Source organism: Cetorhinus maximus, chromosome 3 (assembly GCF_964194155.1).
Source record: "Cetorhinus maximus chromosome 3, sCetMax3.hap1.1, whole genome shotgun sequence".
Taxonomy (NCBI): Eukaryota; Metazoa; Chordata; class Chondrichthyes; order Lamniformes; family Cetorhinidae; genus Cetorhinus; species Cetorhinus maximus.
The window spans coordinates 115,274,503-115,418,681 of NC_135881.1; the positions used below are offsets into that span (position 1 = coordinate 115,274,503).

Genomic DNA, 144,179 nt, shown 5'->3' on the forward strand with positions numbered 1-144,179 from the left:
TTAGATGAACACTTGAAGAAAAACATGCTGACATTTCTCTAACGCTATAAAAAGATATGGCTAAAATGAAAAGTTCCTTGGATAAACAAACGGCAAAGTGAACTAATGAATCGATTACAGAAAACATGTGGTAGTTGTTGATGGTAATTATTAATAGGGAAGAAGTAACTATTGAAATATGTTAGGAACACAAAAAGATAACATTCAGACTCTACAGAGGCAACAATTAACAAATGGTCAATCCTCATCTGGAAGCCCAGAGAGGGTGAGTAATAACTAAATATATATAATAAATATCATTACTAAAAGTCAGTAGCAGTTTCAAAGCAAATCCTGGCTCATAGAGATAGGCATCACAATGATTTTTCCAGTTGCATAGGTTACCTTAGTATAACAATTTGTCTTTCCATCGCCAATTTCCTTTATCAATTTTTCTTCCCCCTGACACCTTGCTGGGCTTCAGCTTCATGACTATCAGTCTGTCTCTGGTATCTTGGCCATAACAATAAAGGTGACCGGGTTTCCTGATCACATAACTGAGTGCCATCCTGTCCTCATTCATTTGGGTCACTGGATAACAAACTGGGAAGAACCGATTGATTTTCTTCTCATGCAAGGGCAATGAGGGTAATTGTAGCACTTTTACTTCCTCATTGGATATAATTCATTAGCTTAGTTAAAATTGATACCAAATCTAAAAAACACTGTGGTCCATGTCATTTAATGACTTATTTAATATATTTGCTAAACCATTGGACCCTGAGCTGAGTATAATGGTACTTCTTTTTTACAGACAAGAATCTGTTTCTGTAACTTCAGCTGCTCAGGTAAATTTAATTTGTCACTCAATACCCAAGAAAACAAATCAATTATTAATTACATTGCTAAATAATTCAGCACAGAAGCAAACAATGTCTCTGGCCAAAGTCAGCAAATGATCACAAGCATTTTGCTTGAAAATTTGATGTAACTATTTTTCAAAAAGCAATGCTATAAAAGGTTTTTAAATCAAAAGACTAAAATTAAGACTAAACATGGTGGGCCAAAAACACACATACATTTAATTGTGTACATTTTCTTCTTAACTTCTGTGATAAAAATTCACAATCCTCCAGCAAAGATTTACATTGAAACAAACAAATGTACTTTTCAAATAATTAGTTATTCTTTCAGTAGTATAATAACCAACTTGTTTGTGTAATCCAACAACATACTTTAGTTCCAAAGCACAGGGTAACACTATTCCGCAGTTTGTACAGTATAAAAGTCCAGTGCTAATTATGGATATGATGATTGAGTCATTAAGCATTGTTGTGGTTTCCCTCGATGATGCTGTGCACAAACAATGGAAAAACCTTAATCGGAATACCATACTTTAACAGAATTACCTGGAAAAACTCAGCGTTTTTGTTTTGGATTTCCAGCATCCGCAGTAGCTTTTAGCTTTTTGTTTTTACCATACTTTAATCCTTGTATGAATACATATTCAAACTACTTTTGAACGCACACAGATGTTGGGAGTAAATTTCTTGGAGGTGCTCTTGCTCCACTCACGTAACCAGTCATGTGGCAGAAAGCTCTTTTAAGCCCATAATCAGGCAGTTCAGCTCACATGAAGTTGCAGCAGTGGAGTATCAACATGAGCAGCTTTGAGGAAGATTCTGACCATTATCGTGGTTACAGCTCTGAGCAGGTGTCTACACACAAGATAAAAACCTGTATTTTTATTTTCAAAAATACTCACAAACTTGCTGAGCTTTTCATAGTTTTATTATTTTAATTTCAGATTTCCAGCATTTGCAGTTACTCTTCTTTTTATCTCTACCTTTTCCTTTGTACATTCTAATTTTGTTTATAAATAAAGTACAATCTCAGAAGACCTATTTCTTCTGTATTTTTCACACAACTTTTTCTATGGTTGTGACTAATACTAGGCCACAGTTTCATGGTTTCCAAATGTATCTATCCTTAGCTAAGTATCTGCTATTCCTGAATAAATCTCAATAATGCATATTACCAGGGTATTTGACAAGGAGAGGAGGAAACATTACAAACAAGCTAAATCCTGTCCCCAACCATTTAAACTGCATGAGAAGAGGATGCTAATTCATTGATGTGGACTCTGATTGGTGGAGGTGTTAGCATAGAGAATGCTCCAGGGAGCAGATAACTGCCAAGCTTTTGTTTAAATTTAAACCAGGCAAGTCAACTCTGTTTGGCCAAGGCATTGCCTTGGGGAATAAACCAGGGAATGGCTGTCCTTTAAGCTTTTGTTTAATTGAAAAAGGCACAATGTGTGGACATGTTCTTTTTGTTTGCAAGGGACAGGGCCGTGTGTGTGAATATCTATAGTTTCTAGCACATGTAAGTGAGCCACACTGCAAGCCCAACTGATAATATTAAGTTGGTTGTTAGTGTAATTCTTAGCACAGTTGGGATTGTTTAGTAAGTGTTGGCCAATCACAGAATCACCTCTCATGTTGGACACTATGTTCTGAGTTTTGAAAGCATAGGCCGGTTGTCTACAATCAGTACATTTCTTGTTGCGAACAGCCGAAGGGTGCGCTGTTTGATACGATCCACTAGTCATTGGGACGAATGGCTTACATATCCAGTATCACACCAAAATTCATTTACCACATTACTCATTCGTGTGGTAGGCAGGAGGTCATTTTGGCATGACAGCAGCATCCTGTTAGTGGAGAATACTAGTGTTGCTGCTACTGCATAGTATCAGCATAAAACAGCTAGCTTCACCTGTTGCTCAAATTTTTGAGACACCTTGCCCTTCCAGGGTAATCTGAGGTAGATTGGGCACTTTTTAGGATTGCGTGATATACAGTGAGCAATGATCTGATCAGGGTAGCCATTATCCAGCAGAATAGCTTTGATGCACTCTATTTCAGCATCAAGCTTGCATGGTGAGCAAATAGCTCAGGCCCTATTTACGCGGTTGCTGATAAGGTTAATCTTATAGCGTGTGGAACTATAGGAATATAGACCAGCTATTGAAAATCTCCTCCCTCGCCAGTGACCCTCTCCCTGTGACCTCCATTCTATTCACATTCGCCTCTCTCCAGGGATTCATCCCTCATGAAGGCCCCGCTGTAGTAAGTGGCCACTGCTTCCTGTGGCGCAGCTGGTACTGGACAGCTGCTGACCTCTGATTGGCCTTCTGCTCTTGGGAGTTGAACTTTTGCCGCACTGGGAGGCCCGATGCTGCCCAGGTAAGTGCCTGCCTGGAACATATTAGCATGGGCAACCCGGGGTTTCCACTGGTTCTCCCACTGGTGGGCAAGACACCTGTCACTCACATTAAATCCTGGTCACGGGGTCAATTCAAATCTTTAAGAGGGAGATAGCCATTTACTTGTGAACATTTGCTAATCAAAAAAGTTCATAATTTAAAATTTCCAAGTTGCCTACCTGTTTTCCTAAGATTGGGTCACAATGTTCTGGAAAAGTTTTCTCTACATTCACAGCTTGGAAATGAGATAACCCTCACATTGTCTCTTACCGGGCTCCCTCTGGCAAGTAAGGAAGGCAAATTATGGTTCGAACATGCTGATGAATCTCTTTTCAAGGCAGCTTAATCTAGGTTCCCTTCGTACTGTCAGGTTAAAAACGACCTCATTCAGTTATTGATTATCTATTAAAGTTAGAGGTATTATGAACTGTGAGGAGGATAGTGTAGAACTTCAAAAGGACAGAGACAGGTTAGTGGAATAAGTGAACAAGTGGTAGATGAATTCAATGCAGAGAAGTGTTAAATAATTCATTTTGGTAGGAAGAACACAGAGAGACAATATAAAATAAGGGGTATAATTCTAAAAAGGTGCAGGAGCAGAGGGACCTGGGTGTATATGTGCATAAGTCATTGAAGATGGAAAAACAGGTTGAGAGCATGGTTAATAAATGATACAGTAATAGGAACAAAGAGTACAAGAGCAAAGAGGTTATGTTAAACTTGTATAAAACATCGGTTCAGCCTCAACTGGAGTATTGTGTCCAATCCTTGGTGCTGCACTTTAGGAAAGATATGATAGCACTAGAGAAAATCCAGAAAAGATTTATGAGTTTGTTCCAGGGATGAGGAACTACAGTTACACAGATAGATTGGAGAAGTTAGAGCTGTTATCCTTGGAGAAGAGAAGGTTGAGAGAAGATTTGATAGAGGTATTCAAAATCAGGAGGGGTCAGGACAGAGTAGATAGAGAATAACTGTTGCCATTGGTAGAAGTATCAAGGATGAGAGGGCACCCCATCTATGTGGATGGTGTGGGGGATGCTCAACATTGACGAGGAAGTCCAACACTGAGTCAACTGTGCCAGTGCTGCCTTCATCAAGTTGCACCCTCGTGTCTTTGACAATAGGGATCTTTGCAAGTAAACAAAGGTTCTGGTTTATAAGGCCATTGTGCTGACCACCCTTCCCTACTGCAGCAAAACATGGACTGTCTCCTGTTGCCACATTAAGATCCTTGAGAGATTCCATCAGCGGTGCTTGCGTCAAATCCTAGGGATCGAATGGGAGGACCACTGGACTAACACGAGCGTCCTCCAAGAAGCTGCCAGCATTGAAGCCCTGCTCCTGCGGAACCAACTCCGATGGATGGGCCATTGCATCCGGGTGCCCGAAAACCACCTCCCTTGGTAGGTTCTCTTCTCACAGCTCCCCGTTGGCCAATGCTCAAAGGCCGGCCAAAGGAAAAGGTATAAGGATACGCTCATGGTCGCCCCAAAGCATGGAGGCATTAACACCACTGACTGGGAGGAGAATGCTGCTGATCGCTCTGCATCGCACCACCTGGTCCATCAAGGCACAAGTCACTTCGAGGCTCAGCGACTTGACTGTGAAGCGGAATGATGACGGCAGAGGAAGGAGAAGGAAGCCAACCTGGGGCTGTGATTTCCACTCACTGCGCAACAATGTGCCCCCACTGTGGAAGAACATGTGGATCCAGAATTGGGTTCCTCAGTCATCTGAAGTCTCACCAAGCCAGACGGACGTCATTCTGGATTCCGAGGGATCGCCACTGACGCCATGTCCATAGTCGTACCAACCGTACCCTATGTCAGTGAGACATGGGAGAGAACAGCAAAGGTGTCATGTTAAATTGGACATCTTTCATCAGCATTGCCTATGTAAGATCCTGGGCATCACATGGAGAGACAACATCACCAATGAAGAAGTGCTACAGAGGACTTGTCAGAAGTGCCTGGGACATCTTGACGGATAGATGTTTAAGGCTGACAGGTCATGTTTTTGCTTCCCGGAAGTATGTTCTGCCAGAGTGGCAGTTGAATGGACATCACCAGAGGGAAAAAAGATGGGGCTGGCCAAAGTAGACCTGGTGAAGTACATTTAAGGAGGATCTTCAAGAGTGGGACATCACCTGGGCTGGAGCGAAAGAGATTGCGATGGACTGGGGCCGGTGGTGGAGTCTTGCTGCCCATAGTTCCTCCAGTCCCATGTGGGACAAAGTCTAAGTCATGTCAGTAGTAAGGACCAATCATTTTTGACTGAAATACGTAATTTATTTTGATGTATATCAATCCTAAAACAATAGAACATCCTATACATTTCCGACATCTACTGTTTCTTTTGCTTAGTAGAAATGTAAGTGCTCCCATTTCCCCGACCCTGCTGATTGCCTCTTGAGACTTTAGCTGCCATGTCTGCCTATCAGCTCATTCGGAGCAGTTTGGGGATCAGGCGAAACCAAACGTCAGCTGACTGCAGGCGGCAGCGCCTGCGCATTGTTCGCGGGTTCTGACTAGTTTCTCTATCTCTCTCTTTGAGATCCTGCATTCTGACGGAGGGAGCTGCTGGTTTTGCGTCATTTTCGAGCCAATAGTTGTTTGCCTGTAAAACATTTGGGCAGCAAAGCGGGCGGTGATTGTCTTTCTCGGAACCGGAGCTCGCGGCTTCTCTGCACAGCTGCGCCCTGTAGCTTGATTGTGACGATGGTTTGCGGCGGCTTCACCTGTTCCAAGAACGCGCTGTGTGTCCTGAACCTGCTGTACATTGTGAGTACCTGCTAGCCTGTGTCTGTGTGGGAAAGAGACATATGGCAGTCATCCCGCAGGACTTGAAGATGACGGAAATGACTGAAAATATCATCCCCACTCCCCCCCCCCCCCCCCCCCGAAATATAATTCTTTGTCTGCTTCTTTTGATTTGCGATTGACAACATTTGAAGTGTTGATTTCCTCTCAGTCGCATTTATATTCAGTGCATTTGTTACATGGGAAGGTTGTTCGGCGATCCTGCTTCAGTGGTCTTCTGCGTTCACCGCCCTGGTTCTATCCTTCATTTATCCCTATCACACGCTTTAGATCGCCAAGGATGTTTTTCGTTGTTAAACGCTGTATATTCCCTGTAGTTTTCGAAAATGTGTTCGAAATCCACCGCATGATTTCCCCCTCTTCACCCCCCCCCCCCCCCCCATCTTCCCGGTGAAGGTACAGTACGTGTTATACTCCTACATGGTTCTGGCAATATATTTGCATAACCAGTAAAATATTCAGGAAGCTGTGTGGTTGGGTGTGTACTTGCAGTACTGTACTCGAGATTCGTCATTTATTTCTAATTTTTTTTTGCAATAAGGATGACAATTTTAGTAAGGCTGTAATTCATTGTACACGTTTTGGACAACTATCAAAATATTAAGGTTAAAGACGTAGCGTCATATCCCATATCATCAGTCTATTTTATGAATAATTAATGCAGATGAAAAATTGCAGCGTATTCTGGATTACAATGCTTAATCCATTATTAGTGATCAGAGTGACGTATATTTATTATAGAGAGTAAAATAACCCGAGTTCAGACAAACGTCACATGCGAATTGGGCACAGCTTGTATTTGTCTTGTATCAAACCAATGCTTCATTTACAGTCTTGAAATCACTCCTTGGAATCTGGTTTACTGTCTCAATCTTATACAAAAATAAATTAACTTTGTTTTGTGGCAGTGTCCACAGTGCACTCCTTAGTCTCAGTAAGTGATATTTATACCAGAATTAATTATTTTAATATAAAAGCAAAATACTGTGGATGCTGGAAATCTGAAATAAAAACAGAAAATGCTGGAAAAACGCAGCAGGTCTAACAGCATCTGTGGCGAGAGAAGCAGGGTTAACGTTTCGAGTCCATATGACTTCTTCAGAGCTAAAAAGGAATTATTAAAAAAATTATTTTAATTACTGCTCCAGACTTCGAGAGAATAGAATTCCCAGTTACTTAAGTCATTTTTTTTATTGTTTCTTAACTTAATTTGAACTTTAAGGAATTGTACAATTTTTAAAGATTTTAAAACAAATTTAATTTGCAATTAATGACTATATTTTCTCTTTCTCTCTATCACATCAGTAGCAGTAACTGTAACATGTTGAACCAGAATTTTTATCTCTAGCACACAGATTGAGAGAAAATTGGTCAGACTGTATGTTTAGCAGTTTGTGAATAAATATGTATCAAAATGCATTATTTAAAGAAAAAAAACAACTTCCGCATTGTTTTTCTTCAGGAAAGGGAAGTTTACCAGTTAAATTAAGCATTTCCTGCAAAGGTTTCAGCAACTGTAATTCTGAAGATAGATAGGAAATTGGGCTTTAGAAAGTGACATGTTCTGTTAACTTCCTTGTGTGTAGCTTGTTTGAAGGCCTCTGTTGTATTTCCTGCCTCTGTTCTTAAGTACGATGCCTACATCTGAAAGTAACCTCACTATTATAGTCTTTAAATTGCCATAGAAACAGTGCAGACAACTATTCAGTGGAAGGACAATGATTGTAAAATGGGAGCATGCCAATTATTGAAATTTTAAAGTGGCAAGTGACAGAAAACTAAATCATTGGACTGACTTGTAGCCCAATTAATACAAACATGGTACAACATTTTTAAGATGTAGATGGAAATTTTGGTAAAGGTACAAGAATGTTGGGTAATTTTAATTTTGTGGAATATAAAGTTTTAAAGTGCAGTCTTCATAAGTAAGATACAGAGACTGGCAGGGCAGACAGAAGGGAGAGATAGTTGAGAGTAAACACATTCAAAAGGGAGGAAGAGTTGAGGGTAAATATTTGTATTAAAATCAAAAGGGAGGGATAGCTGAGTGTAATAATTGGTAATAAATTCAATAAGTGAGTCATCTCAGCTAAGTGCTATGGCCAGGCTAGAATCAGACCATGAATGAACAATTAGGCATTGGAGCTGGCAACGAGTACAATCAAGACCAGTGTTGTCATGGCAGAAGGACAAGTGCTGAAGGAAGCAGAGTAGTTAGGGGCAGTGGATGAATTAACATTGATAAAATAAGCAAGTTTGGTATAAACCCCTGAATAGTTATCCTCCTGATTATATGCGAACATACGAATAAGGAGCAGGAGTAGACCACTCGGCCTCTCGAGCATGTTCTGCCATTCAATAAGATAATGGCTGATCTGATTATAAGCTCAACTCCATGTTCGCACCTACCGCCAAAAGACCTTTCACCCCTTGCTTTTCAAGAATCTGTCTAGAATCTATATTATCAACAGACTCCAAACACTATCCAACATTGAAAAGATAATTTCCCAGAAGGTGGTTAGAAAACCAGAGGGCAAAGACACAGCTTGGTTGTCACAGATTACTTATGCTTGATTGCTCTTCAGGAAAGTGAATAGGTAGGTATATTGTAGGGGCAATATATACAGAATGATGAGTTGTCGATCTGGAGCTAGAGCAGTACATACTGAGGAAAAGTTAGGAGCGCTGAAGAAGCAGAAAGGGCTAAATGACATGGGGAGAAAGAAAAGATTGACATTTAACCCCACAAATGAGGAATGGTTCACAACACATTGATGGAGGTTGCAAACCTTTTTCAGGCATAATTCCAGTATATAGGAATAAGAGAGTTCACTAGGAAAATGGAGTGAATGAGTGGCTTAGCATCATGGTGTGAGCAAAACTCCAAGTTAGGATGGTGAGTAACTTGGAGGGGAACTTCCAGCTGGTGGTGTTCCCATCTATCTGCTGCCTTTGTCCTTCTAGATGGTAGTGGTTGTGGGTTTGGAAGGTGTTGTCGAAGAAGCCTTGGTGAATTCCTGCAGTGCATCTTGTAGATGGCACACACTGCTGCTACTGTGCGTCGGTGGTGGAGGGAGTGAATGTTTGTGGATGTGGTGCCAATCAAATAGGCTGCATTGTCCTGGACGGTGTCAGGCTTCTTGAGTGTTGTGGGAACTGCACTCATCCAGGCAAATGGGGAGTATTCCATCACTTCTGGCTTGTGTCTTGTAGATGGTGGACAGGCTTTGGAGAGTCAGGAGATGAGTTATTCGTCACATGATTCCTAGCCTCTGACCTGCTCTTGTAGCCACAGTATTTATATGGCTAATTCAGTTCAGTTTCTGGTCAATGGTAACCCCGAGGATGTTGATAGTGGGAGATTCAGTGATGGTAATGCCATTGAATGTCAAGGGGCCATGGTTGGGTTCTCTCTTGTTGGAAATGGTCATTGCCTGACACTTTTGTGATGCAAATATTATTTGCCACTTATCAACCCAAGCCTGAATATTGTCCAGGTTATGCTGCATATGGGTGTGGGCTGCTTTACTATTGTTACTGAGGAGTCACGAATGGTGTTGAACATTGTGCAATCATCAGCAAATATCCCCACTTCTGACCTTATGATGGAGGGAGGTTCATTGATGAAGCAGCTGAAGATGTTTGGGCCTGGAATGCTACCTTGAGGAACTCCTCATTGATGTCCTGGGACTGAGATGATTGACCTCTGACAGCTGCAACAGTCACCCTTTGTGTTAGGTATGATAACCAGTGGAGAGTTTTCCCCTGATTCCCATTAACCCTTGTTTTGCTTGGGGTTGATGTCAAGGGCAGTCACTCTCACCTCACCTCTGGAGTTCAGTTCTTTTGTCCATCTTTGAACCAATGCTGTTAAGAGGTCAGGGGCTGAGTGGTTCTGGCGGAACCCAAACTGAGCTTCAGCGAGGAAGGTTATTGCAGAGTAAGTGCCACTTGACAGCACTGTTGACGACCCCTTCCATCACTTTGCTGATGATTGAGACTAGACTGATAGGGTGGTGATTGGCTGGGTTGGATTTGTCCTGCTTTTTGTGGACAGGACATAACTGGACAATTTTCCACATTGCTGAGTAGATGAAAGTGTTGTAACTGTACTGGAACAGCTTGACTAAGGTCACAGCTTGTTCTGGAGCACAAGTCTTCAGTACTATTGTCTGAATGTTGTCGGGGCCCATTGCCTTTGCAGTATCTGTGCCTACAGCCATTTCTTGATATCACATAGAGTGAATCAAATTGGCTGAAGACTAGCATTTGTGATGCAGGGGACCGCAGGAGGAGGCCGAGATGGATCATCCACTCTGTCTGAAGGTGGCTGCAAATGCTTCTGTCTGAAGGTGGCTGCAAATGCTTCTGTCTGAAGGTGGCTGCAAATGCTTCAGCCTTGTCTTTTGCAATGATGTGCTGGGCTCCCCCATCATTGAGGATGGAGATATTTGTGGAGCCTCCTCTTCCAAGTTAGTTATTAAATTGTCCACCACCATTCACGACTGAATGTGACAGGACTGCAGAGCTTAGATCTGATCTGTTGATTGTGGGATCGCTTAGCTCTATTTATCGCATGCTGCTTCCACTGTTTGGCATGCAAGTAGTCGTGTGTTGTAGCTTCACCGGGTTGACACTTCATTTTTAGGTATGTCTGGTGCTACTCTTTGCATGCCCTCCTGCACTCTTCATTGAACCAGGGTTGATCCCCTGGTTTGATGGTGTTGGCAGAGTGGGGGATATGCTGAGCCATGAGGTTACAGAATGTGGTTGTACACAATTCTGCTGCTGATGGCCCACAGCGGCTCATGGATTCCCAGTTTGAGTTGCTTGACCTATTCGAAATCTATCCCATTTAGCATGGTGGTAGTGCCACACAATGCATTGAAGTGTACCCTCAGTGTAAGGACAGGACTTTGTCTCTACAAGGACTGTGCGGTGGTCACTCCTACCATTATTGTCATGGACCGATCCATATGCGACAGGTGAGGATGAGGTCAAGTAGGTTTTTCCCTCTCGTTGATTCCCTCATCACCTGCCGAAGACATGGCCTAGTAGCTATGTCCTTTAGCATTCGGCCAGCTTGGTCAGTAGTGGTGCTACCAAACCATTCTTGGTGTTGGACATTGTATTCTGGGTGGGTGACTTCATTCTGTGCCCATTCCACCCTCAGTGCTTCCTCCAAGTGGTGTTCAACATGGAGGAGCACTGACTCAACTGCTGAGGGAGGGTGGTACGTGGTAATCAACAGGATTGCCCACGTTTAACCTGATGCCTTGAGACTTCATGGTGTCTAGAGTCAGTGTTGGGAACTTGCAGGACAACTCCCAATTGTATACCACTAATGGTGGTGTCTGGGACATTATCTGTAAGGTATGATTCTGTGAGCATGACTATGTCAGGCTTTTCCTTGATTAGTCTGTGGGACAGCTCTCCCAATTTTGGCTCAAGCCCTCAGATGTTAGTATGGAGGACTTTGCAGGGTCAACAGGGCTGGTTTTACTGTTGTTTCTGGTGCCTGGGTCGATGCTGGGTGATCTGTCAGGTTTCATTCCTTTTTTTTAGATTTCATAGCAGTTTGCTACAACTGAGTGGCTTGCTGGGCCATTTCAGAGAGCATTTAAGAGTCGACCACACTGTTGTGGGTCTGGAGTCACATGTAGGCCAGACCAGTTAAAGACTGGAGGTTTTCTTCCTTAAGGAAGGGCATTAGTGAACCAGATGGAATTTTATGATCACTATTAGCTTTTAAATTCCAGATTTATTAACTGAATTTAAATTCCACCAACAGTTGTGTTGGGATTTTAACCCATGTCCCCAGAGCATTAGCCTGGGTCTCTGGGTTATGAGCCTGGTGATATTACCATTATGCCACCGCCTCCCCACCTTGTGTACAAAAGAAGCAGTGCTCATTTTGATGTGGTGTTTCTAATACACACAGAAAGTGGAAGTCCTCAGACTGTCAGTGGATGGAGACTGCAGGATGGTAAAGTTTGTGATCTAGGTATTAGAAATAATACCAGGAACATAATTTTTAAGAGTTAAATTTGATAAAATGAGGAAATACTTAAAGTAAATTGGGAGAGGTTGCTCAGTAACACTCAAGTAAAGGACAAGTTGAGGAATTAAAGGTATAGTGCTGAGCCTGCAGGACATCCCAGTAAAATATGCTAAATGTCAAAACTAACAAGCTCAGATGAAACAAACTTGATTATCAGAAGTTACACTGTTAATGGGAAAAACAGCCTGTACATATCCAGCATGGAGATCGCACTTACTGAGGTGAATACAATAAAATGCAGAGACATATTAAAAGGTTGATTTACATGAGCAAAGAGATCTTCAAAAACAAAAGTAGTTGAAGCTAAGCAGTTTAAGATAAGTTTTTTAAAAAAAAGCTTCATAGTATTAAAAGGGTTGGCAGAAAACAGGTGATAACTATAAAATATGCAAACAGGCTTGAAACTGACGACATGCACAAAATATGCCAACAGGACTTTGGTGATCATTCTGGAACTTGCTGTATTTTGACTTCCTAAAGGAACATCAGCATATACAGAAGTATAGATTGATGGTAATTTAGGAGCTCTGCCTATAATGTGAATTTCTGTGAATATTTGTTTCACAGCAATACATTTGGTTGTGTACATCAATCTTCTCTGAGATATTGAGATGTAATTACTGCAGGATTGAAGGGTTAGTGAGCAGTTATTTACTAGAAAATAACATTATGGCCTGAATCTTCTGGTCGGCGTGCGGGGGGTGGACCCCGCTCGCTGACGTGTAAAGTGACGCATGGTGACGTCGGGTGTGTGTCCCGATGCCACCGCGCGTCGTTCCGATCTTCAGTTCGGCGGGCGCAGACCGGAGTCGGCTGCGCGCCCACCGAACTGGCAGAAGCCTATTAAAGCCATTAATCCCCTCATTAAAATTGTTAACAGGGCTGCCCTTCCAAACTTAAGGTTGGCGGGCAGGCGAAGAGCCCAGGCGGCCTTCGCATTTTTCGTGGCACCTCATCCAAGGGTGGGATGAGGCTTTGTGAAGGGTTTATAAGTTTAATAAAAATTTTTATTAAAATTCATTGACACATCCCAGCTCATGTGACACTGTCTCGAGGGGAATGTCTGAATTTTTTTTTTTTCTTTATTTCAATTTTTCATAATCAAAGTAATCTTCCTGAGGCAGCTCCATGCATCAGGGAGATTTTTGCTCTTTCGAGCGCATGCGCGAAATAGTGCAGGCCCTGACTCTCCCCCCTCCCCTGCCTGCACAGGTAGCACTGAGCGCTTCTGGAAGCACGTCACGCAGGGCGGGCCTTAATGGGCCCGCCTACGTAAAATGGCGGTGCGCAGCCGATCGGCTGTGCACCTGCCCATGCCCGCTCCCGTCCAGCCCGCAGGAGAAAATTTTCCCCTATTATGTAATACTATAATATAATAATATAATATAACTGTACATTATTATACATACACTCATTTAAAACTGAGATGTGAAGGAATTTCTTCTCTTAGAGGGTAGTGAATTTCTGGAATTCACTACCCCATAGAGTTGTGGAGGCTAGATCACTGAAAGTATTTAAAGAGGAGGTAGATAGATTTTTGAAATATCGGGGAGTTGAGGGCCATGAGGAGCTGGTACGAAAGAGTAGTTGAGGCCTGGGGCAGATCAGTCATGATCTTATTAAACGGCGGGGCAGGTTTGAGGGGCCAAATGGCCTATCCCTGCTCCTACTTCTAATGTTCTTATGGTGAACAAGTATGAACTTATAAATACTGACAAAAAGAAAAATGGGTTCAAGGTTAAAAATAGCTAAATGGGAACTGATTTACCAGGAATATATCTCTTCCTCAACAATGACTTCCAGCACGTGTCACTGAATTAGAGCTCGAGAGTAGGAATGCTTGCTGATGTTTTATTTCCCTGTTCAGTCAGGTGGTGCTTACATGATGCAAGTCATGTGCACATTGGGCCTGGTTTTTGTTTCTCAACACACCTAAAGAGTTATGCTGATTGCAAAGAAACACCTCCTCGCTCTCCAGAGTTGTTGTTGTATCCAATTGTATTTTACCCTAATATGCTAAACTTTGAGACCACGCAATTTAATATGATGGAGCTTGTTTAGATGAGAATTTCTGTAAGGCAGTTTTAGGAATGAAAATATAGTGCATTTGCAGTTGAAGGAGGACATTTTAAGGCAATAAAGAAATTGTATTATAAACGAAGAATAAACGGTATATTTTATAGCTCGTTGTTAACATTAGCACAGGAATATAGAGCATTTTAGGATTAGATTTTAAATTATGGTTGAATTTACTCTAGAATATATGTTACTGGCAACTATTTACATGCTATAATACTTTTATTATTTGGGAAAAAGTAAATAATTCAAATGAACTGAAGTGGAAATGACCATAGGGAGCAGGTGTGCATCATTTCAAAAATTCATTCGGACCCCATCAATGTTCCTGATTCTGAAACAGTTTAGTGTGCCTGCATGTTTACAGTGGGTGTACGTCTGAGAAATGATAATACAATTGTTTGTACAAATGATAATGTTTAATCTGTTAGTTAATTTATGTACCTATTAATTTAATAGTGAACAATAATTGCTGCAAAGTTTAGATGCCTGCAAAAAAATTACGCAGTGGGGTAGAGAATGCAATTTCTGCCAATTTCTGATGTTGTGTGGAGTAGATTTTCTAGCACAAGCAACCTATAAATAGCTTCTGGCACATTGAAGAAGAAAAAAGAAAAAACTGTGGGCCGTAACCTCCAAGCTCCCCAGTGTTGGATTTGGGGGATACTCTAAAGCTGCGCTGGGGACTCCCTATCGGAAGTTCTCAGGTAAGGGTTTGCAAGGCAATTGCCCAGAAGTGCACACCTCCTTTGGACAATTGCCCTGTGCTGGGAATCGTTCGGAAGTGCAGTTTAAATCAGAAACTTCAGATGGTTCCACCAGGGTTACACCAATTGTTACTCAGAAAAAGTTGGAAAAATTAAAACCTCTTCTAACTTGTGGGTAACTAATGTAAAGACCCAGACTGACCCTACGGCACTCCCCCCACACCCTCAATATCCGACCCCCTCGACCTCCGATTTCCCCACACCACCCCCCAGACCTCCAACCCCCACCCTGAAATCCTACTCGCTTACCTTCTCCCTGGCCCGTCAGTTTCACTGGCCCTTTAAGCTTACTTGCTTTGTGGCAGCTGGTGCTGTTAAAAAGGGGGTGTGGCTACTTGAATCTGCCAGAGCTACACTTGGCTGGGGCCTGCAAGGTGCCTTTCGATGTAGGCCCCAAGCAGCTCTTGCGAACGGAAGGGTCAGCCTAATTTTCAAGACCAGGTAAGTGTGCGTTTATTTCTTCTAATTCCTTTGGGCCAGCACTTTCCGACGCTAGTTGGAAGTTATGGCCCTGTATTTATATAGCGCTTTTTATGACGTCACAAAGCGCTTTACAGAAGTACTTTTTGAAGTGTAGCCACTGTAGTAGGAAACATAATAGTTGTTTTATGCTCAGCAAGCTCATATAAACAGCAATATAATAATGACAAGATAATTTTTTTTGTGTTTTTGATTGAGGGATAAAAATTGGCCAGGACACCAGAGATAACTCACCTGCTCTTCTTCAAAATAATGCCATCTTTTACATCCACCCAAGCAGGCAGATGGGGCCTCGGTTTAACATCTTATCTGAAAAATGGCACCTCTGACAGTGCAGTGCTCTCTCAGTACTGCGTTGGAGTGTTGGCCTTCATTTTTGTGCCCAAGCCCTGGAGTGGTACTTGATCCTGGACCCTTGTGATTCAGAGGTAAGTGTGCCACCAACTGAGCATGGTTAACATGGAAAATGTTAATCATTTTTGATGGGAGCGGGTATGATGATGACTGAGCACTGAGCTAGCAGCAAGCTGTTTTTTTTTAAACTAAAATGATAACAGGCATCCTGATAGGTGGCTTTATTAAAAGGTCATGGCTACCCAGGGAAGAGAATTGGAGTAATTGAAAGGCTTTGCAATCATTTCAACTGCATTACAGAAAGCTCAGCTTATTTAGGTTAAAAAGGCGGCCTTAACGAGTCTTGGCGCATTCACTGCACAGGCTTTATACAGTGACCATAAAATTGGAATACGTTCTGGAGCATTAAGAATATTGGCCATTGACTTAATGAGGCCCAGGAATCTGAAGCCCAGCTACATTTAATATGGCTGGCAAGAATCACAATCAGCTTTATTTTGAACAATTATACTTCAACTTAAATGAATGTAATGCAAGAAAAGATGTATTGGTATCTAATTTAGAAATATGTTCAGAGTAGGATAATATTAGAAAAGAACAGTTGCTTGAATTAAAGGGAAAATGAGTTCTATTTTGTTTATCCCTGGCTTTCTACTCTATCCTGAAGGCAGTAACTCGCCTCAAACAAGTGACCACAAGGTTCATGTGTGTACTTTGATGGTAAGTCTCAGCATGCTACTCAACCACATTGAAACTTAATACTATCCTTGCCCAACATCCAGGCATGCAGCTCTTGTAGAAATTACTGGATAGTGATCAGAAGTGGAGAATTTTCATCCACCTAACTCAACAACAACTTATATTTATATAGCACCTTTAACATAACTCCTGTGAAGTGTCATAGCATATTATCTTGGACGGTTGTGGGATTGAGGTTATAGAGTTAGGGAGGGAAAAGGCCATAGATGGACTTGAAAACAAGAATTTTAAAATCAAGATTTTGCTTAACCGGGAGCCAATGTAGGTCAGTGAGCACAGGGTGATAGGGGATCTGGACTTGTTGTGAGTTAACTCATGGGCCACAGAGTTTTGGATGACCTCAAGTTTACAAAGAGTAGAATGTGGGACCCCAGCTGGAATGTGTTGGAATAGTCAAGTCTAGAGGTGACAAAGACATGTTTGATGGTTTCAGCAGTAGATGAGCTGAGATAGTGGCGAAGTGGAATAATGTTATGTAGGTGGAAATAGCTGGTGTTTGAGATGGCATGACTGTGAAGTTGAAACTCCTCTCGGGATCAAATGTGACACCAAGGTTGCGAACAGGCTGGTTTAATCTCAGACTGTTGCCAGGGAGAGAGAGGGAGTCAATAGTTAGGGAACGGAGTTTGGAGTGGGGACTGAAAACAATGACAGTCTTCCCAATATTTAATTGGAGGAAATTTCTGCTCATCTGGTACTGGATATTGGATAAGTAGTCTAATTTAGCAACAGTGGAGGATATGCGAAAAGTGGTGGTGAGGTAGAGCTGGGTGTCATCAGCATATACATGAAATCAAATGATGTACCTTTCGATGTTGTCAGGATAGCATGTAGATGAGAAATAGGGAGCCAAGGCTATGATTATATAGCTAGATTAGAGAAAACTCAAGACTGTTGAGGCCAGTTGTACCATTTGTTCGCAGTTCTGACTGGGAGTAACTAACGCAGTATAGACCAAGAATTGTACCTGGAAATTCCCAGTACAAGTGACTGAGTAACACACAAGATAAACTTGTTGAGCCTCGGAAAAAGTGCCAAAATCCCCTTCCCACCTTTGGTTTCTCTGCCATTCAGACTTTGCCCTAATTTTTTGAAATGTGTACACTTTTTTTCTTCATCACTTCATTGAGTCATTTTAATAATATCATTTGGATATTTACATCAAAAGTGCAAAAAATGCTGTTGTGATTCTCAAAACAAAATGTTTTTTTTACTGTAATCGACTGAGTGATTACTGCTCATCAGAGACATACTATGAATTGATTAACTAATCTTCATAGTACTGGATGTACTGTTAAGTGTAATGTAGTGATCCAGAATTTTCAGCAGCTATATTATGTTCTATTATTTAGCGCATTACCCGGTGCTAGAATGAAAACATTTCGAACTGGCTTGAAAGGTTATTGAAGCAGGCACAGCGTGGAAAGAACAGTGAAAAGATCCTGTTTGGAAAGTGCCAGGAGCTAGGAGTTAAAGGACAGTACCTCCAGGGTTATAATCTGTGGGTTATCACCTGAGCCATACGCAAATTGGCACAGGGGTAAACAGATTAGGGAGGTGACGTGTGGCTAAAGGAACACAGGCTACAGTATTGGGAGAGGAAGGAACTGTACTTTTGAGACAGGCTTCACCTGAACCAGGGTAGGACCAAGGTTCTTTAAATAGTAATGGATGGGAGGGGTCAGGTGGAAAGCTAGTATAGATAATAGTTCAAAAGCAAACTAAGCAGAGGGAGGCTGAGAGTAGGGATAATGGGCAAGTACTCCAATTGGCAGGAGTTGACTAGTGGTCTCCCACAAGGATCTGTGTTGGGGCTTCAACTAGTCCTTGTATTCATTAATGATTTAGATGATGAGATAGCCACATATCCAAATTTATTGATGACACAATTATAGGTGGCAGTGTAAGCAGTGCAGATAAAATCATAATTTACAAAGAAATGTTGGTAGATCGAGTGAATGAGCAATACTGTGACTGTAATATTTCAATGTAGACAAATATGAGATCATCTAGAACAGGGTACTTTCTTAATAGTGAAAAGCTAGAAACAGTGCAGTCTCAAAGATACTTAAGGGGTTTCAAGTATGCAGACCATTAAAATGTTATGAACAGGTGTAGAAAATAATCGAAAAGGCTAATAGAGTGCTGGCCTTTATATTGAGAGGATTAGAATATGGTAAGTAGAAGTCGTGCTTCAGTTATACAAAGACCTAGTCAGTCCACACGTAGAGTACAATGAGGACTTGTAGGTATCATGCCTGAGGAACCATATATTGGCCTTGGAGTGCAGCATAGGTTTGCCAAAATGATACCTGGGCTTCAAGGGCTAAGTTGTGAGAAATTATTCAAATTAGGTTGTATCCCATGGAGTTTAGAAAGTATTGGGGTGATTTGATTGATGTTTCCGAGATAGTAAGGGAAATGTATTCGGTTGATCAGGAAAATATTTCCATTAGTTATAGAGTCTAGGATTAGGGGGCATAGACAAAAAATTAGAGCCAAACCTTTCAGTAGTGAAATTAAGAAACACTTATTCACTCAAAGGGTTGTAGAAGTTTGGAAGTCACTTCTCAAATACAAATTGATGCTCGATCAATTGTTAATTTTAAAACTGAAATTTATAGATTTTTATTATCCAAAGGTATCAAGGGACATGAGGCAAAGGTGGATGTATAAAGTTAAGTTGCAGATCAGCCATGATTTCATTAAGTGATGGCACAGGCTTGCTGGGTATATAGCCTACTCCTGTTGCTATGTTCCTAGGTGTGAAAGATGTGTTATTGTGGCATGTTCTAAGAATTTAAAAGGGTGCAAATTTATATCAGTTGATTCCTCCATACATAAACTGTGAATTATTCTTTGAATCTGGTTTCTCTACTTTCACTTCGTTGATGCTTAGCAGTTCAATCTTACACTCTCTCCACCTGTGAGAGCCGTGATTTGGTACATGTTCATGCATGGCATCTCCAGTAGATATCCTTGACCTTTCCTGACCTTTTCTTCTCCTTCAGCTAAATCTGCCAACAGGGCTTGCATGCAGAGTCATACCATCCTAATTTAAATATATATAAATTCTATACAATTATAAAATAACTTGATTGTATACTAGAATCGCATTTCCTTGTGGCATTTATTATTGCTTTGCCCCATGGAGCCAGATACAGATCATTGTTGTGATCCCCATTCTCATCTATTGAATTGATCAACTTTATTCTAAGTCATTTCAGTCTCCATATCAGATCCTCTTTTCCTTCTCCTTTCAATTAACTGCCATCACCTCTTCATCTATATAAATTCTCCTAACCATATAAATGACCACCTCCTTGACTAGATCACCTTTCACAGTCTCTTTACTTCTCATGATCACTGACAATACCACTTCTCAGTATCATTCACCATCCACATCCACTTAACCGCCTTCAACACTACTTTCTCCTCAAAACACTAACACTTTCCCGAGTCAAATGCAACCACAAATTCCAAAGTGCTGATCCTTTAGCCTTCCATTTGTCATGATATCTCTGCAGTTATTGATTTGATTATTCTATTGCATCCATCTTTGAAGCATTTGTTCCCAACAACATTTTCACAGTTTCCCATTCTTGTTACTTCCCTGGTATGGCCACCATCTGCAGTCTGCCAAGTCCAGGGATGCAAGCTGGATTGTACCTGTGCTTAGCTATCAATTGCTAAATCTGGCTTGACTACATAAAGCTCTGTTTAGTCCCACTTTGCTCTCCAAAATAGTCTAATTGTCCTAATGGCAAAAATAACAACAGGCTCCTTTTATTTACTATTAACTACCTCATCAAATCATTCTCCCCTGCTCACTCCATCCGCTCCACTAACAAGTATGAAGAGCTCATGGATTCCTTAGTCTCCATCTCGGAGACAATCTGCTCGGCTGCTTCTGCTGCTTCTCTTTGCACACTAAGACAAACCTACTGTCAGTTCCATATTCATGCTAGCCATGAACCCTTACCCTTTTCTCTAAACACTTTCTCTCCCACCACCACGTGCGCTCTCTCCCCCCCCCCCCCCCCCCATATTCTTACCTTCTCCAAACTCATCTCATTCATTCATTCATGATACCTCCTTCCTACTCTTCTGACTCATTTTTCAGCAAACACTAGATTACCCAACTTCCGTTCCTGGTCCTTGCTTTGCCATGTTATCAATGGTTCCCTCTTTCCAGACTTTGATTCTCTACCTTTCAAAACAACCATCATCACTTCATTCCACAAAAAAGTCTCCCTTAGCCCCACTCTAACTACTGTTCCATCTTTAACCTCCCTTTCTTCCCAAGGTTCTTGAATGTTTTCCACCTTTCAGAACCATGCCCACATTTTCTGCAACTCACTCTTTGATTCTCTCTGGTCTGGTTTTTGCCTCTCTTGGAGCAGCATAACCTCTCGAAACAGTTATGAAAGACATTCTCTGTGACTGTGATTATGGTGCCTTGCCCTTCTCTTTCCTTCCTCCTTGAATGCTCTGCAGTTTTCGACAGTACTCCTCCATTGCCCAGCTCCATGGGAATGTTCTTGGTTTTCACACTTGCCAACTGATTGTAGTCAGTGCATCTCCAGAAATTACTTCTCTTCCCATCCCTGTGCAGTCACCTCTCAGCCCTCAAGGATCCATTCTGACATTCAATCCCTCCTCATCAAGTTATACACCCAGTTGAAGTTGCATGATTGTTGAAATGTTTTAAGGTTTTGAAAAGTGAGTCGGACAGGTCATCTAATCGGTACAAAACATCACATTTGCACATAATTAAAATTTGTTTGGATTCACTGCATGTTCAATGTGCTGCATTGAAATCCAATCATGGGCAGTAACTGTTACTGATGAAATACCTAAGATTCAATAACTAATAGTTAAGTAGTGGAATATTCTCTTAATTGGAATCTTAATTTTTAAAAATCTCACTCCGGCATTAACCACTGGGTTTATTTGAATTAGTTATAAAGCCCTACATTCAGAAGTGGTCTTATTCCTTGATCACAGACATGCTGGTAGACCTTTGTTTATTTTGACTACAGATGCTACACTATAGCTGTGGCATGGGGAAGGATTAAAAGTTGTATAGAGACTTCACGTTTAATACGTAAACATCATGTGCTCAGAAAAAAAAATGGACAGTTTAAGGTAAAGCTTATGTTGTGTTGCAGTCTCCTGAGAATTGATCAAATAGGGCACAGGTCTTTCCATGGTGTCAGCACTGAAGTTATGAAGGTTTAAAACTCCCAGTTGATACAAGATTAGAAAAAGTGTTTTGGAAGCATTGGGAAAGATGATTTGTGTGCAGTGCAAAAAGATCTGGGGGAAAAGCATAAAACAGGCCTGTATGCAATAGGTGAAGAAATGCTAGAGGTACAAAATATGTTTCCATGTGTTGAGGCATAAGGGAGACAGAACCTGAAGTTAGTAAATGGTCAAGTTTGAGGAGCATTTTATACCTTAGAAAAATAATACATACTAAAGTGTTTAGCAGATGAAAACTTGCATTTATATACCTTTAAATGTGAAAAGACATCCTGAGGCACTTGAATGTGCAAGAAAAAAACACGAACATCAAACCAAAGAAGGAGCTATTAGAGATGACCAGAAACTTGGTCAGAGACATGGGTTTTAAGGAGGATCTTGAAGGAAGTGGGAGAGGGAGAGTAGCTCAAGACACAAATTCCATAGAGCCAGGCCCATGGCATCTGAAGGCACTAGTGCAGCAAAGAAGGAGCGTGCATATCTAGTCAGAGAAATGGAGACTTTAAAGGAGTTCCATTCTAGGAGTGGAAAACGTTAAGAGATGAAAAGAAGCAAGGGCAGGAAGGAGTTTAACATTAGATGAGAATTTTAAATTGAAGCTTAAGAGACCAGGAGCCATTGTAGATTAGCAAGGCAATGGGTGATGAGTGAGCAGGACCTGATATCAGCTAAGATATGGCACCTGAATTTTGGATGAGTTAAACCTGATAAAGGGTGGAGGATAGGAGGCAGGCCAGGAGAGCATTGAAGTATTTGTCTGGACATGATGACAGCATGGGCTGAGGAAGAGAATATATTTGTCACAGAAGGCTAGATCATGTGATTACAAATCCCTAGTTGATGGCTTCATTAAAGCTTGGTTTGACTTTTGATCAATTCATCATAATATTAAAAAGAGAAAGTTAATATATACCTACAGAAAACAGTTGATATTGGTAGAGCAGCAAAACACAAGACTCAAACCAGTCATACATTTACCAAGGAAAGTGTGATTCAAGCTTGCTGATAAAATTTGTGATGACATTGCTGTTTCCATTACACTGGGGACATCAGATACAGATTACTTGACTGCTTTGTGCAACATCCCAGTTCTATCCTTAAGGGTGTCTCTAACTTCTCTATGACATGGCAGTCCCTCTCCCATTTATACTAACTTCCCCTTTAGTTTCTTCCAGTGTTCCAGTAAAGTTCAGTGCAAGCTTCAAAATCTGTCCCTTTGTCTTTCTGCTTGGCATTCTTATTTGAACTTCAGCAACCTCAGACTTCAGTTATACCTTCAATTTTCCTCACTGCAGATGGATGTTTGTAAAATATAAAGGTTTGCGGGGGGCGGGGGTTATCACTTTGGGTTGAAGCACAGCACGTGGAGGGGGTGTAGTGAAGGGGAGGAATTTTTGTCTATAGTTTGGACATTTTTTCCCCCCATCTCATAACTGACAGAAACCCACAAGTTCCTATTTGCTACGTTTACATTCCCTCTTCATTCCCATATTTTAAAAAAAGATCCTTTATTTTATCATGCTTTTGTTTGTGTGCACTTAACATCTTGTGGATTATTTAAATCAGTTTTCCATTAAGCATCTGGTTTGTCTTTTAACCCATTAACTCATTCTCTGGTGATTTTAGCAAGTCGATACGCATTTTTTTGTAATTTCATTGACATATTCATAATTTTCTATGGTGTGAATGTTATTGTATATATTTCATTTGTCTCTTGCCAGAAAATAGAATGATGCAGGTGCTTTCAAAGAAAACTCAGGTTAATTTATTTAAGTTTCCAAATTTGGAAGTGAGGGTTATCAAGCTACATGTGCTGAGCCTTCATTGTGTAACAGTTCAGCTGTAATGATTTGTTGAATAATGTAATACTTCTATTTATACAACTTGCCACTCATGATATTTTTATTTACCACTCTGTTCCATTTTGGAAAACAGAACTCCTTTCTGCAACTTAAAATGGAGTAAATTGAACAGCTGTTTTAATAACAATTTTCAAGTACAATTTATGCTATGCTCCGGTGCTAGTTATGTAATCAGTTTCTTTACTCTTAGTAAAACCGGGAATTCTTTGTACAGAACAGCAAAAGACAAGGTTAGGTTATTGACATGACAGTCACTCAACAAAGCCCACATCAAGGAAATTTGCACTCTATCTCAGTCTTCAAGTAATATATCTTGTGTTACAATCCTGGTTGATCTTAATACTGGACAAGTCAGATTCCAGAGTGGAACCTGACCTGATAGATCCTAACTTTTTTTTTAGAAGCAGTGGAGGTAAGCTGCTGAACAAATTCACAGGAGCCTGCTGATGAACGTTTAACACAAAACATTTATGAAACAAGAAAAATGAGCTATATCACACCACACAAAAAAGGTTGGAAAGATCTCAACACAAAGACAAGAAAATTATTCAAATATTCACTATTCCTTCTCCCCACACACCAGTTACATATTTAAAGACACATACAAATTCGGAAAGATAAAACAATTTACCTATCTACCTTGTACTCCAGTATTCAGGGTAAGTATACGGTACATGTGAATTAACAGGCGAACAGTGTTTTGACACACCACACACCAAAGTAAATGACAGATGCAACGCAAGCAGATTCTATGGATTCCTCAATAATCCAACCAGACTCTTGTCACACCGTGAGCCAACCGGTCTCACTGAAACTCTGTCTTTTCCATGAGGGATTCCAGACTCCACATTCCAAGAAATCGCTTTGGAATTCTCTCCAAACGTCACTCCCACTCGGACGGCTTCAACAAGGATCCACCTCCAGGGTTTCACTCTCGCCTTCTGAGATTCCTTTCTTCTGGATCTCCATGTACATGCATGCTTCACCTTACAAGTATACTATCAGATCTTTGGCTATGCCAAGCAGAACACCACTGCTCCAGAAGGGTACCTTTGCCCTTACGGCCTGCTGCACGGAGTCACCAACCTTCGCTGCTGTCTTGGATCTTCTGGGCTTCTCCCGAGCCCACTTCACTTCAAGCTTGCTCCCCACAGCTCTTTCTTTAACTTGGAGCCTTTTTCACTGCTCCTGTCGTTTGCCTTGACTCTGAGGAATCTATCTCTGACCCCTGTCTTTGTCCCTTACCTGAGACTGTCAACTGAGACCTCTTTCTGTCCCACTCCCTGATTTGGAACCACCTTGGTTTGGGACCTTCTCCCTGTCCCCCTCCCCATATGCTGCTTCCTGGGGAACACACTCTGGAATGGTGCTCTGGTTCCAGGTCACCTGACCTTTTTCACGCTGTTTCACATTTCTTTCTTCTGCGCATGTGCGCAGAGCTGGCTTCTGGCCTAAAGGCACAACATCAACGAATTGCGCATGTGCGACCACTTCTCAGCTGGCACATGCGCATAAGTCCCAAGGCCCACAACACTTATCCCACTGCTGTGCGATGGTGTGTAATGAGCGTATAAATACCTATTTCAGGTTAGCCTTAAAACCCATGAGCTTTATTTTCCTGTTGTATTCTGCAACTTGGAGTCAAAATTATTGGTGCTATTTACTGGCCTCCAAGTTGTTCTGGCACCCAGTTCAGTTTCTTTTCTAATAGAAGTAATTTTGAATAGTGTGTGAAATTGATATATTTGAATTTCCCACATAATATGTGGAAAAATTATGGTTTGTTACATGCATAATTACATGTACCCCTCAAAGTTTTATTGTTAACAACTTCATCACCTTGTCGTCCTTTAAGATTTGAATATCTGAACCCCTATCTGCTCTTCTGTTCCCTGTAAGGACTTTTTTCATTTAGTTTATCCTTGTCGATCCTTCTCACGCTATTCAGGGTATGTGAAAGAAATATTGAAGTTTGTGGGATTTATTGTGGTTTATTGCACTGTACCAAATCATTACCTAATTCATGTTATATAGAATCAAACATTAGATTGTGTTAAAATGCAGTTTGAATGACACACCTAAATGTTTGTTCAAATAAATTTTAAAATATACTTCCCAGATGCTTACGGTACTCCTAATTTTTGCTAATATCTTGTTGCACATTTGTAATAAGGAAGTAGAACTGATTCCTGTACTGTAATTCTGCTATATCATAGCTTGTAGTAAGTATAAATATAATAAAATAGGATTAGGATGTAGAGACTGGTTGCCGAATATACTAATTATTGAACATAGTGCATTTTCTTACCTTAAAGATAAATGTTAGGTAAAATTAGCAATGATAAAGACAATTTCCAATATATAGAGACACATCAATAATCCTCCTTTCCTCCTCCCCCAGTGTTGTTCACATTCCATGTTCCTGGAATATCATTAAATTTATTTAAAGGATTGATCGTTAATCCTGATCAAGCTTTGTGGAGTGAAATTGCCAGGACAGGAGCGTGTAATGAGTTTATAGTGAATCAGTAACCTTGTTTTACACTGCATGATTCTCAAGAGTCTTTTCCATTGACTTCAATCTTGTCCTTTTGTATACTTACCTATTATCCCACTCTAACGTGGTGCTTTTGAGTTTATTAAGGAATTAAATATCATGACCATGTCGTGTTGCCTAATAGATTTTGAAAATATATTGTAGTGAGAGGCAGCACTCAGCTGAGTCTTCAGAATTGCTGATCAAGAAAACACCGATACAGTTGTGAACCATTCAGCCATTGTACTCTGGCCACTGAAAAGTTGTGTTGCGCAGAGACACATGAGAACTCCAATGCTTCTCACTGACAGTGAAGACCTATGTTGTTCAATCATTCCACTTTGTTGCTTAGGAGTCATTTGATCTTTCTACACTGTGAGATTACTGATAAAATAGAATGGGTGTAATTGGATTCTATGAAATAACTATATTGAATAATATTGTGCACCCAGGCAGGAGAAAATCTTCTAATTCTTTTACAGAATGGAAAAGGTCTTGCGCAGTTTACCTGGGTTGCAAGTGTTGAATCTTTCCCCCAAATATGAATTTACTGTCACCATATTCATATGGTGCAATGTGCAGCACATGTTAATGAGGGCTGAGGCAGTCAACGAAATCAGTGCTATTGTCTGCACAGTGTTATAAATAAATAACTGATGGGATATTTTCCCGTCAAATTAACAATATTGTTTGATGCTGTTAAAGTAAAATTTGGACTCTTGGTTTGTTTAATAGATACAGTGGGATCACATATAGGGTGCACACAAATTGTACTGCATTATATCATTGCTGCTCTTAATTTTAATGACCCACGTTGCACATATATAGGATGATATTTGTAACTAGATGCCAACAATGGGCATTATCGTTTTACTAGAACCTTTCTGTGATTGTTGGTGAATTTTAAAAGGGGACAAAATATCATGCATGAATGAGAGGGACGGTTAAGTGGGGGTGGTGGGGGAGGATATGGGGGTAAGGGGCCTGGAAAGAAGAGGAGCACCAGAGCCCATGATTTCTCTTCATGGACCTGGATCATTGCATAGTAACCTTGTTCTGCTTGTTTCACTTCATTGATGTAGATGGGATATAGGATCCATAAAGGTGAATCCTTTCACATGAAATTTATAATTATTTATGCAAGATGAATGAATTGTATGTGTTCCAGCTGTTCTCTTTGTGGAGAGGATTATATTCATTTTTTAGAATTAAGCGCTTTCCCCATTAATCTTGTGCATTATGTTTGTGTTGGTTTTCATGCCAAAATGCAAATTCATTCTGTAAAACAGGGCAAGCAAATTTGTCTATAATTATTCTATGCATAAGCTCTACTTTGCAACATTCCCTATCCCTAAGTCTCACCTTTATAGTCTGTGCTCTTCAAATTCTAGTTTTCAACCTTCCTTTCACTCTTTCATAGGTAGCAAAACCTTGCATAGGTACGAATTTGGAGAACGAGTAGGCCATTTGGCCCCTTGCAACTGCTCCACCATTTGATAAGATCATGGTTGATCTGATTGTGGCCTTGACTTTCCTGTCTACTCCCTGTACCCTTAAATTCTTGACTAACAAGGAAGTTAGTCTAACTCAGCCTTAAATGTTCAATGACCCTTCCTCCACTGCTCTATGGGGAAAGAATTCCATAGACTAACGACCATCTGACAGAAAAAAAATCTCATCTCCTTAAATGGGAAACCCCTTATTTTTAAACTGTGTCCCCTAGTTTTTATCTTTCTTGAGTTGGTTACCTGAAGGCACATCCAACCCACAGCGCCAAGACTTCCACATGACTAGGTCAAGGAGGCAGGTCCTGAATTCACGCCAGCCAGAACAGGTATCAGATCCTACGCTTTTGGCACCAATCTGACCCACGATGGCCATCCAGCCAACTGGCCGTCCATGGAGTCTGAATTGGTAACGTACAGTTTTACATGTTGTAGCCAAGAGCTATGGATAGTGATGGGTAGAGGCTCCAATTTTTTTCCATCACATGGTTGACCAGGAATCTCTCCCACACTTACCATCTGCCATTGTCGTATGTTGAAAGGATGCACAAATTGATTCTTAACCTGTTTGGCCATGTTATGAATGCACCTTCCTTGGCCATCAAGTCACAGAATCACACAATGCAGAAGAGGCCCTTCGGCCCATTGAGTCTGCACCGACACGTGAGAAACACCTGACCTACCTACCTAATCCCATTTACCAGCACTTGGCCCACAGCCTTGAATGTTATGATGTGCCAAATGCTCATACAGGTACTTTTTAAAGGATGTGAGGCAACCCGCCTCCACCACCCTCCCAGGCAGTGCATTCCAGGCCGTCACCACCCCCTGGGTAAAAAAGTTTTTCCTCACATTCGCCCTTAAACCTCCTGCCCCTCACCTTGAACTTATGTCCCCTCGTGACTGACCCTTCAGCTAAGGGGAACAGCTGCTCCCTATCCACCCTGTCCATGCCCCTCATAATCTTGTATACCTCGATCAGGTCGCCCCTCAGTCTTCTCTGCTCCAATGAAAACAACCCAAGTCTATCCAATCTCTCTTCATAACTTGAATGTTTCATCCCAGGCAACATCCTGGTGAATCTCCTCTGCACGCCCTCCAGTGCAATCACATCGTTCCTATAATGTGGTGACATATAAGTGGAACTTGAACCCAGAACTTCTGGCTCAGAGGCAGGGATGTTACTCACTGCACCAGAATACCTCCACCCTAGTTCTAGTCTGTCCCAAAAGGGAAAGCATCCTTTAAGCATGGACCCTGTCAAGTCCTCTCAAGATCTTATATAATTATTCTATGCATAAGCTCTACTTTGCAACACTCCCTATCCCTAAGATGCTTCTCATTCTTCTAAACTCCAGTAAATACAGGCCTAACCTGTCCAATCTTTCCTCATACAACAACTCCTTCATCCCAGGAATCAGTTGAGTGAACCTTCTACTAAATGCTTCTAATGTAATTATATCCTTTCTTAAATAAGGAGCCCAAAACTGTGTAACTACTCCACATGAAGTCTCACCAACACCCTGTACACCTATAGCAACACATCCCTACTTTTGTATTCTATTCTTCTTGCAATTAATGACAACATTACCTTAGCCTACCTAATCACTTGCATACTAACTTTTTGTGATTCATGTACCAGAACACCCAGATCCCCCTCTACCAAGAGTTCTGCAGTCTCTCTCCATTTAAATAATATGCTGCTTTTCTATTCTGCCTGCCAAAGTGCAGAAGTTCACATTTTCCCACATTACACTCCACCTGTTACATTTTTTGTGCACTCATTTAACCTATCTGTATCTCTTTGCAGACTCCTTATGTCCTCTTCTCAACTTACTCTCCTACCTATCTTTGTGTTGTCAGCAAATTTTGCAACCATACATCTGGTCCCTTCATCCAAGTCATTGACATAGATTATAAATAGTTGAGGCGCCAGCTGTGATCCCTGTGGTACTCCACTGGTTACATCCTACCAACCTGAAAAAGACCCAATTTTCATTATTCTGTTTCCTGTAAGCTAACCAATCCTCTATCCATGCTAATATGTTACTCCTGATACTGTGAGCTCTTATTTTGTGTAGTAATCTTTGATGTGTCACCTTGTCAAATGCCTTTTGGAAATCCAAGTGGACCACATCTACAGGTTCCTCTTTATTCACCTTGCTTGTTACTTCCTCAAAAAACTCTAATAAGTTAGTCAAACATGATTTCCCTATCACAAAAATGTTGATTCTGCCTGATTACATTAAGATTTTCTAAGTGCCCTGATATAACCCCTTTAATAATAGATTTTAGCATTTTAGACAGATGTTAGACTAACTTGTCTGTAGTTTCCTGTTTTTCCCCTTTCTTAAATAGAGTAGTTATATTCACTATTTCCCAATCTGATGGGACTTTTACAAAACCTTGGAACTTTGGAAAAGTAAAATCAATGAATCTGCTATCTCAGCAGCCACTTCTTTTAAAACCCTAGGATGAAGTCCATCAGGACCTGAGGACTTGTCAGCCTTTAGTTCAATAATTTTCTCAATACCCTTTCCTTAGTGATTGTAATTGTTTTATAATCTGTCCACCTGTTGATTTACAATTATTTCTGATATGTTATTTGTGCCTACTGCAGTGAAGCCAGACATAAAACATGTTCATTGTATTTGCCATTTCCTTATTTCCCATTATTAGTTCCACGTTCTCTAGAGGACCAACGCACACTTTAGTTACTCTTTTTCTTTCAAAATACATGTACAACATCTTACCATCTGTTTTTATATTTCTGGCTAGCTTTCTCTCATACTCAATTTATCCCTCCTTTTTTTTAGTCATTCTTTGCTGGTTTTTATATTCTGTCCAACCTTCTGACCTGCCACCTATCTTCACAGAATTTTCACTTTTTGTTTTCAATTTGATACTACCTTTAACTTCCCTAGTTAGCCACGAATGAAGCATCCTTCTCTTAGTCTTTCTTTCTCACTGGGACGTATCTTTGCTGAGTATTTTGAAATATCTCCTTAAACATCTGCTGCACCTCTACTGATCTACTTGTTGACCTAATTTCCCAATTCACTTTAGCCAACTGTCTCTTCATGCCCTTATAATTGTGTTTATTTAAGTTTAAAACACCAGTCTTAGATCCACTCTTCTCTCCCTCAAACTGAAGGTGAAATTCAATCATTTTATGATCATTGCCACCTAATTCTGTCTCATTGCACATTGCCAGGCCTAGAATAACCTGCTCTCTTGTTGGCTCCAGATTGTGCTACTCTAAGAAACTGCCCCAAAAGCACACTATGAAGTCATCATTCAGGCTATCTTTGCTAATCTTATTTGTTCAATTTATATGTAGATTCAAATCTAAAGATTATCACCATACCTTTCTCACAAGCCCCCATTATTTGTCCCTGTATACCCCAGTATAGTTGTTATTAGGGGGCCTATAAACTATTCCCGCAAGTGACTTACCTTTGCTATTCCTCACCTCTACCCAAGCTGATTCTACATATTGATTTTTAGAACTAAGTCCATCTCTTGTTTTGTATTAATGTCATCCTTCATTAACAGAGCTACCCTGTCATCTTTTCCTAGCTTCCTTTCCTTCCGCAATGACATGTACCCTTGAATATTCAGGTCCCAGCCATTGTCATCTTGTAGCTATATCTCTGTAATGGTTATCAGATATACACATTTATTTCTATTTAAGCTGACAATTCATCTATTTTGTTACAAATACTATGTGCATTCCATTATAGAGTGTTTAGTTCTGTCTTTTTACTATTTTTACAACCTCTGGCCTTATCTACTGGCTCACTCTCTTAAGTTTGTATGCTCTTTCCCTTCCTGCCGCTTTGTCTTTTCCCTGTAATTTACCACATCTTTCCTCACTTGATCTCTTAACTCCACTATTTAGTTAAAAACCCCCTCTCCTGTCTTAGTTATATGAATCACCAAATCAGTGGTCCCAGTATGGTTCAGCTGAAGACTGTCCCGACAGTACAGATCCCACTTTCCCCAGTACTGGTGCCGCTGCCCCATGAATTGAAACCCATTTCTCCCGTACTATTTTTTTGAGCCACACATTCCACTCTCTGATCTTATTTACCCTATTCCAATTTGCTCGTTTCCAGGGATTATTACCTTTAAAATAAAAACAGAAAATGCTGGAAAAACTCAGTAGGTCTGGCGGCATCTGTGGAGAGAGAAACAGAGTTTACAATTTGAGTCCAATATCACTTCTTCGGAACTGAAGAGAGGTAGAAATGTGATGGGTTTTTGTGCTGTTGAAAAGCTGGGTGAGGGTCGGGTCAGATGGAGTAAAAGGGAAGGTCAGGGATAGGTTAGAGGGCAGGAAGATTAAATACCAAAGATGTCATAGAACAAAAGACAGAGAGTGGTAATAGTAGTGGTAAAGAAAAAAGCATTGGTCTCAAGTAGGTGTTAATAACAGAGGTTCTGCTTTTTAATTCAGCCTCTAGCTGCTCATACTCCCTAAGCAGAACCTTTTTCCTAATCGTGTTTGTCATTGGTACCTACGTGGACCAGGGCAATTAGATCCTCCCCTTCCCACTGCAAGTTCCTCATCAGCCCAGAATAGATGTCCCAAGCCCTACCACTCGGCAGCTAATGCAACCTTCTGGAGTCTTGCTCTCTCCTGCAGAGAATTGTCTATCTCCCTGACTATACTGTCCCCTACTACCACTGCATTCCTGTTTACTCCAGCTGCTTGAATTGCATCGTGTATCATGGTGTCCTGGTCAGTTTGCTCATCCATCCTGCAGCCCCTGCTCTCGTCCATACAAGCTACAAGAACCTCAAACCTGTTGAACAATTGCAAGGGCTGAGGCTCCTCCACTTCTCTCCTACCTTCTCGATCCCCATACCTGCCTCACTTGCAGTCTCAACCTCCTGTGCCAGACCCCAGCCCAAATCAGAAGACCCTAGCCTAAGGGGTGTGACTGCCTTCTGTAACAACGTGTCCAAGTAACTGTTCATCCAAAGCTCAGACTCCAGCTCATTAACTCTGAGCTGAAGTTTCTTGAGCCACAGACACTTACTGCAGGTGTGTTTGACACTGGCATCCAGCAGCTCCCACATATTGCAACACATCACCTGTCCTACCATTTTTACTTGTTTTAGTTAAACAATTAATTAATTTCTTAATTATGTTTTAAAGCCTCTAGCCTTGCTTGTTCTTGTTATTTCAATTAATGTTCTACTTATCCCAATTTTAAATTCCCTAGTTTAGAAAGATAGATGATTGGTTGGTGCATTTTATCTATTTATCTGCTTCCCTGTGATGTCACTCCTCGATTTTTCATTCTGACCAGTTCCTGGCAATGGTTAGTCCCCTCTCTGTCCCAAGGTCCTGTGGTTTTAGCTGCTCTCTCACACAGTCTTGCGCATTTTGCCGTGCTCTGTCCCGCAGTCTCGCGCGTTTTTTCATCATCATTGTGCACTGTTGAATTCTCCTTAATTCCCTCCGCTGTTGCATCTTGCACAGTCATCAAGCGTCCTCGAAGCATACCTCTTCAACCATACTTGCACCTCCTCCCTTTGATCCCCCCCTCAACCATCAATCTTTGCTTGGTGTCTCTGCAGCGCTCTGTGTTGAAGTACCTTCAAATGTTGCCCTATGTTATGACTGCAGCCGGTGTTAATTGCTGCACAAGCCAAATTTCAGAGGGAAACTTGGCTTATGGACCATACTTTTTTTTTGTATTCTGAAAACGAGAAGACAATATACCAACCTCAGCAGTAAAGAGATCCAGTAACACTTTTAGGATTTTAAAAATTAAAAGTAAAAGTTTTATTAACAAAAATAAAAGAAAACGTAAGCACACAAGATTACAGTTACACAATTAAGGTTAGTCTTACAAAACATTCCCCCAACAGCTCTACTCAGTCAAACCCACTCCAGGCAACACTCCCTTATAGATGTCTACAATTTTATCCAGTAATATTGCCACAAGGCAAACTGCTGTAGCTTCAATAAAGGTGTACCACATGACATTTATGGTCTTCCACTCTGCGGTGGAATTTACTTCAGTATAAAATTGCTTGCTGTGGCCCAAGACTTTTTCTAGCTTGACGAGATGGGTGATCCATAGAACCATAGAAAAGTTACAGCACAGAAGGAGGCCATTTGGCCCATCTTGTCCATGCCAGCCCGAGGACACCCAGGTGGCCTTTCTAATCCCACCTTCCTGCACCCGGCCCATAGCCCTGCAGCTTATAGCACTTTAGGTGCAGATCCAGGTACTTTTTAAAAGAGTTTAAAGTTTCCGCCTCTACCACCAACTTGGGCAGCGAATTCCAGACACCCACTACCCTCTGCGTAACAAATGTTCCTCCTCATGTCCCCCCTAAACCTTCTGCCACTTATCTTGAATTTATGTTCCCTGGTTCTAGAATTCTTCACCAAGGGAAACAATTTTATCCTGTCCACTCTACCTATTCCCCTCATAATTTTGTACACCTCAATCAAGTCACCTCTCAGCCTTCTTTGTTCTAAGGAAAATAACCCCAACCTATCCAATCTCTTCTCGTAGCTACACTTTTCTAACCCTGGCAACATTCTTGTAAACCTCCTCTGCACTCTCCAGAGCTATTACGTCCTTTCTATAATGTGTTGACCAGAACTGCACACAATACTCCAGTTGTGGCCTCACCAGTGTTTTATACAATTCTAACATTATATCCTTACTTTTATATTCTATACCTCTGCCAATGAAGGAGAGCATTCCATATGCCTTCTTTACAACCTTGTCTACTTGAACTGCTGCCTTCAGGGACCTGTGTACTTGTATGCCAAGATCTCTCACTTCATCTACCCCTCTTAGTATATTACCATTTATTTTGTAATCCCTGTAACTGTTTGACCTCCCTAAATGTATGACCTCACACTTCTCTATGTTAAAATCCATCTGTCACTTTACTGCCCACTCCACCAACCCATCTATATCATTTTGGAGATTATGGCGATCCACTACACTATCCACTACTCAGCCAATCTTGGTTTCATCTGCAAATTTCCCAACCGTGCCCCCCACGTTCACGTCCAATTCGTTAATATATAACACAAACAGCAAGGGTCCCAACACCGAGCCCTGTGGAACACCACATGAGACAACTTACCATTCGCAAGGGCATCCATCGACCATTACCCTTTGTTTCCTGTTACAAAGCCAACCTTTTATCCAGTTTGCCATGTTACTCTGAATCCCATGGTCTTTTACTTTCCTGACCAATCTGCCATGTGGGACCTTGTCAAATGCCTTGCTAAAATCCATGTACACAACATCCACTGCACTACCTTCATCAACCCTTCTTGTCACTTCCTCAAAGAATTCAATCAAATTTGTGAGGCAAGATCTTCCTTTAACAAATCCATGCTGACCATCCCTGAGTAGTCCATGCCTTTCCACATGACAGTTAATCCTATCTCTCAGGTTGTCTGAGGGGTTTGAAACGTAAAAAGGGATAGAAGTGTTAAGTTTGAAGCATTCAAACTGTATCCTCGCCCAGCCCAGAGCTTCAGCTATAGCTCAACTGCTCAAACAGCTCCAGCTGTCTCCATCTATCTCCATTGCTCCAGCTCAATAGCTACTCTAAATTACTGTTTTTCCTTTCATCTCAGTTCCATTGTTCTCGCACCACTTTGAAACTCCAACCTTTCTACATATAAGATCTTTCATGTTTCCATCGTGTCTTTGCCTTTGGGTCAATAAAGTATAATATCCCCACTACTGTTTGCATTTGGAACTCCTGCAAGATGCAAACATGTTTCCTTTTACCCCTGACTCCCCTTTGATATTCAAACAAACTCTCAACTTATCTAAAAATGCAAATGTTAGATCTAACTTATTTACTTGTACCTCAAACTTAACACTTCTATCCCTTTTTACGTTTCAAACCCCTCAGACAACCTGACTCCTATCAAACTCTGCCCAGCTGAATTAAATCTCTCACACATGCACACAGCCACCCAGCCTTCTTTACAGAATAACATAATATTCCCCGAAGTATAAAAAAAATTATCCTCACCCTACATAAACATTAAATGTTGCTGTTGGTTATAAGTTCCTACCAATATACTGAACAAAACCATTGCACTAAATGTAAAGTTCTCCTTCTCAGTTGACAGATTAACAGATTCTTGTTGAAAGCTCATTTGATATTTAAAATGATTTTCCATTCCAAACTTATTTTCCTCCATCCATTTGCAGTTACATGTTGAAGTGAGAGGCTGGGCAAGGCAGCCTGTTTCCAGAGCTTTGCCAGTGCTGTTTTTAGTTGGCCACTAATAATGAGCAAAAGGAGCCTAAATGTTTCACCTATGATTTCTCACCCCTCCCTTCATCTGTTTGTGGAGAACCGTTGACCTATCCTTTAATCCATAATTTTTTTGAGATAATTGCTTAGTGCAATATTTTTCTTGCATTGAATATTGACTCATTGTTCATTTCAGAAGGCAACATTTAACATTTTGGCCATGATGAAATTCTAGAAATATACTATTGCATTTAATTTGTTGACTGTTTTCCCTAAATAAACAAAGAATAATGAATTTTGCCAAAACCACACAAAATAGTAATTATGCATTATAATTCTTGGCAAGTTGCTATATCGTACTAGGCAGTACATTGTTATTTGAGCCCTCCAGTTTGCAGATAAATTATAACATGGTGTTGCTTGGTACCTTTTGTACTCCATCTCCCATGGCAAACATGATAACAATGACCTCTTTATAATGTCAAAGCAGGACTGCTGTAAATAGTGTTAGTAATGCTTTGAGTAATGCATTTCTGCATCAATGGGAATGGAAATTTTTCTGTAAAAGCTTCCACTGAGAGATTCTGTTCTGATTTTAAGCTTTATTCTCTGTTATTTATAAATAAAATGTTTCGTCAATAATTTATCCTTGGAGACTTTTGAGACATTTCTCTGCAGCTCATTATTCCATTAGCAGCAGCGATACTGACCTGAGGCCAGTTGTTATCCGTTATTCAAATTTCTAGATCAGTTGGTAGCAAGCAAGTCTATATATCAGTTAAAATATATTATTTAAGGCATAACTGTGCACGCATATTTAAAATTAGTTGCATGTGAAGTGTGTGCTAAACGAAAAAGAATTAGTTGTACCATGGGTTTGAACATTGGCCTTGAAATTGAGTTCACCCTGAATTCTGTACAGCTTTAAAAGAACTGTTTTTTTTCCCTCAAATCCATAATTTTGAGGACAACTGTAAGCATTTAGAAATAGTTGAATTAATCAAGGACAATCAGCACAAATTTGTTAAAGGCAAGTTGTATTTGACAAATTTTGAAGAAATAATAAATGGATACATAAAGAGAATGCAGTACAAACATATGTATGTAATCATCTGAAACTGTTCAATAAGATGTCTTGAAGCTTGTTAGAAAAATCAAGAGTGTGGTGTAAGAGAAAATGTAGTCTGATGGAAAGTTTGAAAGATAGTCAGATAGAAAGTTGGTTGCCAGGAAGGAAACAGAGTTAGGATAAGTTATGTTGTTTGGATGAGCTGTTAGCTGGGCCCAGTTTTGCTGCTGATGTATATAGATAATGGGACACAATCTTAAATTGTGGATGCCACAAAAGTAGAAAGTTTGATACACATAGGTTAGTGGAATATCTTGAAAAGTAGTAGGTAATGTGTTATGGAGGGGGCGGGGGGTGGAAATGCTGCAAGGAGCAGTATACATTTAAATGGAAAAAGTACCGAAGGGTTTGGATGAACAGACTGAAGGGCTCAAATACATAATTCCCTGAAAGTGAAAGTGTAAAGCCACTGAAAAGGCTAGTAGCATTTTGTTTATGCATGTAAAGAGTAAGAGTAAAGGAAGTAATAGTGATTATGTACAAAACATTGGTTAGGTTACAGAGCACGGTGCATGGCACTGCATTGTGCAAAAAATAATAAAATCATAGAGGTGGTACAGCATAGATGTTCTAAGAGGATGTAGAGGTAGGGAAACTAGTCGGGAAGTGAGACTTGAGATACCGGAACTGTTTCCATTGGGGCAGATTAAGCTCCGATTTAATGCAGAGTTTTAGAAATTCTGAGGAGTTTTGATGGTGAATAGGGAAAGAATGTTTTCTCTCTAGTGGGACAAGGGATCATCAAACTAAAATTATTGCTGAGAGGAAGGAGAAAGAATAGAACAAATTTATTTGGAGGGTTCTTAGAGCGCAGAATGCTTTGCCACAGGAAGTGGTTGAGGCAGAGACTGTTGCAACCTTTAAGGGGAAAATTGGAGAAACATTTGGACCTAAAGTACATGCAGGAAAATGAAATTCATTTTGGATTATTCTAGCAAAGATCCAACATGGGCTGAAAGAGCTCCTCTTTACTCTAAGTTTATGATTATGCAAATAACTTCATCAGCTTAAGGTAGGTTCCTAATTCTAAATTTATGCTTTTCTTTTCACAGCTGGTGAGCCTGTTGCTGATTGGAATTGCAGCATGGGGCAAAACCTTTGGACTCGTTACCAGCTTCTCTGTTGTCGCAGGAGTAATTGGAGTGGGAATCTTTCTTTTCTTCATTGCTTTGATTGGATTATTGGGAGCCATTAAGCATCACCAAGTGTTACTATTTTTCGTATCCTTTGACAGAAAATAATTATTTAATATTTACTCTGATCATTGAGACTTAGTTCAAAAATTGGATTTTAGTGATGCATGAAAGAGAAACATAGTAAGTACAAAGTAAATAGAAACATACACCTTATAATACATCATTCAATTTTTTATTTTGTTATGATTGAGTGCAAACAATGACAGTGAAACCATGAGCCAGCATTGATTTTTGGATAATTGGGTGGTGTAGTGGATTAGGTGCTGGTCTTTCACCTTTGGGACCTGTATTCAAGTCTCTAACTGAGCTTAATAGGATAGACGTCTGCAGGGTGTAAGATTGTTTCACATATTGAGTTTGCATAGTCTCAATCGTGTTCCTAGTGGGAATGAGTCCACAGCTCAAAAATTCCCCTAATTGGCCATCTTATTCATAAACCACAGAATGATTGGTGTGAAAATAAAACAATATCAGAAGCACAACCGTGAATTGAACCAGTGTGATGAGGCCAAGATATATTTGAATTGGAATAAACATTGATATGAAAAAAGCCATTATGTTCTGATGTTACCCATGAGCAATGGCATCAGTGGTCTTCTCGTAGATATTAAAACAGACACCCTGGGTGCATTGAAAATGCTGGATAATCCATAGTGGCCAGTTTCCCCATGAGTATGCTTGAAGGACTTGTTTCTTGCCCAGCATAGAGACTGATTACTTTTCAGTATGAGCTTTACATGCATAAATGTTTTTTTTTCTAGATTTGGTTTGGTAGCTTTTTCTTTAAATCTGGTTACAACGCTTAGTTAGTTTGAAAGAAATAAGTAGTTCCAGCTTTGACAGATACAAAGTTGGAAGGATAGTTTAAAGTGGGGGCTTGAGGAGGGGAGCCAATGTATATTCAATCAAACTCATACTGTACAAATATTTCAGGCTTCTCCATTTGCAGTATTTTGCTTCGGTCCATGTATACAAATAGATTTGTTCAATGTGTGTAGGACAGCCAATTAATTTTGAATCCATTATTCAAATCAAACACTGCTTGAGAATATGGACAGCATGTGCCAGAGCAATTTTGAGTTTTGAATTCGGAAGACTACAGCACTTTTCCACAGTCCACATCAGATATTTCAAATGACTCCAAAATACTTTCTGGCTATGACTTGAGAAGTACTCTCATTAGCCTTGAAATCCAGGCAAACCTTTGTAATGTGCTCAGGATAACAAATAAAATATCTTTGATTATTTTTATTACTGGAATTATTTGTGCATTCACATGATTGTTTTCCTGTCTTCTGTGAGTAACATCAGACCTTGTGTATCAAACAAATTTATTGAAAAACTATGAACAAGCAAGTAATATAACATTTACAGTTGATGTTACATTGGCTCATTAGAAGAAAAGCAAAATATAGCAACTTCAATTAAATTACTATTCTTTTGAATTAACGCATACACCAATTTTTTTTCTTGCATCTCTCTCTACTGCAGAAGTTGAGCTAGCCTGACTTAACTCTTGAAAGTTCTAAGCAGATTCTCTCAAAATACTTATTTCTTTCAAACTAATTGAGCATTGTAACCTGATTTAAAGAAAAAGCTACAAAACCAAATCTAGAAAAAAAACATTTATGCAGCAACCCCTCACAACAGAGATTACATGGTAAGATATTGTGAGTCAAGCTGCTGTATTGCAGTGTATGCTTTGTGTCATTATATCAGAGAGAATAAAATGCAGAGATGGTAGTAGTCCTGATGGTGACAGTCTTTTGATCATACCTCCCACATTCCCTGTGGACCCAGAATTTGGAAGTTGACCTTGGGCTGGTAGTTTTGAATGCTCCCTCTGCCCACATCCATTTGTGTGCATCCTTTTGCAGTAATCAAGTATAAAATATCCATATGTTGGAATTAAATTTTGGAGAGCATAGTCCAGTACAGACCGGTTGATGTGCCACCTTGTGTGATCTCTTGAGTGATCTCTTGAATATGCAATGTGGAAGTAGGCTTTGCTCACAATGATCCCAGTGGTTCTGACTCCAAAGATTTTTGTGTGGCATTAAAACCATATTTAAGTTCTAGCTACTTGTATAGCCAAACTGCTGAAAGGCAAACTATGCAAGAGAGCTGAAAGGTTGCCAGAGTGCTTTACACTCTGCCTTAGTGAAGTTGCCGAAAGTTGAAGTATACTTCTGAAGTTACATAATGAGGTAGATAAATTGGACCACTCTTGTCAGGGCAATCTCCTGAGTTATGTAAACTTTTTGAATTTGCTCACATGATCTATGAACATGATTGATTTCATTAGTTCAGTCTGTCCCCTATCCAAGCATTTCATACATTGCCCATGATGCTCCACTTCTGCCACACTGCTCCAAAGAAAACAACTCTTTGTTGCGACTCACTGACCAACATCTTGAGACTACCGCCCTCAAAGGGAACAGTTCTGTTTTTCAATCTTGTTTCAAGTCAGCCAGAATACCAAAACCTGCTAGGCCTTCCGATGCTTTCTGTTAAACAGAATAGCCCTTTAAGAGGTGCTGACTCATTAGATATCTTGCCCACACGTGCAGTGCACTTTCAATACTTGGCTGAGTGAGTGTAGGGTGTATTTATGCATTGATGGAGCTAGATCCAATTAACAATCAAACATCAGTGAATTAGAAGCTTGCTATCAGCTGAGCTTTCTACAGTAAACACACATTTCTCCATGAACCAGATCTTTTATGGTTATTTTCTACAGTCATAAGATTCAGCATTGTAATACTTAATTCTTGTCACTAGTTGTAGATACTGCTAGATACTCTGTGCAACAATATACCATAATAAACAACTAAGTAATACTGTGCTCATGCATAGGCTTCTAGTATCGTCCTGTGACTACAATCTACCTACCCACTGAACAAGATCAGAACAAGCTCCTATCAAAAGATATGTCGTTAGGATGAGATAAAGAAAGGTGGGAAGAAGCTCCTGTGGAGCATAAACATCAACACAGAAGTATTCGCTGAAGTTCTGTTCCTATGCTGTATCATTCAAAGTAATTGGAAAGCAGAAAATCAAAGTGGGGAAAAAAATGGCAGGACAGTGATGTGGAAAATTAGAACAATTGTGTGCGTATGAAGTAGCCGAAAAACGGCTTGTGCCTGTGCTCCTCAGTGAGTTCATGGATCCTTAGAAAAATCTGAATTGTCCCTTTTTTGAATTTACAGAAAGCGTGGTTAGTCTAGTCGTGCAGGATGAAGTTCTAATATAACTTGGCTGTCTAGTCTTGGTATACTTTTTATTGCATATTGATGCTCATAGACAAAATTATCACCAAAGTTTAAGGCTATTTACTATATCCTCCGTTTTAAAAAAAAAACACAAATTATTACAATTCTTCACTTATCTAAATTGAAGCATTTACTTAACCTCCTTCAAAATTTCCCAGTTTTTGACTTATTGGTACAGTAGAAGCCACTTAAGCAGGACATTAACTCCATTGGAATAACCGAATCTGAACTAATTTTCTGAATTTAGGAAGGTGAACCTGTTGATTTAGCAGAATGACCAAACTTTATCTAGTTGGTTAAGTAGGATTACTACTGTGACTGAAGTTCTGATAGGCTGGTAAGATGAGCAGAATCCTCAGAATCTCATTTGCTTTTGTGTACTGATAGAACAACGGAGTCTCTCGGCTGACTGAATTACAGATCGTTTGGGAAGATGGCTAAGTCAAGGAGGCACGCAAACAATAGATGGGATAATTGGGATAGATCAATTTCTACCAATGTGTGCAAATCAAATGATTTCTACTCTGTTCTTGGACTGTTAAGATATTGAGGCCAATAATATGCCGCAGGACTATTTGTGAAATTAGCATAGATGAGCAGTGAGGATTGTAAATAATTAATCATTGATACTCAAGATTAAACAGGCACTTGTTAGAACATCATAACGTATTGCTTGCATAATTTAACACTGCATTAATTAGCTGCAGTTGACAGCTGTAGTTTGGATAAAATTCAAGAATTGATTAACTTTTTTCCCCCTCTCCTGTCTGCTGTGCTCTTGTTAACGATTGAAGTGATAGCAATTGAAATAAACTAAGTTCAAACTATAGGTTGAATTTTCCATGCCCGCTGGCAGCAGGCATGATAGGTGGTGTGAACGGACAATATGGCACTATTGGTTTCATGACAGCAGGAAGGCAGGTCGTGATTGTCCACTCAGCCCTCCGATGGTGGGCCAGTTTCCTGCCATCGGTCGTCGGGAACTTCATTGTAATACATCATTGTATCATCATCATCAGGCCTTCCCGCCAGGCTCTTGCACCCCTGCTGGATTGTCCGTCCACATCGGCGGAAAAGCACACCGACGTGTTTCACAACAGCACATAGGGGACGTGCACTTGGTGGCCTGCACTTTGGGTCAATTGGAGGTGAGTGCACAGCAACGTTCTGCAGTGCTCCACAGGGTCACCTGTTGCTTTGCAGGCTTCATGGCGCCGGGTGGGTCAGGGTTAATGCCGCCTTGCCTGGTTGGTGACTTTTGAGGGTGAGGGGGGCAAGTGCAGCCCTGCCATGAGGCGGCTGGTGGTGGGCGGGGTGGGCTGGGCAAGGGCAGCCCTGCCATTGAATATAGTGCACAAGCATTCAGGGTGGGGGGGGGGGGGTGGTAGGGTGGGCAAGGGAAGCGGCCACACATTTGGGAAAGCTGTATAAAGTGACCGTTCATCAGCAACTGAGACAGTTCAGGTGCAGCCACATTGATATGATTGGGGTCGGGCCCCTAGCTTCTCTGTCCACTCAAGCAACGCAGAGGCATCAAAGTGCCATCAAGTTCCCCAGATCTCCCACCCACCCACCCACCCACCCGGCACAGACTGCAAATTCACGACCACTTTAGTGGACTTTAGTAGAGCAGTTGCACATATACAATCTCCTCACTAAAGTTGGCCATGTAGCAGTCAATGCTGGAGGTGCTCACAGCCTCTTGCAATGTCAGCATCCTGGTTTGTCCCATGGTTCAATCTAACAGGGCAGCCATGCAATGCACTAATCTCTGGCCATCCAAGTGGTAGCCAGCACTCTCTTGGAAGCGTTCATGGGCCGTCACACTTAACCAGGACAGGTTCTTAGTATACCCATGCTAACCATGTGGCTCTCCCTTTCATCCTGCAGGAGGAGTATATCAGGATCATGGAGCCTGGTGAACTAGCTATATGCCTGATGGCCTACAGACCGCAAAGAAGATGGAGGAGAGAGCGACTGAGGCTCCTGGCTGCGCAGAGGCAGGAACAGCAACCTCCGGAAGAAGGGGCAGCTGGGTCTCCCACACACGCCGACCAAGACCCACAGTAAGCCATCGCTGGTCGGCGCCTAGTGACACCCAGGGTCTGTAGACGTGCAGTTCCTGGTCGTTCCTGCAGATGACCGAGAACCAGTGTCGCTGAAGTCTGCATATGCCTAGGGAACTGGTTGCTCACATCTGCCAGTTACTCCAGGATTTGGTGCCACGAGGAGGGCATCCTCTGCCAGTGGCCGTGAATGTGACCAAAGTGCTAGATTTCTACGCCAGTGGCTCCTTTCAGGGCTCCACAGGTGACCTCTGGGATCTCTCAAGCCTCCACCCACAAATGTATCCATGAGGTCATGGGTGCCATTTTTGCGAGGGCACACAACTTTGTGCATTTTGCCTGGGACCAGGACAGCCAGGATGCAAGTGTGATTGGATTCACCCAGATCTTGGGTTTCCCACAGGCGAAGGGTGTGATCAACTGCACTCATGTGGTGCTCAGATCTCCGTTGCAACACATGGTGGACTACAGCAACCACAAGGCTTCCATTTGCTGAATGTACAGTTGGTACGCGACTACCAGCATCCTGCAGATGTGCGCATGGTTTCCAGGGACCAAGCACAATGCCTACATCCTCGGTCAGTCACAGATCATTGGAATCTTACAAGGTCCACAGAAGCAGCAGGGGTGGCTCCTTGGGGACAAGGGTTACCCACAGAGGCCATAGCTGATGACACCTGTGTGGCGGCCTCAGACTGCAGCAGAACGACGGTATAATGAGGCTCATGCTACAGCTTGCAACTTGGTGGAGCAGACCATTGGGACGATGAAGATGAGGTTCTGGTGCCTGGACCGGTCTGGTGGAGCCCTGCAATACAGTCCACAGAGGGTGTCATGCATCGTTGTCGTCTGCTGCACCCTTTACAACCTGGCACTCCAATGGGGAGAGGAGCTGGCTGAGGAGGAGATGGAGGAACTGCATGTCTCCTCTGATGAGGTGCCAACAGGGCTGAAGCTGAGGTCCTCGGAGGCGACGATGACTGGGATGAGGTCCATACATTGGCTAGATGAGCCTGGCACACTTGGGAGGCTGTCATAGCTGCTAGATTTATGGAGGATGATGAAAGGCAGTGAGGTGACTTCATAGTTCCTCATGTCGCATTTGTGAACGTTTGACTCCAGTCTGGCTTATGGCAGCGTGAATACCCTTGGAGAATGCTCCTGTCATGGAGACGCAGTGGAGGCCCAAATAGTCGCTCGATTGCAGGAGGATGATGATAACATACATTGAAGGCACTCCATAAATCTTCATATAGCCTCTGAGAATGCCTGACTCCAGTATGGCCGAGGGCAGCTCGCTTGTGCTCCGTGATCAGGGTCATATCATAGAGAGGCAGCCATGAAACTTTAGAAGCATTTGTCCACCTTCAGCACCTGAACCCTCCAGGTGCTGGAGCACAGCATCAGTGGTCACAGATGCTGAAGAGCTGGGGGCCAGCCCCTTCTTAAAGGTGCTGAGAGCACACAGAATGAATGACGGAACCCTGTGACGCCTGCCCATGACACTCTGGCAACAATGACAAGCACCATCGAGGTGCAGGCATCAGTAATTTGTCCAGGGAGTGTGAGGCCGGACCATCACTTTGGTCTGAAGGCTGGACAGAGCACAAGGAAGAGGCCCAGGACTGAGACGCCTGCCCTTATTGTGCAGAAAGGTTTCACATCTGAGTGACACAAACACTGCTCATCAGAACAAGGAGCCATAGGCAGGGAGACATTCTTGGGACTTTATTGGCAATAATGAGCAGTATGCACAAGGGATTAACACGCATGCCCAGGCTGTGCAACTAAATCTCTTTAACTGTTCTAACCCTGCTGCTGCTACTTGGTGCTCCCCAGACACCCACAGCAGAGGTGGAGGCAGCCTGCTGACTGTGAAGCCCTGACTGTGATGACTTTGACGGACGTCCTTTGGAGGCTCTGCTGTGTGACAGTGGCACCCTCCTCCTGTGGAGCTAGAGCTGCTGAGGTCACAGGAAGAGGGGATTTGGTTGGGCCAGACACTCTGAGTCACCTGGATGGATGGGCCCGGAGTGCGCACCTGTGGATCCTCCTCTCTATGGGTGCCTGGGGTCTCCAGGCTCTCTCCTTGAGGAGCAGGGGTAGCTGGAGTGAGATCGAGCTGCCTGGCACCCCTCTCGGGTACACACTGTTGGAGGCCAACTATGGCATCAGTGATGGAGTTCAGCCCGCGCAACAGTCCAGGAGTGAAGTCCCGGACCAAGGTCTCCATGGTGGCTGCCATCCTACCATTGATCTCTGTGCATTGACATGCTGGCGCTATCACCTCAGATTGAAGGGGGATGCACTCTTCCATTGTGCCTTGCAATCTGAGGAGTGCAGCAGACATCCCTTCCTGATGTTCCCGAGCTTGCCTTTGCAGCTCCAGCAACTGTCACATGACCAAGTCCAGAGGCTCGTCATCTGACTCGGACTCAGCAACGTTCTGGCCTCCAACAGTCCTCCGAGTGCCGGGGACCTGGGAAGGCCCTGCCTCCGCCTGCTGTGGATCAGACAGTGCGATGTGCTCACCAGATTGTGATCCCAAGGCTACTCTAAAACTAGGTTCCACTGAGGTGCGTCTCTGTGCTGGTGGAGGGTGTGGGCGAGTGCTGTGACGGGACTTCAGGGAGGGTGCCTCCAGATTCCTGTTTAGAGATTTCTTTGGGGCTTGATTGGAGGTCCTGGGTCTTGGACTCTGTTACTGTTTAGCAGATGTGCCTGTGAAAGCAAAGGGAGATAATTAGTGCATGGCAGTGGCCTGTGAAAGAGGACACATCACTCACGGCATGGTTATCTGATGGATGTTGCACTGCTGGGTCCTCACTTGGTAGTGTAGCGCTGACCTCACCGTCAGCACAAGACTGGTCAAGATCGTGGCCGGCCGGCTGGATGGCTCTGTTTTCAAAGTCTATGAGGACCTTGATTTCGGGCATTCTATCACCGGTCTGCGACCTCACTCTCTTGTGTGTCAGCTTATCCTGAATGGATAGAGATGGAGAACGTGTTAGCAGGACGCCTGCCAGGCCAGATGATAAATTACCTGGCCTGTGCGGGTGGTAAGCGGTCCCATAGACGGGATAAGGACAATGATGGTGAGTCTGAGAGAGTGAATGGTGATGTCCCTTGAACGGCAGTGAGTGAGGGCCCTGTGGATGCGTGCTGGGTTTGTGAGTGCATGTGTTGAGAGTGAGGACAAGAGTGAGTTACCTTTTGGAACAGAGGAGATCACTCATCCTCTTGCGGCACTGGGTGGCTGTCCTCTTCTGAAGGGTGTTGGTGCTGACCACCGCCTCCCAAGCTGGATTGGTCACATTGCTGCCCATCATGCGGTCAGAACTGGGTACAGGATATCCCGGCGGACCTCCACAGCATCCAGCAGTTGCTTGAGGGGCTCGTCGCTAAACCAGGGGAGTTCAGTCTTCTTGCCTCTGAGGGCCATGTCTCCTGGGCAGCAATGGTGAGCTGGAAGCAATGCTTGCAGCTGACCTTTAAACGCCAGCGTGATGCAACAATGGGGTGGTGGCGGATGGGCGAATGAGGAGCCCACCCGCCATGGAAACGGTGTGTTTCCCGGGACTGCATAAATAATGAGGCGGGCTCAGGACGGTGTGAAAACAGCATGCTGTTTTACCTTAGTGCAAATTTGAGAAAATTCCACCCCATATATTTGCAATAAAGATCAGATTGTTGCTATTTTGAGCCATTTTAAAGACGCCTCCTTTTGTTTGTCTCCAGTTGGCTTTCAAAAAGCAAAAATAGGTATTTAGTTTACTTTTCTGTAATTACATGACTTTTAATAGTTGCATTCAAAAATTTAAGTCCCTTAATCGTTGTGTGTTCTTCAGAAATTTTTACTTTATAAAACTATATTACAGAAAAAGTCTGTTTTTAAATCATTTTGTGTATTTTTTTAACTATTCAGCATCACTAAATCCACCACCTTGTACTACTACCAGCATTTTCACGCAAATCTGAGTTTTGAATTAATAGACCAGTAGGATTTGAGACTGCCAGATTTTTTTTTTGAATAGAAGAAAATAAATGTTTCAGTTTAAAGTAAAACTAAAAAGTTAATTGTGTTTATTTGAAACATTTTGAATGGAGGACGAAGATTTTTAATTATCTACCAAAGGAGACAAGGAGTGAGATTTCTTCCACGGCCGTACACAATTAAGATTTTGCTCTACGTGAAATTAAGCACCGTTACTTAAAATAGACAAGTTGCTGTGAATGTTGATCTTTCCCAAACAGGAACTTATGAATATAACACAACTGAATTCAGATAATTACCTTACCCACCAAACCCAAACCCCCATATTTATTCTAAGTCGCACAGAATTATTTTTTATATATATTTATATTTAAGAAGGAAATGGATTTCTGTACTCTATAGCTGTCAAGGGGTATGGGGAGCGAGCAGGAGTATGGTGTTGATATAGAGGATCAGCCATGATCAGATTGAATGGCAGAGCAGGTTCAGAGGTCTGACTGACCTACTCCTGCTCCTGTTTTCCATGTTTCTATAAATTTTTTGAAGATCTAAAAATAACTCAAGAACCCACAAAGGATTAACTGATTAAGATCACAGTTTTAATTATTTGATCAAAGTATTGGCTAGAGTTTGAATTCAAAATGTGGAAACTTAAAACCTGGATAATACACTTCAAATTGCATAATAGAATAGCGTGGAGATTTGAAGTGTCACGACTGTTTTACAAATACAGATGTGTTGATATCTGTTACTGGATTGGAAAAAGGATGACAAGTGCTACAAACTCAGGTCTGAATAATTGCCACCTTGGGATTGGTGGTTGGCTGCCCCTTAAGTGATCTGAGCACTTTGGTGGATTCTCAATGCCTTGTAACTGCCAGCGTAACCTAATCACCTAGCAATACCCCATTTATGACTTGGACTAAATATTTATATTTTTTGCGCATGCACTACTACATTCTTTCTGAATGTGGACCAAGCAAATGTTTTCTGAGACAATGCTAGATATGAATCTCAAAGCTGAAAGTAAGGTGAAATTACAGAGCAGCCTTAAGGATCAAGCTCCCTCAGTTCAAGCAGTAAAATTTGTCTTTGCATAATTATGCAAAACAAAGAACACATCACATTTCCCCAAACCAGTGGCTTAAATCAGATTCATTAATTTGATTGCTTTGCCGAAGGCAGGTCTTCCGCTTGTTGTCTGCTGATACTTCATCCTTAGCTGTTTTTTTTCTCTGAGGCAGGTCCCAAGTCTATCTCAGCTAGAACAGGAATCAAACTCTCACTGTTGGCATAATTCTGAACCACACACTAGCTATCTAGCTAACTGGCCCCCTGTTAAATAAGATATATCTTCTAACTGTCTTCCAGTATTTCTAACCTCTTTGCTTCAGCAATGGCCTTCACAGCTTTCTCTTCAGAAAACATGATTGCTCTCACAGCCTTCTCCTTTCTTTCTTTCCTTTTTGCCATTGGTCTCTCTATCTCTGATCTGTTCACATGGAGATGGAGGTTGAGGGACTTATAAGGTTATAAGGACTTAATCGAAAATACTTTGCACCTATTACTTAGACAAAAGGCTTACCATTTAGCCTCTGAGGAATGCTGCTTCCGGTAAAGGCATAGGAATGGCCTTTCTCAACTAGAAAATAGACATTGTTTAAAAAACATTAAATTATCATTGAATGATTAAGCGCAGATGGAGGATATTTGCTCCTTTGAGTCTACTTTGGCTCTCTACAAGAGTGATTCAGCTCATCCTACTCCCCTGCCCTTTCCCATAACCCTACAAGTTTTTAAATCTTTAGGTGCTTAGCCAATCTCCTTTTGAAACCCTGAGTTGAAACTAGAAGTGTATTTTAGATCCTTACCACTCTCTGCGTTAAAAGTTCTTTTTACATCTATAGATAAATGGCCAAAAAAACCTTGAAACATGATGACAAGTTGGCTGATTTTTAAGGTCAGGTCTATTCTGATACGGTAGTTGCATATTAGAGTATGTCATAAGATCAGCAAAATATTTCAAGTTGTTAATATGTTTTTCCTTGACTACTCACTATTAGTATATGATCATTTTGTTCTTGGTATTTGTAGTCCAGTTCTCGATCTCCTGTGCAAGTCTCGCACTTAATGAGAATCAACAGGTGAGTAAGTTTAATTCTTCATTATTTTTCAAGTTCATAAATGTTTCTCAATTTCTCTATTGCATTAATTTGAACTAACCATTTTATGTCCTTCTTAGCGGCTGACCTGATTTATGAATTTGCTTTATCGACAAAAATTTTAGCAGCATGAATCTTAATCACAGATTCATTGAGGGATTTACAATTTCAGTACTAGCCAGGACTTGACCCCTAGCAGCTTAACAGCTTTGGCTCTCTTTTATTCGTATCCACTCCTCCAAGGGCCACTCCATGTTGAGGCCAATTAGGAAGCCAATCCTGGGAAGATTGTGCTATCTAGTGCCCTGCTGGAGGGTACATGTTCAGGAGCTCCCTTTGGTCCTTATGTCAGGTTCCCAAAGCCCATTATGTGGAAAATGAAAACCTACAGAACCATCATAGCTTAAGGATCAATTTTTATTAAATCATATTTAATGTGTTATCCAGTGGAACAATATTTGCCTGTTATCAGTTCGGTGAAAAGGGATAAACACAGAGAAGTAAAGCCATTGGTAACTCTAAGAACAGTGTATAAATGGCTTATGTCATTCCATTAATTGTGTGTCATTTCTTAGTCACTAGAGAGGTTCTAGGGAAAGAATTAAGTTCATGACCTGCTCTAATTTTGGCTGATGAAACAAATTGATTCCCTGAAACACTGGGTTAATGTAAGAGACTGATCCAGAAATAGGACTTGCCATTAATGATGCTTAACTTTGTAGTTTCTATCTACAAAGAAGTAGGTAGCACCTTACATTTGCTGTCCTTTCACCATTTTCAATTTGGAATCAAGTCTGACATTGGTGGATACCTGTTTTTTTTCTGCAGTCAGAATCTTAGATGAGTTAGAATAGTCTCTACTCATTTCTGGATAGACAAGGAGCTACAATATAAAACTTTTACTAATGTGAACTAAATTGGTGGCCTCAATCAGAGACTATAAGGATGGCTGGTGTTGGAAATGGCAGTCTGCCCAAATAGGGGGCATTTAACTGGTGGTTATGCTGTACCCCTGGTTAAAAGCATGTTCTAATAACATGTTTTTGTGCAGTTAGTAAATTAGGGAACTTATCCATGTAGTGCTGCCAGCTTTGACCTCCATTTTCACTTTAATGAAATTATGTTTTTTTTAAATTATTTTCTTTCATGCGATGTGGGCACTGCTTGCATGGCCAGCATTTGTTTCCCATTCCTAACTGCCCTTGAACTGAGTGGCTTGCTAGGCCATTTCAGAAGCCAGTTCAGAGTCAATCACTTTACTGTGGATCTGGATTCTCATGTAGGCTAGACCAGGTAAGAACGGCAGATTTCCTTCCCTGAAGGACATTAGCGAACCAGATGGGCTTTTACGACAATCAACAAGTCACCATTACCAAGACTAGCTTTTAATTCCAGATTTTTATTCATTGAGTTTAAATTCCACCAACTGGCATGGTGGGGTTTGAACCCATGCACCCAGAGGATTAGCTTGGGACACTGGCTTACTCAACCAGTGACATTACCACTACGCTACAATCTCTCCCCACTTTTTTTTATTTGTTCATTGGATGTGGGCATCACTGGCTAGGCCAGCATTTATTGCCCATCCCTAATTACCCATGTTCAGAGGGCATTTAAGAGCCAACCACATTGCTCTGGGTCTGGAGTCACATGTAGGCCAGACCAGGTAAGGACAGCAGATTTCCTTCCCTAAAGGACATTAGTGAACCAGATGGGTTTTCATGACAATCGGTAATGGTTTCATGGTCATCATTAGACTTGCAATTCCAGATTTTTACTAAATTCAAATTTTATGGTGGATTCGAATCTGGGTCCCCAGAGCTTTACCCTGGGTCTCTGGAATACCAGTCCAGTGACATTACCACTACGCCACCACCTCCTAGGAAGGGAGGGAAGAGGTTGGGAGAGGGATCGAGTGGGGGCATCAGGAGAAGGATGCAGAGGGAGGGAGCGGGCCCGTTGGGAAAAGGAGCTAGTGAGAGGGAGGGAGGAATGGGGGTGTCAAGAGAGGGAAAGGCCAAGAGGGAGAGGGTTGGGAGAGGGAAAAGGTGAGCAGGAGGGAGTGAGGGCTCGGGAGCGGGAAAAGGCGAGTAGGAGGGAGCGAGGGGGTCAGGAGAGGGAAAATGCGAGTACGAGGGAGCCAGGAGAAGGTAAAGATGAGTAGGAGGGAGCAAGGTAGTTTGGAGAGGGAAAAGCGAATAGGAGGGAGTGAGGGGGTCAGGAGAGGGAAAAGGCAAGCGGGGGGTCGGGACAGAGAAAAGGTGAATAGGTGGGAGTGAGGGGGTTGGAAGAAGGAAAAGGCGAACAGGAGGGAGTGAGGAGGTCGGAAGCGTGAGAGGGAGGGAGTGAAGAGGTTAAGAGAATAATGGCGAGTAGGAAGGAGCGAGGGGGTCAGGAGCGCAAGCATGAGAGGGAAGGAGCGAAGGAATTGGAGAGGGAAGTAGGAGGCAGCGAGGAGGCCAGGAAGGGAAGTGAGTGAGCAGGAGGTAAGTAGTAAGAGTGCTGTAGCATGAGTAGTAAGTTGAAAGAGAATTCGTGGGCCACTCCAATAGGTTTTTAACATAAAAACTACAGGTCAGGAGCGTCACCCACCCTTGTTACATGCATTCTTATTGGAAGTGATTTTCGTTTAGCACACCCTTATTTCGCACACTTTTTTGGAACACATTAGGGGACTAAACAGGAGATAGCTGTATCCAATTTGATAATATTAATGCTAAAATGGGTATTAGAAATAGGAAAGTGTTCCTTTCTCCAATGGTAACACCCTTCATCTTGCTTAACACCAAATTAACTATTTTTCTTTTAATGTGTTTGCTTCTAATGGATTGTAGCAAAAGATGTTAGTCCATTAGATGAGGGCGAAAAGGTTGTTTGCACAGCATCACTTCGCTGAAGGCAGACAGCGGCATGGGCCATTACCTGCATAGTCTGTGTAGCTTTCCTCATTGATGTTGTTTTTGAATGCCTCGTGGGCCTACAGGTATCAACCTTTGCAGGTGAATGTATAGAATCATAGAATGGTAACAGCACAGAAGAAGGCCATTTGGCCTGTCTTGTCTGAGCTGGCTCCCTGAAAGACCAATTCACCTAAAGCTACTCCCCTGCCTTCTTCCTGTAGTTCTGCACATTCTTCCTTTTCAGGTAATAACCCAATTCTCTCTTGAATACCTTGATTGAACCTGCCTCCACCACATCCTCAGGTAATACGTTCTAGATCTTAACCACTCACTTCATGAAAAGGCTTTTCCTCATGTTGCCAATGCCTCTTTTGCCTTAAATCTGTGCACTCTGGTTCTTGATCCTTCCACCAATGAGAACAGTTTCTCCTGTATCTACTGTGTCCAGATCCCTCATGGTTTTGAATATTTCTTTCAAATCTCTCAACCTTCTCATCTCCAAGGAGAACGGTCCCAAATTCTCCAGTCTGTTTATGTAACTGAAGTTCCTCATCCCTAGAACGATTCTCGTGAATCTTTTCTGCATGACATTGGCATCTACCCGGCTATGTGGAAAATTGCCCAGATGTGTCTTGTATACACAAACAGGACAAATCCAACCCAGCCAATTACCGCACCATCAGTCTACTCTTCATCATCAGTAAAGTAATGGAAGGGGTCATCAACAGTGCTATCAAGCAGCACTTGCTTAGCAATAACCTGCTCACTGACGTCCAGTTTGAGTTCCGCCAGGGCCACTCAGCTCCTGACCTCATTACAACCTTGGTTCAGACATGGATAGAAAAGCTGAACTCCCGAGGTGAGGTGAGAGTGACTGCCCTTGATATCAAGGCCACATTTGACAGTGTGTGGCATCAAGGAACCCTAACAAAACTGGAGTCAATGGGAATTGGGGAAAACTCTCCACTGGTTGGAGTCATATCTAGCACAAAGAAAGATTGTTGTGGTTGTTGGAGGTCCATCATCTCAGCTCCAGGACATCACTGCAGGAGTTCCTCAGGGTAGTGTCCTGGGCCCAGCCATCTTCAGCTGCTTCATCAATGACCTTCCTTCCATCATAAGGTCAGAAGTGGGGATCTTCGGTGATGATTGCATGATGTTCAGTACCATTCGTGACTCCTCAGGTACTGAAGCAGTCCATGTCCAAATGCAGCAAGACCTGGACAATATCCAGACTTGGGCTGACAAGTGGCAAGTAACATTCGAGCCACACAAGTGTCAGGCAATGACCATCTCCAACAAGAGAGAATCCAGCCAATCGCCCCTTGATGTTCATTGGCATTACCATCACTGAATCCCCCACTATCAACATCCTGGAGGTTACCATTGACCAGGAACTGAACTGAACTAGCCATATAAATATTGTGGCTGCAAGAGCAGGTCAGAGGCTTAGATTTGTGTGACGAGTTACCCACCGACTAACCCACCTAAGATTCTCCACTGACTACAGGGCACAAGTCAGGAGTGTGATGGAATACTCCCCACATGCCTGGATGAGTGCAGCTCCCACAACATTCAAGAAGCTTGACACCGTCCAGGACAAAGCAGCCCGCTTGATTGGCACCACACCCACAAACATTCACTCACTCCACCACCGACGCACAGTAGCAGCAGTGTTCACCATCTACAAGATGCACTGCAGAAATTCACCAAGGCTCCTTCGACAGCACCTTGCAAACCCACGACCACTAGCATCTAGGACAAGGGCAGCAGATAGATAGGAATACCGCCACCTGGAAATTCCTCTCCAAGTCACTCACCATTTGGCTTGGAAATACATCGCCGTTCCTTTACTGCCGTTGGGTCAGTATCATGGAATTCCCTTACTAACAGCATTATGGGTATACCTACATTATATGGACTGCAGCGGTTCAAGAAGGCAGCTCACCACCACCACCTCGAGGGCAACAAGGGATGGGAAATAAATGCTGGCCCAGCCAGTGAAGCCCACATCCCATGAATGAATAAAAAAAAACCTCTCTCTAACGCCTTTACATCCTTCCTAAAATTCTGTGTCAAGAAGTGGATGCCATACTCCAGTTGAGGCTGAACCAGTGCTTTATACAGGTTTAAAATAACTTCCTTGCTTTTGTACGCAAGCCTCTATTGATGAAGCCCAGGATGCCACATGCTTTATTAGCCACAATCTCAACTTTTCTTACCACCTTCAATAATGTGCATACATATAGACCCAGGTTCCTCTCCTCCTGCACCCCCTTTAGAATTGTACCTCGCATTCTTCCTACCAAAATGAATCACTTCATACTTTCTGCATTAAATTTCACCTGCCACTTGTCCATTCATTCCACCAATCTGTCTATGGCCTTTTGAAGTTCTGCACTATGCTCCTCACAGTTCACAATGTTTCCAAGTTTTGTATCATCTGCAAATTTTGAAATTGTGCCCTGTACCCCAAGGCCTAGGCCATTAATATATCAAGAAGAGCAGGGATCCTTACACTGACCCCTGGGAAACCCCACTATAAACCTTCCTCCAATCCAAATAAAAACTTTAACCACTACTCTCTTTTCTGTCACTCAGCCAATTTTGTATCGATATTGCTGCTGTCCTTTTTATTCCATGAGCTATAAATTTGTTCACGAGTCTGTTGTAAGGCATTTTATCAAATGTCTTTTGGAAGCCCATATATACCACATCAACAGCGTCACCCTCATTGACCCTCTTTGTTACCTCATCAAAAAGTTAGTTAAACATGATTTTCCCTTAACAAATCCTTGCTGACTTTCCTTACTTAACCCGCATTTGTCCATGTGACTAATAATTTTGTCCCAAATTATCGTTTCTAGAAACTTCCCCACTTCCTCAAGTTTAAACTGGACTGTAGTTGCTGGATTTGACTTTACATTCTTTTTTTGAACAAGGCTTTGAACAACATTTGCTATTCTGTAGTCCACTGGCCACCACCTCTGTGTCTAAGAAAGATTGGAAAACTATGGCCAGTGCCTCCACAGTTTCCGCTTTCACTTCCCTCGGTACCCCTGGATGCATTTCATCCGGTCCTTCTGTCTGATCAGCTCTAAGTACAGACAGCCTATTCAAAACTTCCCCTTTATCAATTTTAAACACTTTTAAGTGTCTAAATCACCTCATCTTTCTCTATGATACGCAAAGCATCTTCTTCCTTAAAGACAGATACAAATTTAATACCTCAGCCATGCCCCTGTCTTCATGCATAAATTCCCTTTTTGGTCCCTAAGCACCCCCATTCATTTTACCACCCTTTTACTACTTGTATGCCTATAGAAGACTTCTGGATTCCCTTTTATGTTAGCTGCCAGTCTCTTCCCATACTCTTTCTTTGCTGCTTTTATTTGCTTTTTCAATTCCCCTCTGATCCTTCTATATTCAGCCTGTCTCTCAGTTGTATTATCCACCTGATATCTGCCATAAGCACACTTTTTCTTCATTTTGCTCCCTATCTTTCTTGTCATTCAGGGAGCTCTGCATTTGTTTGCCCTACCTTCCCCCTTCATGGGAATGTAATTTGTCTCTACGTGAAATATCTTGTGATTGAAGGTAGCCCATGTTCAGATACAGTCTTGCCTGCCAACCTTTGATTCCAATTTATCTGGGTCAGATCCATTCTTACCCCCACTGAAGTTGGCTTCCCCACCCTGTTAATTGTCCTTGCTCTGGATTGTTCCTTGTCTTTTTATATACCAACTTCAACCTTATGATACAATTACCACTGTCCCTAAATTTTGTCCAATTAACACTTGATCCATTTGGCTCACTTCATTCCCAAGAACCAGGTCCACCAATGTCTCCTTTCTCGTTGCATGTCCTGCCTACAAACCTTTTTCCCCGTTGTCACATTTTTTTGAGTAATGTTTTGGGAACATAATGTAACATTACTTTGAAAATATTACTTGGAAAATACTTATTTACAGCAGAAATTCTTAAGCCAGCAGATGCCTGACAAGGTGCAGATGCATGCCTCTTACTATTTATGGCACAGTGATGCAAAGTAACCAGGTGCAAACCAATTATTTTCTTTTTGTAAGCAATTTTCCATTGAAAAAGACTTTAATTTTGTAAAGTAAACAATTCCTCCCTCTCCGTTAAAATATATTTTAAAAATTATTGTTCTTCTCCCTGTTTTTTCTGGCCCTGCACCTTCCTCCAGCATGAAGCTATGGTCCCACATTCAGGCCAAGGTCGCTGCCTTCTCCTTACCATCCCTAGCCTGGCTGTTGATTTATTTGCTTTTCTCCCAAACTGTCATGGTGACTAACATTAAGACAAGGTCTGCTGCTTGTTATTTGCTGGTTCTGGCCTGCCCAGCACCTCCTGCTATCTACACCACCCCAGATCTCATTTTTCAGGGCTGTAGTTTAGTACACTGCTGGATTCATTGCTTTATTGTTGCGTTGGTCTCTCCAGAAATCCATTTCTGAGCTGAAATCTATTTCCATACTGGCTTCTGGGATAACTGTGACTTCACCCTTTGCTGCTGTTTTCTACAAGATTGTATTTTCAGCTGGATTCTATCTATTTTAGTATTGATCTGCTTCTGCTGCCTCAGTTTTCTGATCCACCACTAGGAATTTTTAATTCTACATTGAGATGTTTCCAATCTGTTCCTGTTAGTTCTTATCTTACTCTTGGTACTGCTTTCCACTTGCTTCCCATTGGTTACTGACTTCTCAGTCACCCTTCCCTGGATTGAGTTGGACCAGTTATTCCAGCTTCTGCACCTACTGATTTTGTATTCTCCACCTTACCCTACTGCTGTTCCTTGGGTCAGCTTCCTCATCGGTACTGATTCCATGGATTTATCTTTCATCCTCCACTGGATCCGTTGACTTTACATCCTTTGCTTTTTGTGTTTCATTCCCAATGCCCCTCACTCCTCTTCTGATAATACAGATCTTCTGGTTCACAATACTGAGACTGGTATGCACCTTTGCTGGACCCTTGGGTCATGTCTACTGGCTCAGGGTTGACTTTCGATTGATTCACGCTAAGCCCCCCCCTGAGCAGTACACCCACTGATACTCTGCTCTTGATTAGTTTCTTCCTCACAAGTGACTGCAGACCTGGTTCATCAATGCCCTAAGCTGACTTCACCTTCCTACAATTCAATTTTATCTCACCACAGAACCTCGGAATTTAACTTCAGACACAATGATACTATCTTATCCCTACCCGTTTTTTATGGCCAGGGTGTAAAGTTGGGGTAGCAACAAGCGGATATTATAGGAGGTGTTGTCTTTTGGATGAGACATTAAATTGAGGTCCCAACAACCTGTTTTCTCATAATTTCTGAAGCTCTTCTGAGATGCCCTGAGATTAATTAATAAAGCACTGTATAAATGTAAACTCTTTCTTTACCAATTGTTGTATTAAAATGCAGGACAACACTGTTGTTTTCTTTCAGAATCATTTTCTGGAAGTGGGATGGAAGAAATCTGTGGAAACCAGAGGGGATGTGGAAGGATACTTAAACTGTTGTGGCTTCAGTGAAGTGAACGTAAATGAAACCTGCAAAGCTGTAAGTGCACAAATTGTAAATTAGAGCATGGATGCCATTCTTATCAGCTGTCATTTTGAAGAAAAATTCTTGGAACCAAAAAATATGTTCTGGTAGTTTCAACCTAGGCTGCACAAAACTCTGCAAACATTTTGGGCCAGTGCAAAGGTGTTCTGGCTATGCATCAATGTGATGGAAGCAGCATAACTCAGAGTCAGGTCTCTAGATCTCTAAGACCAAATAAAGTCGAAACATTGCAACACACCTCCAACATTCCTTTGTGCCAGTTCACACTGGGTGCCACCAATAATAAATAGCTGCCACTTTTAAAAATGTACTTTATAAGATTTTTACTGTTTGAGAAAGCAGTTGCTCCTATCCACACTCTACAGCAGAAAAAAAATTGACTGGTCAGGAAGCAAAGCTTTGCACTTGTGTTCAAACACATTCACAGCTCAGATTTTGATGATCTCCATGCAATCAATGCATAGTCGACAAGCGTGTCAGCTGAAGTCCATAAATGTCAGTCTGACACAAGCATCTGCAGTGTGGGTAATTTTGGATAATCTTATTTGGTGTGCATTTAGTTTGCAACTTTGCAATCTTCTTTTTAAAAATATCCCATTGTTGATTTACAGTTCTGTGTGAGAAATTCTCTTTCCACCTCACTCTAGCTAGCTTACTCCTTGTCTTTGCATTGTTTTTTCTCTGCCTATTTGGATTTAAACCTTACATTATGGTCACCACTCCTGAGGTGCTCATCGATATTTAACTCATCGACTTGATCCATCTCATTGTGCATTCCCTTAGTGCCTATCTTAAGGGCCTCTTTTAACCTGGCCTAGTGCTCCTTTGTGGTGCTACCACTCATTGGCTGCATCATGACTGGTGGAAGGCTGCTGACTTTCAGTTTGGGAGACTGCAGATCACCTTGCAGGACAACTTCCAGCAGCTTTTGTGTGAGGAAGCCAGACCTTAGCTTGCACAATCTCAGCATAGGTGGCAGCCATGGGATCATGAATGTCTTTCACGCTAAGAGAGAACAGCAGGTTGTGCTTCATGGAGCCATTGCCACTTGCCTGGGGCAATGCATCAGGAATCCTGGTAATCTGTTGGAGGATAGTTTGCTGGATCGCTGTGATGCCCTGGAAGCTCCTTTGAACACTAGCACCTGCAGCCATAACGGCAGCAGTTTGAGCTTGCATGGCAGCTAGTTGACCTCTCATGGCATCAGTCTGAACTTTCACTGCGTTACTCAGACTTTTGGTGGAAGTTGTTTATGCTGTAATAGAAGAGGCCATCAGATTCTGCATTATATTCCATTCTTGGCCAGCTTAAAATGATTAGATATCTGAAAGGAAAAAGGAACAAAGATAAGATAGTGATGAGGGGAGAGGGAAAAGTAAGAAGTGCATGCTTACACCACCTGCAGTGTGTAAGTGATTGTGCAATGAGGGGGAATTGGAATGCAAGAAGGAGGATTAGATGCGACGTTACAGTTGTCTTCAATGGATTCAGCTCAGTCACTGGCCAAAACTTCAGCAATGGCTGCTCTGATTTGAAAATGCATTCCCTGATGATGTTGATCACTCGTATGAGGTCATTCATCCTCTTTTGGCACTGTATCCGGGTCCTTGTGGCTGAACTCATGGCATTTGCCTTCACAGATTTGTGGGTCCCAATGCCTTCTCATTGTGAGTTGAGGGTTTCCTGCCCTGTTGGATACAGAGCATCTTGTCTCCTTTCCACTCACTCCATCGAGATTTGCAGAGCAGCATTGGAAAACCTTGGTACATGTGTTCTTCCACGGGCAGCCATTGTTCTTTGTAGCACAGCGCAATTCCAAGTGATATTATCACCTCAAGCAGTCACAATGCATCTCCCCTTAAGATATGCAGGCTAGCTTTAAGTAATACTTGCAAGTGATAATTTTGGGACCCTCTGCTGATGTGTGCGTCCTGTGAATAGCACATGTAGTGCTGGTTCCACACAGCAACCTTGATCATAAACATGATATATTTGAATAGGTGTGAGGTAATCCCACATTTTGGGTCTATCCAACTTAACCCCTGCTGTCTTCTGTCCTCCCTAGAGTCTGTCTCACTAACCCTCCAGATTAGTTTCTCTCCTATTAATATTGATTTTAAAAACCTTGATAAGTGAAGATGGACAATTTGTGTATTTCTATATTTTTGACTTTTTTGTCAATTTCAATTTTTTTTAAATTCTGGAGTGAAACCATAGAAACACTTACTTCAATTGGCTTTGTCCAGTGACAGTCCAGAACATTTCTATGTGGTGCTGTTGGAACAAATGTTACCAGCTTCTAATTTGCATTGACTTTTTCCCTTGTGACCCTGAACCCAAATACTGAAGCTGCAATTTTTAAGATAAATGCTTTTATACTCTAAATATTCAAGGCATTTCTCACTTTATATTGTTTTCACTTTTTTTATAAAAGTACTGTGCATTAAAGAATGGATAAGAGATAAGGGGCTGATTTTTGTGGAGGGATGAAAAAATGCAAGTCAGGCCCTTTTGCAGTCTCTGAAATGTGAGCTCACCTCCAAGTCCCATTCCCACTATATTTTTGTCTCAGAGACATGAGTGGGGAGAGTTTTCTAAGCCCTGATGCAGTTTGGGAGGAGTGAGGATGGTTAGGAGGCCTGCCTCAGTTAGAACCATAGAAAAGTTACAGCACAGAAGGGGGTCATTCGGCCCATCTTGTCCATGCCAACCTGAGGACACCCAGGTGCCCTTCCTAATCCCACATTCCTGCACCCAGCCCTGCAGCTTACAGCACTTAAGGTGCCGATCCAGGTACTTTTTAAAAGAGTTTAGAGTTTCTGCCTCTACCACCAACTTGGGCAGCGAATTCCTGACACCCACTACCCTCTGCGTAAAAGAGTTCTTCCCCATGTCCCCCCTACACCTTCTGCCACTTATCTTGAATCTATGTCCCCTGGTTCTAGAATTCTCCACCAAGGGAAACAATTTTATCCTGTCCACTCTATCTATTCCCCTCATAATTTTGTACACCTCAATCAAGTCACCTCTGGGACAGCAGCCCAGCTTCCACACTGTTTTCACGTCCCCTCTTAAAACTGTCAATCAAAACAACCCACTGATGAGAAGTGGTTCAAAAGCTTTTAAAACTCAGCCAAGCATTCATAATTAACTCAGCTGTCAAAACAAACCATGAGAAATGTAAACAATGGGGTCTATCGAAACTCAAAAAAACTAGATGGCCTTTTTTTTCTAAGCTACACCAGATGTTCTATCAATCAAAGCAATCCAGAAGAAGGTGGCTGTTATTTTTCCTCTAAGCTAAAATTTGAAGGATTTATTTCAATTTAGAAAGGACTCTGGCCATTTAAATTGCTTCAGATTATTATATTAGAGATCTCAAGAAGTGTTTTCTTCAGCTTTGAAGGCATATTTTCCAGATTGGAAAAGTAATGCATCTCAGCACAAACTATGTGGATTAATGTAATGGTCAATTTACAGAGTCCTATGATGAAGCACTGTAGTTAAAACACATCTACATTACAATAGAGCATCTCATAGGAATACTTGAAGTGGTCAAGACGTATGACACTTACCTGTCAGAATGTTCCTGACTACCCTGTAGGCTTCCCCCAGTGGTCCTGAACTCTCTCAAATCCATATCTGCACGCAAAAATAATGTGGGAGAGGAAATTTAAACTTTCTATAGTGCTCACAGTGGGAACCCTGACTTCAGAAGAGTTGTGGGGTCCGGACCCAAGGGCTTCATGACCCACGAAAAAACCACACGGAAATAGTGTGGGGTCGGGAAGGGAGAGGAAATTCATTTTTGCAATGGCAAACTTCAAGATTTCAGTTTTCCCACCTCCATCAGGAGATAAAATTCTGGCCCATGGACTATTAAAAGTGCTTGCAAAGTTTTGGTAGATAACATTGTTGACCTGAAGACCAGTGGATGTACATATTTGTAACCATTTTATAAATGTGGTCATATTTATAAGGATTCACAAGATAATTTTGTATTTTATTGGAAAATATACATAACCCAGAAATCACCACTTAGCTGGTAGTCAGCTGATTTCTAATGAACCACAAGTTTTTTGGTGTAAATTTGCTGCAAAGGTGATCATAAGTTTGGTTATTATTATTTTTGGGTTTTGTGATAGATATTCTCTTGGATTCAGTATCCCCACTCATTTGTGTAATTAGATAAAAGCAAAATATTGCAGATGCTGGAGATCTGAAACAAAAACAAAATGCTCGAAAAGCTCAGCAGGTCAGACAGCATCTGTGGAGTGAGAAAAAAACAAAGTTAACGTTTCGAGTCCTTATGATCCTTCTTCAGAGCTATGGGGAAGTGGAAATATGATGAAATTTGTACTGTGTAAGGGAGGTGGGGCAGGTGGAGCTGGATAGAAGACCAGCGATAGGTGGGGACAAAGGAGGGATTGACAAAGATGTCATGAACAAGTGGACAAAGGGATTGTTAATGGTAGTGGTTAATGCTAAAAAAGCTGCTAATAGTGGCGTAAAGGTAAGAAAGCAAAATGCGATTGTAGCAGAACAAGGTTAGCATTGTGTGAAAGAACAACATGGAACAAGTGACAGATGGCCCTGTAGGGGATGAGATGGGGGGAGGGGAGGGGGCAGTGGTGGGGGGGAAAAAAAGGATAGAAAATGGGGAAAAAGGGGATAAAACTGCAGATAAATGAATTAAAAATAAAACAAGTGGGTAAAAAAATAAATGTACAAGATGAATGTAGATAAAGAGAATGTAGATTTGTGTAATTAGGTCTTGCTTGCATTGCAAACTAGGAGGTACTTTTTTTCTCCTCAATATCTAACTAAACAATAACATAACCTGGGGGTGGGAACATTGATCCACATGCTCCATATGTCAGCTACTGAAATATCGCACATAGCACCATGTCCAGAAAATGGATTGAAAAGCATTCTTATCATGCTTAAGTATTGTTTCAAACCAACAAACTGGCATATTTTATGAGATTCATGAATAAACTGAATATTATTTTAATAGACAATTTCTTGTATATCAAAAAATAATAAAGATGCAACATTAATAATTCCCTTAACACAAGCCTAATATAACTAAGCTATTTCAAACTAGTTCTTTCTGGCTTTTCTCTTGTTCTTTCTGGCTTTTCTTTTACTACTGTCTAAAGTTTGCACCCATATCGTCTTAGAGACGGGGAACAAGTTCTTTCTCGTCTGTGTTTATGATAATTGACAGCTTTGCAGGGCAAACCCTCAGCTGCAAAGGCTCTGGCTTAGGTCTGTGCTAAGTGCTGTGGGCAAACAACATTTCTTGTTTAATTAGCCTAGAATAGCTAGAATGAAAACAATCATTGTTGACTTGCCATTTCAACTGACTGAACTCCTGGGGCCTGTCCATTAATTCATAGACCTAGAAACTTGCATAATTAAACAGCATTAATATTGGCGTATCTCAGTTGGTACATTCTCTCTCTGGGAAGCCAATTAACACTTTAAATCACCATGGCAGCCAGACTAGCCTCATACCTTATTGGCTTAATGTTATCAGATTGTGAGTGTGATACGTACCTGTGTCAGCTGTGGCTCAGTTCATAGCACCCTCGCCTTTGAATCAGAGGGTTGTGGGTTCATGTCCCACTCCCGGAAACCAAGAACTGTGATTGTACTCGAAAGAGATGCAATCTGTGACTGTTGATAACTTGAAAGAGTTTCCAGGTTTTGACACTTTATCTTGTCCTCTGTTTTTCCACCATTAATTCTTCCAATTTTCATAACTTTTATCTGTTTTACATAATTTTCATTCCATGTGTTTTTGTCACTTCAATCATTTTATCAATGAGCATCTGGATATCTTCTGCTAGGGCCTAATCATCTGAGAATCTCACTACCTTCACCAATTGACCTCCTACTTTGACACCTTTCTGTATTTAATCTAGCAATTATTTTATCATGGTAATTATGATAATTAATTCTTGGAACTCCCTTCCTAACACCACTGTGGGTTCATGTGGACTGTGGACTACATCATATGGACTGCAGCAGTTCAAGAAGGTGGCTCACCACCACCTTCTCAAGGGCATTTAGGAATGGGCAATAAATATTGGCCTAACCAGTGATGCCAACATACTGTGAATGAATAAATTAAAAGAAGAGTAATGGTGATAACCTTGTCTCGCCCCGAACCAGGTTCAGTTTCACCAAATACTGTCCTGATTGTAGCAGCCTGTCCCATTACAGAGCTACAATCATTCTTTTATCTCTCCAGTAAACTTTGATAACCTCCAGCATGTTCAACAGCTTTTGGCAGCTAACCCAGTCAAAAGCTTTTTTATAATACACAAAGCAGGTTTACACTTCTTGCTAGTATGCTATGCTTCTTTCACTTAACGCCCTCATCACTGCCATAGCCTCTTGAGTCCCACAGCCCTTCGTAAAACTGATTTGACCACAGCAGATGTAATGGCTTTGACTTCCAATCTGTTTGCTAGGATCTTAATGTTACCTTGGATTCTTGTGTATTCAAAGTTATGATGCAATGCTCTTCACATTTTGTGGTATTTGCCGCCTTCTCCTTTGGGACCATTGTGTTTCTCAAAGTCTTTCAGCCATTCTTCCTTCGTGTATGTCTCCCTTCGTGTATGTCTCCCTTCGTGTATGTCTCCTTACACAAGTTAACGATTCTCATTTTGCCTTCTCACCTTATTATTTCTACAGTGATTCCGTCACATCCTCCTTTTCCAGGCTTCAGTTCTTTTAAAGCTTTAAATATTTCATACTCCAGAATATTGGGTCCTAAATCACCCTGGAAATGTTATTTTTCTCTCTGGTTCTAGTTCAATTGGCTTGGCATCGTTTGCATACTGGCCTTTGCACTGTTTCCATCTATTCTTCCTCAGGTTCAATGAGCAGTGTACCATCATTACTATCAATTCCTCTTTGAACTTGCATACCTCTCCTTCCTCCAGTCAATTCCTTTATTTTCTCAGAGCATCTGTTCATCCTTTTTTTTTCTGCCATTCCTCCACTTCTCTGCACTGGTCTCCTCACCATCTCTCTTCACTAGTCAGTCTCTTCTTAACTTCTAGTTTAGTTTTCTATACATTTGTTTACCTTCCTTAGTGCTTTTGTTCTTCCACTTCTCTCGTCCATTTTCTTCAGCATTTCTTCTGAGACCCATGGCTTTCTAACTCTCTTCCCTTTAACCATTGTTATGATCCCTGTGGGGAACCATGAACCAAAATAACCAAATTTATTAAACGATCCCCAAAGGAAGAAATTACTAACAAGATTTCATTTTTTGTTACTTTTTTTGCTTTAATTCACATTAGAATCATCATAAACTAAACGTAAATGAAGAGGCAAATTACAGTCGGTTTGAACTATAAATTACACATTGAATAGCAGATACAACAATAACAGTCATGAGATTACAAGCATTCACATCACTCCCCACACAAATGTGGCACCACATGTGATCCCACTGACTTTCCAACTCAACCTGGATCTCTCAATTTCCCACTTGATCAATTCGACCCTCAAGTTTCATTCACCTGAAGCCGTATTCCATTAAAGGTCTCTGGAGACAGCCGTCTCTCGAGCAGCATACTCCTGCAGAATCTCCTTCGTTAGGTTCCCGACAGATGGCACAGATTCCCCAGAGACTCCTTTATCTGGAACCTTTAATAAACTTTGTTAAAGTTTCTGGTTGGTCTGGCATAACTGAAGCATGGCTGTAGAATTATCCAATTCACAATCTCTGCTCTAACCCTGTCTTTAGCTTTCAGGCTTATGAATTCTTAATGCTGTTTCATTATCGTTATCGCTGCTTGTCAAGGATGTAATCATTTTGGATACCCCTTCAGTCCCTAGATGATTTCTGGGGGCTGACTTTTACATTGACCAGGCAGGCATATGCCCAACCCAATCTGGCGTAAAATCGTATGCGCGAGTGTCATGACATCATCGGGCACTAGCGTGATATTTCACTTGGCAGGCGTGCACAAAAGTTGGAAGTGTGCTTGCTGACAATTAAGAGGGCATTTAAGCCCATTAACAGTGCAATTTTCTGCTATTTGTTATTGCCCATCAAACCTTACAGTTGGCAGATGGGCGAATCAGCCAGGCAACTTCTACATTTTTAAAGAAACCTCATCCGAGGATGGGATGAGGTTTCTGTTATGAAATAAAATAAAAATACAAATCTGTGGGCAGCATTTTTATTATCTATGAATGTGATGCTTGGACAATCTTTTTCTGCTTTTTAAAACTTGATTGGAACATTTTCCTGTCTGCAGCTCCACAAGGCAACTCTCTGCCTTCAAGGAGCTTTTTCTCAGTGCTCGCCCAGACCCGCGTTGATGTCATCACCCAACCTCCTCCTGCCCCCACCCCGACAACGCTGAACTTTTCAGCGCATGCTTCATGCTGGCTGGTCATAAATTGGCCAGCCAGTGTGAACTCGGGGTCGAGGGCCGATTGTGGTCGGCGACCTGTTTCCTGACTGATCCCAGACCCGCCAATTGCGCCTGCCCGCAGAGCTAAAAATTCAGGCCTAGGTGTACTGTTTCTCCTGATTGTGCTTTTAAACCAGGTATTGATGATGCATAGCTTCTATCTTCTACAGAACTCAACCAGCATCTCTCCTCTTTCTGATACCCAGTCCAATGCTTCCAACTTCATTTCCATCGCTTCACTGACTACTGCATTCAAGTCTCCCATGATCAGCAAGAAGCTGTTTCCTTTCCCCTTTTCTATCAGCTCTGCCAGTTTCTGGTACTCTTTCTCATCTTCTTCATCTGAGTGCTCAGTGGGCATGTGCATTGCTATAATAACATCCACTGGTCAGCATAGAGCACCATATTCAGCAGTCTGTCACTGTGTTGATTTAAGGATCTCAGAAGCATCTTGTCGGAAGATGATTACCTCCACAAAGAAATCTGAACTAGAATAGCAATGACAAGGCATGCATTCTTGAAACATGAATTGCTCAGCATAGGAATGAGGAGAGATATTGAGAAAATAATTATCAAGACTGATTTGGAGTGTCTTGTTGCAAGGGCTGAAAGTGGATCTCAAGAAAAATGGATATCCAAAATCTAGAAAGTAGTGAAATGCGGTTCTGGAGGAGGATGGAGTGGATAAGTTGGAGAGAACACAAGAGCAGAGAAGAAGTTCTCAGGATAGTGGATATCATTAAGAAAAGGCAACAAGACTGGATTGGCCATATTCTAAGGCATGAGAACCTGCTGAAGGAAGTAATTGAAGGAGGATTAGAGGATTGTATACCAAGAGGGAGAAAGAGAATGATAATGTTAGACAAGTGAAATTGAAAATGTGAGGTTCCTGCAAGCAGCTGAAGAGAAAAGTGCAAGACTGTGAGGCATGGAGAAATGAGCAGAGGACCTACCCTTAGGCAGATCACGACTCACTAAATCTTAACATTTGTAGATATATTGTCAGTTTCAAAAATGAAATCTGTTAAGGCAATACGAGTAAAGACCAAGAGCTGGATTTTCCTATGGGAGCAAGGAACAGAAATCAGGACTGTTTCTGGGTCCTGAGCCTGCCCCAGGGCGGAGATGGTCACTCATTGGGATTTTCCCAAGGAAGCTCACTTAATTGGCCTGGAGATAGGTTTGTCTGTTAAGGATGACAGGCGGGCTATTGAAATTGGAGGGCAAGTCAGAGGCCATCCAGCTTGAAAGAAGCTACAGGATGAAATGGTAGGTAAGTAAAAGAGAGGGCACTTCAGCATCAAGGCACTCTAACTTTTTTAAACCTTACCTTTAAGGGCTGGGAGGGAGAGGTGGACTGAGGTCAAGATACCCCTTTTCAATGGGGCTTATGGCTGTACCAGCACTCGAGCAGGAGTTATTGCCTGAGGGAGCCTGGAGGCTAACTGGAAATTGGCCTCAATTAAATTGGTAATGGCCTGATTGGCTACCCACCGTATGTAGAAACAATGATCGGGAGCAGGTTGGAATTGGGGAACTAAAAAAAAATCTGCACTAGCCAGATTAACTCCTGCCCACCTCCAATCTGCCAGGGTCAAAAATCCAGGACCAAATCGAACTTTGTTTATCACAACTCACTTTATCTTTATTTAATTTAGAGGTGCTGTTGGTAGGCTCTTTTGAATAACTTATTGAATCGCTTTGACAGAAGACAAAATGTGGAATCTATTTGTGTGGAGTTAAACAGAAAGCAGCAACAGACGTTGGTAGAAGTTGTTTATAGGTCACCAAACAGTAGTGGTCGTGTGGGGCATGGTATTAATCAGGAGATTAGAGAAGCATGTAGCATGGGTAAGACAGTAATCATGGTGACTTCAATCTGCATATAGACTGGATAAACCTTATTATGACACAGACGATGGTAAATGCTGAGTTGTTCAAATCCCAGAGGGAAACTTGAAACAACTGTCATAATCAATTTTTGCAATTTGTACAGGCAGAATTTCCCGTTGGCGTGCAGGGGCGGGCTTCACACGTCCGCGCGTAAAATGACGCGCGGTGATGTCGGGCGAGCGTCCCAACGTCACTGTGTGCCATCCCGATATTTTTGTTGGGCGGGCACGCGATGATGCCAACACGCGCCCGCCATTAATTAACGGGCCACTTAAGACCCTTGACTCACCAATCGATGCTGATTTTTCAGCGCCCGTGCAATCTTTGGGTCAGCGCACAGGCGCAACAGGCAGGTGGGTAGGAGACATTTGTATAAACCTCATCCATGGGTGGGATAAAAGGGCTCACTGGGGTTGCGAGTGTGCACTGTCAAGTATTTATTCTTCAAAGTTATTGAAACTGCCTTGTATGATTGCAGTACTTCAAAACGCACACCAGCTGCTTTTCCTGGACTCTTAACCTTCAGGTCAGCACTCTGCAGTGAGGAATCTTTTCTGGGCCTGCAGGTTTCAGGAAGCCTTCCCTTAGCCTGGGAGTGGGAGCTGAACTGTCCACTGGAGGCACCTCCTCTGAGGAGGAAGGGAGGGCAAGAAGGGGGAGGAGACTAGGTATGCAAATTCAGCTTCCAGGGGAGCCATCTTTGGGAGGACAGGCGCAGGCACAAGGGGCACAGGCCCAAGAGGTAGACCAAGGCGGAAAGGGCCGCAGAAGATGCCAATATCCTCCTGCCAGGGTATACAGGTGGCGAAGCAGCTGCCTCAATATGTCTGAGGTGCAGTGACGAAGGAAGCTCCATCTCTCGCCAGTCAACTGTACCTGTCAGATGATTGGGCCTGAGTTCTCCACTAACTGTGTGGGTGGACATCCCATGCCAGTGGCTCTGAAGGTCACAGCTGCCATCAACTTCGATGCCTCTGGCTCCTTCCAGGGTTCGCTGGGTGATCTTTGCGGTGTTTCCCAATCAGCTGTCCACACTTGTGTCAAGCAAGTTACAGACGCTCTATTCAGGCATGCATTGACCTTCATCCACTTCCGTTGGGACCAGGCAAGCCAGACACAGCGAGCCAGAGGCTTTGCAGAAATTGCTGGCTTCACCCGCGTCCAGGGTGCAATAGACTGCACACATGTGGCCATCAAGGTGCTAGCAAGTGAGCCCAGCGCCTTCGTCAACAGGAAGGGCTTCCACTCTATGAATGTGCAGATAGTGTGTGATTACAGGATGCTGATTTTACAACTCTGTGCAAGGTACCCAGGCAGGTCCCACAATGCCTATATCCTCAGACGCTCCCAGGTGCCGGGGTTCTTCAGTGCTCCAGTCTGGCTTGATGGACGGCTGCCGAGTGACGAGGGCTATCCCCTCCAAATAGTGGCTAATGAGGCCTCTCCGCCTTCCAAGAACAGAAGCTGAGCAGCGCTACAATAGGAGCCATGCCTCCACAAGGGCTGTGGTGGAGAGAACCATCGGTCTTCTCAAGATGCGCTTCTGATGCCTGGACTGCTCAAGGGGCGCACTCCAGTACCACCCAGATCGTGTGTCGGTGATGGTGGTTGCATGCTGTGCTCTCCACAATCTTGCGCTGGAAAGCAGGAACACTGTGGATGATGAAGACATCGATGCAGTGACTGTGGCTGCACACGATAAGTCCGGCTGTGAGTCCGAGGATGAGCATGCACAGGGAAATGCTGAGGGGGTGGACGCTGAACCGGGACTACTCCAAGGAGACAGGGACACCCGGGATGCTTTAATCCAACAAACCTTCAGCTAACACACCACAGTTGGACCTTCAGTACAAGCCTGGGCTGTATGCTCCATACTCGACACCTAAGTGCAAAATCTGCCAGGTTAGGAACAGTAACTAAGGGCCTTGTTAATAAAGCTGAATGTCCAACAAAGCACTCTTTACATTTTTGGAAACCATCCATGCGCAGAAGAAATGAGGCACCCTCAGCCATGGTGACATTTCTTAATTTAATGTGTCAAGCAAACAAACATGCAAAAAAAAGACAATAGTGTTACAAATCAGAACAAATCATAAGGACTTCATCTCGGGCCAACACAAAAGCACCCGTGAAAAACCTGTGGTGTGCCTAAGGTGCCTTATGTTTTCGTTTCCGGGTGCTGCCTCTTGGTGCTGCCCCATTGCTTGGAGTGGCATCTGAGACAGCTTGCTTACTCTGCTGTCCTGTTGGTCTCGATGACCTTGGCGGTTGTCCTCTGGCCCGTGGAGCCTGTGCTGGCCCCGCCTGGGAGGGAGCTGCCAGATCCACAGCTGGCATCTCCCCAATCGTCGCAGGCCCACCGGATGCTACGGTCACTGGGAGAGGGGCAGAGGAGCTGCTGCCCTCATCTGGAACGCCTTGAGAGGAGCCCACAGAGACAACAGGCAGCTGCTGAGCCGACATGAGGTCGCTTCGGAACTCCCTGCTCACCTTAGATGGATGGGCATCGAGCTGGGAAACCTGGTGCCCAGACCACCTCCCACACTGGCACTGACCAACTGAGGTCAATGCCGATGTGAGGGCTTGCTGGTCAGAGCTCATCCCCAGGAAGCCCTGATGGGTCTCCTGGAGGAGGCTCTCCACAAGAGTCGCCACTCTCTCCATGGAGGACTCATGGCGCTCGGACATGTGGCTCATTGCTTTGGCGATCGTCCGCATAGACTCCTCCACCACAGAGACCAAGCTAAGCATAGCCTCATGTCTCTACCCCAGATGCTCCCACACACCCGGCTGCGTTTACTGCCCCGGCTGCGTCGCAGGCGACTGCAGAGACACATCAGGCACCGACTGAGCATGTGCTTGGTCCCCTGCAGTCCTCCAACTGCTGGTGCCATGGGCACTCTCTGTCCCTGCCAGCTCCTCCAGCGATTGTGAAGTGCCTTCACCACTGTGCCCCGGGACACTAGCAGATGTTCGAATTCCCACCGAGGTGCTAGTATCTGCGCTGGTGCCTGCCTTGCAGAGATGGTGTGATGCTAGTGAGACTTCAGGCCCTTCAGGTGTGAGAGGGGGCCTCTGCTGCTGCTCCACCCAGCCCTGCTCCGATGGTGCTGAAAAGAAGAATGAGGACAGTGGATCAGTTAACGTGGAGACAATGACAAAGTGCATCCCTGTCCCCCAGATCACTATGCATTCATCCTTCCATAAGCAATGGTTAAGCCATATTGCAAAATTAAATCAATTAACATTCAGCACTGCTATGACTGTTGGGAGAACAATGCTGTCCTCACTGTTGGGCATACATACCTGGCCTTGGCACCCCAGCCTCACCAACACCAGTGGTCCTGGGCACATGACGCCTCTCCAAATCCATGGCCTCCTGCTCGAACTGGCTAAGATTGGCGATCTGCGCCTGGCCGCCGCCAGTCCTCGCACGCTCTGCCATGTTATGAGCGGGGAGGGTATGTGGTAAGCCAATCTGCTGGGTTAAATGACCAATGCCAACATTGTACTCACCCTGCCAGATCGCAACAAGTCGTTGAAGCGCTTGCGACACTGGATCTAGGTGCGCTGCACCACGTTGCGGGAGCGCGCCGCCACCTCCTGGCACATTTCGTCATGTGGGGGGGCCTCCTCTTCCCATCCTGGGGAACCAGCACCTCCCGCCGCGCTGCCACCTCCTCGAGGGCAGCAAGGCAGTCATCCGAAAAACAAGGGCCACACTGGCCCCACGCCCTACCCTCTGGCCTGGCCTGCCCCGAAGGGCTACCATCCGGCCCCAATGGCCTACCCTCTGGACTTGCATGGATTTCATTGCCCCTCTGTCCAGCCCTTCGCCCAGCCATTGCGAGCAGCCTTTCTGAGGCTGCCAGGGCCTTTCTTTATACAGGTCGCCATTGGACCCAGCGGCCTGAGCGCTTCCGCCGTCGCCCTCCCACTTCCGCTATGTATGGGAGTCGTGAAGTACGCTGGCCTATGTAAAATGGAGCGGACCCGATCGAGATGCAGGCTTTGAATTCAGTTATAATAAGACCACCGAGTCTCAAAGGGTTTTTACAGAACTAAATTAAACATTTATTAATTAAAAGATTGTAAGTACATACATATGTTTACAAATTACTGCGATAATAACTTCTAAAAAATCCCCTAATTAATCTGACTCTCAGTTACACCTCGTTAATGCAACAGTAAAACTCATAGATATAAATAGATCCCTGGCAAAGCACACTCTGGACAGTCGCACTCCAAATGAGTTTCTTTCAGCTCTGGGATCTTTCAGACAACGGCTTGAGGCTTACAGGCTGGAGGCTTCAGATCTTAGAATCCCTCCTTTTTTACCAATAGCCTTCTCTTCCTTTATACATATTTTCCTCTTTGAATGCAAATTCTCATTTTATCACTAGGTTTTTTTGAACTTCACCTCTTCTAACAATGAAACCCCTTTCATAGCACCAATTTTATTAGTAAGCTTTGAAATAAATAAACACGTTGTTTGGCTTCTTCTGGTTAGGTGTAATATTTCACTCATTCTTTTCAATGGTTTATTTAAAAATGCAAATTACCCCTTTACACTTCACCTTGTAACTTCCCTATGTTTACCTAATTACCATTTCAAACCTACTTCTATACATCAAAGCCTCTAGACCAGCTGGCTTTAATCCAATTAAGATACAAACACACACACCACTAGAGCTCTATTTTAAAATAATTTCCGGTAACAGTATAGACATTATTGTATCTTCTTGACAACCTAATGATTACAAATGCTGTCAAAGACGACTTTCTGGAGTGTGTTAGGGATGATTTTCTAGAGCAGTATGTTGAGGAACTGACTAGACAGCAAGCTGATTTAGATCTAGCATTATGTAGCAAAAAAGGGCTAATTAATAATCTTGGTGTAAAAGAACCTATAGGGATTGAGTGACTATAATATGATATTATTATGTTTGAAAGTGAGATAGTTCAACCTGAAGCTAGGGTGTTAAATTTGAGCAAAGAAAATTATGAAGGTATGAGGGGCAAATTGGCTGGAAAAATACATTAAAAGGTATGATGGTACATAGGCAATGGATAGCCTTTAAAGAATAATTACATAATTTACAGCAATTATACATTCCTCCAAGGCACAAAAACCTAAAAAGCAAAGTCAGTTAAGCCTGGCAAACAAAGGAAGTTGAGGATTGTATGAGATTAAAAGAAAAGGCCTATAAAGTTGCCAGAAACAACAGTAAACCTGAAGATTGGAGGATTTTAAAATACAGCATAGGAGGGACCAAGAAATTGATAAAGAGAAATAGAATGTAAGCTTGCACAACATATGAAAAACAGACTTTAAAAGCTTCTATAGGTATGTGAAAAGGAAACATTTGGCTAAGACAAATGTGGGTCCATTACAGGCAGAATCAGGAGAATTCATAATGGGGAATAGAGAAATGGCAGAGAAGCTAAATTATTACTTTGTGTCTGTCTTCACTGAGGAAGATAAAGGAAATCTCCCAGCTTTAGAGATCCAGGCGACTAGGGAGAATGAGGAATTGAATGAAATTAGTATTAATAAGAAGGTTGTATTGGAGAAATTCATGGGACTGAAGTTTGATAAGTCTCCAGGACCTGATATTCTACATCCCAGAGTGTTGAAAGAGGTAACTATGAAGATAGTGGATACATTGGTGATCATCATCCAAAATTCTATATATTCTCTCATGGTTCCTGCAGATTGGAAGGTAACAAATGTCATTCCACTAGTTAAGAAGCGAGGGAGAGAGAAAACCGGGAACTATAGTCCTGTTAGCCTTACATCAGTAGTAGGGAAAATACTAGAATCTATTATAAAGGATGTGATAAATGGACACCTGGATAATAATGATCCAATTTGGCAAAGGCAACACGGATTTATGAATGGGAAATAATGTTTGACAAACCTGTTGGAGTTTTTTGAGGATGCTGTTAACAGATTTGATAAAGGGATGTCAGTGGACGTAGTATACTTGGATTTTCAAAAAGTTTTCGATAAAGTCCCCCACAGGAGGTTGGTTAGAGAAATAAAAGCACATGGAATAGGAGGCAATATATTGGCATGAATTAAGGATTGGTTAATGGGCAGAAAACAGAGAGTAGGAACAAACTGGTCATTCTCATGTTGGCAGGCTGTGACTAGTGGAGTACCAAATGGATCAGTACTCGGGCCAAAGCTGTTCACAATATATATCAATGATTTGGGTGTGGGGACCAAATGTAATATTTCCAAGTTTGCAGATGACACAAAACTAGATGGGAATGTGTGTTATGAGGAAGATGCAAAGTGGCTTCAAGAGGATTTGGACAGGCTAAGTGAGTGGGTAAGAATATGGCAGTTGGGATATAATGTGGAAAAATGAGAGGTTATCCACTTTGGTAGGAGGAACAGATGTGCAGAGTATTTCTTAAATGATAAGAGATTAGAAAGTATAGATGTACAAAAGGACCTGGGTGTCCTCATCAGTAAGTCAGTGAAAGTTAACATGCAGATGCAGCAGGCAAGCTATTAAGAAGGCTAATGGTATGTTAGCAAGAGGATTTGAGTACAGGAGTAGTGAAGTCCTGCATCAATTCTGTGGAACTTTGGTTAGACCGCACCTGGAGCACTGTGTGCAGTTTTGGTCCCCTTAGTACAGATATTATTGCCATAGATGGAGTGCAACGAAGGTACACCAGACTTGTTCCCGGGATGGCAGGACTGTCCTACGAGGAGAGATTGGGGAAACTGGGCCTGTATTCTCTAGAGTTTCGAAGAATGAGAGATGATCTCATTGAAACCTACAAAATATTTAAAGTGATAGACAGGGTATGATGCAGGTCTAGATGGTTCCAGACTCCCCTGCTTGGGGAGCCTAGAACCAGAGGAGACAATTTCAAAATAGGGGGAAGCCACTTAGAACTGAGATGAGGGGAATTTCTTTTACTCAGATGGTTGTGAATCTATGGAATTCTCTATCCCAGAGGGCTGTGGAAGCTCCGTTATTGAGTGTGTTTAAAGTAGAAATTGACAGACTTCTAAATGCTAATAATGTAAAGGGATATGGGGATAGTGTGGGGAACAAGACATTGAAATGGATGATCAGCCATGATCCTATTGATTCGCAGAGGAGGCTCGATGGTCTGAATGGCCTATTCCTACTCCTATGTTCCTATGATAGGAAACTTGGAAAACCCTTGATCTGTGAACTCTCAGTAATCTGTAGACAAAAATTATGGACTCAGTTGAACTGTCAAGCTACTGGTGCTGATTGATGTAAAAGTCTATTGGCATAATGGTGAGGTTTTGTGTACAAATAAATGTCAGTGCATTTGAAATTTTAGCCACTTTGAATTTTTTTTTGTCAAAGGATACTTTTTGGAAGGCTCTGCCTGCAGACGACCAATGACTATTGGAAATCGAAGGTTATTGCCCATAATTTTCTATCCATTTGATGTTTCAGTGCCCTAGACTGTTTCAGTATGCACTAGTTGCATGTGTGAGGCCCTGGATGGATCCTAATAACACTTGGGTAATGTTTTTTGTGTAATAAATACATGCAGTGAGCTGGAACTCACAGACAAAATGAGCTGAATGGTCTCCTCCTATGCTGCAATTTCTCTGATTCTAATGTTGTAAGCTCTTTCTTAGCGATGGCAAAAGTACCATTGCCTCTCAGGAAGTTGTGAGCAAACAAACAGGTAAAATGACCATTGTATTAACACCTACAACACTGTTGTTTTCATATGACACCTTTGAATTATTAAGAAGTGAATGGACCGTCGCAGCCTGCCAAAGAAGCCAAAAATGCATAGTTCACTATTGAAAATGTGAATTGTAAAGAAATACAATCTCTGCCGCTTTTTTCTTGTTCCAGCAATGTGTTGCTACTAAAGACTGTCACCCATGTGGATCGATCCTAAAAACCTATGCTGGCGAAATACTGAGATTTGTTGGTGGCACAGGTCTTTTCTTCAGTTTCACTGAGGTCAGTAAAACTTGCAATAACTTTAAAGAAAGCTAATTCATTCTGTTAATAACGGCAGTGATATTAAGATACAAGATTCGAAAAATTGAAATAATTTTAATACATTGAGTTAATGACAAAGATTATATTTCCATTGTTATAGAGCTCTGTTTTATATAGTTTATGTATTTAGGAGGATTTCCAGAAGTAATATTAATTGTCTAGTATGGCATGACAGAAAACATCAAATACTTCCAGAGCACGTAATGCCATAAGCAGTGTCAGGAACTCTCAATGATTTTAAAAATTCATTGCCCCCTTTTTGAAAATTTTTGATAAGCTTTGTTGTTGAAACATATAGTTATCAACATTGCTGTTTGCTGCTATCCTATTGACCACAAGAGGTGTTTACATTGTAACAAGTGTGATATTTGCTGTGACTTGGATCTTAGTGATTTTGACTTTTGTGGGCCATTGTGTTTTCTTTTTGAGTAGAGATATGCTCAATAATGGAAAAGTTGTTGCACTTCAGCTACATATCTTGAGAGCTTGTATTTGGTGGTGGTGGGGTCAGGGGGAAAAAGTAAAATGCAGACCATAAGTGCATTGTGCAAAGTGACTCAAAAGTTAATTATTTTGGACCTACTGCAGTTCTGCAGAGCCAATTTACATCAGGTCTTCTAGACTCGATCTCACCTCTGAGAATTGTGGTTCTATCCTGCCGATTTGGAGCCATATGCGCCTTATGAGAAAGCACCCTTGTTGTATGTTTTACAACTTGTACACAAATTTAGTCAGTGTTTTTCTGTCCAGAGTAAAATTAATCTAAGCCCGAGGAGGGTGATTTTATTTTTTGTTGCTGGGCGAAAAATGAGTGATGTTGACTGCCCATTTTATATCTCAATTGATTTTTCTTTTCCACTGCAACCTATTAGCTTCATCCTTTTTCACCTGGAGATAAAAGTTAAAATTATCTTCAATGTGATTGTGTATATATATGTATGTATTTGTGTGGCAACAGTTTAGCATTTTTCTTGGAACTATAACATCACCTTTAACTTTATATTAACAAGATGTTCTAGCACATTAACTTCTTTTATAACTTGCGAGTGATGTTTGTTTCAGATCCTGGGAGTATGGTTAACACACAGATACAGGAATCAGAAAGATCCACGAGCAAATCCCAGTGCTTTCCTGTAGGAGAAACCCTCAGAAATGTCACATCACTGGAACACTGCACTACTGAAGCCTCCTGTATTTTTTTTTGATGTTGTTGAGACTTTCTATATCCAAAACTCCACCTGCTTGCAAGACATGTCTTTCACCTGGGATAAGGGTTATCATTCAGTTATTGCTTTCTGTTGTTATGAAACTGAGAACTAAACTTGGTTGATCCCTTAAAGTATTCAAAGTTGTGAGGAATGCATTGCTGATTACTGTTGCCTGTAACATAATGCTTGTCACAGGCATTGATCAGCACAAGAGGTTTTTGTGACAGTTGTCTTTTCAAAGCTGCCTGCTTGTGCATTCTTAGAAAAGCACCATACTGATGACATGGAAAATTAACTCCAAAGGAAATGAGGCATTGGCTTACGACATTATTTGACACCCCAACCCCTAAAGTATTGCAGTGTCTAATGATATAATTCTACTTTTTAAATTTTCCATTTTCCACAAATGCATGTTAGCTAAGATTAAGGATATTTCGTTTGATTGGGAGATAATCACAGTTAATGTTGAGCAAGTTAAAATATAAATAAACAGGAGTATTAATGCATTTTTCCTTTTATGCAACAGCTTGTTGGAGCAGTTCATTATTGTAAAATTTTCAAGTTGTATTTGGTGGGTTTTTCAGAAGACATCTCCAGATTTGCGTTCTGTCCTGGGCAAAAATCGAGAAATTTAAGGAGTTTTTACACATGGATCTCTTGATCCACTAGCAATACTAGCCTGAAGAAATGCATTTCTAGCTGCTTAAAGACCTTTTGAGTTCAAAAGCATTTGCAGGATTTTGTATGTGTGAATAGCTGATTTCCTTGATAGTAGTCAGAAATGGCTGATTTATTTCCCTAGCTTATTTGGAAATGCTTGTAACCAGCCAGTGTGATTTATAATGTGAAGTTTTGTTGTAGCACCACACTGCCCTGATGATTACTGATAGATTTAATGTACTGTGATTATTTTTTCTGAGGTTTGGTAATACTTTAATCTATTAATACTTAGTTTAATGGGTGTTTCATTTTTTAAAAAAAACTTATGTTTTGCTTCAAGTGCACATAGTAAAGTTGATTTGTTAGAAATGTAGCAATTTTGGAAACAAATCGTGTAAGATTATTTGCAACACATTTGTTTTTCTCTGCAAATGATTGAGAAACTCCTTTTATTCAGTTATTTAAAATATTGATTATTGTGCAATTGTGTGCAATTTTGCTCATGGCTTAACTGTATTCAGAATTACGAGTATATTTGACAGCTTGGTATCTTGGTATGTTTGTGTATATTGGCCAAAGCATTGATTGTTCATAACACAACATTGGAGAGAAACAGCAGTGATTTAACATGTCTTGTGGGAAAAATGCTAATGTGGAGAATATTACTACTGTATTTATGAGATTTGTAAAATTTAAGAGACCATGGGTAAATTGTGGACTCCAACCATTAAAGTTTCACTTATGTGAGTGGATGTTCTTTTTTTTAATTTTCTTTGTGTGTTTAACTGGAGCTTATTCCTATACTTGCTTGTTAGGACTTGAACCAAAATAATGAACACATGATTTTTTTTGCTTTCTGTTTAATGTGGCTAATTCCTTTTTAATTTTTAAAAAATAATTAGCTGTGGAAGCGACATTTTAAATGGATGGATAGATAATAAATGTATATCTAAAAGCTGCATAGGACTGAGGTTTAAATATTTTTTCCTGTCAGGCGTTATGGTTGAGACTGATCTTATCAGTTACCCAGCATCCACACATGGTCTGCCCAGCATGGATCACTGGATAATAACTAAGAGCAGGAATATTAGCTAACCTTTTAACATTTCCCCATTTTCTCCCCCTTCACCAAAAAAAAACAAATGAAGACAGGAAGTTCTTTAGATGCACCACCATTATTTTCCTGGCAAAGGTCAGCAGTGCAGGTGTAAATATGAACTGGCCTTCATGGCTCAATATCACATTATGTAGTGGATTTATCTGTGTAAGGAATTTTGAATAAGTATGTCAGTATTAATTTGAGGAGATTTGCCTGTTTCTTACACTGCTTTATGTATAATCTCCATCAAAGTGATCCTGAATGGCATTACATTGAAATGTACAGGACAAAACAAAATCATTGCAGCCCCATTACCTGCTCCCAGTGTCTAATGATATTGGTCATACCCTCTGTCGTTTCCCCTCTAAGTATTTATCAAAACATCTCTTGAAATTGCTGACAAACTTGCAGCCTCCACTACGTCCCATTGCAGTCATTCTATTTCTGCATATTTAAATTTAAATTGTCTTTTCGCTCTGCCTCTACCAAATTTTAGGCTATACTTTCATGTGAAATTTATGACTGTGCCACTAACCTTTTCTATTTTGAGTACTTCTATAAGGTCAACCCAGGTCATCTGTTTTTCAGTGCAAACATGGTAGCTTCTGCATTATTTTCTCATATTTCCGGTACCTAATCTCAGTTTATGAATTTAGTTGCCCTTTATTGCTCCCTTTCTAATGTCTTGGTGTATTTTTATCACATTAATGAGAATTGCACAAAGTATTCCAGCTGGACCAGACCAGTGCTCTACATAAATTCACAACTCTTCAGATTTCTGTTGCAGACTTTGGGCCGCACAGTCCAAGAGTGCATTTTCTTTCTTTTCTATTGCTGATGCATTGTGCTGATGACTTCAGTGATCTTAGCTACTGAACTGTTGTGAGAGTGGATGAGTTAACAATTGAGGACATTGCGGAGAACAATTGGCAAAATAAGTTTAAATGTCATAATTGAAAGGCAGTCCAGGTGATAGAGGGCAAAATTCTACAAATGGCAGGAGGGCAGTCAGGAAATGTATGAGCCAAAATAATAGATGAAGATATTAAAACTTATAGAGAAAACCTGAAGTTAATAAAGCTGTATGTGGTATGTTCTGACACTTACAGAAACCATTTATCAGTTCTGTTGAAGGGTCATGAGGACTTGAAACGTCAACTGTACTCTTCTCTGCCGATGCTGCCCAGACCTGCTGAGTTTTTCCAGGTATTTCTGTTTCTGTTTTTGTTTTGGATTTCCAGCATCCGCAGTTTTTTGTTTTTATTTTTAAAACCATTTATTGTGCCCAACAACTTTAAAGCAAGATGCTGTAAACTGCAGACAGTTAGAGCTCCTGTTTGTCACAAAGAAGATGCATACTTTTTCTCAGTACAGCCATGCCCCTTTTACCTAAATTAAGACAGCTTGGGTTAGTATGAGTCAAAGTTTTGTGTTTCAAAATTATGTGCAATAGTATTGCTGGAGCTCAGCCAGCTGAACCAACACTGTCTACCAGCACTGTTAAGCTGGTACAGCAGGGTCAAGGGCTTTATTGCAGTGGTTTGCATTATTACCTAGAGCTGAACAGGAAAAATCACAGCCCATAGTGATAGATGTGCCCATATTGAACCGTATTGGCTGGTCAGTCATCAGCAGTGCCCAAAACTACTGGAACCTGCCCTACTTGAACTGTATTAGAGCCTATTAAAGGAGAGTCACATCATTTGCAAATTTTCATAGTTGGGCATGTCACCTTGAAACTGACTCAACCTAAAGAGAAATAACATGCCTGTGCAGGCAGAATTGACACTGGTTTATCATTAAACAATTGGTAAATGCAGGCTTGAACCCCTTAGACAACAGGTACCTGAAACTATTCACAATTGATCTGACAGCAACATAACTTTCCATAAAATTTGTGAATACTTTACCACCATTTACTTGAGAGTAATATGGGCATACACCATAATCTCAACAGCAGGCGGTGCAGAGATTCAGCAGCGGCTGCATGGCAAAGGGGCAAGAAAACATAGCCAGTTCTTTCCTTGCATATATGGCTGGATTTATATGGATAATGCTTTCCAGGAGCTGTTCCTCATTAGTTAGGTGATGGACATTTACTTTCAGCATTCTATGAGAATCTACCCAGAACAGGTTGTGACATATCAGCCATCTTCTAAACATCTAAGGCTATTTACCAGGCTTACAGGTCACCAAGCATCTAATTCATATCCTCATATAAGGGTCTTTGAAAATGAGTTGTGCTGATCATGAAGCTGATTTATTTTTCAGGATACTAAGTGACATGTTGGTGTTGGCTGAAACATCCCCTGCCCGTCCCCCCTTCTCTCTTTCTCCTACAAACTCACATCACTGCTTTATGCAATTCTGCAAATGGACTGAAGGTTATTTCTCGATTGCACATCTGGGCATTCTGACAAATGAAGCCTGAATGCTTGGACACATGCAAAAAATAGCTGTGCTGTTAAATACATTATTTCCAATGGCAACAAAATGCCAAAGTTGCACATTGCTCCTTAGCACAGTCCTGAAGCACTATGCCAGCATAAACTTAGTATTTACCAGCTACTAATAATGAACCAACAACCGAGATAAGTAAGCATCCATTATATGCATTTAGTATCCCCCCTTGAGCCAGGAAAAGCCATAATATGCTTGAAGGCATTCACTACTGCACTGGTCAACCCACTGCTTAAGATGGTGAATGGACTGTGCTAGATTTCCAGCCAACTCTACTAATAGTTTGCCAAAAGGAATGTCATCATTCAGAAATTTCAGTAGTGCACACTGATACCTTCCTACCCTATATGATGCAATTCAATGTGTCACGATAGCAAATAAGATGGGGAATTGGATTTGTGATTTTTCAGGAGTGCAGATGACTTAAGGAGAGAAAGGGAGTTAAAATGATAGTGGTATTGTGTGTGGCAACTAACTGTATAGTGTAGCAGAAGAGCTGAATAACTGAAAAAGAAGTGCGTATATATGGTGGATGAGTCTAAGGTGAAAAGGGGCAAAAAACTTAATTTAGGAAGTAGGTCTAGGGAGATATTCCATTATATTTGGTATTTTAAAGTTCAGTATGTTATTTTTGGTTCTGCGTTGACATTCAACAAATAAAATTTCATATGTTAACTGACATTATGAAAAATAGAATGACTGAGATTCCTGTGGCTAATCTGTATATAACCAGGTTGCCATTATTTGAGTGCTTTTCCTAATTTTGTTGATCAATGTATTCCAGTCTGGCATCTTTCTCACCTGCACTTCAAAATCAAACATGGGACTATCACTGAACTCTCAATAATGAAGAGGAAAAGGAAGAATGAATGTTTCAACTAAAAATAACAATAGTGAGAGAAAAAAAGACAAAGGAGAAGCAAAACGAACAGAGAACAGGAAATGGGGAAATATAAGTAAGAGAAAAGGCATTGCTGAAAGAGACATGCTATCAACGCTTTTTGTCTTGCATTCATCAGGATAGCTTGCAAGAATTTTCCAACCGTAATGGGAGAACAACAGTTTATACTGCATGATAGAGTGCTGATGGGTTGGCAAGTGGACTCTGTTGAAGACGTTGCCATGGAGAGTGCAGCATGGAATAGTTAACTGCCCAGCTTTGATCGAACTCAAACCGGACAAGTTGACTCTGATTGGTCAAGGTATTGCCCTGAGGAATGAACTAGGGGAAGACTGTTCCCTTAGCTTTTGCTTAGTTGAAAAAGGCACAATGTGTGGACATGTTCCTTTTGTTTGCAAATGACTGGGCCCTGTGTGTGAATAATTAGCTTCTAGCATGCGCAAGTGAACCATACTGCGAGCTCAACTAACTACCTTAAATTGGTTTTCAGTGTAATTCTTAGCACAATCAGGATTGTTTAGCAAGTGTTGTCCAAACACAGAATCTAATGTTGGACACTATGGCGGAATTGTCCCTGAATCGCACTAAGTGCGGTAGCAGTCGTGGAAACCGGCACTTTTCCTACTGGCCGCAATGGTGGGTTTTCACACTGTATCATCTCCGCTCCACCATAAATTACGTATCCATGTGAAACCCGCTGGATTGCTGGTGGGCAGCCTCCGGTTCGCCTGCCCTGTTGTGACCTCACCACTTCTCCACTCTGTGCCCCATATTTAAACAGCCACAGCGTGCACAGTTCTTAATGCTTGCAGCCCAAGATAGCTCTATTGAAGAGATGGCCCCAAAACCTAAGAAGAGTGCTGCCCTCAGGTTTAGTTATGCCTTTTTTGTGCATCTGCTGGATGCTGTGGTTGCCTGCCTCGATGCCCTCTACCCCTGCTTTGGCTGCAGGAGGGGCAGGAAAATCACCCATCTAGCTTGGGAGGCAGTGGCAGCGACGATCAGTGCAAACGCTGCCCAGAAGAGGTTGGCCACCTAGTGCAGAAAGAGGTGTTGAATGATCTTATCCGTTCTGCCAGGGTAAGTCAACCATCTAATCACTCTCAGCTCTCACACTCACAAGGCCATGACGATGCCACAGGGATCTCTCACTGCCAGCTCAATGGACATCACCATTCACTCCCTCACATCTCCATATGGCCATATCCCCTCTGCTGATCGCGTCATCATTCATCCATGGCTCCACAAACTACCCACAAATGCCAGCCATCCTCCTCATCTGCCCTGCCATGTGTATTGCTTACACCCTCTCCATTGGTCATTTTGCAGGTTAGGATCATGCACAATAGAAGGGAGAGATCCCAAACCGGAGGTGGTGTGCCAGAACTCGAGGTCCTCAGTGACTTGAAGAACAGAGCCATCATGCTAGCTGGTGATGATGTCCGTTCCTGCAGTGATGGTGAAGTCAGCAGCAAGCACCCATGTGAGGATCCTGTACTAGGTCATCCCTCTGTCAACTCTACGGTGAGTGCACTGTTCTCTGTGTTAATCAGCTGCCATGTACTAATAATTTCACTTTCTCTCCAAGGCACATCTGCCATACGCCTGACACCCTAAGGCAACCAGGACCCTGACTCCAGCCCCGAGAGCGCCTTGGATGAGGACTCTGAGGACAGCACCTTAGAAGACCCATCACAGCGCTCACCCACACCCTCCACCAGCACAGATATACACACACCTTGGTGGGACCTAAATCTTGAACAGGCTCGGGATCACAATTTGGTCCACCGCAGACGGATGCAGGGGTAACTGAGGTCGCTGGCCCTCGGAGCACTGCTGGAGACCATGATTCTGCTGGGTCCGAGTCAACCAATAAGCCCCCGCACTAAGCCCTAAATCCGTTGCTGAAGCTGCAGCAACAAGCTCGGGGACATCAGGAAGGGCTGTCAGCTGCAGTCCTCAGATTGCAAGGGACGATGGAGGAGTCTGTCCACCTTCAGTCTGAGGTGATCATGCCATCATGCCAACATACTGAGGTCAACACTGGCATGGTGGCTGCCATGGAAGACTTGGTCCAGGACATTGGACCTGCACTGTTGCGCGGGCTGAATTCCATCGTTGAAGTCTTAGTTGGCCTCCAGCAGTGTTAACACGAGAGGAGTGTGGGGCAGCTCAATCTCACTCCAGCTGCCCCTTCTCTAAGAGTCAGCCAGGGTCCCTTGGTCACCCATAGGGAGGAGGACCAGCAACTGAATACCCCCCGGCCATCCACCTAGTTGACCCCAGGGGTGTCCCACCAATTGAGTTCCCTTCTTCCGAGTTCCCTTCTTCCTGTGACCCCCACCAGCTCCAGCTCCACAGGCCAAGGAGAGTGCACCTGCCCCACAGCACGACACCCGAAGCAAGTCAGGGCCCTCCAGAGGACGCCTGCCAAGCTCATCATAGACAACAGGGCATAGCAGTCAGCAGGCTGCCTTCACCTCTGCTTTGAATGTCTGGGAAGCATCAAGGTATAGCGGTAGTGTTAGGAAAAGTAAGAAACATAGGGAGCCCAACAGTGGCATGGGTGTTCACAACATGTAGATTATGTGCACAACTGTAAATAGAATATGACCCATTCCACATCTCTTGTATTTGCCTCTTTTTTATTGACTGCACCACAGCCCTCAATCAGGTGACACACCATGGTCCCTCCCTCTCCCTGGTTATTGTTACTATCGTGGGCATGTTGTATGTGTAGCCCGCTTACATTTCACTGCAGTATCTGGCCGTTTACTATTAATTCCGCCACAAGTGATGCCTCGTCCGTAATGTTATCTGTGCTTGTGGAAGGCACATTGTTCACATTCTTTACACAGTCGTCTCAATTTCACTCTTGGCTGTGAGACATAGAGGCAGAGATGTTTTCCCATGTCGTATGTACGATTGAAAGGTGAAGGACAGAAGTGTTAATACATGGAGAAGGGTGATAGGTACTGGAACTCCATGCACTCTGCCATATGCTAGGGCTTCCATGCTATGAGCCCATGCTCTAAGGAACTGTGTGTTCCTGTCTGGCAGCTACACTTGTGACTTTCTGACTCTACATCTAATAAGCTGAGCAATAAGTGTGGGCACCTTGCCACCTTAAGTCTACGTGATTCTGGCCCCCTCAGCCAAACTAGTGTCCTGACACTCGAATCTACAGGCCTGAGCATCTCTAATCATGTAGTTGTCTGTGTTGCGGCTACACTACGGCTCTTGTTTCAATGTACAGATGCAGTGCAGTGCATCCCCTCATCCGACCACTGGCCATGGTCACAAATGCTAATTCCAAATGGTCACATGGACCATGGATTCATTGAGCATGATCGGGAACCGCCAGTTGTACCTTCAGATGATGTTGATGGGAGAAATGGGGTATGAGCAAAAAAGTACTGAAGCTTAAGTGTGCTCTTGTTATGATCCCAGCTGATGTTACCAGTGGACAAACCAGATCCCAGGATGGAACCCAGCTTGATAGATCTTAACCTTTATTTTTTGTTTAGAAACATGGAAGGCTGCTACTGAACAGAGTCACAGGAGTCAGCTGATGAACTTTTAATAAAATAATAGAACATTTATTAAACAAGAAAAGATGAACTCTATTACAATACTCCTTCACCCACACTTTTACCTTTACAGATATATACAGATTTGTAAGAATATAACAAATTACAAAAGCGATCTTATACTCTCATGTTCACAGGAAGTACACAGTCCATTTAAACCAATGGGCAACCTGTGGTCAGGCACACCACACTCTGAAACCAAGTGACAGTTGCCACCCCAAACAGATGCTATGGATCCCTCATCAACTTCCCCCCAGATGCTTGTTACACTGTGAGCCAATCGGTCTCACAGAGCTCCATCTTTCAGATGAGGGTTTCCACCATCCACTCTCAGAAGAACCCACTTTGGAATCTTCCCTCAAATGACGCTTTCTCTCCCTTCCGCAAGGGTCCATCTCCAGAGTTTTGAACACTCCTTCCAATGTTCCTCTCCCCTGGATCGCCACATGCATTCAAGTTTTGCCTTCCATGCACTCTCAGATATTCAGATGGGCCAACAGAACACCACTGCTTCACATGCCCATAGTAAGGAGTCACCAGCATTTGGCTGTCTCCTCGAATCTTCTGGCATCTCGCAAATCTATTTTTTCTTTAAGTCTGTGTCTTGCAGCTTTTTCCCTTTAAGCTTGGAACCTTCCGCCGCTCCTCACTCTTAACTTCACTTAACAGGACCTTTTCTAGATTCCTGTTCTTTTCCTTTGACTAGAAGATCTTCTTGGGACCTTTCTCCTGTTCCAGTCCCTGGCATTGGCTTCTTCTTTAGTTTAGGACTTGCTGCTCCTCTTGGCAACACCTTTCAACTGAACTGAAACTACTTTTCTGTTTTTCTCTGTGGATTCCTCTCCCTGGACCCCTGTTGCTAGGCAACAACTCAGTTTTTTTCTACCTTGTGTTTTAACTTCCCTTCAAGAGTCATAAAAACTCATTGGAATGCAGGCATCTTTTAAAGTGAAACCAAAACTCAAGTTTCCCCCCTTAACACACAAATACAGAAATACCTTAAACTTAAAGATATATCTTATTCCTAATGCACACAAATATAGGTATAACTGACTTAAAATTACCTCTAGTTCCTAACACTCTATGTTGGAAACTACATGTGACCCTGAAGGCTTTGTGGTGTCAAAGATTTTTCAATTCAGCAAGGCCAATGCTGTCCATGAGGGCACAATATCTGTGTTAAAGAGGAGGCATGTTAATGGCTGGCATGCAGTTGTTTGAATGTCAGCATCCTCAAATGGTCCACATCCATAGTAAGGTAAGAAAAAATGCAGACCACCATCCCTGAATGAGAGTGCCAATGGGATTGAGAAGAAGGTGACAAGGAGGACTGACTCATCTGCACATGCATTGAGACCTGCCGAATCTCCTCAGCTGACTTGGTCCAAGTCTCACCCATCAGTTGCACCATCGACATTACTTAGACTGTGTAGTTGCATTGTTGGATGTGGATCACTTCAAGGAGCATAGTCTGATTGAAGGCTACCAGTTATGAGCCCACTCACGATAGTGGGGATCTGCTCCTGCATCATGTAGGCTGATGTCATGACTGGGATGCTGCAGAGATGCTTGAAGAGTTGGCACCTTAGGACCTTTGATGTAACACGCCCTCCTCCAGATAGCGCATCATCTCAGCAAGGAAGCATGCTCCCAAGGCTTTATCAACCATCAAAGGATCATGCCAAATGGAGCCTGATGTGGAATGACTGACTCTCATTTTGAAATGCATAGTTGAAAAGATAGGAGTCACTAAGCTCCTGTTCATTTTGGCCCCTCATGTAGGTTACTTGTCCAAGAGGATGCTCACTCCATTTCATCATCCTCCTCCTGGAATCTTGTGGCTATGAGGTCATCCTGTGCACGCCTGCCTCATATGGCCTGTGCTGTGGCCTCTGCATCTGCCGCTTTGGCTTCCTCAAACTCATTGCTGTCATCCCTTTCGAGGTCCTCCTCACCAGAGGAGACATACAACTCCTCCATCTCTTCATCTGGAAAGTGCCAGGTAATGTAGTGCACAGAAAGCCACGATGATCTGTGACACCCTCTGTGGAGTGTACTGGAATGCTCCACCCGATCTGTCCAGGCATCCGAATTGCATCTTCAGCATCCCTATGGTGTGCTCAACCAATGTCCAGGTAGCAGCATGAGCCTTGTTGTACCTTCTCTCTACAGGAGTCTGAGCCCGCTGTATGGGCGTCATCAACCACGTTCTTTGTGGGTACCCTTTGTCCCCGAGGAGCCAACCCTGGATTCTGTGTGGTTCTTTGAAGACCTCTGGGATCTGCAATCGTGGATGCCTCATGGATATCTGGTGCAAACCTGCAGGATTTGTTTGTTATGGGCATACACCAACTGTACATTGAAAAGCCTTTCCTGTTTATGTATTGTAGTGCCTGCTGCCAGGGAGCTTTGATAGCCACATGAGTGCAGTCAATGGAAGACAATGAAGTCAATGGAACCCTGCACCTGGAAATCTCTGTTGAAAGCCAGTGGTCTGGCATCCTGGCAAGCTTGATCTCTGTCAAAATTGAGGTAGTTGTGGGCCTTAGCAAAAATAGCATCTGTGACCTCATATGCATTTGTGTGTGGATGCCTGAGAGAACTCAGAGGTCCCCAGTCAAGCCCTGGAAGGAGCCAGTGGCGTAGAAGTTGAGTGCGGCTACTACATTCACAGCCACTGGCAATGGATGTCCTCCGAGTCTACATAGCACCAATTCATGGAGAATGTGGCAAATGTGATTTACCAGGTCCCTGGACATGCTGAGATGTCGGTGACACTGGTTCTCAGTTATATACAGATAAGACAGGTGACATCTGTATACACTGGCTCTAGCAAGGTGCCTACACACAACATTTCTTTTCTCCACATCTTTTGCATCTGGAGTAGGCCCTGCTGGGTCTCGGTCTTAAGGGGTTTGCTCCTCCCTTTGGTGAGCCAGCCTCCTCTGTCGCAATCTTCTCCTCTCATTCCTGTCTGCAATTATGCAGGCAGCAATTAATCCAGGCTCCGTCTTCTTGGTGGTCTTCTCTCTGCAGTATCAATGAGAAACAGACAAGAGTCAGGACTCATCTGCAATACTAATCTTTCTGTCAATGACTCGTGAGCGATTGTGGGTTCACGGCCCTGGTTGCCGTGTTGTCAACTAATCACCACAGAAATGATCTACAATGCGGGGTGGGTACCAAGATGCTCCCCCTCCCCAAAATCATGGGTAACTGCTATGATATTGCTTTGGCCAGGCACCTAGATGTGCTGCTTTCAGCCCAGGTGCTGGCATCCTCATATTACAGTGTTTGGAATATACATGAGCATCAATTTTTAAACAGGCTGTGCAATATGTTGAGGGCAGCCTGAAGCTCGACTTCTGGGAACCATCCAGTGCCACTGCTGCAACACACTTCAAAAGCCTATCTAGATGCTCTGTTGCACTTAATTTCATTATTGCTCTGGAGACATGCCACATTGCGAGCAAGGGGTTAAACCCAGGAAATTGATTACTGCCACTTTGCATGATTAGTGTCGCACGAATGTGCATCCTTGCTTCACTTTGGTGATTCCCTGCATGTTATTGAGAGACTGCTCACATCTCTCAGCCGTGCTTGTCTGCTCATGTGGGAGCACACAGCTCAGTTGGGTGGCCCTTTACTCGTCCACCACCCCCACCCCCATGTAGTCAGCTGGCATCTAAGACGCCCCCAGGGCTCCCAGCAGCAGGGTTTGATATCATTATGCTTTTTATATGTGCAATCGCGGCAGGTAGGAAGATGGCGATGGCGGCATTTGGACGGTTGATCTTAATTCTCTTTTCTCATTCCTTGGAGTTGAACCGCTCTTTCCTAACTCTCCATCTGGTGTTATTGAGGGTCATTGGTTTATCCAGTTCCTTACTGGGAGAACGGACTCACAGCTCGCCTATAGCACTCATTCTGTTTTTCATCCCGCATGCAGTTCACCATGTTGCACATTGGGATGGAAGATGTCTCTTCATTATGTGTGGGTGTGACTTATCAACAGGCTCACCTTGCAATTTAGTTTTCTGTGCAATGACGTTCTCATTGGTTTGCTTCCGAGCATCACTGAAGTGTGCTGCAGTCGGTCCATGGCTGCTTCCCTGTTCCAGCATCGTCTGGCTTACAGTTGTATTGGCCGGAGATTGCAGCGTCAGTGTCATGGTGTCTTGAGGTATCTTACCAAGAGATGTCAGAGCCAGAGGTTGAGGCTTTCCTTGCTGTCGGTTCATCACTTGGCTGTCTTCCACTCAAGGCGCCATGACAACCATCTGAGTGGTTGGCTGGTCTGACTAATGAGGAGCTTCTGGCACCTGCAAAGAAAATTGACAAACCGGCTCTGCAAAGACAACTCAGAGCTGAAGTCCCAGTTGAGAGTACCTTTTCTGTTGGGGCTCCTGGGAACCTGTGTAATTGATGACAGAAATTGTTTTGACGTCTTCTGCCATTTTAAGAAGGTTCCTGGCGTCCCTGCTCAGAAGAGAAAAATACTGTTTATGGATGACATACATGACTTAAAAGATTTGTTGCTGCCATATCGTAATGGCTCCAGAATCATGCCTAAACCCAGAAATCAGATTCCTCCAGGCTCATAGAGTGGTGTGTGAGAGGGCCGTGACACTGGCTCATGTGTCCAATTTAAAGTTTGTGAGATGACTATTAACCAATATATCCACATTCCAGAATAAAAATCCCTTATCTTTGACCTCACCCAAGAAACATGGTTGTGTTCCCTCTTGTTGTGGTACCTCAACATCATGAATCATCTTGGGATCATCTGTGTGGCTGGTCGTTTTAGCTTTGCGTAAAATTCTGAGGTGTCCTATGCGGTTGCACTTAAAGCACTGTGCTGAGACTGCTGCACATTGAACACGCTTGTGGACCCCACAGTGCTGACAAATTCGCCCACCCTATAATGGTCAGCTAGGATATTGCTTCCCTTGGCCTGGAGTATCCCTGCTCCTCTGCTGTTTTACTAACTGGACAGTGGGTGTTGCTATGTACCATGGTTTGCATTCACCCCTTCACAGAATCACACAGTGCAGAAGAGGCCCTTAGGCCCATCGAGTCTGCACCGACACGTGAGAAACACCTGACCTACCTACCTAATCCCATTTACCAGCACTTGGCCCATAGCCTTGAATGTTATGACATGCCAAGTGCTCATCCAGGTACTTTTTAAAGGATGTGAGGCAACCCGCCTCCACCACCCTCCCAGGCAGTGCATTCCAGGCTGTCACCACCCTCTGGGTAAAAAATGTTTTCCTCACATCCCCCCTAAACCTCCTGCCCCTCACCTTGTACTTATGCCCCCTCGTGACTGACCCTTCAACTAAGGGGAACAGCTGCACCCTGTCCATGCCCCTCATAATCTTGTACACCTCGATCAGGTTGCCCCTCAGTCTTCTCTACTCCAATGAAAACAACCCAAGTCTATCCAACCTCTCTTCATAACTTAAATGTTTCATCCCAGGCAACATCCTGGTGAATCTCCTCTTCACCCCGTCCAGTGCAATCACATCCTTCCAATAATGTGGCAACCAGAACTGCACACAGTACTCCAGCTGTGGCCTCACCAAGGTTCTATACAACTCCAACATGATCTCCCTACTTTTGTAATCTATGCCTCGATTGATAAAGGCAAATGTCCCATATGCCTTTTTCACCACCCCACTAAGATGCCCCTCCACCTTCAGAGATCTATGGACACACACGCCAAGGTCCCTTTGAACCTCAGAACTTCCCAGTGTCATGCCACTCATTGAATACTTCCTTGTCAAATTACTCCTTCCAAAGTGTATCACCTCACACTTTTCAGCATTAAAGTCCATCTGCCACTTATCTGCCCATTTGACCATCCTGTCTATATCTTCCTGTAGCCCAAGACACTCAACCTCACTATTAACCACCCGGCCAATCTTTGTGTCATCCGCAAACTTACTAATCCTACCCCCCACATAGTCATCTATGTTGTTTATATAAATAACGAATAATAGGAGACCCAACACAGATCCCTGTGGTACGCCACTGGACACTGGCTTCCAGTCACTAAAGCATCCTTGTGTCATCACCCTCTGTCTCCTACAACTAAGCCAATTTTGAATCCACCTTATCAAATTACCCTGTATCCCATGTGCATTTGCCTTCTTTATAAGTCTCCCATGTGGGACCTTGTCAAAGGTTTGCTGAAATCCATATACACCACATCAACTGCACTACCCTCATCTACACACCTGGTCACCTCCTCAAAAAATTCAGTCAAATTTGTTAGGCATAACATCCCTCTGACAAAGCCATGCTGACTATCTCTGATCAAACCTTGCCTCTCCAAGTGGAGATAGATTCTCTCCTTCAGAATTTACTTCAATAGTTTCCCTACCACTGATGTGAGACTCACTGGTCTGTAGTTCCTTGGTTTCTCTCAACAACCCTTCTTAAATAGCGGAACCACATTAGCTGTTCTCCAGTCCTCTGGCACCTCCCCCGTGGTCAGAGAGGAATTAAACATTTGGGTCAGAGCCCCTGCGATTTCCTCCCTTGCATCCCTCAGTAGTCTGGGACACAAATCATCCAGACCTGGAGCTTTGTCCACTTTTAAGCCTGCCAACACCTCCAATACCTTGTCACTCCCAATATCAATTTGCTCAAGAACCTCACAGTCTCTCTTCCCGAGTTTCATACCTTCACATCTGTCTTCACCCAAGAGAATGAGGATGAAGTATTCATTCAACACTCTAGTGATGTCCTCTGGCTCCACCCATAGACTTCCCCCTTGGTCCCTAATGGGCCCTACTCTTTCCTTGGTTATCCTCTTCCCATTTGTATACTTATAGAATATCTTGGGATTTTCCCTACTTTTACCAGCCAGAGCTTACTCATATCCCCTCTTTGCTCTCCTAATTGCTTTCTTAAGCTCCACCCTGCACTTTCTGTACAGCACTAGTGCCTCCGTTGATTTGCTCCCCTTGTACCTGCCAAAAGCCTCTCTTTTCCTTCTCATTGTGTCCTGAATATCTCTGGTCATCCATGGTTCTTTGGGCTTGTTACTCCTTCCTATCACCCTAGAGGGAACATGTTGAACCTGTACCATCCCCATTTCCTTTTTGAACGCCCCCCACTGCTCCTCTGTAGATTTCCCCACAAGTAGCTGTTCCCAGTCTACCTTGGCCAGATCCTGCCTTATTTTACTAAAACCTACTCTCCCCCAATCCAAAACATTTTTTTGCAACTTATTAATTCCTTTGTCCATAACAAGCTTAAATTGTATCATTTTTGTGTTCACTCCCCCACCACCACCTCAGCCACCTGTCCGGCTTCATTCCCCAGAATTAGGTCCAGCACTGCACCGTCCCTTGTTGGGACCTCTACATATTGACCTAAAGGTTCTCCTGTACACATTTCAAGAAATCCACTCCATCCAAGCCCTTAACACTATGTCTATCCTAATTAATGTTGGGAAAGTTGAAATCACCTAATATAATTAGCTTATTGCTATTGTTTTTACACATCTCTGCAAATTGTGCACATATTTGCTCCTTAATTTCTCGCTGACTATCTGGGGGTCCATAATAAATACCTAACTATGTGGCTGCCCCTTTTTTATTCCTAAGCTCTATCTACAAAGCTTCATTCGATGCCCCCTCCTAGATATCATTTCTCCTTATTACAGTAACTGACATCTTAACTAATAATGCAATACCTCCTCTTCTTTTACCCCCCTCGCCTGAAGATTCTATATCCCGGAATGTTGAGCTGCTACTCCTGCCCCTCCCTCAACCACGTATCAGTGATGGCTACTATATCACAATTCCACGTGTCAATCCTCACCCTTAACTCATCCGTTTTACCTGTAATACACCTGGCATTAAAGTAGAGGCCATCCAGCCTTGCCTTACTCCCTTGAAGCTTATTGCAGCTGTACTCCCTCTGACTTGATTGTTTTACTGTATTATGATGTGTCCCTATTCTGCTAACATTCTGTGTCCCCTCCCCCTGCTGAACTCCTCCCAACAGCACTAGCAAACCCACCCGCAAGGTTGTTAGCCCACTCTGGTTCAGATGTAGACCGTCCCGCTTGCACAGGTCCCACCTTCCCCAGAAACGGTCCCGTGATCCAGGAATCTAAAACCCTCCCTCCCGCACCAACTCTTAAGTCACGTATTCATCTGCACTATTCTCCTATTTCTGAGCTCGCTAGCACGTGGCACTGGGAGTAATCCAAATATTACAACCTGAGAGGTGTTGCTTTTTAGTCTACTGCCTAACTCCCTGAATTCTTGATGCAAGACCTCATCCCTCTTTCTACCTATGTTACTGGTACCAACATGTACCATGACCTCTGCATTATCACCCTCCCCCTCCAGGATGCCCTGCAGCCGTTCATTGACATCCCGGACCCTGGCACCAGGGAGGCAACACACCATCCTGGAGTCATATTGACGGCCACAGTAGCGCCTATCTGTTCCTGACAGACTATAGAATCCCCTATTACTATTGCTCTTCCTCCCCTCCTGTACAGACAGGCTGCTTGTGGTGCCAGAAGCTTGGCTCTGTCTGCACTCCCTGGAGGAACCAGCGCCCTTATCAGCCTCCAAAATGGAATACTGATTTGCGAGCGGCACCCCAGGGGACTCCTGAACTACCTGCCTGTTTCTCTTGGACTGCCTGGTGGTCACCCATTCCCTTCAGCTGCGGTGTGACCACCTCTCTAAACGTGCTATCCACGATGCTCTCAGACTCGCGGATGCTCCACAGTGTCCCCAGCCGCCGTTCCAGCTCTGAAACCCAAGCTTCCAGGAGCTGCAGCTGGACACACTTCCTGCACACATGCTGGTCCCGGATACTGGAATTGTTCCTGGCTTCCCACATGAGGAGCATGAGGAGCACACCACGGATTGGCGCTCTCCTGCCATGACTTATCCCTTTAAATTAAACCTTTTAAATCAATTACTCTAGGGCCCTTCTTTCCTGATCCTTGTTACTGCAGAGTATACAAACTATAACCCACAAAAATACCTTAAACTATAAGGATAAAATTAGTAAAAACTCACCCGACCTTACCCACTACTTACCAGCCATAACTGTCCCTTGTAGCCTCTACTGCAGGGCAAGACCACTCTCTGAAGATTTAAGAAGTTGGATAGCAAGGAAAAAATGCAAAGAGCACCTCTTCCCTCTCTGCATCGAATTTCCACTGTGTACTAAATTGCCAATACTCACACTCACTCTGGCTGTGTCTCACTCAGGATGAGGTCTCTCCCCTGTTTGTGTGCAAGCACGCTTATGATGGATCTGTACTGTAAATGGATTTCAGATCGCCTGACAATTGGGCCTTTTCAAAGTTTAATTCTTCCTTAGCTTGAAGCATGTCTGAAAGTACATCATCCGTTATTCCGACATTAATGAAGGAGTCAACACATTCTCCTGGCTGTTGGATACATTTGTTAAACTTTGCTCTTTCAATGATCTTGTTACTGCTCAGATTAAAATATGTGTCAAATGATTTTAAAACTTTGCTTTGCTAAAAACTCAAATTTTGCTGAGGATTCATTGATTCCTTGTCTAGCTATTATATCATCGGCTATTGGACTTACCAAATAAAGCGGTGTGTTAACCTGTTCAGCATCTGTCTTTTTGCCTAGACCTGAAGCAGTCATGTATCTAAGGAACCTCTTTCTCCAGTGACCCCAATTTTGTGACTGGTCTGGGCCTTGGATGAGTCCAAACTGGTCTGGTAAGGTAGATTTTTGATCCATGGTCATTTAAAATTAAGTGCGTATAGCTTTAAATGCTGTTAGGAAATCCAAGATGGCACTGCCATATACTTCTTCTCAATGAGATTTCCCACGCTTGTTGATTTTGGCGGGTTTCTGCAGTAATGGTGGTCACAACTTCTGTGTTTTAAATTTTCAGCAGCGACTCCCTGGATTGACCTTTCTGTGTCTTCCTGCAGTACCTGAGTATTTTTGGGATGTTAAACCATCGATTCTGGCTTTTGCTGGGTCTTTTAACTGTTGATTATTTGTTATTTAATTTAATTTTTTTCGTTCAGAGCGAGCTCAGCTGCCACATGTTCAGGCACCGACTCAGGCTGTTCGTGGTGCGTTTTAAAACGGCAATTCTGGCTGCTGCTGACTTAAAAGCTTTTCAAAACTCATTCTGGCCAAGAACCTTAAGCTTATAAGCTCACTCCTGCTAGGCCTTCTGGCTCTGCACTCTCTGGGTACTGAAGCTAGACACCCACGGGATTCAATGGAGTCTTCTGCTGCAGCGTGGAGTTTTCTTTCTGCCTTCTGCTTCAAATCCTGCTTTGGAGTTTTCCTCTGGTGATCTCCTTCTGTGCCTTGGCTTCTGGTGCTTTTCACCAGATTAGAATGCTGCTTTCTCAATCTTCCAGGTTTTACATTTCTTTTCCAGCTTCTGTGAGGTTCTGGGTTGTTCCAATAGCTGCCACTATGTTGTACGATGTTGCGTGGTAGATCTAATGAAGAGGTTCTGAATCTTGTATAGTTTAACAGTAAGTGCTTGTTAACTGTAGAAACATATATGCAGGATAAGGTCTAAACTAGAGGCTATCTCCATATCAGCTGCATTTGAACCACCATGACAAGCCAAAGAGTCGCTACAGGGTAACAAGGGCTATCTGCTGACCACATGACTGATGATTCCATTGCAAAACCCAGGCAAACAGGAACAGTATGCATAGAGTGAGAGCTGTGCTGCTCCATAAATTGTGATCGCGCAGACCATTGGTGTGCTGAAATAACGCTTCTGCTGACTGAACTGCACTGGAGGATCCCTGCTATACTCAGGGCAGTTGTCAAGATTTGTATTGATCTTTTGTATTCTTTAAACGTTGCTGTCATGAGGGCATAGCCATTTTCACCAGCTCTATGGTGAGTAGCTGAAGAGCAGAAGAAAGAAGAGGGAGAAGAAAAGAGACAATCTAGACAAGCCCTTTCTTATCGGGCTGTCTGAGAAAAACTCATCCAACTGCACTAACAGTAAACATATCCCCAATTCCCATTCACCAACAGTTCACCAAACTTATCTTTTATTACTGATCATCATAGTGTTTGCTTGGGCACAATGCAAAAAGAAGAGCAACAAAAAATAAATTTGTAAGTTAAAGCATGTGAATTGCATACAAACATCAATGAATCACCCTATTGTCTATGCCTGGCCTTGTGTTCCTAAGCAGTGCTACCCCACTGGCTGCAGCATGGCTGGTGGAAGGTAGTTGACTTTCTTTGGGGGAGATGGCCTTGTTGGATGATCCTTGAACATCTGTGGGCTTAGAAGACTCAATTTTGCACCTTCTCGGCATGGGTAACAGGAGACTGGACAGACTGGCTGACAGGCTAGGCACTGGCAGAGTGGGGATGGTGAGAAGGTAAATGCTGTCCAAAGCAAGGACAATAGGTTTGTGCACTACAGAACCACTGCTGCTCATCTGGGTAAGTGCCACAGCAACCCTAGTAATCTGGTAGAAGACAGATTGTTGGACTATGATATTCAGCGTTGCTATGATATTCTTCAAACACTGAGGGAAGAATTTTTCGGGTCGGCGAGCGGGGGTAGGGCCCGCTCGCTGAGGCGTAAAATGATGCGTGGTGGCATCGGGTGTGCGTCCCCATGTCACCGTGCATCATTTAGATTATCAGTTCGGCGGGCACATAAGCAAATTGGCTGCGTGCCCGCTGAACTTTCAAAGGCCTATTAAGGCCGTTAAGAAAGTAATTAAAGTTGTTAAAAATGCTGCCCGTCCAACCTTAAGGTTGGCGGGCAGGCGAAGAGCCCAGGCGACCTTCACATTTTTCATGAAACCTCATCCATGGGCGGGATGAGGTTTCATGAAGGGTCTATTAATTAAATAAAATTTTTTGAAAAAATTAATGGACATGTCCCAGCTCATGTGACAGTTTTTTTTTTACCTTTCTTCAATGTTCCATAACCGAAAGTAATCTCCCTGAGGCACCTTTGTGCCGCAGGGAGATTTCTGTGCTCTTTCACGCAGGCCCCGAATCAGGGAATCCTCCCCCCAACCGCTGCACAGGGAGAGCTCAGCTATATTCCGGGCGCGCGTCATGCTGGGCGGGCCTTAATTGGTTCACCCGCATAAAACGGCGATGTGGCCCCGATTGGGCAGAACTGTGGCAAATAAATCTCAACTTAGACAAATGTAGACCTTAAAAGGATAAAACAGGGTACTTTGAAAAACTTGAAACAATGGAGGTCCAAAGAGACTTGTGGGGTCCTGTACAAAGATCATTAAAAATCAGGTAAGATACAGAAAATAATCAAAATGCTAATTAAAAACTGGCCTTTTTATTGATTTTACTAGAAGTCAAGGGGGCAGAAGTCATACTACAAAGCCCTGGTTAGACAACACCTGGAGTTATACGAGCAGTCCTGGATATACTGAATGGAGTGCCATATAGGTTTACCAGAATGACACCTGGACTTCAAGGGTTAAATTATGAGGAGAAATTAAACAAACTAAAATTTTATTCCCTGGAATTTAGAAAGTTAAGGGGTGATTTAATTAAAGTTTTCAAGATATTAATGGGAACAGATAGGGTAGATAGGGAGAAAACATTTCCACTAGTGTTACAATCCCAGCTGATGTTACTACTGGATAAGTCAGATCCCAGAGTGAAACCTGGCTTGAAAGATCTTAACTTCTTTTTTAGAAAATGTGGAGGTAAGCTACTGAACATATTCACAGGAGTCTACTGATGAACTTTTAACAAAAAGAATAAAAGATTTATTGAACAAGAAAAATGAACTATACTATATCAGACAAACAGTTTGGAAAGACATCAATACAAACATAAGAAAATGATTCAAATATTCACAACTCCATCACCCCAGCTATATCTTTATAGATACATATAAATTTGGAAAGATAAAACAATTTACCATGTCTATCTTATACTCTAATATTCAGGGTAAGTCTGCAGTACATGTGAACCAACTGGTGAGCTGTGGACAGATGCACCACACTCCAAAGTAAATGACCGATGTGACCAAAGCAGGCTCTATGTATTTCTCAACAACCCAGCCAGACACTTGTTACACTATGAGCCAACTCATCTCACTGAAACTCTGTCTTTCTCACAAGGGTTTCCAATCTCCACGTTCAAAGAACTTGTCTTAGAATTCTTTCCCGCTTGGACAGCTTCAACAAGGATCCACCCCCAGGGTTTCATTCTCACCTTCTGAGATCCCTTTCCCCTGGATCTCCGCGTACACTCAAGCTTCACCTTCCAAGAATACTTTCAGATCTTCAGTCGTGCTAAGCAGAAGACCCCTCGTCCAAAGGCCCTCAGTGTGGAGTCACCAACCGTCAGCTGCCTCCTTGGATCTTCTGGGCTTCTCTCAAGCCCACTTTGCTTCAAGTCTGCTCTCTGCAGCTCTGTCTTTAATTTGGAGTCTATTTCTCTGCTCCTTACTTTTAACTTTACTTAACAAGACCTTTTTCAGATTCCTGTCCTTGTTCATTAACTTGGGGCTTTCTCTTGGGGCCTCTTTCTGTCCTACTCCCTGGTTTCAGACCTTCTTCTTAGTTTGGGACCTTCTTCATGTCCCCTCCCCATGTCCTGCTCTCTGGGACACCTTGTCTGCAATGGTGCTTCTCGTCAGGTCACCTGACCTGTAGTTTTGCACTGTTTCAGTTTTCTTTTTATTCTGCTCATGTGCGCATGGCCGATTCCTGGCCTAAAGAGCGTAAAAAACACTGTGTATGTGCGGTCCCTTTCCTGGCCAGCGCATGCATGAAATCACTGAACTGTTCATGTGCGGCCATGTCCTGGCCAGGCATAGGCAGGAGGCCTGAGATCCGCTGGGAACTGTAGTTCCTGAACTCCTAATCTCCGATCTCTGCCGATTAAGGCAAGTATCAGAGTTTGTCACACCATTTTGGGGGTCTCGGATTACTCAAAAAATTGGGGCCAGATCTCTCAGGAGGGAAATTAGGAAACATTTCTAAACACAAAGGGTAGTAGAAGCTTGGAGCTCTCTGCACAAATGGCAATTGAAGCTAGATCAATTGTAAATTTTAAATGTGAGATTGATAGGTTTTTGGTATCCAAAGATGTATTAAACCCAAAGGGGTTTATATAGAGATAGGTTGCCGATCACCATGACCTTAATGAATGGTGGAACAAGCTCGAGGGGCTAAATGACGAACCCCTATTCCTATGTTCCGATTTGAAGATGCATCCACTGACCTTGATCATTGAACATTTTCCAGCACTATATCCAGGTCATCGGGGCTTGACTCCTGGTATTGACTACTACAAATATCTGGTCCCACTGCTTGCTGAGAGTTTGTCTGGAAGGCCCCCTGGATCCCTATGGATAGAGTACATCTCTCCTCCTCTACATCTCCATGGCCAAAGCCTCCAGTGCAGCATTTGAAAATCTTGGATCACTCTCTGTCCCATGTTGCGCCATTATTGAGTGCTCCCACGTCCGAACCAGTTGCAGAATGACTCCCAGCACCTGCTGCAGTCACAATGCACCTCCGCTTTAAGGAGACTGGCTTTAAGAAATGCAAGTTAACTTTAGTTAGTATAAAAACAGAGTTTAGTGGAAATACTTGGTAGGTCTGGCAGCATCAGTGTAGAGAGAAACAAAATGAACTGTAGTTTTAACTGGTGTTAACCTGGGCACTTTGCTGAGATGTGCAGCCACTCACTGTTAGGGTTAGCACTAGATGCATGCTGCAATCATGTTAATTAGCAAACAGCATGAGGTTTTCATGTTACCTGCCTCAGAAGCAGCCGTTGTGGGTTAATCCTGCATCATTATCTTCATGCTTGTTATTACATTGTTTTTTGCTATGTGCAAATTGTCTTTTGTGTTTCCTTACATTACAGCAGTCATTACAGTTTCAAAAGTATTTCTTTGGCTGTAAAGCAGTTTGGGGCATCCTGAGGTTGTGTGAGGCGCTATATAAATGCAAACCTTTTTCTCTAATACAGGTGCCGTATGGAGCTGAATGGCTAGTGGCAGATTTTAGACAAATTTAAATAGAATCATGTTGCTTGCACCCAAGCTCAGTTCATTTGTGACATCTGCAGTGCAGATTTGGATATATGCTGGGAACACAAAATGTGGAGGCAGAATCTGTAAACTCAGTTAGATTTAAAGTGAAAGGCACAATTAACAGGTTGTTTCAGAATAGTGTGACAAAAAACCTGAAAGCCTTTGGGAGGACTCAGAAGGCATCTCAGCCAAATAAAGACCTTTGACAGGTGAAGGAGAAGAGGTTTTTATAAACGACAAGCACTAATTAAGAGGAAGGAAATCTGAGCTGCAGGCACGAGCCAACGGGTAAGCAATAAGAAACTCGGAACCTAGTTACAAGATGTGGAGGTGGCAAATACCTTGGGACATATTACTATGTTAACAGTGCTATATAAATGCAAGCTGTTGTTGTTGGTACTGCAAGAGGTAATTGCAAGGAGAGTCCTCTGTACCATGTCATAGCATCATTCCCATAGGTTAGCACTGCAGCACATTCCAAAGTGGTGGAGCCATAACTGACTGTTATATTACCTTTAGGTGTACCATCCTTGCACTGGATGATAGCTCCAAATATCCTTACTGAGATGACATGGATTTATTCAGCTCTCTGCTGAGTTAGACCTTAAAGGGATAGCTCCTCAACATTATTGTCAGATAGGTGCAGTAACAGTTGCACATATACTTGATAGTATCTTGCAACCTGATCAAGATGTGCTGCCTGTTCATTAACCTGGCATGTCTTTGTCATGCAGTTTACACTGAAACCTTTATATGATGTAATTGATGTGGCTCTGAGAAAGTATCTGACATTGAAGTTAGTCTGGCAGTTAGATATCTTAATAGTTTCACTGGGTATGCTGTCCCAATCCCCTTTTGGAAGAGTAACCTTTATATGCACCAGTTGCCAAAGTAAAGTCTGAAGATCTAGATATGAGGGCCCAAGCTTTGCTCAGTTATGAAGTAGAGATTTATATTGGTGTGCACTAGTGATGGGGTTGGAAAACTGTGTGTGAAATGTTAAGGGAAGTGAACAGTTAAAATATTATCAGAATAGGTGGACAAAAATTTGTAAGTTTACTGAAATGTTAAGTAGGCATGTCGCCTAATTAGAAGCCCTTGCTAGGTTAACAATCCTTGTGGAGACTAAGTCTCGACATCACACTGAGGACTCTCACCATTGTGTTGCGTGGCTACTAAATGGGAGAGGTTCAGAACAGATATAGCACTAGACACCCATGAGATGTTGTGTGCCATAATGGCCTGGCATATTGCTCACTCTACTATTACCATCAAGCCAGAGGATTAACCTTGTCTCAATGAGGGTGCAGAACAGCATAGGAGAAACAGCACCAAATGGAACTAAAAATGAGATGCCAACCTGGTGAAGCGACAACATAGGACAACATGCATGCTAAACAGCAGAAGCCGCTTGCTAGAGACAGAGTTAAGTACTCCCACAACCATCAGGTCAGATCAAAGTTCTGCAGTGCTGCCACATCCAATAGTGGTGGGCAATTAAACAGCTAATTGGAGGAGGAAGCTCCATAAACTTGCCCCTCCTCAATTAAGATGGAGCCTAGTGGAATGCTGAAGTATTTGCAACCATCTGCAGCCACAAGTGCTGAGTTAATGATTCAACGCAGCCTCCTGCTGATGTCCCAGAAATCATATGTGTCAGCCTTTTGCTAATTTGATTCACTCCACGTCATAACAAGAAAAAGCTGAGAACAGCAAAAGTTATGGACACTGACAACATCCTGGTTATAGTACTGAAGACTTGTGTTCCAGAACTAGCCACACTGTTACTCAAGCTGCACTGCTACAACACTGTTATTTACCTGACAAAGTGGAAAATTACTCAGGTATGCCCAGTCCATAAAAAGCATCTTAAGTCCAATCCAGCCAATTATTACTCTTTCAGTCTGCTCTCAATTATTTCAAGTGACACTGTTCATCAATGCTCAGTTTGGATTTCGCCAGGGCCACTTGGCACCAGAGCTTATTACAGCCTTGACTCAAACATGAATAAAAGAGTTACATTCTAGAGGTGAAGTGAGAATGACTGCCCTTGACATTAAGGAAACATCCCACTGACTTTTGCAGTAAGAGGCCGTAGAAGTCAACAGGAATTGGGGAAAATCTCACAAATGGTTGGACTAATATCTAGCACAAAGGAGGATGGCAATGATAGTTGGAAACCAATAATTTTGGTCCCAGGACATCACTACAGGGATTACTCAAGGCAGTGTCTATACCCAATCAGCTTCAGTTGCTTCATCAATGACCTTCCTTCCATCATAAGATCAGAAATTATATGTTCCCTGATGATTGCAGTGTTTAGTTAAGTTCAATCCTCAGATACTGAAGCATTCTGTGCCCACGTGCACCAATACCCAGACAATATTCAGGCTTGGGCTGTTAAATGGCAAGTAAATTCATGCTGCACAAGTGCCAGGCAATGACAATCACCATCAAGACAGAACATAACCATTAAGAGAGAATCTAACCAACTCCCCTTAACAATCAATGACATTGCCTTTGCTGAACCCCCACCATCAACATTCTGGAAGTCCCCAGTTACCAGAAATGTAACTGGATCAGCCGCATAAATACAGTGGCTATAAGACCAGGTGAGAGGCTGGGTATTCCACTGAGAGTAACTCACCTCCAGACTCCCTAAACACTATCCACTATCTACAAGGCACAAATCAAGGCACAATCACATGCCTGGGTGTGTGCAGCTCCAATAACACGTAAGAGTCTCAATGCCATCCAGGTCAAATCAGCAGACTTGATAGGTACACAATGCAACATATTAAAACTTTACTCTTTCCACCATGGGCACATTGTGGCAGCAGTGTGCACCATTTACAAGATGTACTGTACTCGTTAAGGCTTCTTCATCCGTACCTTCCAAATTCATGATCTCTGCCACCTAGAAGAATAAGGGCAGCAAGCATTTGGAACACCAATACCTGCAAGTACCCCTCCACATCACACTCCATCCTGCTTTGGAACTATATAGCTGTTCCTACACAGTTGCTAGATTTAAAATTCTGGAACTCCCTCCCTAACAGCACCATGGTTGTACTTATGCCACACGGACTGCAGCAGTTCAAGAAGTTGGCTCACCACCACTTTTGACAGCAATTAGGGATGAGCAATAAATGCTGACTTTACCAGCATTACCTACATCTCATGAATGAATAAAATAGAAATGATTTGAACAGATCTCCTCTAACGTTCTTAATGTTCTAATGTTCAGTAGAATATCTCCTCTAATGCTGGCTCACCTGCCTGGATTCCCTCTGTAAATTATTTTCTTCTTCCAAGTATCTTTTGTATTCATAATTCTCAGTAGGAAACAAATTGGACTCAGTAATGGTCAATGAAGCAAATATAAACATAAAAACAATAGACACGAAGACTCATAAAAACTAGCCGTCAACAGGAGGAAACCAAATATAAGCAAGCGTGTTCAAAAATGGCTGAATTATTATAAAGTTGATGTAGTTGTCTCCTATAATACCACGGTTGATTTCTGAGCAACCTTGAAACTCAATTTTAACTTAATAACAACATCCTGTGCACCAAACAGCAAGAAATGGCATGAATGTTTCCACTTCTAAATGAGTATTTAACTGAAGTGACCTGTTTGTGACATGCTATATGCTCTGATCCTTTCAACCCTCTGCTCGGAAATTACGCCATGGTACAAAGTGGATGGACTTCCATAGAGACAAATCTCCTACCTATTTCTTTGTTACTGACCATTCAATGTGTGCCACTACAACAGGCAGATTATAGTGGAAAGTCTAGTTTTAACTTGTGAGAAGAGTTGGATTTGTTCCTGTTCTCTATGATGATTTTGGAGCAATACATGGACTTTGTGGTGCAAATCATCCAGCAATTTGTGTTGACTCACAACTGATGGGCCATCTCTTCCTCTCCACAAATTGTTGGATGATTTACATGCTAATAATGGCATGTGCACTAAACTTGTCATTACTTCCCCAGCAAATTCTAGACCAAGCTGTAGTTGATTACTATATGATTTTCTATGGCATTGATCATGGTGAGAGGGAGGAGATGGTCTTTTAGAACAATAGGGATGCTTTCCTGTGCAATGTTCCATGATGTAATTATGGCCCATTACTTATTAAGGTGATTGAATAAGGCAAATTCCACTTTTACTGTATAGTGTTATGGATTTTTTAACCAGTATTTTGGGCATTGAGTTTTGTGATTCTGTTTGTGCAGAAAAGCTTTAAATAAATAAGCTTGGCTATTCTCCTTTGGTCCGGCCATTATCCATGCATTTAATCTTTATCTTTTTTTTATAACTCATTGTACACAGGAAGATGGTAGGCAAGAGATGCAAATTATTTCCTGATTGATACAGTGGAGTGCAACCTTCTTCCAACTCACTGTTTATGTCATTCTAGGAGTGATGGCAGGAAGTGCATAAGAACAGCACAGTAATACAACAGCAAAATATTGTGGATGCTAGTGTGTCATCGACCTGAGATATTCTCTGTTCATAGTTGCTACCAGACCTGCAGAGTATTTTAAGCATTTTCTGTCAACAGCACATATTTCCTTTCACTTTATTTTTTTTTTCTTGTGGACAAGTGCATGCCAGATAAAAGAAAGGCAAGTCAAAATGTGTCACAATAATTAATTTTTAAAAATGGTGTGTTGAGCAACTTTCTTTTGTAACAAATGTTAAATAATAAATGCATTAGCTCAGTTACTTGCCAATGATCACAGTTGCACCTTTTGTGCAAATAAAGGTGTAAGCCTGATATCATTATCTTCCGGATGCTGGCAATACATATGAAAGGTAAGTGTAAGCTTTAGGCAATGAATTTGTTTAGCTTCACATAATCCATTATTACTTTTTCCATTCATATCTGGAGATACCCAGAACTGTACCATTCAACTCCAAAGCTGTCCAAGTCAACTTCTAGCATCCCTTGAATCTTTTCAGTAAAGAATGTATATCTCGAGCACCTAGCCATAAATATTGGCTTTTCTTTTTCATTAAATGTGGCTTGTAACTAGGTTTATGCAAATGACCATTGTAATGTTCTCAATTATACATGTGTCAATACACAATGGGCGGAATTTTCCCAAATTTACACTAAGTGGGGTAGCGGGCGGGTTTTCACGCCACATCTTCTCGAACTCGCCTCATTATTTATGCACTCCCAGGAAACACGCTGTTTCCATGATGGGCGGGCTCTCATTTGCCCGCCCGCCATCACCCCGCTGCTCCATCCTTCCGGGTGCCTTGTTTAAAGTCCAGCCATAAGCACACATCTTAGTGCTTCCAGTTCACCACTGCTGCATGGGAGACATGGCCCTGAAACTGAAGAAGACTGCAGTCCCCATGTTCAGTAACGCATCTCTCGAGCAACGTTTGGATGCCGTGGAGGCCTGCCGGGATGTCCTGTACCCCCACTCTGGCCACAGGATGGGCAGCAACAGCACTAATCCAGCTTGGGAGGCGATGGCAGTGGTGGTCAGCGCCAACGCCCTGCAAAAGACGAAAGCCACCCAGTGCCGCAAGAGGATGAATGATTTCCTCTGTTCCGCCAGGGTAAGTCACTCATCTCATCACTCAACTCACACACCCACAAACCCACCACACATCCACAAGGCATCTCACTGCTGGCTCAAGGGACATCACCATTCACTCTCTTACACTCACTGTTATTGTCCTTATCCCGTCCATGGGGCCACTCAACACCCACACAGGCCGGCATACTTGTCATCTGGCCCGGCAGGCATCCTGCGTACAATTTCTCCATCTCTATCCATGCAGGACAAGCTGGCACACAACAAGAGAGGTTGCAGATTGGTGGCGGAATGCCCGAGATCAAGGTCCTCACGGACTTTTAAAACAGAGCCATCCAACTGGCCAGTGAGGATCTGGACCGGTTCTGTGCTGATGGTGTGGTCAGCGCTGCTCTACCAAGTGAGGATCCAGCAGTACAACATCCATCAGACAACCATGCTGTGAGTGATGTGTCCTGTTTCACAGGCCACTGCCAGGCACTAATTATCTCCCTTGCTTTCGTAGGCACATCTGCCAAACAGCCGACAGAGTCCATGGTCCGGGGCCTCCAATCAAGCCCCGAAGAAACCTCTGAAGAGGAATCTGGAGGCACCCTCTCTGAAGTCCCGTCATAGTGTTCCCCCTCAGCTTTAAAAGTTGCCTCAGAGGCAGGGCTGCACTTGCTCCTGATTCCACGCCTCCCCCCCCACCCCTCCCCCCACCCACCGCATCCCCATCCCTGCCGCCATCAGTTGCCTCTGTGCTGTTGTGAAACATGTTGGCAGGAAAGCACAGATGATCCAGTGGGGGTGCAAAAGCCTGAGGGGATGGCTTGATAATGCTGTGCTGATTTATTACAATGAGGAAACACGGCCTGCCATCAGCAGGCTGAGCGGACAATCGTGACCTGCCTTCCTGCCGTCGTGAAGCCGATTGTGCCATATTGTCTGCTCACGCCACCTATCACGCCTGCCACCAGTGGGCACGGAAAATTGCGGCCAATGAGCATTGCTTGGAGATACTCATAATGGCCTGAAAGTGCATAAGAAATTATGCTATGAAGAGCAGTTGAATATGAAATTTGATGGGCCAGTCAACCATACAATGTGTACGAGCTGCAGAACCAGCCAAATTTGATTTTCTCCATTGCAGTGCACTATACAACCTCATTCTCTAACGTCAAACTAATGCCAAAATATGTGCTATGCTCTATCATCCAACCTTAGAATTATGGGCCAGAATTTACTGGGAATATAACAATGAGGAGAATTTTTTCCCCATTGGGCAGGCTGGTCAGGAGCGGGCATGGGCGAGCGCGGATCGCTACCTGCGATCAGCTGTGTGCCACCATTTAATCTGGGCGGGCCAATTAAGACCCGCCCAGTATGACGTGCACCCGGAAGCACTCAGCGCTACCTGTGCGGGTGGGGGGAGGAGAGAAAGTCTGGGTCTGCACTCTTTCGCAGAAATCTCCCTGAGGCACAGAACTGCCTCAGGGAGATAAAGTTCACTTCTAAAGTTTGTAAAAAAGGAAAGATAAAAATTATTCAGACATGTCCCCTCATGTGACAATGTCACATGAGCTGGGACATGTTTATGAAGTGTCAAAGAATTTTTATTCATTTAATAAAACCTTCATGAAACCTCATCCCGCCCGTGGATGAGGTTTCATGCAAAACCTGAAGACCGCTTGGGCCCTTCGCCTGCCCGCCAAGCTTAAGGTTGGATGGGCAGCCTTGTCAATTTGGTTAATTAGTTTATTAATGGCCTTAATAGGCCTTTGACAGTTCAGCTGGTGCGCAGCAGACTCTTGTGCGCGCCTGCCTAATGGAAGATCGGAATGACACGTGGTGACATCGGGACACACGCCCGATGTCACCACGTGTCATTTAACGCGTTGGCGTGTGTGGCCCGCCCCCACATGATGACGAGAAAATTCTGCCCAATGAATTTAAGCACGCAACATTAATGTTTAAATCATCCAGTAATTTGTGGTGAGGAAGAGATACCCTGTGAGTTGCAAAATGCCACTAATTACTGGACAATTTGTACTGCACTACTAATAGCCTTGCAAAAACAGCAGCTCGCTATTGATCTCACCATTTTAGTTTGTGGGCTCAGTACAAATTAATCTCACCTCAGAAATCTGGGGCTGGTACTTAACAGCTCAAGGAGCCTTTTAATTACAAGATTTATGCTCTTGTGATGCTACTCAACCTCTCTGGTCCAGAAAGGGAACAATTAAAATTTTGAGGCCCTTCTGTACTGCAACCTCAGATTCTCATATCCTCTGTATCTCTGTGATCTAATGCTGCTAACTTTTCTTATACCTGTCGCCATTCCTTAACCACATAGTTGACTCTTAAGTGAAACTAGTGTCTGTCTTTAAATTGTCTCATTACCCCCCCATTATTATTGCTTGAAGACCGAATTCATATGTACCTATTCACCATCAAATTATTCAGCTCAATGCTTTGTAAGCAGCATGTTAGGTTATTTTCATTTCGTATCTTTATAATGGGTAGTACAATAAATGTGGGACAGGAATTTCGGCCTCTATGGGAATGAGCACAGAGGCAGGTGATTGCGAAAGTTTGCGTTGCCGGGTGACGTGCTGGTTTTCTGGCACCATCTCACCCTCCAGCCCATTTTCCTGGAGGTGGGATGGGGATTGGAAGTGGCAGGTAGCCAATTAAGGGAATTAAATGGCCTAAAAACCTCATTTCCAGTTGGCCTACAGGCCCGCCCAAGGCATTTGGGACTTGGCCAGCTGCCTGGAGGTGACATCCCAGCAAGGCCCAATTCTCCAGGCAGGTTGTGAAGCCCTCCCTACGTGCCTGGCTATGACTGTGGCCACAGGTCACCATGCGAAGGGATTCCCTCTTCCACAATGGTGCCTAGTCTGCTGAGGGCATTTTTAATTTAAAATTTAAGAAGTTGGAGAAAGGACACTCAAGATGGAGGCACCCCCTCTCCCTCTCTTATCTGACACACAGGCTCCAGCTTCTTCTGAGCTGGAGGGCCTCCTTTTGGCCTTCCAATTTCGAGAACTGCCTACCATCTGTAATTGGACAGTGAGCCTGCTCTCTGGCCACTAGTTGGCCAATTCATGGAAAATCACTGCCAAGTGACTGTGTCCCACACAGTGCGGAGTTATGACCCCAATTGACCCTGACATCAGTGTCCTCCCCCAAAACCTAAAATCCTATCTGTGGAGTTGGTAGCAAAGGAATCTCACAAGCTTAATGTTGGTAATTTTTGAGAGCTCAAAATGTCCAATAAGCAACATCCAGTTCTAGTTACTGTGAGTTAAAAGGCTAATCCTCAGAATGCTTGACAAAATACCCTAGAAATCTGCCTGCTCTCTGTGTTGCGTAAGCTAGTTTTGATTAATTTACATACAAATAATCCTTTTACTTATTTCGCTAGAGGTTGCCTCATTGTCTGTACTAATGTAGTGACTTGTACTAATGTAGTGACTTACATGATTTTAGAAATAGCTTCTGAGTGACTTATATTTTTGAGCTGTATAAGCAGTTGCCATTGTTTGCGATAAATTGTGAAGTTAAGCTGGTTGGGACTGGACAATGGTGTTAGGCTAGAAAACCACAAGGCTGGGAATAAAAAACAAGGAGAAGCAGGATGCCTTGCTCAAGGTGTGTCATAAAGAAAAGGGGCAGAATTTTCCCGCCCCATCGCGGAGGGGCCGGGGCCTTAAAGTGCGGCAAGCCATTCAAAAGTCTATTGACTTTGGGGGGACCAGAAAATCCCATTGACGGGAGGGGCTGTAAAATTCCACCCAAGCAAGAAAACAGAATGTTAAAGACTATGGGCAGAATTTTGCCGTTGGCGAGCAGGGGGCGGGGCCCGCTCACCGACTTGTAAAATGACACGGGATGACGTCAAGTGGAACCCCCGATGTCATCCCGCCCCATTTAAATATTCAGGAAGGCGGGGGCGCAGCAAAATCAGCTGCAGGCCCACCGACCTGTCAATGGCCAATTGAGGCCATTGACAGGGTCATTTAACCAATTAAAGGACCTGCTCATCCAACCTTAAGGTTGGGGGGAAGGCCAGGAGCCCTGGCAGCAACTAGATAAAACATGAAACCTCATCCACCGGCGGGATGAGGTTTCATGCAGGGTTTTAAACATTTTAATAAAGTTATTCTGTAAATTATGAACATGTCCCAACTCATGTCACATGAGGGGAACGTGTAAGGGATTTTTCTTTTCTTCTACTTTTAATATTTTTCAAAACGCAGGTGATCTCCCTGAGGCTGAACTTAGCCTCAGGGAGATGTGCGCTCTTTTGTGTGCATGCGCGAAAGAGTGCACTCTCGCTTTTAGGGAATCCCCCCCACCCGCACAGGAAGCACGTAGCGCTTTCCACCAGACATCACACTGGGCGGGCCTTAATTGGCCCACCCATGTAAAATGGCGGTGCAGCCCGCTTTGCTGGCAGGGATCAGCTCCCCGCTCGCAGGAGATTGGGTCAGGCCCACCTGCCTGACAGGCAGAAAATTCTGCCCTATGTCTTGCTGAAGTTGTGATTTATGATGAGGAGCAATGGGTGTTGTGTAAAAATAATGACCATGGTTCACGTGCATACTTACCTGGTTGGGCATGAACTGCATGATACACTTGTAGAGTACATGTATAGATTTATGAATGGTCACGAAGGGAGATACATCCAAGAGAGCGTTAGCATAATAAGGGTTCTCCCCTGTGAATTCGTATGATGGAGAGAAGAGAAGATGTGAGCCATGAAGAGAACGAAGAGGAACACATACGAACATATGAAATAGGGGCAGAAGTACACCATTCTTTGAGCCTGCTCCGCCATTCAATAAGATCATGGCTGATCTGTTTGTGTTTTGAGTTTTACATTCCCATCTACCCCCGATAACCTTTGATTCTCTTGCCTAACAAGAATCTATCTACCTCTGCCTTAAAACTATTCAATGACACCGCTTCCACTACCTCCTGAAGCAGAGGGTTCCAAAGTCTCACAACCCTCTGAGAGAAAAAAATTCGCCTATTCTCCGTCTATAAGGGTGACTCCTAATTTTAAAACAGTGCCCCCTAGTTCTGGATTCACCCACAAAAGGAAACATCCTTTCCATGTCCACCTTGTCAAGACCATACATATATATCACCATCTTCTATACTTCAATCAAGTCACCCCTCAATCTTCTAAACTCCAATGGAAACAAGCACAGCCGGTCCAACCTATCCTCAGAAGAAAACGCGCTCATTCCAGGTATTAATCTAGTAAACCCCCTCAGAACCGCCTCCAACACATTTACATCCTTCCTTACATAAGGAGACTAAAACTGCACACAGCATTTGAGATGCGTTCTCATCAATGCCATGTATAACTGAAGCATAACATCCTCACTTTTATGTTCAATTCCTCTCGTAATAAAGGACAGCATTCCATTAGCCTTCTTGGTTACTTGCTGTACCTGCACACTAACTTTTTGTGACTCATGCATGAGAACACCTAGATCCCTCTGCACCTCAGAATTCTGCAGTTGTTCTCTGTTTAAGTAATACTCCACTTTATATTCTTCCTGCCAAAGTGAACAACTTCACATTTTCCCACATTATACTCCATCTGCCAGATTTTTGCCACTCACTCAACTTATCTATATCAGTCTGCAAACTCCTTATGCCTTCTTCGCAACATATTTTCCTATGTATCTTTATGTCGTCTGCTAATATAGCTCCATGCCTTCGCTCCCCTCATCTAAGTCATTGATGTAAATTGTAAATAGTTGAGGCCCCAGCACAGACCCCTGCGGGACTCCACTAGTCACATCCTGCCAATCAGACAATGACCCATTTATGCATACTCTCTGTTTTCTGCCAGCCAGCCAATCCTCTATCCAGTCTAATATGTTACCCCCTACACCATGAGCTTGTATTTTCCAAAATAGCCTTTTTGGCAGTTTATCAAATGCCTTCTGGGGCAGGTTTTTCCAGCCGGTGAGCGGGGGTGGGGACAGTGCCACATGAGGAGGCACGGCAGGGAAATTTTTCAAACCTCTTTATTTCAAGTTTTACATCAGAGATGATCTCCCTGAGGCAGCACTTTGCCTCGGGGAGATCTGTAAGCGCTTTTGTGCGCATGTGTGAAAGAGTGCACTCCAGGCTGAGGAAATCCCCCCCGCCCGCACAGGGAGCACATAGCTGGCCCTTAGTTGGCCCGCCCACTTAAAATGGCTGTGCACATCCAACTGGGGGCACTGATCAGAGGCCCGTCCGCTGGCGCCCGCTCTTCCCCCCCGACGGGGAATAAATGTTGGCCCTGGAAATACAAGTACAGAATGTCTACAGGCTCCCCTTTATCCACAGCACATGTTATTCCTTCCAAGAACTCTAATAAATTGGTTAAACATGAATTCTCTTTCACAAAACCATGCTGACTTCCTGATTAACTTGTGTTTGTCTAAGTGCCCAGCTATAACCTCTAGAAAATTAAAGAAGAGGAGAAGTGCGGTCTACTGCAGCAGAGGAAGTAAATAGCTCAGGGCTCAACTTTATAACATTGTGGGCAGGATCTTCCAGTCGGCGAGCTGGGGTGGGTATGCTTGCCAATGTGTAAAATGACACGGGATGACATCAGGTGGAACTCCCGACCTCATCGCGTGTCATTTCCATTTTCAGCTTGGCGGGAGCGCAGTCGAGTCGGGTGCACACCCGCCGACCTGTCAACTGCCTATTAAGGCCATTAGAAAACCAATTCAGCTCATTAATGGACCTGACCGTCCAACCTTAATGTTAGTGGGCAGGCCGGGAGCCCAGGGGAGCTTGTGAAAAAACATGAAACCTCATCCACGGGCGGGATGAAGTTTCATGAGGGTTTTTAAATTTTAATGAAAGGTTTAAATAAAAGTTATGGACATGTCTCAAATCATGTGATAGTCTCACATGAGGGGACATGGCAGAGAAAATTTTTAAATTCCTTTATTAAAAGTTGAAAACCTGAGCTGATCTCCCTGAGGCAGCACTTATCCTCAGGCAGATCTGTGTGCTTTTTCGCACGCATGCTGAAAGAGTGCACTCCTAGCTGAGGGAATCCCCCTTCCCGCCTGCACAGGGAGCGCAAAGCGCTTCTTGGTGGACATCACGCTGGACGGGCCTTAACTGGCCTGCCCACGTAAAATGGCAGCACGCCCCTGACTGGGGTGCTGATCAGGAACCCGTTCACTCACGCCCGCTCCCACTCTATCCCCCCAACTGGGGGGATAATTTTGCCCTGTTTGTGTGAACACGGTCTACCTCTTATTAATCAAGCTGTTTCACAGTTGACAATTGGTTAGGTCACATCGATCCTAAGCCTGTGAGGGGCGGAATCTTTAAGGTACAAAGAAAGAAATCTAAGCCCAGGAGGAAATTTGGAGGGGCATGGGATTGGCGTTGCAGGGTGAATTTCCACACAGGATCTACCTATTCATCTGCCATGTAGATTAAAGGAATTTTGATGAACAGTGGCATAGTCAATTTGTAAGAATTTTATGAGCAAGTTTTTATGGCTCATTCCTGCACTAGAGACCCTCTGAGGCAGCCTAGATAGAATCTTGAGTTGAAATAGAACCGTAGAAAAGTTACGGTGCAGAAACAGGCCATTCAGCCCATTGTGTCTGCACCAGCCAAAAAAGAGAAAAAAGTTCCTCATTTTAATCCCACTTTCCAGCACCTGGTCTGTAGCCTTGCAAGTTACAGCACTTCAGCTACAGATCCAGGTACCTTTTAAATGAGTTGAACATTTCAGCCTCAACCACCAATTTAGGCAGTGAATTCCATTCGCCCACCACCCTCTGGGTGAAAACATTTTTCTTTATGTCCACTCTAATCCAATCACCAATCACCTTAAATCTATGCTCCCTGTTAACTGACTCCTCAGCTAGGGGAAACAAGTCTTTCCTGTCTATCCTATCTAGGCCCCTCATAATTCTGTACACCTCAATTAGATCACCCCTCAGCCTCATCTGTTCTAAGGAAAACAATGCTAGCCCATCCAATCCCTCCTCATGCCTGCAATTTTCAAGCCCTGGCAACATTCTTGTAAATCTCCTCTGCACTATCTCCAGAGCAATTATGTCATTCCTGTAATGTGGTGACCAGAACTGTACACAAAATTCCAGCTCTGGCCTAACCATCGTTTATATAGTTTCAACATTACATCCCTGCTTTTGTATTCAATACCTCGCCCAATAAAGGAAAGCATTTCATATGACTTTTTGACCACCTTGTCCACCTGTCCTGCCACCTTCAAGGACCTGTGGATGTGCACTTCAAGGTTTCACTTCCTCAACCCCTGTCAATAACTCCCCGTTTATTGAGTATTCCCTTACTTTGTTTGCCCTCCTTAAATGCATTACCTCACACTTTTCTGGATTGAATTCCATTTGCTACTTCACTGCCCGCTCAACCAAACCATTGATATCATTCTGGAGTCGACAGCTTTCCTCTTCACTAACAACTACACAGCTAATTTTTGTGTCATCTGCAAACTTCCCAATCATGCCTCCCACATTTAAGTCTAAATCATTAATATATACAACAAACAACAAGAACCCCAACACTGTGAAACATCACTGGAATCCATTTTCGATTTGCAAAATCTTCCGTCAACCATTACTCTTTGTTTCCTGTCACTGAGCCAATTTTGGATCAAGCCTGCCACCTTCCCCTGTAGCCCATGAGATCTCACTTTCCTGACCAGTCTGCCATGTGGAACCTTGTCAAATGCCTTACTGAAATCCATATAGACAACATCCACTACAGTACCCTCATCAATCCTCCTTGTTCCTTAAAATATTCTATTAAGTTATTAAGACAGAATTTTCCCCTAATAAAACCATGCTGACTATCGCTGATCAATCTGCACCTTTCTAAGTGAGAGTTTATCCTGTTTCTCAGAATTGTTTTCAATAATTTGCCCACCAATGAACTCAGACTGACTGGCCTATAATTTTCTAGCCTATCCCTACCACCCTTTTTAAATAATGGTACCATAAGATGTAGGAGTAGAAGTAGGCCATTCGGCCCATTGAGTCTGCTCCCCCATTCAATGAGGTCATGACTGATCTGATAATCCTCAACTCCACTTTCCCTGCCTTTTTCCCATAACCTTGATTCCCTTACTGATTAAAAACTTGTCTATCTCAGCCTTGAATATACCTAATGACCCAGCCTCTCCAGCCCTCTGTGGTAAAGAATTCCACAGATCCACTACCCTCTGAGAGAAGAAATTCCTCCTCATCTCTGTCTTAACCGGGCAACCCCTTACTCTGAGATTATGCCCTCTGGTCCTAGACTCTCCCACAAGGAGAAACAACTCCTCAGCATCTACGCTGTCAAGACCCCAAGAACCTTAAATGTTTCAATAAGGTCGCCTCTCATTCTTGTAAACTCCAACGAGTACAGGCCAAACCTATTCAACCTCTCCTCATAAGAAAATCAATCCATACTCAGGATCATCCCAGTGAATATTCTCTGGACTGCCTCCAATGCCAGTATATCTTTTGTTAGATAAGGGACCAAAATTGTTCACAGTATTCTAGATGTGGTCTAACTAGTGCTTTGTATAGTTTTAGCAAGACTTCCCTATTTTCATAAAAGCAAAAAACTGCGGATGCTGGAAATCCAAAACAAAAACAAAAATACGTAGAAAAACTCAGCAGGTCTGACAGCATCTGCGGAGAGGAATATAGTTAATGTTTCAAGTCCGAATGACTCTTCATCAGAACTAAGGAAAGATAGAAAGGAGGTAAAATATAAGCTGGTTTAAGGGGAGGTAGGACAGGAAGAGCTGGAAAGAGGGCCAGTGATAGGTGGAGATTGCCAAAAGATGTCATAGACAAAAGAACAAAGAGGTGTTGATGGTGGTGATATTAGCTAAGGTATGTGCTAATGGTGAGATTAAGGGTAGAAAGCAGGATGAGCAAGGTACAGATAGCCCTAGTGGGGGGTGGGGTGGGGGGAAAGTACTCATTGGGAAGAATCTTTGGCGGGAGCGGGTGGATGCGCAGCCAATTTCTGCCCACGAGCTGCTGCACGCCACCATTTTACGTGCGCGGGCCAATTAAGGCTCGCCTGCATGACACGCACCCGGAAGTGCTGAGCGCTCCCTGTGAGGGCGGGGGGAGTAGGCTGAGCCAGGGCCTGTGCTCTTTCGTGCATGCACGCAAAAGAACACAGAAATCTTCCTGAGGCACAGAGCTGCCTCAGGGAGATTAGTTTGATATTTAAATTTTTAATAAAGGAAAGAAAAATTTTTTAAGACATGTCCCCTCACTTGACAGTGTCACATGAGCTGTGACATGTCTATGAGTTTTATTGAAAAATGTTATTAATGTTTTAAAACCTTCATGAAACCTCATCCCGCCTATGTGTGAGGTTTCATGATAAATGCAAAGGCTGTCTGGGCTCTTCGCCTGCCTGCCAACCTTAAGCTTGGACAGACAGCTCAGATAATTATTTTAATTGAAATTTACATGGGCTTAATAGGCCTTTTACAGTTCGGCAGCCGATTCCAGTCTGTGCCTGCCAAACTGAAGATCTGAATGACGCACGGTGATGTTGGGATGCATGCCTGATGTCACTGTGCGTCATTTTACGTGTTGGCGAGTAGGGCCCGTCCCTGCTTGCTGACCCGAAGGCTCTGGCCTTTGAAACGCTGCCCAAATCTTCTGCTTCAACCCAAAAGTTACTGTTATGACACAGCAGTTTTTAAAGGCTGAGTTATTTAAAATCCCAGAGGGAAACTTTAAACAACTGTCATAACCTATATTTTCAATTGGTATGTTTTGAGTTGCAACTCTAAATTCAGGAATAAGACCAGTAGTTATTGAGAGGTTTTTAAATCAAACTAAATGAGACATTTATTAATTTACAACAAGGTATTAAACACATACACATGTCTACAAATTACTATTATTATAACTTTTTAACAAATTCCCAAACTAATCTCCACTAAGACAATAACAACCCATAGGCTTTAAGCAGATACCAGGCAAAGCATTTTCACCTTACAAATTTAAATTGAGGTTCCTTTCAATTTGGTTCCTTTGTTGGCAGTTGCAGGCTTACAGCTGCTTTGATGTTACATGCCTCTGCCCTGCACATACAGAAAACTTCCTTCTGTTATACCCAGCACTCCCTTTTGAATGTAAATTCTCATTGTATCACCAGGCCCTTTGAACTCCTTTCATAGGACAATTTTATTAGAAATATAAACATTGCTTGGTCTCTGCTAGCTAGGTGCAAGATTTTACTCCCAATCTTGGATGCTCTATTCAACAAAATGCAATTGTACCTCTACCTCTGTTTACATCTCAAAACTACTATACATTAAAGTACCCAGACTAGCTGGCTTTAATTCAATTAACATACACACACAGACACACCCACAGACTAAACCTCTATTTAAAAAAAATGAATTTTAAATTACATTATATACATTAATAGCTTCATGACATCCCCCTTCCTATTGAAAAATGAACCGTCATAATTCTAAAAGACAGCTTCATTTTTTAATAACCCATCTGACACTATTTCCTATACTTATTACATTACCAGATGCATGTATCAACAGAACAATGTATATACACAAGTCCTTGACATCAACAGAAATCACTCCAGTTTAGTGTCCAGGGTTTTAAAAATGCCCAATTTTCCTTTAAGCTTTGAAATCTTGATAACGCATCTGCAAACAGATTCTCTCTTTCAGCAGTATATATAATCCATAGATTAAATGTTCGTAATAATAGACCCCATCTGTAAGGCCTTGCACTTTTGTCACAAAATTTGTTCGAAAACTTTAAAGGATTATGGTCTGTATAAATAATTGTTTCTGATGAATTGTTTGCAACATAAATTTCAAAATGCTGCAATGCTAACACCAAACCCAAGGTCTCTTTTTTGATCATTGAATATCTTCTCTGTGTACATTCAGCTTCGATAAAAAATACCATATCGGTTTTTCAATTGCAGTGTCATTTTCTTGTAACAGTACAGCCCCAATGCCTACATCGCTTGTGTCAATAGCCAACTTGAATTGCTTGGCATAATTGGGTGCTGCCAAAACTGGTGTTGTAGTTAATACAGTTTTCAAACTATTGAATGACTTCTGAAACTCCTGTGTCTATTGAAACCTCTTGTTCTTTTTTAATAGTACAGTCAGTAGAGCAACCACTTGGCTACAATTTGGTACAAATTTCCTGTAAAAACCACGCATGCCCAGAAATCCTCATTTTGTTGTAGGCAATGGGAAATCCATGATAGCCTTGACTTTAGCATCTCTCAGAGCCACCTTACCATGTCCAATGGTATGGCCTAGATATGTAACTTGCGCTTTTGCAAATTCACATTTAGCTATGTTCATCAGCAAATTAGCTTCTTGTAGTCGAGTAACTAATTCTTCCAGATGTTGTAAATGTTCCTCCCACGTCTGAGTGAAAATGATTAGAACATCAGTATAAACAGCACAATTGCTTAGATCTGCAATTACTCTGTTTGTCAATCTTTGGAATGTCGCAGGTGCATTCTTCATACAAAATGGCATAACTTTAAACTGATATAGTCCACTTGGCGTTACAAAAGCTGATATTTTCTTTGCTCTCTCCGACAGCGGCACCTGCCAATAATCTTTTAGCAAATCAATCTTTGTGATAAATTTCGATTGTCCCACTTTCTCAATGCAATCTTCCAACTGTGGTATAGGATATGAATCTGCTTTTGTCACCGCATTCATCTTTCGATAGTCCACACACAGTCTTTGTGTTCCATTTGGTTTCGGTACCAGTACCGGTACCAGTACTCCAGCTACTGCAACTAGACTCAATGATGTAATTTTGAAGCATGAAATTAATTTATTTTTGTAACTTTCCGGATTTAATCTATAAGGGTGTTGTCTTATTGAAGAATATATTACTATACATACATCATGTTTAGCTAAATGCGTCTTTCCCAACTTATTTCCACAAATAGGTTTGTGTGACTGCAATAGCTTTTCCAAATCATTTTGACATTTGCTTAGAAGGTAACTCAATATTTCATTTAAATTTTCAAGCATCCCCTCATTATTCAATTTGATTAGAGGAAAACCAATTTCAGAGTCCTGCACTTCCACCTATCCACCACCACTGATAGCTCTTTCTGTCCTTCTTTCCTGTCAATGTACTTTTTAAGTATATTTAGATGACACACCCTCTGCTTCTTTCTTCTATCTGGAGTATTTATTAAATGATTTACTTCACTCAATTTCTTTTCAATCCTGTAAGGCCCACTAAATCTTATATTCAATGAATCACCTAGTGCTGGTAACAAAGCAAGTACTTTCTCTCCAGTAACAAAGCTGTGAGTTTTAGCCTTCTTAACTGCTTTCACTTTCATAGTTTGCTGTGATATCATTAAACGATCCCTGACCAACTCATGCTCTGTTCAATCTTTCCCTGAAATTTGATACGTAATCCAGGAGAATGGTTTCTGAATTTTGACCCACCAATTTCTCATGAATCAGTTTCAGTGGTCCTCTTACCTCATGACAATAAATGAGTTCCAAAGGGCTAAAACCAGATGATGCATTAGGCGCGTCTCCAATAGTAAATAACAAGAATGGAATTCCTCCATCTCAATCCTGTGCATAACCATGACAGTATAGTTTTTAAAGTTTGATGCCATTTTTCCAAAGCTCCTTGTGACTCTGGATGATAAGCTGTTGACTTAAGCTATTTTTATCCCCAAACTGTTCATTACTTCCTTAAAAAGCTGTGACATGAAATTTGACTCCTGATCTGATTGTATTTCATTAGATAAACCACATCTTGTACAAAATTGAATTAACTCCTCCACAATCTTCTTACTTGTAATATTTCTGAAAGGTATCGCTTCAGGAAACCTGGTAGATACATCCATTATTGTCAGTAAATACTGATTTCCACTATTTTTCTTGGGGAGTGGTCCTACACAATCAATCATGACCCTGGTAAAAAGTTTGGCAAATACTGGTATTGTGATTAAAGGCACCGGCTTAATTGCTGCTTGTGGCTTCCCTGTTATTTGACATGTATGACAAGTTCTACAGAATTTGACTACATCCCTATGCAATCCTGGCCAAATAAAATACCTCTGTATCTTTTCCTGTGTTTTCCTAATTCCTAAATATCCACCCATTGCAAAATCATAAGCAATCCTCAGAATCTCATTTCCATACTAAGTCATAAAAAATCCCTTCCAAAAGTAGGGAAGAAGGGCCCTAGAGTAATTGATATTATTTGATATTAAGTATCTTCCAAAAGGTTTCATTTGATTTAAAGGGGTAAGTCATGGCAGGAGAGCTCAAAGCCGTGGTGTGCTCCTCCTGCTCTATGTGGGAAGCTGGGAACATATCCAGTGCCCGGGGCCAGCGTGTGTACGGGAAGTGTCTCCACCTGCTGCTCCTGGAAGCCCGGGTTTCGGAGCTGGAGCGGTGGCTGGGGACACTGTGGAGCATCCGCGAGGTGGAGAGTATTGTGGATAGCACGTAGTAAGAGGTGGTCACACCACAGGCAAAGAGTCCACAGGCCAGAAGGGAATGGGTGACCACCAGGCAGAGCAAAAGAACTAGGCAGGCAGTGCAGGAGTCTCCTGTGGTTATTGTCCTGCAAAAACAGATATACCGCTTTGGATACTGTTGTGGGGAATGGCCTCTCAGGGGAAAGCAGCAACAGCCAAACTCGTTGCAACCCAGTTGGCTCTGCCGCACACAGAATGAGTAAAAAGTGTGGGAATGCAATAGTTATAGGGGATTCAATTGTAAGGGGAATAGATAGACGTTTCAAAGGCCGCAAATGAGACTCCAGGATGGTATGTTGCCTCCCTGGTGCTAGGGTCAAGGATGCCTCAGAATGTCTACAGGAAATTCTGAAGGGGGAGGGTGAACAGCCAGTGATCGTGGTACATATTGGTACAAATAACATAGGTAAAAAAAGGGATGAGGTCCTAAAAGCAGAATATAGGGAGTTAGGAAGTAAGTTGAAAAACAGGAGCTCAAAGATAGTGATCTCAGGATTACTACCAGTGCTACGTGCTAGTCAGAGTAGAAAAAGCAGAATATATTGGATGAGTACGTGGCTGAAGAGATGGTGTGAGGGGGAGGGTTTCAGATTCCTGGGACTTTGGGACTGGTTCTGGGGGAGTTGGTGCCAGTACAAACTGCATGGGTTACACCTGGGCAGGACTGGGGCTAATGTCCTAGGGTGAATATTTGCTCGAGTGGTTGGGGAGGGTTTAAACTAAAATGGCAGGGGGATGGGAACCTATGCAAGGAGTAAGAGGAGGGGGAATCAAGGACAAGAACAAAAGACAGTAAGGGGAATAAGAAAATGATAGGCAGAGAAATCAAGGGCAAAAATCAAACAGGGCCTCAGTGAAAAATAGTGGGAATGGGACAAGTAATGTTAAAAAGACAAGCCTTAAGGCTTTGTGCCTTAATGCGAGGAGCATTTGCAATAAAGTGGATGAATTAACCATGCAAATAGATGTAAACAGGTATGATATAGTCGGGGTTACGGAGACACAGCTGCAGGGTGACCAGGGATCGGAACTGAACCTCCAGGGGTATTCAGTATTTGGGAAGGACAGACAAAAAGGAAAAGGCGGTGGAGTTGCATTGCTGGTTAAAGAGGAAATTAATGCCATCGTGACGAAAGATATTAGCACCGACGATGTGGAATCTGTATGGGTAGAACTGAGAAACACTAAGGGGCAAAAAATGTTAGTGGGGGTTGTACATAGACCCCCAAACTGTAGTGGTGATGTTGGGAATGGCATTAAACAGAAAATTAGAGACGCTTGTAATAAAGGAACATCTGTAATTATGGGTGACTTTAATCTGCATATAGATTGATCAAATCAAATTAGTAACAATAGCAAGATATATTGAATGAATATGTGGCTGAAGAGATGGTGTGAAGGGGAGGGTTTCAGATTCCTGGGACATTGGGACCAGTTCTGGGGGAGGTGGGACCTGTACAAACTGGACGAGTTACACCTGGGCAGGACCAGGACTGATGTCCTAGAGGGAATATTTGCTAGAGTGGTTGGGGAGGGTTTAAACTAAAATGGCAGGGGGATGGGAACCTATGCAAGGAGTAAGAGGAGGGGGAATCAAGGACAAGAACAAAAGACAGTAAGGGGAATAAGAAAAGTGATAGGCAGAGAAATCAAGGGCAAGAATCAAACAGGGCATCAGTGAAAAATAGTGGGAACGGGACAAGTAATGTTAAAAAGGCAAGCCTTAAGGCTTTGTGCCTTAACACAAGGAGCATTTGCAATAAAGTGGATGAATTAACCACGCAAATAGATGTAAACAGGTATGATATAGTTGGCATTATGGAGACATGGCTGCAGGGTGACCATAGATGGGAACTGAACATCCAGGGGTATTCAGTATTTAGGAAGGACAGGGAAAAATGAAAAGGCAGTGGAGTTGCATTGCTGGTTAAAGAGGAAATTAATGCAATAGTGAGAAAAGATGTTAGCTCCGACGATGTGGAATCTGTATGGGTAGAGCTGAGAAACACTAAGGGGCAAAATACGTTAGTGGGGGTTGAATATAGACCCCCAAACTGTAGTGGTGATGTTGGGAATGGCATTAAACAGGAAATTAGAGATGCATGCAATAAAGGAACATCTGTAATTATGGGTGACTTTAATCTGCATATAGATTGAGCAAATCAAATTAGTAACAATACCATAGAGGAGGAATTCCTGGAGTGTATATGGGACGGTTTTCTGGGCCAATACGTTGAGGAACCAACTAGAGAACAGGCCATCCTAAACTGAGTATTGTGTAATGAGAAGGGAATAATTGGCAATCTAATTGTGCGAGGCCCCTTGAGGATGACCGACCATAATATGACAGAATTCTTCCTCAAGATGGAGAGTGACGTAGTTGATTCTGAGACTAGGATCCTGAATCTTAATAAAGGAAACTACGATGGTATGAGACGTGAGTTGGTTATGATGGACTGGGGAATGTTATTTAAAGGGATGACGGTGGATAGGCAACGGCAAACATTCAAAAAGGACATGAGTGAACTGCAATAATTGTTTATTCCTGTCTGGTGCAAAAGTAAAACAGGAAAGGTGGCCAAACCATGGCTTACAAGGGAAATTAGAGATAGTATTAGATCCAAGGAAGAGGCATACAAATTGGCCAGAAAAAGACAACAGACCTGAGGATTGGGAGCACTTTAGAATTCAGCAAAGCACGACCAAGGGATTGATTAAGATGGGGTAAATAGAGTACGAGAGTAAGCTTGTGGCGAACATAAAAACTGACTGTAAAAGTTTCTATAGGAATGTAAAGAGAAAAAGATTGGTGAAGACAAATGTAGGCCCCTTACAGTCAGAAACAGGGGAATTTATAATGGGGAACAAAGAAATGTCTGACCATCTAAATACATATTGGTTCTGTCTTCACAAAGGAGGACACAAATAACATATCAGAAATGTTGGGGAACACAGGGTTTAGTGAGAGGGAGGAACTGAAAGAAATCAATATTAGTAGGGAAATGGTGTTGGGGAAATTGATGGGATTGAAGGCCAATAAATCCCCAGGGCCTGATAATCTACATCCCAGAGTACTCAAGGAAGTGGCCCTAGAAATAGTGGATGCATTGGTGGTCATCTTCTGAGATTCTTTAGACTCTGGAACAGTTCCTACAGATTGGAGGGTAGCTAATGTAATCCCACTATTTAAAAAGGGAGGTAGAGGGAAAACAGGGAATTATAGACCAGTCAGCCTGACATCGGTAATGGGAAAAATTCTAGAGTCCATTATAAAAGTTTTAATAGCTGAGCACTTGGAAAACAGTGGCAGAATCAGACAGAGTCAGCATGGATTTGCGAAAGGGAAATCATGCTTGACAAATCTACTGGAATTTTTTGAGAATGTAACTAGTAGAGTTGATGAGGGGGAGCCAGTGGATGTGGTTTATTTGGACTTTCAGAAGGCTTTCGACAAAGTCCCACATAAGAGGTAAGTGTGTAAAACTAAAGCGCATGGGATTGGGAGTAGTGTATTGAGATGGATAGAAAACTGGTTGGCAGACAGGAAACAAAGAGTAGGAATAAACGGGTCTTTTTCTGAATGGCAGGCAGTGACTAGTGGGGTACCGCAGGGATTGGTGCTGGAACCCCAGCTATTCACAATATATATTAATGATTTAGATGAGGGAACTAAATGTAATATCTCCAAATTTGCAGATGACACAAAGCTGGGTGGGAGGGTGAGCTGTGAGGAGGATGCAGAGATGCTTCAGTGTGATTTGGACAAGCTGAGTGAGTGGGCAAATGCATGGCAGATGCAGAATAATGTCGATAAATGTGAGGTTATCCACTTTGGTAGCAAAAACAGGAAGGCAGATTATTATCTGAATGGCTATAAATTGAGAGAGGGGAATGTGCAACAAGACCTGGGTGTCCTTGTACACCAGTCGCTGAAGGTAAGCATGCAGGTGCAGCAGGCAGTAAAGAAGGCAAATGGTATGTTGGCCTTCATAGCCAGAGGATTCGAGTACAGGAACAGGGATGTCTTGCTGTAATTGTACAGGGCCTTGGTGAGATCACACTTGGCATATTGTGTGCAGTTTTGGTCTCCTTATCTGAGGAAGGATGTACTTGCTATAGAGGGAATGAAGCGAAGGTTTACCCGACTGATTCCTGGGATGGCGGGACTGACATATGAGGGGAGATTGAGTCGGTTAGGGTTATATTCGCTGGAGTTCAGACGAATGAGGGGGGATTGCATTGAAACTTATAAAGTCCTAACAGGACTAGAAGGGGTAGATGCAGGAAGGATGTTTCTGATGATGGGGGAGTCCAGAACCAGGGGTCACACTCTGAGGAAATGGGGTAGACCATTTAGGACTGAGATGAGGAGAAACGTCTTCACCTAGAGAGTGGTGAGCCTGTGGAATTCGCTACCACAGAAAGTAGTTGAGGCCAAAACATTGTATGTTTTCAAGAAGGAGTTAGATAAAACTCTTGGGGCGAAAGGGATCAAAAGACATGGGGAGAAAGCGGGAGCAGACTATTGATTCGGTGATCAGCCATGATCATAATGAATGGCGGAGCAGGCTGGAAGGGGTGAATGGCCTACTCCTGCTCCTAGTTTCTATGTTTCTAAGTTTCTATACCCTAATGGGATAACAATCTGATGCACCTCCCTCCAGCTTTCATTTCCTGAGAAGTAATCCGACCTCCACTTTCTCATTAAAATATCTCCCTGAAGATAACAACATTTTGGAATAAATTTTGCTTCTGTTTCTGAATAAGCTTTCTGCTAAAACTGTTTTAATTGCAGGTCATTTTTCTGTAACTCCACTAACCTCCTTGAGTTAAACACTTCAGCTCAATTGTCCTATATTCTTTCCTTCTGAACAATATTATCAAACAGAGTGCCAGCTAATTGGATTTCAATACCTCTTTCTTGCCTTTGAACTGCCTGCCTTTCTTTGTTTTCTTTCTTCCCTATGAGCCTTTGATCTTGTTACAACACAATCAGGAAACAACCCAGAAACAAAAACAAAAATAGCTGGAAAAACTCAGCAGGTCTGACAGCATCTGCGGAGAGGAATACAGTTAATGTTTCGAGTCCGTATGACTCTTCATCAGAACTAAGGAAAGAAAGAAATGTGGTGAAATATAAACTGGTTGAGGGGGGTGGGACAGGTAGAGCTGGATAGGGGGCCAGTGATAGGTGGAGGCAAAGAAGACATTGCCAAAGATGTCATAGACAAAAGGACAAAGGAGTGTTGATGGTGGTGATATTATCTAAGCAACGTGCTAATGGTGACATTAAGGGTAGAAAGCAGGATGAGCAAGGGAAAGATGGCCCTAGTGGGGGTGGGGTGGGGGGAAGGGATCGAAATGGGCTAAAAGGTGGAGGTAAAACGATAGATTGAAATAAATTTAAAAATAGGTGGGAAAAGAAAAATATATTTAAAAAATTATAAATTATTAGAAGAAGGGGGATCGTAAAGTGGGTGGGGATGGAGGAGAGAGTTCATGATCTGAAGTTGTTGAACTCAGTGTTAAGTTCGGAAGGCTGTAGAGTGCCTAGTCGGAAGATGAGGTGCTGTTCCTCCAGTTTGCGTTAAGCTTCACTGGAACATTGCAGCAGGCCAAAGACAGACATGTGGGCATGAGAGCAGGGTGGTGTGTTAAAATGGCAAGTGACAGGGAGGTCTGGGTCATGCTTGCGGACAGACCAAAGATGTCCGCAAAGTGGTCACCCAGTTTGCGTTTTGTCCCTCCAATGTAGAAGAGACCACATTGGGGGCAGCGAATGCAGTAGACTAAATTGAGGGAAGTGCAAGTGAAGTGCTGCTTCACTGGAAAGGAGTGTTTGGGCCCTTGGACGGTGAGGAGGGGGGATGTAAAGGGGCAGGTGTTACACCATCTGCGGTTGCATGGGAAGGTGCCGTGGGAGAGGGTTGCGGTGTAGGGGGTGATGGAGGAGTGGACCAGGGTGTCCCGGAGGGAACGATCCCTGTGGAACGCCGCCGGGGGGGTGAAGGGAAGATGTGTTTGGTGGTGGCATCATGCTGGAGTTGGCGGAAATGGCGGAGGATGATCCTTTGAATGTGGAGGCTGGTGGGGTGATAAGTGAGGACAAGGGGGACCCTATCATGATTCTGGGAGGGAGAGGAAGGTGTGAGGGCAGATATCCGGGAGATGGGCCGGACACGGTTGAGGGCCCTGTCAACCACCGTGGATGGAAAACCTCAGTTAAGGAAGAAGGAAGACATGTCAGAGGAACTGTTTTGGAAAGTGGCATCATTAGAACAGACGTGATGGAGGCGAAGGAACTGAGAGAATGGGATCGAGTCCTTACAGGAAGCGGGGTGTGAGGAGCTGCAGTCGAGGTAGCTGTGGGAGTCGGTAGGCTTGTAATGAATATTGGTGGACAGTCTATCACCAGAAATTGAGACAGAGAGGTCAAGGAAGGGGAGGGAAGTGTTAGTGATGGACCATGTGAAAATGATGGAGGGGTAGAAATTGGAAGCAACTTAATACATTTTTCCAGGTCCAGACGAGAGCATGAAGCGGCACTGAAACAGTCATTGATGTACCGGAGAAAGAGTTGTGGGGGGTGCTTGAGTAGGACTCGCACAAGGAATGTTCCACATACCCCATAAAGAGACAGGCATAACTGCGGCCCATGCGGGTACCCATAGCCACACCTTTTATTTGGAGGAAGTGAGACGAGTTTAAGGAGAAATTGTTCAGTGAGAGAACAAGTTCAGCCAGATGGAGGCGTGTAGTGGTGGATGGGGATTGTTCGGGCCTCTGTTCGAGGAAGAAGTGGAGAGCCCTCAGACAATCCCGGTGTGGGATGGAGGTGTAGAGGGATTGGACATCCATGGTGAAGAGGAGGCGGTTGGGGCCAAGGAACTGGAAATTGTTGATATTGTGTAGGATGTCAGAGGAATCGCGGATGTAGGTGGGAACAGACTGGACAAGGGGAGAGAGAATGGAGTCAAGACAGCAAGAAATGAGTTCCATGGGGCAGGAACAGGCTGTCACGATCGGTCTGCCAGGACAGTCCTGTTTGTGAATTTTGTGTAAGAGGTAGAAGCAGGCCATCCGAGGTTGGGAGACTATGAGGTTGGAAGCTGTGGAGGGAAGATCTCCACAGGAGATGAAGTCAGTGACAGTCCTGGAAACAATGGCTTGATATTCAGTGGTGGGGTCATGGTCCAAGGGGAGGTAGGAGGAAGTGTCTGCGAGTTGACGCTAAGCCTCTGCGAGGTAGAGGTCAATGTGCCAGACAACAACAGCACCATTCCTTGTCAGTAGGTTTGATGACAAATTCAGAGTTAGACCTGAGAGAACGGAATGCAGCAGGTTCAGAAAGAGACAGGTTAGAGTGGGTGAGAGGAGCAGAGAAATTGAGACGACTAATGTCACGCCGACAGTTCTCAATGAAAAGATCAAGAGCAGGTAAGAATCCAGACGGAGGGGTCCAGGTGGAGGGAGAATATTGGAGGTGGGTAAAAGGAGCCATAGAATGGGGAGAGGATTCCTGCCCAAAGAAGTGAGCATGGAGACGAAGGCGGCGGAAAATGAGTTCAAAATCATGCCGAGCCCGAAATTCATTGAGGCGAGGGCGCATGGGTATGAAACTAAGTCCTTTGCTGAGCACTGAATGTTCAGCATCAGAGAGGAGAAGGTCAGGGGATATGGTGAATACACGGCCGGGGCTGGGATTGGAAGACGGGATGGGGACAGAGGGATGGGCAGGGGTGGAGGGTCCTGGGTGGGCGTTGGTGTTGATGAGTTGTTGGAGCTTGCGTTCCTTTGCACCTGAAAGAAAGAGACAAAGTTTCTTGTTGAGGCGTTGGATAAAACGAAGAATAAAATGAAACTGGGGGCAAGGACAGCTTAGAGATAGGGTGAGTCAGTGCTGCTGGAGGGAGAGGTCGAGTGTGTTCATATGGAGGTGCATGGCACTGAGTGTGGATCTCAGGATGCGACAAGAACAGCAGTCCGAGGAGCGTTGTATGTCCCGGAGATACCTGTAATCCTGGGTGGGTTCGAAACATGAGGGATGGAACTTCAGTTGGAATCTACGTGGGATAAGCCGGAGACGGAGACAGTCACTGAGGAAGGACATATGGCTGTGAAAGCGTGTTTTAGTAAACACCTTGTCAAACACCAGGAGAGAAATGGAAAGCAATGAAGGTGAACAGGGAATCCTGTTGGAGAGAAGAGCAGTACTTCTTCAAGGTAGGCATTCCTTGAAGAGAAGTGGCAGTCAATTAAACACTAAGATAAAAGCAAAATACTGCGGATGCTGGAAATCTGAAACAAAAACAAAAATAGCTGGAAAAACTCAGCAGATCTGACAGCATCTGCAGAGAGGAATACACTTAACGTTTCGAGTCCGTATGACTCTTCATCAGAACTAAGGAAATATAGAAATGTGGTGAAATATAAGCTGGTTGAGAGGGATGGGGCAGGTAGAGCTGGGTAGAGGGCCAGTGATAGGTGGAGGCAAAGAAGAGATCGCCAAAGATGTCATAGACAAAAGGACAAAGGGGTATTGACGGTGGTGATATTATCTAAAGAATGTGTTAATGGTGACATTAAGGGTAGAAAGCAGGACAAACAAGTGACAGATAGCCCTAGTGGGGGTGGGGTGGGGGGAAGGGATCAAAATGGGCTAAAAGGTGGAGATAAAACGATAGATCGAAATGAATTTAAAAACAGGTGGGAAAAGAAAAATATATTTAAAAAATTATAAATTATTGGAAAAAGGGGGATTGGAAAGGGGTTGGGGATGGAGGAGAGAGTTCATGATCTGAAACAATCCAGGATATTCCTCCTGTAACACCTGCATTGAAAACACTTCCACAGGCTACTCAATTATTATAGGCATTACCCACATTTGCGATCCAGCTATATCATTGCCCAGAATAAATTGAACTCCTGCAAAGGGCAATTTTTCCACCACTCCAACTATAACTTCACCATTCTTCCATTTGTTAATTCAATTTGCCTTCTACAATGGAATAGATTTAGCATCTCCATGAACTCCACTTATTATTACCTGCTCCTGCAATACTCCCCTTAAACAACAAATATCACTATCCCACAACATTAAGGATTGATTAGCCCCGTGTCTCTTAAAATTTAACATCTTTACCTACTCCACCCTGTGCACACGGAAAGACTTTCCCTTCACACACAAAGTCTTTAAGCATTCCTGCAACCTGCTCCTCAGAATTCTCTTGAGTAAACTGTGAACACATTCCCACTTCTTTACCTTTCATTGATTCTCCCTGTTTCACCTGTACCCAACCACTGGTTTCTCCTGTGCCTGAACCTCAGAACCCACAGTTCTTTTACTGCCAGAGATTTCCTGTACCCCAACAATTCCAACAGAATTTTCCTGCAATCTCCAACACACTGACTTTGTGTGCCCCACTTTATTACAATGAAAACATCTTAATTTTTGAATGTCACTTCTACCTTTAGCACCTTCCTTTTTATTCTGAGAAAAAACTTCCTGGGAACTTTCAGCTACTCCTCTTCTTCCCTGACTACCTGCCTTCCTTTCACTTTCCCACTTTTTACCCTTTTCCAATTTGAAAGGGCGATGAAGAAAAGGTTTAGTTCTATGAACTAACTAATAATCATCAGCCATCTCTGCTGCTTGTCTTACAGAATCAGCCCTCTGTTCCTCCACATGAGTTCTCACTACCGAAGGGATTGAATCTTTAAATTCTTCCAAAAGAATGGCTTCCCCAAGAGCTGCATAGGTTGTTTCTATTTTCAAAACCCATATCCATCAGTCAAAATTACTTTGTTTTACTCTTTCAAACTTGATATAAGTTTGCCCAGGTTGTTTTCTCATATTCCTAAATTTCTGCCTCTATGCTTCAGGAACCAACTCATATGCACTGTCATGAAGCAATTAATGTCTATCATTGGAAATTATTTTTCTTTTAAAATAGAGGAGTTTTCATTGTAATAAAGTGGGGCAAACGAAGTCAGTGTGTTGGAAATTGCAAGAAAAATCTGTTGGAATTGTTGGGGTACAGAAACGCTCTGGCAGTAAAAGAACTGTGGGTTCTGAGGTTCAGGCACATGGGAAACCAGTGGTTTGTGTACAGGTGAAACAGGGAGAATCAGTGATAGGTGATAGGTTAACTAGTCAATTTTTAATGTTGTGGGATAGTGATATTTGTTGTTCAAAGGGAGTATTGCAGGAGCAGGTAATAATAAGTGGGGTTCATGGAGATGCTAAATCTATTCCATTGTGGAGGGTAAATTTAAAGAGCAAATGGAAGAATGGTGAAGTTATAGTCAGACTGGTGGAAAAATTGGCCATTGCAGGGGTTCAATTTATTCTAGGTAATGATATAGCTGGATTGCAAATGTGGGTGATACCTATGGTAGTTGAGCAGCCTGCAGAAGCGTTTTCAACAGAGGTGTTACAGAAAGAACACCCTGGATTGTTTCCTGTTTGTGTTGTAACAAGATTAAAGGCTCATAGGGAAGAACAAGAAAAACAAGATATGCAGGCAGTTCAAAGGCAAGAAGAAGGTGCCGAAATCAAATTAGTTGGCATTATGTTTGATGACATTGTTCAGGAGGAAAATACAGGAAAATTCAGTTGTAATGTTTAACTCAAGGAAGTTAGTGGAGTTACAGAAAAAATATTTGCAATTAAAACAATTATATCAGAAAGTTTATTCAGAAACAGAAGCAAAATATATTCAAGTATGTTAGTATCTTCGGGAAGGTATTTTGATGAGAAAGTGGAGGTTGGATCATGTCTCAGCAAATGAAAGCTGGAGGGAGCTGCATCAGATTGTTAACCCATTAGGGTATAGAAATGATATTCTGTGGATTGCTCATGAAATTCCAATGGGGGTCATTTAGGAATGAGGAAAACACAGGAAAAGATACAGAGGTTTTCTTTTGGCCAGGATTGCACAAGGATGTAGTCAAATTCTGTAGAACCTGTAAATATATGTCAAATAACAGGAAAACAACAAACAGTGATTCAGCCGGCGCCATTTATCCCAATACCAGCATTTGAAGAACCTTTTACCATGGTCATGTTTGATTGTGTGGGACCCCTCCCGAGACTAAAAGTGGAAATTGGTATTTACTGACAATGATGGATGTGTCTACCAGGTTTCCTGAAGCGATACCTTTAAGAAATATTACAACTAAGAAGATTGTTGAAGAGTTAAATACATTTTTTACAAGGTATGATTTGCCTAAAGAAATATAATCAGATCAGGGGTCAAATTTCATGTCATAGCTGTTTAAGGAAGTAATGAACAGTTTGGGGATAAAACAGTTTAAATCAACAGCTTATCATCCAGAGTCACAAGGAGCTTTGGAAAGATGTCATCAAACTTTAAAAATTATAATGGGAGCATAATGTCAGGATTATGTAGAGGATTGGGACACAGGAGTTCCATTTTTGTTATTTGCTGTTAGAGATGTTCCTCATGCATCAACTGGATTTAGCCCTTTTGAGCTCATTTATTGTCATGAGGTAAGGGGACCACTGAAATTTATTCATGAGAAATTGGTGGGTCAAAATTCAGAAACTATTCTCCTGAATTACATATCAAATTTCAGGGAAAGATTGAACAGAGCATGTGAGTTAGCTAGGGAATATTTAAAGATATCACAGCAAATGATGAACGTGAAAGCAGATAAGGAAGTTAAAACTCGCAGCTTTGTTTCTGGAAACTGCTAGTTTTGTTACCAATACTAGGTGATTCATTAAATGAAAAATTTAGTGGGCTTAACCGGTTTGAAAAAAAAATTGAGTGAAGTAAATTATTTAAGAAATACTCCAGATAGAAGAAAGAAGCAGAGGGTGTGTCATGTAAATATGCTTAAAAAGTAATTTGACAGGAAAGAGGAACAAAGAGTTATTAGTGATGGTGGATGATAAGAAATAGGTAGAAGTGCAGGACTCTGAAATTGATTTTTCTCTCATCAGATTGGACAATGAGGGGGTAGTTGAAAATTTAAATGAAATATTGAGTTACCTTCCAACCTAGTGTCAAAGTGATTTAGAAAAGCTATTGAAGTCACACAAACCTGTTTGTGGAAATAAGTTGGGAAAGACACATTTAGCTATACATGATGTATGTTTAGAAATATCATCTTCAATAAGGCAACACCCTTATAGATTAAATCCGGCAATGTTATCACAAGTACAAGAAGTAATTGATTTCATGCTTCAAAATGATATTGTTGAGTCTAGTTGCAGTAACTGGAGTTTGCCTGTTGTACTGGTACCAAAACTGGATGGAACACAAAGATTGTGTGTGGACTATCGAAAGGTGAATGTGGTGACAAAAGCGGATTCACATCCCATACCATGGTTGGAAGCTGCATTGAGAAAGTGGGACGGTTAAAACTTATCACAAAGATTGGCTTGCTAAAAGGATATTGGCAGGTACCATTGTCGGAGAGAGCAAAGGAGATATCAGTCTTTGCACTGCCAAGTGGACTATATCAGTTTAAAGGCATGCCATTTGGTATGAAGAATGCACCTGCGACATTTCAAAGGTTGACAAACAAAGTAGTTGCGGGTCTAAGCAATTGTGCTGTTTATACAGATGATCTAATCATTTTCAGTCAGGCATGGGAGGACCATTTACAGCACCTGGAAGAATTATTTACTTGACTACAAGAAGCTAATTTGGTGATGAACGTGGCTAAAAATGAATTAGCAAAACCGTATGTTACATACCTAGATCATACACTTGGACATGGTATTTAAAAAAAAAATTCCAATAAAATGATGTACATTAATAGCTTCATGACAGTTACCACATGCATCTCTGATAGGCTCTACCTTTTCCTTAATTATTCTCTTGCTCTTACTGTACTGGTAAAACATCTGAGACAGAAATTTTTCCTTGGCGTATGAGATTAGCAGGGCGGGCGGGAGTGGTTGGGAAGCTATTTCACACTGGCAAGCCAATTAAGGCCCACCCAGTGTGATATACAAGTAGCAGTGCTGAGCGCTGCCTGTGCAGGCGGGGGAATGGGGGGCGAGCAGGCGTAGCGCGAACTTCACATATGCGCGCGAAAGAGCACTGAATAATCTCCCTGAGGCACGGACTGCCTCAGGGAGATGAAAAATACATTGAAAAAATGATTAAACATCAGGAAAATTTAATAAAACATCTCTCACCATTTGACTCGGTCACATAAGCAGGGACATGTTTTTAGTTAAAAATTAAAGATTTTATTTCATTTGTATTTGCTTTTGGAAACCTCACCCAGCCCATCGATGGGATTTCCAAAAAAATGCAAAGGCCGCTTGGCCTTTTCGCCTGCAAGTCAACCATTAGGTTGAACGGGCAGTGAAAAATTAAGGACAATTCATAACTTAATAGCCTTAATAGGCCTTTTAATTGTTGGCAGGCCCACTGCTGGCTCTGGTGCGTGCCCGCCGACTGAACTATCATGCGACTGTGCGTTGACGTCAGTGCGCTCAGCCAACATCATCGTGCGTCATTTCACGCTTGGTTGGGTCGGGTGCATACACACCTGCCGAGCTAAAAATTCTGGCCCTGAGGATTTTCTTTGGTTTTACCTGCCCATGTTTTTTTGTATCCTCTTTTTGCTTTCCTAGTTTCAATTTTTACTTCACTCCTTTACTTTCTACACACCTCTAGGCTTTCTATAGTATTGTCTTTTGCGACTGCCATAAGCTTTCTTTTTCTGTTTTATCTTGGCCTATATGCTTCTAGATAACCAGGGTGCTCTAGATTTGGCAGTACCACCCTTTTTCTTTGTGGGACATGTCTACACTGTGCCTGTTGAATCTTGCCTTTGAATGCCTCCCACTGATGTGACACACCTTTTCCTTCTAATAGCTATATCCAGACTGCTCTCGCCAGCTTACCTCTTAGCTTTATAAAATTTGTCTTCCCCCAATTTAGAATTTATATGCCTGTTCTATCTTTGTCTTTTTCCATAGTGATGATAAATCTAACTATATTATGGTCACTATCTCCAAAATGGACCCCCACTGCTACTTCATCCACTTGTCCAGCTTCATTTCCTGATGCTAAATCTAGAATTGTGTCGCCTCTTGTTGGGCTTGTTCCGTGCTGGCTAAAAAAGTTCTCTTGAATGCAAGAATTTTGCACCATCTGAGCCCCTCACACTGTTCGTGTCCCAATTGATGTTAGGGTAGTTGAAATCCCAACGTCCTATTGTTTTTGTACTCAGAAATCTGCCTACATATTTGCTCTTCTAACCCCCTTCCACTCTTTGGGGGTCTACCGTACATTCTTAGCAGTGTGGCTGCCACTTTTTTTATTTCTAAGTTCAATCCATATGGCCTCATTTGATGCTTCATCCCTCCTCACAGCTGTAATTGATTCTTTTACCAATAATGTTACACCCCAAACTTTTCATCCCCCCCATATCCTACCTGAAAACTGTTTATCGAGGGATGTTGAGCTGCCATTTTTGCCCCTCTTTAAGCCATTACAGTTTCCATTATAGCGGCAATATCATGCTGCCATGTTTCTATCTGTGCCCTTAGTTCATCAACTTTATTTACTATGCTCCTTGCATTTGCATATATATTTTTTAACACTGCCAAATTCCTGTGCTGTATACTTTTTAACCTGTGCTGCTTCAGTCTTTCAGTGTCACTCACTAGTTCTCCATCTCCCGTTCCATGCTCTGAATTTGCCCTTAGGTTCCCAGCCCCCTGCCAATCAAATGTTAGTTTAGCCCATGTTTAGTGCAACATGCCATCTTGGTAATGAAGTTGAGTCTTGCATTAGGAACCACTGCCCAGATTATTATTAATCAGTTTATTTCCATTTAAATTGCTTGCATCTCATTAACAAGGCTACATGACATGTTGATGGATTGCGCTTTACTTAGCACCTTCGCTTAACAGCGACCAGCTAATTGGAAGTAGGCTAATCATGACAGAGGATTTCAAGGCTACTTAAAGGTAGAACATTTTTCAATGTTCACTTGGGGCTGGATGGTTGAAGAGGACTTTTGAAGTTTATCAGGAGACTTTTTGACACACTTTGTCAAGACTTCACCAACACTTTCTCATCACTTATTCTGGAAATTCTCTCAGGGCCTCTGCTAAAATGACTGAGTGCAGTGCTACTGTACCTTATTGGACACTTTATAGCACTCATTGGAAGAAAAGGAGTGCTTTTTCATTGGCAGCTTGCTAGGGAGCCTGATCTGCCGGAGGAATGGTAGGATGTGAAACTAGGCAGAGCAGCACCAATTGCTGTAGGCGGGAGGGACAGGAGGATGATATGGACTTCTTCACCCAATCCTCATGCAAGAGCAAGATATCCCTCCCTCTCCAGAATTCCACTGTCAGGACTTCCTGAGTCGTCCTGAAACTGGCTGCTGTGTGTCAGCCAGCACACTCTACACTTTCAGTGGCAACCATATATACAGATCCATGAAAATTTCAAGTGATCAGCACTTGAGTGCTGAACCTGCAGGTGTCTGTTTTAGCATCGCCAGGTAAATTCAAGTTATGGTCATTAGCAATTAGCAACAAAATTGGAAGCTAAAACCAACCTTCAAACAGGCATACCTTATTAGCACAGCACCCATTTAGTGCCTGTTTTTAAACCTCAGCAAAATAACCCTCAGGGACTCTTTGGACTTGTTGGCTAAATGGGAGAAGGACAATCGCTCTTGAACAGACAGTTTTGTTCAGGTAACAGCATTCCACAGTCCTATCAGCAAAATGCTGTAAATCCCAAATAAAAACAGAAAATTCTGAAAATGCTCAGCAGGTCTGGCAACATCTGTGGCGACAGGAACAGGGTTAGCCTTTCAGGTTGATGAACCTTTGTCAGAACTAGGAGCACTTTGAGATATAATCATTTTCAAGCAAGGCAGGGGGAGTGGGGAAAGCAGGAAAGCACAAAAGGAAAGGTCAGAGATCAGTTTAAAGGCAGGAGAGGCGAATGACAAAAGGGATGACGGTTCAGGAGATGGTAATGGGACAAGTAAAGAGCCAAAAGATGGGTCGAGAGGAGGTGTAATTGTGAAGACAGAATCATTGAGAATAGCTGCCAAATACCAAAAAAAAGGGACAGAGATTATGATTTGAAAATTTTGAACGCAATGTTGAGTCTGGAAGACTGTAAAGCACTCAGTCAAAAGGTTAGGTGCCGTTCCTTGAGCTCACAGAAACATAGAAACAAAGAAAATAGGAGTAGGAGTAGGCAATTCGGCCCTTCAAGCCTGCTCTGCCATTCATCATGATCATGGCTGATCATCCAACTCAATAGCCTGCTCCCGCTTTCTCCCCATACCCTTTAATCCCTTTTGCCCCAAGAGCTATAGCTAACTCCTTCTTGAAAACATACAATGTTTTGGCCTCAACTACTTTCTGTGGTAACGAATTCCACAGGCTCACCACTCTCTAGGTGAAGAAATTTCTCCTCATCTCAGTCCTAAATGGCGTACCCCATATCTTCTGAGTGTGTGCCCTGGTTCTGGACTCCCCCACCATGGGGAACATCCTTCCTCCATCTACCCTGTCTAGTCCTGTTAGAATTTTATAGGTCTCTATGAGATTCCCCCTCATTCTTCTGAATTCCAGCGAATATAATCCTAACTGACTCAATCTCTCCTCATATGTCAATCCCGCCATCCCAGGGATCAGTCTGGTAAACCTTCACTGCATTCCCTCTAAAGCAAGGACATCCTTCCTCAGATAAGGGGACCAAAACTGCACACAATATTCCAGGTATGGTCTCACCAAGGCCCTATATAATTGCAGCAAGACATCCCTGCTCCTGTACTCTAATCCTCTCACTATGAAGGCCAACATACCATTTGCCTTCTTTACGGCCTGCTGCACCTGCATGCTTACCTTCAGCGACTGGTGTATGAGGACACCCAGGTGTCGCTGCACATTCCCCTCTCTCAATTTATAGCCATTCAGATAATAATCTGCCTTCCTGTTTTTGCTACCAAAGTGCATAACCTCACATTTATCCACATTATACTGCATCTGCCATGCATATGCCCACTCACTCAGCTTGTCCAAATCACACTGAAGCATCTCTATATCCTCCACACAGCTCACCCTCCCATCCAGCTTTATGTTAGCTGTAAATTTGGAGATATTACATTTAGTTCCCTCATCTAAATCATTAATATATATTGTGAATAGCTAGGGCCCCAGCACCGATCCCTGCGGTACCCCACTAGCCCCTGCCTGCCATTTGGAAAAAGACCCGTTTATTCCTACTCTTTGTTTCCTGTCTGCCAACCAGTTTTCTATCCAATTTTACATGCTAATCTCTTATGTGGGACTTTGTCGAAAGCCTTCTGAAAGTCCAAATAAACCACATCCACTGGCTCCCCCTCTTCACCTCTACTAGTTACATTCTCAAAAAATTCCAGTAGATTTGTCAAGCATGATTTCCTTTTCATTAATCCATGCTGACTCTGTCCGATTCTGCCACTGTTTTCCAAGTGCTCAGCTATTAAATCTTTTATAATGGACTCTAGAATTTTCTCCACTACCGATGTCAGACTGACCGGTCTACAATTCCCTGTTTCCTCTCTACCTCCCTTTTTAAATAGTGGGATTACATTAGCTACCCTCCAATCTGTAGGAACTGTTCCAGAGTCTATAGAATCTCAGAAGATGACCACCAATTCATCCACTATTTCTAGGGCCACTTCCTCAAAGGATGTAGATTATCAGGCCCTGGGGATTTATTGGTCCACAATCCAATCAATTTCCCCAACACCATTTCCCTACTAATATTGATTTCTTTCAGTTCCTCCCTCTCAATAAACCCTGTTCCCCAACATTTCTGGCATGTTATTTTTGTCCTCCTTTGTGAAGACAGATCCAAAGTATGTATTTAGTTGGTCAGCCACTTATTTGTTCCCCATTATAGATTCCCCTGTTTCTGACTGTAAGGGACCTACGTTTGTCTTCACCAATCTTTTTCTCTTCACATACCTATAGAAACTTTTACAGTCAGTTTTTATGTTCTCCTCAAGCTTACTCTCGTACTCTATTTTCCGCTTCTTAATCAATCTCTTGGTCCTCCTTTGCTGAATTCTAAAGTGCTCCCAATCCTCAGGTCTGCTGTTTTTTCTGGCCATTTTGTATGCCTCTTCCTTGGATCTAATACTATCTCTAATTTCTCTTGTAAGCCATGGTTTTGCCATCTTTCCTATTTTACTTTTTCGGCAGCCAGGAATAGACAATTGTTACAGTTTACCCATGCGCTCTTTGAATGTTTGCCATTGCCTACCCACGCTTTAAGTAACGTTTCCCAAATCCATCATAGCCAACTCTCGCCTCATACCATCATAGTTTCCTTTATTAAGATTCAGGACCTTAGTCTCATAATGAACTACATCACTCTTCATCTTGATGAAGAATTCTATCATATTATGGTCAGTCATCCTCAAGGGGCCTCGCATAATTAGATTGCCAATTATTCCTCTTTCATTACACAATACCAAGTCTAGGATGGCCTGTTCTCTAGTTGGTTCCTCAACATATTGGTCCAGAAAACCATCCCGTATACACTCCAGGAATTCCTCCTCTATGGTATTGTTACTAATTTGATTTGCTCAATCTATATGCAGATTAAAGTCACCCATAATTACAGATGTTCCTTTATTGCATGCATCTCTAATTTCCTGTTTAATGCCATTCCCAACATCACCACTACAGTTTGGGGGTCTATATTCAACCCCCACTAACGTATTTTGCCCCTTAGTGTTTCTCAGCTCTACCCATACAGATTCCACATCATCGGAGCTAACATCTTTTCTCACTATTGCATTAATTTCCTCTTTAACCAGCAATGCAACTCCACTGCCTTTTCATTTTTCCCTGTCCTTCCTAAATACTGAATACCCCTGGATGTTCAGTTCCCATCTATGGTCACCCTGCAGCCATGTCTCCATAATGCCAACTATATCATACCTGTTTACATCTATTTGCGTGGTTAATTCATCCACTTTATTGCAAATGCTCCTTGTGTTAAGGCACAAAGCCTTAAGGCTTGCCTTTTTAACATTACTTGTCCCGTTCCCACTATTTTTCACTGATGCCCTGTTTGATTCTTGCCCTTGATTTCTCTGCCTATCACTTTTCTTATTCCCCTTACTGTCTTTTGTTCTTGTCCTTGATTCCCCCTCCTCTGACTCCTTGCATAGGTTCTCATCCCCCTGCCATTTTAGTTTAAACCCTCCCCAACCACTCTAGCAAATATTCCCTCTCGGACATCAGTCCTGGTCCTGCCCAGGTGTAACTCGTCCAGTTTGTACTGGTCCCACCTCCCCCAGAACTGGTCCCAATGTCCCAGGAATCTGAAACCCTCCCCCTCACACCATCTCTTCAGCCACGTGTTCATTCGATATATCCTGCTATTTCTACTCTGACTGGCATGTGGCACTGGTAGTAACCCTGAGATTGCTACCTTTGAGGTCCTACTTTTCAATTTACTTCCTAACTCCCTACATTCTGCTTTTAGGGCCTCATCTCTTTTTTTACCTATGCCGTTTGTACCAATCTGTACCACGACCACTGGCTGTTCACCCTCCCCCTTCAGAATGTCCTGTAGCTGCCCTGAGACATACTTGACCCTAGCACCAGGGAGGCAACATACCATCCTTGAGTCTCATTTGCAGCCACTGAAATGCCTATCTATTCTACTTATGATTGAATCCCCTATAACTATTGCATTCCCACCCTTTTTACTCCTCCCCTGTGCAGTGGAGCCAAACATGGTGCAACAAATTTGGCTGCTGCTCCTTTGCCCTGAGAGGCCATTCCCTCCAACAGTATCCAAAGCGGAATATCTGCTTTGCTGAGGAATAGCCACAGGAGATTCCTGCACTGCCTGTCTAGTCTTTTTGTTCTGCCTGCCTGGTGGTCACCCATTCCCTTCCTGCCTGTGGACTCTTAGCTTGCAGTGTGACCACCTCTCTATACGTGCAATCCACGATACTCTCTGCCTCACGGATGCTCCACAGTGTCCCCAGCTGCCGCTTCAGCTCTGAAACTCGGGGTTCCAGGAGCTGCAGCTGGAGACACTTCCTATACACATGCTGGCCCCGGGCACTGGAAATGTTCCCGGCTTCCCACATAGAGCAGGAGGACCACACCACGGCTTTGAGCGCTCCAGTGCAGACAAAGTCAGCGCTGTAAGATGTGAGCTTAATCAGAATAGCTTTTTTTAATTCACTCCTGGGATGTGGGCATTGCTGACTAGGCCAGCATTTATTGCCCATCCCTAATTGCCCTTGAGAAGGTGGATTGAGCTGCCTTCTTGAACCGCTGCAGTCCCTGTGGTGTAGGTACACCCACAGTGCTGTTAGGGAGGGAGTTCCAGGATTTTGACCCAGTGACAGTGAAGAAACGGTGATATATTTCCAAGTCAGGATGGTGTGTGACTTGGAGAGGAACTTCCACCTGGAAGTTCCCATGTACCTGCTGCCCTTGTCCTTATAGATGATAATTCTGTTTTTGTTTTGGATTTCCAGCATCCACAGTAGTTTTTTGTTTTTACCTTCTAGATGGTGTTGGTTCTGGGTTTGGAATGTGCTGTTTAAGGGGCCTTGATGAGTTTCTTCAGTGCATCTTCTAGTTGGTGCATACTGCTGCTACTGTGTGTCGGTGGTGAAGATAGTGAATGTTTGTGGATGGGGTGCCAATCAAGCAGGCTGCTTTGTTCTGGATGGTGTCAAGCTTCTTGAGTTGTTGGAGTTGCACTCATCCAGGCAAGTGAGGATCATTCCATCACTCTTCTGACTTGTGGCTTGTAGATGGCGGACAGGCTTTGGGGAGTCGGGAGGTGAGTTACTCACCACAGGATTCCTAGCCTCTGACCTGCTCTTGTAGCCACAGTACTTATATGGCCAGTCCAGTTCAGTTTCTGGTCAATGGTAACCAGCAGGATGTTGATAAAAACAAGTTCTGCCGAAGGGTCATGTAGACTCGAAACGTTAACTGATTTCTTCTCCACCGATGCTGCCAGACCTGCTGAGTTTTTCCAGGTAATTCTGTTTTTGTTGAGCAGGATGTTGATAGTGGGGGATACCATTGAATGTCAAGGGGAAATGGTTAGGTTCTCTCTTGTTGGAGATGGTCATTGCCTGGCAATTGTGTAGTGTGAATGTTACTTGCCACTTGTTAGCCCAAGCCTGGATATTGCCCAGGTCTTGCTGCATTTGGACATGGGCTGCTTCAGTATCTGAGGAGTCGCGAACGGTGCTGAACATTGTGCAATCATCAGCGAACATCCCCGCTTCTGACCTTATGATGGAAGGAAGGTCATTGATGAAGCAGCTGAAGATGGTTGGGCCTAGAACACTACCCTGATGAACTCCTCAAGCAAAGCCCTGGAACTGAGATGACTGACCTCCAACAATCACAATTATCTTCCTTTGTGCTAGGTATCTGGGGACAGAAAGGTCAGAGTGGCAGTGGAGCAGCAATTAAAATGACAGGCATCCTAAAGCTAGGGGTCATGCTTGCGAACTGAACAGAGGGGTTCCACAAAGTGGTAGAGGAGACTGCATCATGAGCAGTGAATGCAGTATACTAAATTGACAGAAGTACAAGTACAACATTTTTACCTGGAAGGAGTGTTTGGGGCCTTGAACGGTGAGAGGTAAGAGAGGTGTTGCATCTCCTGCACTGAAGATGTGTTTGGTGGTGGCACCGTGCTGCAGGTGAGGGAAATGGTGGAATCTGTTGAAAATCTATTGAATGTGGAGGTTGGTGCAGTGGAGGGCAAGAACAAAGGGAACCTCATCTAGGTTGGATGATTCTGCTCTTCACATTTACAACACATCTTTTTTCACTTGGTCTATTACCATCCCTTTTTGCCTTACACCATCAAACCTTTTTTTAATCTCCCCTGCTCTACCCCCTATCACAGTCCTTTAGTTCTATCCCCTTTACTTATTCCCAGCTCTAACAAAGGGACATTGACCTGAAACATTAACTCTCCACAAATGCTGCTAGAACTGCTTAGAGTTTCCAACATTTTCTGTTTTTATTCCACAGTGTAAGGCATTTTGATATTTTGTGTATTTCTGTGGTGCTGTAAGGTCTCCCTTTGTTTCTTTTCAATATGAATTATCGTTATACTTGTTTTAAAATGTAACCAGTTGTGAGGCGGACCAACGTCCTGAGCTCAGAGGACTCAGAGAGTGAGGTGGTAGGAACATGGAGTGCGGAGGGCATCGGACTGAGGGAGAAGATTTTTGACCAAAGGCATCAACCCTGAGGCTTATATGGAACTTTAAAAAAAATAAAGACTAGACAAGATTACACAGACACACAGACACAGACGTGTCAGGACAGGCCAATGGGTTGGAGGCTAACCACCAGACACCCTGGGTACAGAAACTGACCAGACAGTGGCCTCTCTGGTATGTCTGAATGGCT

The 144,179-nt window shown here is 42.8% G+C and overlaps 1 protein-coding gene across 1 annotated transcript; it reads left to right on the forward strand.

Moving 5' to 3' along the window:
• The first annotated feature begins 5,527 nt into the window (after positions 1-5,527).
• Positions 5,528-79,278, forward strand: tspan13a (tetraspanin 13a). Its single transcript, XM_078538838.1, has 6 exons — positions 5,528-6,030; positions 38,178-38,345; positions 49,717-49,797; positions 58,177-58,290; positions 76,508-76,618; positions 77,723-79,278. Exons 1-6 carry the CDS (start codon positions 5,968-5,970, stop codon positions 77,795-77,797), a joined length of 612 nt encoding a protein of 203 aa, XP_078394964.1. The 5' UTR covers positions 5,528-5,967; the 3' UTR covers positions 77,798-79,278.
• Positions 79,279-144,179: the final 64,901 nt, after the last annotated feature.

Bases quoted from the DNA above. Each gene is read 5' to 3' on its own strand.
- tspan13a (XM_078538838.1), top strand. From the start codon at position 5,968: ATGGTTTGCGGCGGCTTCACCTGTTCCAAGAACGCGCTGTGTGTCCTG. The intron at 38,346-49,716 runs GTATCCTTTGAC...ACTCACTATTAG, and splicing joins ACCAAGTGTTACTATTTTTC to TATATGATCATTTTGTTCTT. The intron at 76,619-77,722 runs GTCAGTAAAACT...TGTTTGTTTCAG, and splicing joins TTTTCTTCAGTTTCACTGAG to ATCCTGGGAGTATGGTTAAC.